Source organism: Mauremys mutica, chromosome 13 (genome assembly GCF_020497125.1).
Source record: "Mauremys mutica isolate MM-2020 ecotype Southern chromosome 13, ASM2049712v1, whole genome shotgun sequence".
NCBI classification, from domain to species: domain Eukaryota; kingdom Metazoa; phylum Chordata; order Testudines; family Geoemydidae; genus Mauremys; species Mauremys mutica.
In genome coordinates, this window is record NC_059084.1 from 44523615 (window position 1) to 44666147 (window position 142533).

Sequence of the window (142533 nt, forward strand, 5' to 3'; positions counted from 1 at the left end):
CAAGTTGGTGTTTCTTTATAAAATTCTTTGATTGCAGACACTATTGAAACAGCAACACATTCTTGCAATCGTAATAGTCCACCAAACGAAGTTTTATAGTCTGCAGAATTTATGGATCTATATTTAAAGTAGAGTATCAAGTAAATATATCAGTACTTTCATCAACAGCTAGAGTATGAAACATTGCCGATGCTATTTCATGCATGGGGTCATTTTGGACAATGCAACTGATAATTACAAGTAATTCAAAAGCATAATTTTTACTTCTCCAGCTCGCTGGTATGCGCACATACTTTTCCATATGGTCATTAATATCCTGAACAAAAAGCACTGAGCTGTTCATTTTAAAAGCCAACAACACACTGTCAATAAGTACCTTGATTTCTTCTGGTTTTGAGCGCTTGCGTTCAAAATTAATTTGCTCCTCTGCTTTCCAGCTGGACTTTCAAGAATCATGCTAAGCAATCTGCTCCGTAAGGAAGGGTTTTTGTTTCTAAGCCTTGTTACCCCATCTATATGAGACTTACTTGACAGATGACGCTTTAAGAAATCCAATTCCAAACATCGTTCCACATTTTTCCTATTGAAAATTCTCCCGAAGCTCTGGCATCTCAACAATATACACAAACCACTCCATTGTCCTCATCATATGTGAGTATTTCACCAAATTTAACCAGCATTACACTATGTGACTTCGGTGTAACCGTCTCTATAGTCTCATCCAGTCATCCAGATTTAAATGAACTCGCTGTTCTTTCACGCTTTAGACCTCTAGACAGTGACATTTTGGGATTGATTTTTTACCAGATTGTTTTATTTAAAATTAATACTTTTGTTATATGGTGTGACAAAGTTCCTCCTCTACCTTAGTGGGTCCTGCGCTTATTGGCAGATTTTCTCATCTCAGTGATCTTCCCCACAGTCTGGGTCAACTTCTCCTGTGTCTGATCAGGAGTTGGGAGATTTTGGGGGAACCCGGGCCCACCCTCTACTCCGGGTTCCAGCCCAGGGCCCTGTGGATTGCAGCTGTCTATAGTGCCTCCTGTAACAGCTGCATGACAGCTACAACTTCCTGGGCTACTTCCCCGTGGCCTCCTCCAAACACCTTCTTTATCCTCACCACAGGACCTTCCTCCTGGTGTCTGATAATGCTTGTACTCCTTAGTCCTCCAGCAGCACATCCTCTCACTCTCAGCTCCTTGTGCCCCTTGCTCCCAGCTCCTCACACACACTTCCTCTGGCTCCTCCTCGCCTGACTGGAGTGAGCTCCTTTTTAAACCTAGGTGCCCTGATTAGCCTGCCTGGATTGGCTGCAGGTGTTCTAATCAGCCTGTCTGCCTTAATTGGTTCTAGCAGGTTCCTGATTACTCTAGTGCAGCCCCTGCTCTGGTCACTCAGGGAACAAAACTACTCATCCAGTGATCAGTATAGTTGCCCTCTACCAGACTCCTGTACCCCACTGGCCTGGGTCTGTCACAATGGCTACTATTTCAATGCACTTAGCGTAACTCGACAAAAGGGCAAACGGGAGATCATTCAGATCAGGATACCGGAAGTTTGTGCATAGCTAAAAAATGCAGCAAAAAATGCGGGAAAATGGTAAAATATCACGAGTAAATGTATGAAGTCCAATGCCTTTGAAAGATTTCAGTCACAAAAACAACACTTACCTTTGTTCATTTCTGGGAAATCTTTGCAGTTCCTTAACAACTATGGCCTGGCATTCTGACTTATTCACATGTACTTGAGTTTTACACAGCCAAACGAACAGGCTACAAGGAGATGTGTGGGTCCCAACCATCCCGACATGATCAGCATTCCACGTTCGAAATGCTGGCAGGTGATTCATTGCCTTCCTTTCCCTTTTCCCCCCTTGCCAGCTAGTAGAATCTGGCTGTGTTGATAAATGGCGGGCGAACAATGTCCAAAGTCGCCCGCAAATTATATTTCGGCCTGGCTCCAATGTAGTATTTCATTTTTTGTGCGGGTGGTGTTTCACCATGTGTGCGGGGTTTAGGATCTGCGTGCACGTGCACATGTGTACAGCTTACAGGGAGCAGTGCTCCCCATCTCCACTGGCAGTGAAAGGTGTATCCCCACGCATGTCCGTGTCATGAATGGAAACAGTTCTCAGAGTCAGACACTGGGAAGAACAAGCAGAGCTGTCTGAGGGTCTGAGTCCAGGAATGGAAAGGGGGGTGCTGCAGGTCAGGATTGAGAGTCCATGTGAGCATGCTCAGTAAAAGCCATGCAGGATATTGGAGGGGGGGACATCTGACCCCACATGCCCCCCGCCCCACCGCCTCTGGCCCACACTGGAACGACTATTAAAAGTCTACATCTTTGAATGCAAATTTGTCATTTCTCCAGTCCCCATCTGCTGAGTCATTTCCTTTTACTCCTGGTTCTCAGAAACTTTTCAAGACCAGCTGTGTTTTTTTCCCTGTGAGGTTTCATATCTGCCTGGCCCCCTGCCCAGATGGACTCCAAATAACGGGCAACAGAGGGGAAGGAAGCTCAGAGGATTTAATCTCAGAAGACATTTCATAGAGTAGAATCAGAAATGTCAGGCTGGAAGGGACTTCATGAGGTCACCTGGTTCCGCCCCCTGTTCTGAGGCAGGAACATGTCAATCTAGACCATCCCTGACAGGTGTTTGTCCAACCTGGTCTTAAACCCCTCCAGTGATAGGGTTTCCATGGCTTCCCTTGAGATCCTATTCCATAGATTAACTCCATTTAGGGTTAGAAAGTTTTTCCTAATAACTAACCTCAATCTCCCTTGCTGCAGACTAAGCCCATCACTTCTTTTCTTACCCTCTGTGGACATGGAGAACCATTGATCCCTGTCCTCTTTAACAGACCTTCACATAGTGGAAGTCTGTTCTTAGGTTCCCCTTCAGCCTCCTCTTCTCTAGACTAAACATGCCCAGTTTTTTCACCTTTCCTCTTCGCTCAGGCTTTCTCAGCCTTTGATCATTTTTGTTGCTCACCTCTGGACTCTCTCCAATTTCTCTACATCTTCCCTAAAGTGTGGCACTCAAAACTGGACACAGTACTTCAACTGAGGCCCCACCAGTGTTGCGTAGTGTGGAACAATTACCTCCCATGTCTTACATATGGCACTTCTCTTAATACACCCCAGAATAATATTAATGTTTTTCACACCTGCAGCACATTATTCACTCATATTCAATGTATGATCCACTCTCGCTTCCAGATCCTTTCTGCAGTGCTACCACCTAGCCAGTTATTCCCCATTTTGTAGTTGTGCATTTGATTTTTCCTTTCTAAGTGAAGTACTTTGCACATGTCTGTATTGAATTTCATATGGGTGAATCCAAACCAAATCTCTAATTTGTCAAGTATGTTTCAAAACCTAATGTTGTTCTCCAAAGTGTTTGCAGTCGCTCTCAGGTTGGTGTCAAGTATCAGAGGGGTAGCCGTGTTAGTCTGGATCTGTAAAGAATCCTGTGGCACCTTATAGACTAACAGACGTTTTGCAGCATGAGCTTTCGTGGGTGAATACCCAATTCGTCGGATGCAAGTAGTGGAAAATTGCTTGCATATATATACCTGCCCCTGGAATTTTCCACTACTTTCATCCGACAAAGTGGGTATTCAGCCATGAAAGCTCATGCTGCAAAACGCCTATTAGTCTACAAGGTGCCACAGGATTCTCAGGTTGGTGTCATCTGCACTTCATCATCCAAGCCATTAATGAAAAGATTGCAAAGTACCAGACCCAGGACTGACCGCTGTAGGACTCCACTAGAATCGTTTTCCCAGTTTGACCCACACCCAATGATAGTTTTTGAGTACGGTCTTGTGTACTGCTTCTAGGGTGACCAGATGTCCCGATTTTATAGGGACAGTCCCGATTTTTGGGTCTTTTTCTTTTATAGGATCCTATTACCCCCCACCCCGTCCCGATTTTTCACATTTGCTGTCTGGTCACCCTAACTGCTTCCCCCCATCCACTAGGCCAGTATCTCAATTTAAGAAAGTATCAGAGGGGTAGCCGTGTTAGTCTGGTTCTGTAGAAGCAGCAAAGAATCCTGTGGCACCTTATAGACTAACAGACGTTTTGCAGCATGAGCTTTCGTGGGTGAATTCCCACTTCTTCGGATGCAAGTGAAGAAGTGGGTATTCACCCACGAAAGCTCATGCTGCAAAACGGTTGTTAGTCTATAAGGTGCCACAGGATTCTTTGCTGCTTCAATTTAAGAAGGAAAATAGGTTGATTTGGCATGATTTGTTCTTGCTGGCCATTCCTTGTAACCCAAAGTGTTTGCTCCAGTATCTTTCCAGGTATCAAAGTTAGGCTGACCGGTCTATAATTCCCTGCATTGTCTTTGTTCCTCTTTTTAAAGATAAGTACTATGTTTGCACTTCTCCAGACCTCTGGGACCTCACCTGTCCTCCAGAGGGTCTCAAAGACACATCCTAATAGTTCCGTGATTGCTTCAGCCACTTCCATATGCACCCAATGATTAATTTAATCAGGTTCTGCTAACTTGAATACATATAACCTATCTAAATGTTCTGTAAACTGTTCTCTCCCAATTTTGCCTTGTGTTCCTTCCCCCTTGCTAGTATTAATTGTGAAGAGTATCTGTTCACCATTAACTTTTTTAGTGAAGTCTGAAGCAAAACCGACATTAAACACCTTTTTTCATTTTGATTATTAGTTCTCCTTCCCAAATATGTAGTGAACCTTCACTTTCCTGAATCTTTCTCTTGCTTCTAATGCATTTCAAGGACCTTGCTAGATGAAACTCATTTTGTGCCTTAGCCTCTCTATGTTCCTACATGCTAGTCCTGTTCTTTTATACTCCTCTTTAGCAATTTTTCCAAGTTTCCCCCTTTTTTTAGGATTCTTCTTTGATTATGAGATCATTAAAGAACTTCTGTGGAGCCATATTGGCCTCTTACTATTCCTTAAAAGCAGCAAAGAATCCTGTTGCACCTTATAGACTAACAGAGGTTTTGCAGCATGAGCTTTCGTGGGTGAATACCCACTTCGTCGGTTGCATCCGACAAAGTGGGTATTCACCCACGAAAGCTCATGCTGCAAAACCTCTGTTAGTCTATAAGGTGCCACAGGATTCTTTGCTGCTTTTACAGATCCAGACTAACATGGCTACCCCTCTGATACTTACTATTCCTTGTGTCTTTCCTTTGCATAGGAATAGTTTGCAGTTGTGCCTTTAATATTGTCCTCTTCAGAAACTGACAGCTCTCCTGAACTCCTTTCGCCCTTAGACTTTCCTCACATGGGAGCTGACCTATAATTTTCTGAGCTGGTTAGTGTGCTTTTTTGAAGTTCATTGTCCTTATTTTATTGCTCTCCTTGCTTTTGTTAGGATCTGGAATTCTATCATTTCAGGATCACTTTCACATAAATTGCCTTCAGATTTGCAACCAATTTCTCCTTGTTGGTCATAATCAAGTCTAAAATGCCCCCCTGGTTTCTTCCTCCGCCTTCTGACACAAAAAGTTGTCCCCAAGACATGCCAGGCACTTATGAGAAATGTTGTGTTTTGCCGTATAACTTTTCCAGCTGATGTCTGGGTAGTTAAAGTCCCCTTCCTTTCCCGCCATTTCCCTTTAAACTTGTTAATTTCACAGGCCAGATTGTGTCCTCTGGAATCAACGGAGAATTCTATGTGGCACCTTAGAGGCTAACCAATTTATTTGAGCATAAGCTTTCGTGGGCTACAGCCCACTTCTTCGGATGCATAGAATGGAACATATATTGAGGAGATAAATATACACATATAGAAAACATGAAAAGGTGGGAGTTGTCTTACCAACTCTGAGAGGCCAATTAAGTAAGAGAAAAAAACTTTTGAAATGATAATCAAGATAGCCCAGTACAGACAGTTTGATAAGAAGTGTGAGAATACTTACAAGGGGAGATAGATTCAATGTTTGGAATGGCTCAGAAAACTAGATACAATCAGCTTAGGCTTAAATAGTCACTCCAGAATCACTGGCACAGTGTGTGGTAGGACTGGAAAATGAACCCAGATGCCCAGCCCCCACTCTAACCACTAGAACCCACTCCCCTCCTGGAGCCAGAGACTGAACCCAGGAGTCCTGACTCCCAGCCCCTCCCCTGCTCTAACTAGACAGGCTGCACAGATCTTCATTTCCTGCCTAGGTGCCCACCGTTCACCAGGCGTGTTGAGCTTCTCTGTGTTGCCTCCACCTCAGGGGACTTTTTTATGTTAGCATCAACCCCCTCCTCCCGTCTGCCCCTTTAGCTCCCTGCCCACCTACCCTCAGACATCATGGCTCCCCAGCTGGGTTCTGGGCACACACTGATGCCCCCAGACCCCACAGCTCTGAGGCTCACTAGTTGCATCCTGGGCAAACACTTGTTGGGGACTCTGGTACCCCAAACGGCAAAGTTCGTTGTCTGACCGCGAGAGACAGGCAACACCAGCAAAGTTCAAATATAATGCTCTTTATTGAAGAGTGCACACGACAATAGAGAGCGAGCTCGTCTCCAAAGAGAACCAGCTAGCTTCTTTGCAAAATTACCTAGGTTTATATAGACAGCTCCGTCGCATCATCATAATTGCAATTAACTAGTTAAGTAGCCACCCCCTTCTTTTGAAACTAGAAACTGTTACCATACATTCTTTTTTATGTTCTACAAGACTAAATGTTTTACATGATTTCTGATACCTTAACAATCACTAATCAATCTAAAATGTAATTGTTAGGAATAGACATAAAACAGAAACAGGGAGTACTGCACAGGGAGTCTGGAAGTTTGGAATCTTGGCTTCTTATGAGTTCTTTAAACGAATTGTTTCTACCTCAGTATGTTTGGTACCATGCTAGAAATGGAGTCCCTTTCTTATCTCATGGTTGCTTAACTTTGTGAGAGACAGACCTGCAACTCCCTGGGACTTTCCACTTATGAATTACCCATAAACCTCTGTTAGGCTGTTAGCCTGACTTTGTTCAGGTTGACACAATTGGCTTTGGGTTACATTTTATTTAGGCCTAACACACTGATAGCCCCCCAGGCCCCATGGCACCGCATCTGGGTGATGCAATAGCCCTAGTGGAAAGATCTGACTCCAGGAAGGAGCCAGGGTTTGCAGACAGCTCTGCTCCCTATGGGATTGGGGGTCTATTCCCCAAGTACTCACCAGTCTGAGCCCCAGGGGGCAGGGGAAAGACAGTGTGGAACAGGAGCAGCAGGAGCATCTTCAGAGGGAGTCCGGGGAAGGAGATGATGTGTCGGCCTCTGGAGTCACTTACAGACCTGTCTGGGGGAGAAAAAAAGGGAGGGGCTGTGTTCCCCAGGTAACACTCAGCTCAGGGTCCTGCAGGTGAGGAGCCCCTGGATCCTGCCAGGGAAGAGTTCACACATATGGTAAGGGACTGATCAGCCACCCAGCAGAGTTAGCAGAGTGCAAACCCTTGGCAGTGCACATCTGGGGCCCTGCATCCCTGGGGCTGTGCATATCTGGGGCGTTGAATCCACTGGGACCTGTGCACTTTGGGGCCACTATGCCCCCCATCAACTTGAGCCCTGGGGAGGAGATGTAGGAGCAGCGCTGTAATGGCCCAGCTTGGCAGGGGGGTGGGCATCTGCCAGGGCAGTGGGTTAACTTACAGGCCTGGCTGAGCAGTGGGGATACGAGGCAGGAAACCTCAGGGGCATGAGCTCCGGTGTGTGGGTAGGGGATCTGCCGTCTCACTGCTTGGACCCCCCACCACCCACACACCTGCTGGGAGGGAGGGGGGAAAACAGGAGTCACCAGCCTGAGTCCATTCTGGTGGGGCCACGGGCATTGCAGGGCTGCACTCACCCTGGGCAGTGCCCAGCAGCCGTGGACGGAAGTGGTTCAGCTGCAAAGAGGAGGGGCCTAGTTTGAGGCCGATGCTGTGGCTAACCCAGCCTGATCTCAGCATCTCTCTGCACCAGGAGAGCTCCTGTGTCTGGTTGGACCTTCACAAGCCACAGGCTGACAGACGCGCTTGCCCCTTGTCTTACAAAGCAACGCTGGTCTTCTCCGCTCTCATGTCCAGGTGAAGCAGCAGGAGGAAGGTTCCTCTGTGGCCAGGTGCCCTCCACATCTGGGGCTGCAGCACATCTGGGCACTGGCCCAGCCTGGAGCTAAGCACATCTGGAGTGGAGCTGAGCCCTGATGCAGCTTGCACAGCCTCCTCTGCTCCATGCACATGCCTGGTGAGGCGTGCGGCGAGGGCTGAGATATCTACTGACACGGCTTTGCTGGCCTCTTCCCCCAGGGGCCTGGGCTGGAACAGAGATGGGAGTGGGGAGGATACCTTAGTGTGATGTTTCCACCTGCCAGGTGGGGCCTCGGCCGTCTCCGTTCCTGGAAACCCCACCACATGGCCTGTGGGAGGAGAGATCAGGCCCAACTGCATCATGCCCATGCCCCCAGCTGAGCCCCTGGAGCCCTGCCCAGCTGAGGGCTGTCTGTGCTGCCAAGCGCAGCTATGGCCATGCCTAGCAGGAACTCCCCTGTGCCCCTGCCAGCCACGCACTGCTGGATATTGCGCATATCTGGAACGGAGGTGGAGGAAGTGGCTGAGCCGCTAACAGTCTGAGCTCTCTCCCTGGCTTGGTGCTATTGTCGTGGGAGCTGGGGTTTGACCAAGACTCAACTCAGCTTCAGGGGGGAACCCAGCCCCGTGATCCTCCTCAACTGTCCCCCTCCCCCGCAGTGCGGGCATGAGCTGGGGTGAGGGAAATGGGTCAGGGAGACCAAACTGCCCCACCCACCTGCATCTGTGACAGCACCGCTTTCCACAGACATCTGGATGGGGGCCGGGGCAGAAATAGTGAAGCTGATTCTCAGCCCCTCCCCTGCCTGCCGAGCCAGCCAATCTTGGATAGGGGTTAGTGCCTCCTAGCGGGGAAAAGCCCCATGTCCCATTCCCTTTCCCCTGAACCAGCCAGTCCCCACCCTGGGGCTGGTTCAGAGCCACTGTCCCCTAGAAGGGAAAGGCCCATGTGCATTTCCAGCCCACCCCACAGTGTAGTGTGAGGCTGGATCCCATTTGGAGCCGTTCCCACTGCTGTGAGTGAGGGGCTGAGTGGACTCCAGTGTGTACTTGCTCCTCAGCCTACGTTCTGGGGGGGGGCATTGTGTGTTTGGCTCTTGTGAAGATCTCCCCATATCCCCCATTGAGCGCTGGGATTCCATGGGATTGAGCCTCAGCACTTGACAGAATGGACTGGGGACAGTAAAGGGGGTCAGGGTGTTATGGGCCCAGGGACCACTGAAAGTCAAGGGGATTTTGACACCTCATGCCTGCATTTGGCTTTGAACATCCCAACATGTCTGTGTGCAATAGCAAAAGCTCTGGAGGGAAGTAAACACCCACAAAGGCTGAATGTCACTGCACTCCATTGATGCCGGCAGACAGAGGACAGGGAGTGAAATAAACAAGCAAACATGACAGAGGTGAAGGCACCAATTGAGCTGAGATACTACAGCAATTGGTTCCACTGTCGGGATGGATGGACGGAGGGGATGTGTGGGAAGGGAGGGAGGGATGGAGACTTGCATATGCGTAGGGAGAGCGGGAGGGAAGGATGGAAGGAAAAATAGAAAGAAGGGTGTGGCTGGGAAGGGAGGAATGGCTGGAGAGAAGGGTGTTGATGGGGACTGATGGATAGATAGAAGGGGGTGGATTGTCTGTCATGGTGTAGATACACCCCGTCAAGGAGTGTCTAGTCACGCACAATCAGCGGGGAGCTTATGCCCTGATTGCTAGAGTTGCTCTGACAGCCTAAGCCAGAACATGGGAGAGTGTGAGTGGTCAGAGTCCTTAGGGCTATCCTTGTTCCCAGGGTAGTGTGACCTAGTAGTCAGAGTCCTTTGGGATAGCTCTTTCTCCCAGGGCGGCATATCCTAGTAGGCAGAGGGGAAAGGGCTGCCCCCCAGAGTCTCAGGCCATCAAGCAGGGAAGAGTATCAAATCAGCAGTCTGGGATCTGCGGCCCTCAGGCAGGGCGGAGCAGCAAACACCCAGTCTGGGTCCCTCAGGATCTCAGATAGGCCAGAGCCAGAAACTCATAGTCTCAATAGTCTAGCGTTCTGACTTGGGTGAATGGTAGACAGCCGCAAGACTCTAGGCCTAAACTGGGGAGAAGCTGCCACCCTTCTATAGTGCCTGGTGTGCATGGCCCCTGCTGTGCATTACATACTTCCACCTATGTATGGACCCTTCTGTGCATTCCATAACTCCAGCTGTTCATTGCATACGTCCAGCTGTGCATGACCCAGCTGTGCAGCACTCCAGGCTCTGGGCCATTCCTCATCAAGTGGACTTATCCTTGGCATCTTGAATGCGAGAAAGAAGGAACCACAGTGCTTGCATGATGACCGTGAGGTTTCTGAGGGTCTCAGTTAAAAGCCACATCTGTCTCCCACAGGCCTGCATCATGCAAGCACTGTGGTTCCTTCGTTCTCCATCTGCGCTTTCTGAGGGGTGCAACCTCTCCATTTCCTGCTCCCCCAGCTCTGCCTGTAGAGGGGGAGGCATCATCCTGGTTGCACCTGATTCAATGCCACTGTGCAGGAGCTAATCTGTGGCAAGCAGACCCAAATGCCTCAGATGATTCTGAACGAGACACATCTGAGCCAAGCCAGGCCACTGCCCCTAGCTCTGGGGCTCCCAAGGAAGGCTGCCAGGGCCAGGCCTGTCACAGGGCACCTTTCCCGGGGTAGTGGGATGCCGGACTCCAGCTGCCCTGGATCATTGCTGCAACCTTAACAAACACCTCCCATCACTGTCCAGGGTGCGCCAGGAGCTGCCGTGAACCCGGCTTCCCATCGGGAACCAATTTGGGTCACCCGTATGCAGAACAGAGGAATTCAGACCAGAGCAGATGTGAAGCAGATGCAGAGAAGGGCTGTGGGAGTGCTCAGGGGATGGGAGAGCCGGTCTGATGAGAGGAGAGTGACAGAGCTGGGCTGGATTAGCCTAAAACGCAGGCTGAGATGGGGTCTGATTACTCTCTATATTGGTGGTGTAGAGGGTGCAGAGTTTGTGGAACATCAGTCTATCTTAAAAGGTAAGGTAATAATTGGAGATATACCAATTTCCTAGAACTGAAAGGGATCTTGAAAAGTCATCATGTCCAGCCCCCTGCCTTCACTAGCAGGACCAATTTTTGCCCCAGATCCCTAAGTGGCCGCCTCAAGGATTGAACTCACAGCCCTGGGTTTAGTAAACCAATGCTCAAACCACTGAGCTATCCCTCCTCCTCTTCTATGGGGAGAGGGGGCTGCAGGGTTTGGATGGCCTCCACCTCAGGAGACGAGGGACCAATCTCCATGGGGACAGGCCGGCTAGAGGAGTCAAGAGGGGGCTAAACTAATGGGCCCAGGGGAGGGTAAAAAGGGGGAAGAAATGAGCTCTCAGCAAAAATCAAGAACAAAATTAACCCAGGAACCCCAATTCAATGAAGAGAAGAAATTCTTGACTCGCCTCTGCACCAGTGCGAGGAGTCTGGGGAACAAACACCAGGAATTGGAATTGCTCCTCCAGGAGCATCAGTTTGGTGTAGCAGGTGTGACTGGAACCTGCTGGGATGATTCCCATGACTGGGCAGTTAAAATCCATGATCACCAGCTAGTCAGGAAGGATCAAGTGGACAAAAGGGGAGGGGACGTGCACTCAGTGTCAAAAATGGCACCGCCTGTTTCCGAGTCACTGATAACTGGGAAGAAAATGATCCTGGGTCCTTATGGATCAATGTCCTACCTGATAAAGCACAAGAGAGGTTAGCTGGTGTCAGCTATAGACCATCACATCACACTTGGGAAGAGGAGGCCTGGCCCCTTGAGCACCTTTCTATAATGTGTAGGAAAAATCCATGTGATGTGTCCTAGGTCCCAGCTTAGCGCATTAACCACAAGCCCAGCCTTCCCCTGTGGGGTTAATTCCCACCTTGCCCTGGCAGATGCAGCAGCTGCTCTGGATTTCACAGCTTGGGTTAATTGCTCAGTATCTGAAACAATTTTTTTTTGGTAACTTCGTTTTTACTCATTGGTGGCAATGGAGCAGGGAGCAAAATGCAACAGGCTGTGCAGCAGGGAAGGTGAGAAGGAGGCGATCAGCACCGGGGATTGATCTGCAGTCACTTCAGTGCAGCCTTTGCTGAGTTCCCTTCCCACTGGCCTCACCAGCGCTGGGAACAGGTGTGTTTGGAAGGGGGGTGGCCAGCCCGATGAACTAACGCGTGGGATAGGTCCAGTGAGGCCAGGGCAGGCTGCAGATTTCACAGGCTTTAGCAGGTCAGGTACCAATGAAGATCCCTCAATAAATGGTCACTTGAAGGGCTGACATGGGGGAGAGCTACAAACCGCCGGGTCTGGCCCAGGGTTTGGCTTGTGTCCCCCGGGAGAAATAAACCAGCTGTTTCCCTAGCGAAGATGCAACCTGGGTTGGGATTGCCAAGGGAGCTGATGTGACATGGTCTTGAACTTGGCTCCTAACTCTCCTAGGCTCACAGCCTTGATGCTTATGGGTTGGGCACTGCCTGAGTGGAGCGATGGCTAGGGGGGCGGGTGTTCTGAGGAGCGGGGTCTCCACCAATCTGCAAAGCAGGCCCTACATCTGGGCATCACCAAAGGACAGAAGCGACGCAGCTCTGGCTCCCGCAGCTATTCCCGGCTTGGCTCAGGGCTTCAGCCTCCTCATTGTGGCCTGTATCCAGGGGATGAAGGTGGAGACTCTTGTGTAGACCCTTGGAGGGCTCCCATTGAGAGGCCCCCAAGAGATGATGCCCTGGGCTCTTTTCCCACACACCCCTGGGCCCCCAGAATCACCCTGAGAAACAAAACAAGCTATAGATGGAGAAAAGCTCAGTGAGTCATTTCTTGCCGTTCTTCAAACACTGATGGACTCTTCAGTGACACCCCCGTGCTATCCAGATGGTCTCTGCTTGGGCCCCCCACAGCCCAGCCTGTCTCAACAAACCCCCAACTCCTCCCAGTCGATCTCTGCCTCCTCCCCGCCCCGAGAGAAGATCAGATATTTTCCCATTGGTTTGAACAGCACTTAGCACAGCAGGACCTGATCTCTGATCTTGTGGGCCCAACCGCAACCCCAGGAGCCTCGTTAATAATAACGATTTATCAAGGACGCTTGGGACTTTCACCTTGAAAGAGGCTTTGTGTATCTTTGGTTCCCCCCTACACATTATCATGAAGGTGTTAAAGTTATGATATATCCCAGCAGGATACTTCAGACAGGCCTCATTGTCCAGCACCTTCAAATCCACCTCCCGGAGCGTCCTGGGGAGCAACTTAGTGAGTGCGTTTGTGCAGCCCCAGCCGGCAACGCTACACACGGTCCCTGGTTGCAGTCGCTGATGAGCTGGCGGGAGAGGGATGACCCAAACTTGTTCATTGAGCTCTGCCTTGTGGGGTGATGGGATGGGGATGGTACCTGCAGCAGTGTGATGTCACTGGGGTGGGGGATGGGATGGGGCAGTACCTGCAGCAGTGTGATGTCATTGTTACGGTCGCTCTGCTGAATTCCGGATGGGGGATCCGGCGGCGCACAGAGATTTTCTGTTGACTCTGTTCCTGTTGTTTAATGTTATGGGCTCCCAGGTGCACAGTGATCCTGCTGTAAAAGCCAAGAGCAATACATGGGCATTGGGGAAGGAGTGCACTGAGGTGGGGGATGGGCACATGCTGTGACATAAGTACGGATCTTGTGGGGACAGGGCAGTGATCTCAGACTCCTTCATTCCCCTTCTCCCCTGGGTCTCAGCTCCCCTCCAGCCAGGGGACCCCTCCCAGCTAGATCCAGACCGGGGTCTATGCCCAGCTCCCCCTGCCTGTTCTGTGGCCCAGAGCCCAGATGGTGTCAATGGGACGTAGCTCCATTGATTTACCCAGCGCTGGATCTGGACCATGGTTTGCAGAGGCCCCTAGAGACACACCGACGCCCCCTGAGCAGATCAGACCCCTGGGCTCTGCTCTCCCAGCCTGTCCTGCTACCTGCTCCTTCCCTGCAACCTACGACGGCACCAGAGCTCCCGGCTCCCCCATCACACGCTAACCTCCACCTGCCCTGACATCCCCAGCACAGAGGCGCTTACTCTCCATTGCAGTGAGCAGCCGTCAGCACAAAGTTCTCCGACATCAGGAGCCCTCCACAGCATAAACTTTTGTCTCCACGTTGTATTTCCAGATAGGCCATGTAGGGTCTGGAGTGGGGCTTGGCTTCCCAGCCTCCAATGATCTTACTTGGGGTAAAGAGCCCCATCATCTCCTTGGGCCAAGCTGGGACCGAGCTCCCCATCCCAAAGGGGAGTCCCCACAGCCTCAACCCACCCCTGTGATTCTCTCCCTGAGGGAACCCTGTCCCTGGAACCCTGCCCCCTGCTCAGCTCTGCCCCACACTGGACTCCCCATGCAGGGCCGCCCAGAGGATTCCGGGGGCCTGGGGTCTTCGGCAGAGGGGGGCCCTTCTGTTCCAGGACCCGCTGCCGAAGTGCCCTGAACACCGCGGCGGGCCCCCCCCCCCCCCGCCGCCGAAGTGCAGCCCGGTCTTCGGTGGTAATTCGACAGCTGGGGGCCCCTACCGCAGGTCTTCGGGGCACTTCGGCGGTGGGTCCCGGAATGGAAGGGCCCCCCGCCGCCGAATTACCACCGAAGACCAAGCTGAACTTCGGCGGCGGGTCCCACTTCGGCGGTAATTCACCAGTGGGGGGTCCTTCTGCCCCGGAGCGGAAGGACCCCCCGCTGGCGAAGACCAGGAGTGGAAGAAGCTCCTGGGCCCGGCCCCGCAAGAGTTTTCTGGGCCCCCGGAGCGAGTGAAGGACCCTGCTCCAGGGGCCCTGAAAAACTCTTGTGGGGGCCCCTGTGGGGCCCGGCTCCTGGGGCAAATTGCCCCTCTTGCCCCCCCTCTGGGCTGCCCTGTCCCCATGGGGCCAGAGGGTAAACCTACAGCTCCAACCTCGCTGTATGGAGAACGCACAAGGAGGGATCAGTAATCGCACTGGCTGGAGGTAACAGTTTTAGGGGCCAAAGTCACCCCAGATTGGGCCTGGGAGCCCCTGGAAGGGCACTGACAGGGCCCTTGTGGATGCTTATTCTTCTCCACCATCCCACAGTGACGAGCCAGGGCTGCTCCATGGCTGACCTGTCAAACTTTTTACAAACATCATTTTTTCTCAGAAAGCCTCGTCTCAAACCTTCTGAATTACTGTGGTGAAACTGATTCTTTCCCCCCAGTGTTAGGTAATATCTAGGCCAACATTTAAAAGTACCACTTTGGGGTTTTTCCCATGAAAAATAAAACATGTTTTGTGATCCCCTCTGAAGAAGTCTCCAGCCAGGTGGGTGGGTGTGTTGGAAAATCCCACCTTTAACAAATAGCTATTATTTGCATGAGGGTGGCACATAAGCCGAGAACCAAGCCCCTATTATGCCAGGGGCTGCGCAGAAACTAACTGAGATCAGGGGCTCCCTTGCTCCAGGCCTTTCACTGACCCAGGCAGCGTCCAGACACAAGCTTCACATTGTACAGATTGGGAAACTGAGGTCCAGGGAGATATTTTGTAAACCCGTATTTCGCTCTGGATCCCTCTCTTGTAATTGGTATGTCTGATGGATGAGGTGTGGGATCTGTCCATCCAGGTATCAGTGTCACTATCTAGAAGCATTCCAGAACCTCTCTAGATCCATTCAGATGCATGAATACCCAACTAACTCCATTAAAATTCATGCTAGATTCACTTCAATTGATGCTGTTCCATTTTAGATCTATCCATACCCACATAGCCACCTCTTCTAGATCGATGCACATCCCTGTAAATCCATTCTAGATCCAGCTCCCCACCCTACCAGTACTGGAGCCACTTGCTGTCTGTACCCTGCTGGTAGCTCCAGTAGGAGTCACTGACCTGACTTGGGGCCAGTAGGGTGTTTGGCTGGGAGCGTCCATGTCTGGTCCCTGGGGGTGGGGGTGGGATGCAGGAATGACTGGACCAGTGATGCTCCTGGTTCTCTGTGTGTGAATCCCCATAGGGGGACAGCACCTCCCCTGACATGCCAGGCACCCTGTGGACAGGGGATGGGACTGAGCCCCCTTGGGGGCTGATAAACTCAATGGGGTTGTCACTTTGGGTGTGACATACACAATGTCTGGGGTGGGACGCTGGTATCAGGGTGATCAGAGCCACTCGCCTCTATCTCACACACAGGGGCACAGGGGTGTGTTTTCTCACCCAGCATCGATACCGATCAGTGTTACCCACATCCCATGTTCACAGGAGAGCTGGGGAAGGGCAGAACTTGGTACTTGGACCAGTGACAGCAGCACAGAGATGTCCTAGAGGGGAAAGGCCCCACATCTCATTCTGCACCCCCTGAACCAGCCAGTCCCCTGCCATGAGCCTGTATCAGACCTAGCCCCCCACCCCTGTAGGGGAAAGGCCCCAAATGCATTCCCCACTCCCCTGAGCCAGCCTGTCCCCCATCCCAGGGCCGGCGTTAGTCTCACCAATGCTGCATAGAGAGGCAAAATCCCCTCCCTGCTCCTTTGCCCCTGTTATTACAGCCCAGGCTGTGGCCAGTTTTGCCCCAGCGGTGCGTGGGGAGCTCATGGTGTTGCTTGTTCACTGTAGCCCCCCTAGATCCTTTGTGGAGCCCCAGTTCTCCAGGACACAGCCCCGGACCAGGGGAGGGGGCCGCGTCCCTGGGGCTGGGAGGGAGAACACGGCGTCGGCTGGATTCTCACCGCTGGGGTGTGACTGGGCCCAGCTCAGCAAGCGCCTCAGCCTGCTCCCTGCACCTGCCCTGGCTCTGTCAGCACTGACCGCTCTGCCCGGCGCTGTGACACCCGCAGGGCTGATGGCAGCTGGAGCTGGGACCCTGGGGTGACTCTGGTTCCTGGTGTCCAACCTGAGCCAGGGAGCACGTCTGGGCTCTCGGATGACCAGGGCTGCATTGTGCTGGGTGCTGTACAGTGTTTATTAGGTGTATTATGGTAGCGCCTAGAAGACCCAGTCATGGCAAAGGATCCCATTGCCGCTGCACATGCCTTGTTGGGTGTATCACAGTAGCACCGAGGTGGACCCCACCGTGCCAGGTGCTGTACAAACACAGCGATGGCTCCTGTCCCCAGTTGCTCACAGTCTAGGTATCGGACAGGAGAAAACAAGTGGCTACAGACAGGCTGAAGGGGAAGAACCAGGGGAACATTGAGATGACACTAATAGCATCAGAGCCGTGTCCGGTCCATTGATTCTTGCTGCACTGGGCTTGGTTTGTGATGCATTTCCTTTGCAGGGGAGCTGGTGCAAACAACAATGGAGTTTGGCCCCTGCCTGAATAGCCCCTGATTAGAGTCAGTCTGGCGCTGTGGGAGGTGTGGACACACACAGAGGCTCCTTGGGATCAGGCCTTGACATCTGGGCTGAGATGCCTGATGGAGGGCCTGGCCTGCCTGCTGTTTGTGATCCCTCTGTCCTCAGACAGGTGCAGAGTGGAAGAGGAATGACGTACAAGGGAACTAGGAATACCCTGGTACCGGTTTCTCCTCCAGTGCCCTAAAGTGCACTCCTGTTAGCTGGGAGCTGGCCTAGGTGTCAGTGGTGGGATACTAGAGTCAGGAGAGCTGACAACACACACAGTGGAAGCAGCAAAGAATCCTGTGGCACCTTATAGACTAACAGACGTTTTGCAGCATGAGCTTTCATGGGTGAATACCCACTTCTTCGGATGCAAGTGGGTATTCACCCACAAAAGCTCATGCTGCAAAACGTCTGTTAGTCTATAAGGTGCCACAGGATTCTTTTCTGCTTCTACAGAACCAGACTAACACGGCTACCCCTCTGATACTTAACACACACAGTGATTTGCTTTTTCACCTGTGATTTTCCTTGTCTTTCTGGCAGATCTGGCATGAACTACTCAAACCCAGGGGGTGAATTCCCCACCGGGCCCCAAATCCTGGTTACCCCTGGTAGGTACAAGTTAGCTGGGAGTCCGAGGCTGGGGGTGTTCATTCAATTCCCAGGAAGGCACCACTTCATTGTTTGCAACTTCATTTTTATTCATTGCTGGCTAAGCAGGAGCAAGCGAAATGCACCAGGCCGCACAGCAGGGCAGGACAGGGGAGGTTAGAAAGAGGCGCTCAGAGTTGTCATTTCAGATGAAATCAGTTCAGTGCATAATTTCCTAATTTCCCTTCCAATGAACAAACTCCTGCTCTCAGTCCTGGGAACAGGTGTCTTTGGAAGGAGCGGTGGCTACCCCGGGGGAAATAATGTGGAAAAGGCCCAATGAGGACAGGGCAGGCTGCAGTTTTAACAGGAGTTAACAGGTCAGGATGTCTCATAAACGGTCACTCCACTGGTTGACATGTGGGAGGGCTACAAGCTGCTGTGTCTGCCCCAGGGTTTGGCTCATGTCCGTTACCCCGGGGGAAATAAACCAGCTGATTCCCTAGCAAAGACGCAGCCTAAGGGCCTGGGTTGGGATTGCCAAGGGAGCTAAGGGAGTTGGAATTGAACATGGCTCCTAACTCCCCCAGGCTCCCTACTCTGATACTCATGGGTTGGGCACTGCCTGAGAGAAGCGATGTCTGGGGTGGGGGAGATCAGCCTGCGGGGAGTCAACCCCTCTGCAAAGCAGCCGCTACATCTGGGCCAATGCAAAGGACAGAAGCGACGCAGCTCCAGCCCCTGCAGCGATTCCCAGCACGGCTCAGGGCTGCAGTTTCTTCATCATCCTCTGTATCCAGGGGATGAAGGTGGAGAGTCTCACATAGACCCTTGGGGGGCTCCCATTGTCAGGTCCCCAAGAGACGATGCCCTGGGCTGTTTTCCCACACACCAGGGGGCCCCCAGAGTCACCCTGTGAAACAAAACAAGCCACAGATGGTGAAAAGCTCAGTGAGGCATTTCCTGCTGTTCTTCAAACACTGATGGACACTTCAGTGACACCCCCCTGCTATCCAGATGGTCTCTGCTTGGGCCCCCCACAGCTCAGCCTGACTCAACAAATCCCCAACTCCTCCCAGTTGGTCTCTGCCATTCACCCCCTGCCCCCGCGAGAAGATCAGATATTTTCCCATTTGGTTTGAACAGCACTTTAGCGCAGCAGGGCCTGATCTCTGATCTTTGCTTGTGGGCCCAACTGCAACCCCAGGAGCCTTATTAATAATAACGATTTATCAAGGGCACTTTGGAGTTTCACCTTGAAAGAGGCTTTGTGCTCCTTTGGGTCCCCCACACACATCATCGTGCGGGTGTTATATTTACGATATATCCCACCAGGATACTTCAGACAGGCCTCATCGTCCAGCACCTTCAAATCCACCTCCTGGAGCATATTGGGGAGCACCTTCCTGAGTGCGCTTGTGCGGCCCCAGCCGGCGACACTGCACACGGTCCCTGGTTGCACTCGTTGATGAGCCGGGGGGAGAGGGATGAGCCCCACCTGTTCATTGAGCTCTGCCTTGTGCTCCAGCTACAACCAAGAGAGGACACAAGCAAAAGGGTCAATATGAAAATCAGCGTTGATGAGAGGTAGAGAAAGAATCCAAGGAGAGGGAAACTACAGCCAATGTATGTCCATGGAGACACTGCGGGGCGGGGTGATGGGATGGGGGAGGTACCTGCAGCAGTGTGAGGTCGCTGGGGGGGGGTGATGCGATGGGGCCGGTACCCGCAGCAGTGTGAGGTCACTGGTAGAGGGGTAATGGGATGGGGGAGGTACCTGCAGCAGTGTGAGGTCACTGGGGGGGGGTGATGGGATGGGGGCGGTACCTGCAGCAGTGTAAGTTCACTGGAGGTGGGGTGATGGGATGGGGGCGGTGCCTGCCACAGTGTGAGGTCACTGGGGAAGGGGTGATGGGATGGGGGTGGTACCTGCAGCAGTGTGAGGTCACTGGGGGGGGTGATGCGATGGGGGCGGTACCTGCAGCAGTGTGAGGTCACTGGGGGGGGGGATGATGGGACGGGGGTGGTACCTGCAGCAGTGTGAGGTCACTGGGGGTGGGATGATGGGATGGGGGCGGTACCTGCAGCAACATGATGTCATTCATATGGGTCTCCCTGTTGTATTCTGGATGGGGGATCCGGAAGTGCACAGGGATTTTCTGTTGACTCTGTTCCTGTTGTTTAATGTTATGGGCTCCCAGGTACACAGTGATCTTGCTGTAAAAGCCAAGAGCAATACATGGGTATTGGGCCAGGAGTGCACTGTGGTGGGGGATGAACACATGTTGGTCTGACATAAGTACTGATCTTGTGGGGACAGGACAGCGTGGGTCGCTCAGGCAGTGATCTCAGACTCCTTCTTCCCCTTGATCCTTGGCCCTCAGCTCCCCTCCAGCCAGGTGACCCCTCCCAGCTAGATCCAGACGGGTCTATGCCCAGCTCCTCCCTGTCCGGAGCCCTGCAGAGCTGTCCTGGGGCTATGAGTCCCTCCCTGTTCCATCTGGGCAGTGGGCCAGACCCCAACTGGTGTCAATGGCCGTAGTCCCATTGATTTACCCAGCGTTGGATCTGGACCATGGTTTTCAGAGCCCCCTAGAAACACGCCGACACCCCCTGAACAGATCAGACCCCTGGGCTCTGCTCTCCCAGCCTGTCCTGCTAATGGCTCCTTCCTGCAACCCACGATGGTGCCAGAGCTCCCAGCTCCCCCATCACCCACTAAGGCCCGACCTGCCCCAACATCCCCAGCACAGAGGCGCTTACTCTCCATTGCAGTGAGCGGCCGTCAGCACGAAGTTCTTCGACACCAGGAACCCTCCGCAGCGAAACCTGTTGTCTCCGCGTAGTATATTCAGATAGGCCATGTAGGGTCTGGAGTGGGGCTGGGCTTCCTGTCCGCCAATGATCTCTCCTGGGGGAAGGCCAGGTACATATAAAGTGTCTCATTGTTTCCCTAGCCTGGGCAGGGATCAATCTCCCCATCCCAAAGGGGAGTCTCCACAACCTCAACCAACCTCCTGTGATGCTCTTCCTGGGGGATCCCTGTCCCTGGAACCCTGCCCCCTGCTCAGCTCTCCCCCAGACTGGACACCTCACGGGGGCAAAGGTTAAATCTAAAGCTCTGACCTCACTAGGTGAAGAATCAGTGCCAAAGGCATCGGGAGTGTGTCACTAATCGTAGTGCCTTGAGGTAATGGCTTTGGGTGTCAACATCAGCCACTGACACGTCCCCTGCTGACGTTTCACCTTCTCCACCAATCCCCAGTGACAAGCCAGGGCTGGTCCAAAGCTGCCCCTCCAAACTGTTTTTGTACAGAAAATCGGATTTTCTAGACAATGAAAAGTTTCCCAGAAGGCGTCTCCTTGCCTCAAACATTTTGGCTTTTTTTTAAACTGATTATTTCTCCCCAGTTTTCGACAATTTTCATCTGAAAATTTGTAAGCTTTTAGTCACCAAAACACTTTTAATTTTGGTCACACTGCAGACTAAGATGGAGTGGTGAGGTATGCAAGGGAAACGTGCCGCCCCCCATCTGTTTAGCCCTGCTGCCTTTGCTCTCCTTCAGCCATTACTGCTTTCATTTCTACAAATGTTACCCAGATTGCCAGGCTCTATGGTAACATTATGCACACCTGGCTCGCAAATTTGAACTAAACACTGATCTCCTAAAAAAGCATTGGGAGGAGAAACTAGGTCAATTATTTTCTGCTAACCAAATGGAAACAAATTTTAGCCACTGCTCCGAACCGCCCCTTGGAGCTACATTTAAGATTAATTCCACAAGAATCATATGGAGGAGGCATTGGACCCCTCTTCAACTGTTCAATGCAGGTGCTGCTAAGTCAGCTGTGACAAGCAGGTGCTGACTTAACCCTCATGCTCATAGACCGGTGGGCTTTGGGCAGAACTGTAGGGGACAGTGGTTTTTTTTCTCCTATCAAATAAAATTAAGCATGTAACTTTCAACCTAGTGGGTGTTATCTGGAAGCAAAATAACTCAGAAAGCCGTTGGCTAAGCAGAGAACATAAGAACATAAGAACATAAGAAAGGCTGTACTGGGTCAGACCAAAGGTCCATCTAGCCCAGTATCTTTCTACCAACAGTGGCCAATGCCAGGTGCCCCAGAGGGAGTGAACCTAACAGGCAATGATCAAGTGATCTCTCTCCTGCCATCCATCTCCATCCTCTGACGAACAGAGGCTAGGGACACCATTCTTACCCATCCTGGCTAATAGCCATTTATGGACTTAGCCACCAGGAATTTATCCAGTCCCCTTTTAAACATTGTTATAGTCCTAGCCTTCACAACCTCCTCAGGTAAGGAGTTCCACAAGTTGACTGTGCTCTGCGTGAAGAAGAACTTCCTTTTATTTGTTTTAAACCTGCTGCCTATTAATTTCATTTGGTGACCCCTAGTTCTTGTATTATGGGAATAAGTAAATAACTTTTCCTTATCCACTATCTCAACATCACTCATGGTTTTATATACCTCTATCATATCCCCCCTTAGTCTTCTCTTTTCCAAGCTGAAGAGTCCTAACCTCTTTAATCTTTCCTCATATGGGACCCTCTCTAAACCCCTAATCATTTTAGTTGCCCTTTTCTAAACATTTTCTAGTGCTAGAATATCTTTTTTGAGGTGAGGAGACCACATCTGTACACAGTATTCGAGATGTGGGCGTACCATGGATTTATATAAGGGCAATAATATATTCTCAGTCTTATTCTCTATCCCCTTTTTAATGATTCCTAACATCCTGTTTGCTTTTTTGACCGCCTCTGCACACTGCGTGGACATCTTCAGAGAACTATCCACGATGACTCCAAGATCTTTTTCCTGACTCGTTGTAGCTAAATTAGCCCCCATCATGTTGTATGTATAGTTGGGGTTATTTTTTCCAACATGCATTACTTTACATTTATCCACATTAAATTTCATTTACCATTTTGTTGCCCAATCACTTAGTTTTGTGAGATCTTTTTGAAGTTCTTCACAATCTGCCTTGGTCTTAACTATCTTGAGTAGTTTAGTATCATCTGCACTAACAGCAGTGAAAAGACAAGTCCCATCAAAACGGAAACCCCCAAAGCAACCAGCAATCGAAGATCAGAGCGTAGACACCCTAAGCTTGGCTACCATGGAAAGAGCTACAGGCTGTTACAGAGCTTCCCAAGCAATGTTGTTAGAGGTATGAGATGCTCTCCTGGAGGTATCTGATCATCCTGTCAAATGCATGGGCCCACCTCAACCCCCCTCTTCCTTACCCACTTCCTTCCGCTCCCTGTATCTATCCCTGTCATAAACAGACAGTTAAGGGTTAATGCCTCTTTTACCTGTGAAGGGTTAAGAAGTTCACCTAGCCTAGCTGACATCTGACCAGAGGAACCAATGCAGGATAAGATGTATCAAAAGGAAGGAGGGAAGTTTCCTTTGTTCAGAGTCAGTTTCAGTTTTGGCCGGAGTGGAAAAGATCAAGGAACCTGTTGTGTATTTGGTTGTCATGGTTTTTGTTCCTATTGCAACTGAGTTAGATTATTAGGGGATAGCCCAGCCGGTTTCGGCGGTTGGGTGAGCTCTGTGTCTGTAAATAAAATGGTAGTTTTGTTAGCTGTCTGCTGTCTGGCCTCAAGTGATTTCTTCCTAAACCGGCTGCACCCAAGGATATAACAAGTGGCGACGAGGGTGGGATTCCGGTGCTGCTCCAGTAACAGAAGGAAGTAGAAGTCAAGGTAAAGAACAAACAAACAAAAAAGCTGCTTGTTTGCACTGACTGTGAAAGTGAAACTAAAAATCATGGGTACTCTGACCAGGCCACTGGAACCTTTTGATGAGAATATAGAGCAGTGGCATGTGTATACTGAGCGTTTTGAGCTTTTTGTTATTGCAAATGACATTACAGAAGCGAAGAAGGTGCCAATATTCTTAAGTGTTGTAGGGGCTAAAACCTACTCCCTGCTATGCAGCTTCCTACACCCTGTTAAGCCAGCGACTAAATCTTACAGTGACATTGTGGAAATCCTGGGGTCCCATTTTTCCCCAAAACCACTGGTAATTGCTGAAAGATATAGGTTCCACAAAAGAGACCAAAAAGAAGATGAAACAGTTGTACAATTTGTAGCAATTTAAAAAAAGCTAGCAGAACACTGTGAATTTAAGGAGATATTAAATGATGCCCTGTGTGACAGGTTAGTGTGTGGCCTCTACAGTGAAGCTATACGGAAGTGCCTACTGACAGAGGCTCAGCTTACCTTACAGAAGGCTGTTGATATTGCTGTCTCAATGGAACTGGCTACAAGGTAGGCGCAATATATCAGTGCATCCCCTAGGGTGCAAAAAGTGTCACAAGAACCGACCCACAAAACTGTGCAGAGTCAAGAATGTTACCGCGTCATCAGGCATCAGAATGCTGGTGTAAGGACCTGGTGTGTCGACACTGTGGCAAAAGGGGACACATTGAGTGTGCCTGTAAACAAAAGAAAAAGAGGCCTGTGGTCTGGCCGACAAAAAGAGGAACCCTGCATACCCTAGAGCAGACCCAGGATGATCAAAGTGACACCTCATGGCAAGAGGAAGTGCCACTGCATGTTTTGTCTTTGGCAGTGGGCTCACATGAATACTGGGTAACCCCGTTGTTGGATGGCAAACGTATACGCATGGAACTGGACACCGGTGCAGCCGTCTCGCTGGTCTCCAAGACTGTGTATAAAGAAAAGCTACAGCATCTTCCGCTTAAGGCAACTGTTCTGAAGACGTATACGGGAGAAGCTGTGCCCATGTTGGGCACTATTGATGTTAAGGTGGAGCTCAATGGACAGGCTGCTAAATTGCCACTGTTTGTGGTGAGAGGTAACTACCCAGCCTTAATGGGTAGGTATAGCCGGGAATGGAGGCAGTCCACCCTCCTTCTCTAGTCTAGTGTGTGTTTTATTTAGGGGATGTTCTTATTAGGGGGGGAGGAATATGTTGTGTATTTGGTTGTAATGGTTTTTGTTCCTATGGCAACTGAGTTAGATTATTAGGGGATAGCCCAGCCGGTTTCGGCCGGTTGGGTCAGCTCTGTGTCTGTAAATAAAATGGTAGTTTTGTTAGCTGTCTGCTGTCTAGCCTCAAGTGATTTCTTCCTAAACCGGCTGCCCCCAAGGATATAACAGAACCAGCCTCTTATCAGTGTAGTGAGTATTAAGGAAGGAACTAAATAAGTTTATGTTTATTTTCTTTTTGTAACTTGTCTTGGCATTAGGGGAATAATCAAATTGGGAATTCTTTTATGTACTAAGTTTTGCCCAGGGGAACATCCTCTGTGTTTTGAATCTGTTGTCTGTGAGATGAACTTGTATGCTATCTCCCAGAGGGTTTTTTTTTCTTTTACCTTTCTTTTCTTTAATTAAAAGCCTTCTTTTTAAGAACATGATTGATTTTTCCAAGGGGATTGGATCTGGACTCACAAGGGATTGGTGGGGGGGGGTAACAGGGGGAAGGAGTAATTCTTTCTTGTGTTAAGATCCAAGGAGTTTGGATCGGTGTTCACCAGGGAATTGGTGGAGAAGACTCTCAAGGCTACCCAGGAAGGGGAAGGTTTTGGGGGGAGGGAGACAGAGTTTTCCAAATGACTCAAATATTTGGATGGTGGCAGCATATTGATCTAAGCTGGTAATTAAGCTTAGGAGGTTCACATGCAGGTCCCCACATCTATACTCTAAGGTTCAGAGTGGGGGTGAAACCTACGATAATCCCTCTCATTTGAATTTTGCTTCTAGCCTTTATCTTACTTTAATAATTTTTCTTTAACTAGCTGGATTTTTATAAAGCATATTTTGTTTGTAAATTGTGGAATACATAAGGTATTGATAGTCTAACCGTTCATACTACAGATAACTAAATGTTTCAAGCCTAGCTAAGGTGAGGTAGCAAATGGGATAGATGGAGGTGGAAGTGAGAAAGTCTCCAACCATCAGAGGGACCTAGGAATTAGGAATTGCCAGACTGCATGGTTTGTTTTAACCCTGTGCAAATGCACATCTGGTTCGTTGAAGGCTGGTTCGCTGAGGTTAACTAGCCCCTGGGAAGCTTCTGACACTTTTGACAGATTTAAATCAATATCAGGGCAGCCACAGGCAGAGCTGAACCCGCTGAACGACAGATGTGGTTTAAAATCAGGTTAGTTAAAGCAATACAAGTCTGTGTGCAGCTCACACCTGAATGTTTTAAAACACAACTCATGGATGCCAGTCTGAGGTCCATATGAATGAGGCTGTTTTGACAGTCTGTCGCTGTTATTTGCATATGGTGCTACCAACTCAGATGAAAGCCCCGTTGTGCTGGGTGCTGCACAGACCCTCAGGGAAAGTCAGTCCCTTCCCTAAAGGGCTTCAATTTAAAATGACATCACACACACACACACACACACACAGGAAGAAAGAGCTAGAACCCAGGAGTCCTGACTGCCTCCCCGCAAGCTCCACTCTAATCATTAGACCCTACTCCCTAGCAGGGGATAGAACCCAGCAGTCTTGGCTCCTAGCCCCTAGCTAAAATACCCTTGTGTTGCTCTCCTGCTCTCAAGCTCGCTGCGTATGTCTCAGTACCAGCTCCACCACCTAACTCCTTCACCCCACACCTCCAAACCGTTCCCTAGCAGGGTTCTGGGAGCCAGCAATCACCCTTGCAGAAGCATCTGACTCTGGGGAGGATCCAGGATTTGCAAACAGCCCAGAGAGCACCCGGCTCCACTCCCCAGGATACCTGATTCCCCCTCCCCCCAACGACACACACACACACACACACTCACCAGCCCCAGTTCCGGGGGGCAGGAGAAAGGCCACGGGCAGCAGGATCAGGATCAGCATTATCGCCATCTGAGAAAAGTGACAGTGCTCATGCCTCAGCCCTGGGGGATTTATAGAGTCAGCAGGAAACCACAGATCACACACTCTCTCCCCTAGTGAGGAGCTGGCACCCTCAGAAACCTTAGCCTTACTCCACTGACACATGGGGGGCACAAGGGAGGGAGCTGGTGGCTGAAAAACAACCTCTCTCTGGAGGAAGGAGCCCAGGGGAAAGTCTCTCTGGGACAAGACATCTCTGACCCCATCCCAGAACATCTGGGAGCAGGGCCCCCTGGGACCTGCCTGGAGCCCAGCACACCTGGTGCAGGGCTCATCTGAAGCTCGCCCCTCTCCTCTGCTCCAGAAGCTCATCTGGTGGGGAGTGCAGCTGATGCTGAGTGTGCATCTTCGAGCAATAAGAAGGGGATGACGTCCCTCCTGTGACTTCCTGTAGCCCAGCCACAGAGCCCACGGCAGAAATTCTCCCAGACGCTGGGGAGCACGTAGCAAATTTGGAGGGGCATTTGTGGTCACATACTGCCAATCCCCCACTGCATGGCTTCTGGCCTGCACCATCAAGACTATTAAATGTCTATATCTTTGTCTGAAAATTTGTTATTTCTCCAATCCCAATGAGCTGAGTAATTTTCTTCTTCTCCTGGTTCTTAGAAAACTTTCAAGACCAGCTTTGTTTTCTCAGTGTAATCTTTCATAACTGCCTGGCCGCTGGCTAGCTGGTCTCCAGATAACGGGCAATAAGGCGGGGGGGGAACAAAGCTCAGGGGATTTCATCTCAGAAGACATTTCATAGAGTAGAATCATAGAAATATTATCCTGGAAGGGACCTTGAGAGGTCACCTGGTCCATCCCCCTCTTGTAGGCAAGACCATGTCAACTTAGACCATCCCTGACAGGTGTTTGTCCGGCCTGGACCTAAAAACCTTCAGTGATGGGGATTCCACAACCTCCCTTGGGATCCTATTCCAGAGATTAACTCCATTTAGGGTTAGAAAGTTTTTTTCCTGTTACTAACCACAATCTCCCTTGCTGCAGATGACCATTACTTGTTGTACTCCTGTCAGCGGGACATGGAGAACAATTGACTCCGATACTTTTTAGATCAGCCCTTAACATATTGGAAGACTGTTCTCAGGTTCCTCTTAGGCTCCTGTTCTCTAAACATACCCAGTTTTTTTCACCTTTCCTCCTAGGTCAGATTTTCTAAACCTTTGACTATTTTTGTGGCTGTCCTCTGGACCCTGTCCAGTTACTCAACATCTCTCCTAAAGTGTGGCACCCAGAACTGGACACAGTAGAATCATAGAATCATAGAAGGTTAGGGATGGAAGAGACCTCAGGATGTCATCTAGTCCAACCCTCTGCTCAAAGCAGGACCAACCCCAACTAAATCATTACAGCCAGGGATTTGTAAAGCTGTGCCTTAAAAGCCTCTAAGGAAGGAGATTCCACCACCTCCCTAGGTTACCCATTCCAGTGCTTCACCACCCTCCTAGTGAAATAGTGTTTCCTAATATCCAACCTAGACCTCCCTCACTGCAACACTATTTGTTTTGGAATCTGCCACCAGTGAGAACAGTTGAGCTCCATCATCATTGGAACCCCCTTTCAGATAGCTGAAGGCTGCTATCAAATCCCCCCTCACTCTTCTCTTCTCCAGTCTAAATAAGCCCAGTTCCCCCAGCCTTGCCTCATAAATCATGTGCCCCAGCCTCTCAATAATTTCTGTACCCTCCACTGGACTCTCTCCAATTTGTCCACATCCTTTCTGTAGTGTGGGGCCCCAAACTGGACACAGTACTCCATATGTGGCCTCCCCAGTGCCGAATAGAGGAGAATAATCACTTCCCTCAATCTGCTGGCAAGACTTCTACTAATGCAGCCCAAAATGCCATTAGCATTCTTGGCAACAAGGGCACACTGTTGACTCATATCCAGCTTCTCATCCACTGTAATCCACAGGTCCTTTTCTGCCAATCAGTCCCCAGCCTGTAACAGTGCCTGGGATTCTTCCATCTTAAGTGCAGGACTCTGCACTTGTCCTTGTTGAACCTCCTCAGATTTCTTTTGGCCCAATTCTCCAATTTGTCTAGTTCACTCTGGACCCTATCCCTATTTTCCAGCTTATGTACCTCTCCTCCAAGCTTAGTGTCATCCGCAAACTTGCTGAGGGTTCAATCCATCTGTAGTGAGGCGCCCTGGATCCCAGCTGTGCCTGAGAGGGCCGAGCCTCAGGCTCTGCCAAAGTGGGCAGAGCCGCCGCCGCCAGTTCCCACCCCCCAGAAGTCAAGGGGCGGGACAGGAAGTATAAAAGCGCAGCCCCGGCGCTCACTTGGAGGCCGGTTGCTGAAGAGAACAGATGCCAGTGGCTGAGCTCCCGCCCGGCCTGAGCTTCCCCGCGCCCGGTATCCAGAGGAGCTGCCTGAGCTCCCCCACGCCCGGTATCCTGAGGAGTTGCCTGCGCTTCCCCCTGCCCGGTATCCTGAGGAGCCCATGGTCTGGGACCCACCGGAGGACGCTGGCGAGACACAGGTACCCAGAGAGGGGGAGATTGGAAGTGGCCCGGGGGTAGCAGACACTAGTCTGGCTCCAGGGGACCGTGAACCAATGTCAGTGTGTTGCGGCCTGGATCCCCACTGACCCAGCAGCAGACTGCCTGTCGCTGTTAGGGCCCGGGCTGGGACGCAGTGGAGTGGGAGGGCCTGCGTCTCCCCTGCCACCCTTCCACGGGTGGCAGACTCCCCCTCTTGCTGGCCTGAGGAGGTTTCTCTAATAGACTATTTGTTTGCTCAACCCCTGCTGAAGGGTTTGAGCTCTGGACTGCTGATTGCCCCGCCCTGACTCAGGGCCTGGGCTTGTAGACTATTGGTTCGCTTGGCCCCTGCTGAGGACTCTGGACCCTGACCTGCTTGCTGTCTGTGGTGAGGCGCCCTGGGTCCCAGCTGCGCCTGAGAGGGCCGAGCCCTGACACCGGACGTCCACACCATCCCATCATCCAGATCATTAATAAAGATGTTGAACAAAACCGGCCGAGGACCAACCCCTGAGACACTCTGCTTGATACCAGCTACCAACTTGACATTGAGCCTATCATAAATATAAAGAGAAGGATAACGACCTTTATGTATCCAGTAATACAAAATCCCTCTTGGCAATAGGTACAGAATCACTTACCTATAAGGGCTTAATCAGTTCAATTAACCTAGTTGGCATTTGACCAGAAGGACCAATGGGGAAAGAAGATACTTACAAATCTGGGACAGGTGAAGGTTTTGTTTGTGCTCTCTGTGTGTTCCTTCAAGAGACAAAGAGAGGGACCAAGCAGGTAATCCAGCTCCTACTGAAATGATACATCTAAAATTACAGAAAATGTAAGTAATAGAAAGGAAATGCGTTAGATTATCTTTTGTTTTAGCTTGTAAAATTTCCCTATGCTAACTCACTCACTCATTCCCGTCACCCCAGTCGGGGTATGGGCCGCCAACCACAGATCGCCAGAGTTCTCTATCCTGGGCCATTCGCTCTAGCTGGTTCCAGGTATAGCCCATTTTTTTGCTATCAGCCTGAAGGTCGCGTCGCCAGGTGTTTCTTGGACGGCCTCTTTTCCGCTTGCCTTGGGGGTTCCACCGCAGTGCCTGTCTGGTGATGTTGGTTGGCTGCTTGCGTAGTGTGTGTCCTATCCAGCCCCACCTTCTCCTTCTGATTTCTTCCTCTGCTGGGAGTTGATGGGTCCTCTCCAAGAGGTGGATGTTGCTGATGGTGTCTGGCCAGCGGATCTGGAGAATCCTTATGAGGCAGCTATTAATGTCTCGCTAATGCCTAGTAGGGTCAGGTTGTTGCTCCTCATCTCTGCTGCAACCTGCGCCGTCTTTCCTGACTCGTACATGGTCCTCACGTTCCATGTGCCGATGGTAATCCTCCTGGTTGGAAGAAGGATGATCGGCTTAGTGGCTTCCTCGCGGCTTTCACCACCCAGCGTCATGCGTCTTCGAGTTGAAGACCCTTCTTTTTCCAGGCTAAAAGTCTCTGTTATCTCTATTGTTGACGTTTCTGTAGCAAGTTGATTTTTTACGGGGTGGAGTTGCTAGCCCCACGCCCAACCCTTCTCCTTTACCCTGATTTGGGACAGGCAGATGGCCCCAAAGGACCTCTCTGGTGGAGTTTCCCTATGCTAAGAGGGAGGTTTATTCCTGTTTTGAAATTTTGAAGTTAAGCCGAGAGGGGAAATCCTCTATGTTTTAAATCTGTTTATCACCCTGTAAAATTACCTTCCATTGTGAATTTACAAAGGTGCTTCTGGGTCCTACATGCTAGTCCTACTCCTCTGCATTAGGACTTTAGTGATCATGACACCTCTGTTTTCAGCAATGTCTCAGGTCTTTCAGCTACTGGTGCATATAATGTAATGCTGTGCAGCATCTAGGGTTACAGTTTGCATAAAAGTGTTTTATAAAAACACAACAAAAAATTCTCTAAGGTTTCGAGACAAGATATTAATAAACAAAAGTGTAATGGTTGCTTTGCAGGCACCACTACAAAGTATCTTCAAGTATGTAATTCCTCTGTGTTTTTGTTAATATTATTTCTAATAGGCCATTGGACGGGGGCGATAATACCTCGTAGTGTGGGGAAGGGATTCTGAATGACAAACGCTCGCCTGTGCACAAGCATAACAACTCACAGAGAATGGCTGCCTACAAAACTGTGTTGCTAAAAGAGATTTCTGTCAGTTATGAATATTCTCCGAAAACCTCAGGACAGCTCTCTTACCCCCATGCCCTGTTCTCTATGGCTGTGGCTTTTGTCTTTTTAATTGTTTTATTGTAAAACCCTTCATTTGCCTCTGTGTGTGTGTGTGTGTGTGTGTGTGTGGTGTTGGGGGATAGGGGGAGGGGATTCTTAACCACACCCTTGACTTTTAAAGCTCTCTTTACCATTTACAAGTAGAGCGCTTTTTGTATTCTAGGCAATTCATTTACAAAAAAGTTTAAAAAACAAACACACACTATATTTTAAAGACCCTGCCTAACCATGTAGAAAGCTATAACCTGTCTATACATTTTATTTTATTATTGTAAAATCCTTCTTTACGTGAGGGTTTTGTATTATATTCCTGTCCCCCAGGAACTTATTTCTTCACAATTTACATTCCCGTGTAACCTAATTTTACTGGGCGGGCTGGTGTAGGGGAGGGGAAGAGAAGGCAGTTGATCTTATCAGGTATGTCAGTTACACTAAGATATTTATGTTGCAGAGATTATCATTATTTAGTTATGGAAATTGAATAAACTTAGCATCTTTTTAAGCTTATATTATTTCATTTTAAGCCTGTGGTTTTGCTGCAAAAGTTAAGAGCTTTTAAAAATATTTGCTACCTCAAATTGTCCTCACTGCATGCTAACTTCTTATTTTTTATTAAAACACGTATGGAAGCTCCCCGCCATTGTGACAGTTTTCATATTCAGTTCTTTTGGTTATTTAAAAATACTCTTTTTCAAAGGATAGGCTAGTGTATCTATTTTTATGTCACTGAACTTCTACAAAATATTCCTCAAAAAAGACCTTGTTATGTTACTGCTCATTCAATGCAGCTCCCCCATCCCCAGAGTTGCTGCGTGCTTCAGAGAGGCCCCAGCGCTGACCTGACCCCTAGCCCATTGGCTGGAAACATCAGCCAATGGGAGCTGCAGGGTCCGATGCCAGAGTTGCCTGGCTGTGCCTCCACAGCAGGGGTGGGAGGGAGCCACAGGCAGAGAGCCCCAGGAGTCTGTCCCTGTCAGAGACACATAGACACAGCCAGGGGTTGTGGGGACAGACAGATGGAGCTGTGGGCGGGGGAAAGGAGCAGCGATGAGCACCCCGGGGCTGGCATAAAATAAATAGAACAGAGAGGGCTTCCTGAGGGGGCTATCACAACACCCTCCCGCAAAGCAGACCTAGGCTGCGGCTGGCTCCGTCCATCACTCCCCCCCGCCCCACAGAGACCCACACAGCCATCTGCCAATGTTCCCTCTAATTTTTGACAGGCCGTGAGCGCAAAACATTTCTTCTGTGCAAATTTTTGAAGCAGAATTTAAATTTGTGCGCCATGAGGCAAATGCCCCCAAGCGAGCAACATGCTTATACATTTAAAAAATTTAATTTGCAATTTGTGATAATAATAGTTTCATACCATGTCATTTTATAACTGTCATGTTTAAATACTTAGAAAAAGGAAATTTAACCATTCCTCATGAAGCAGAAGTTAGTTTTAAGAATTACACTTTAGGATTTTTTTATGGGTAATCACGAGTATATATCAAGCACATGTTAATCATGATCATTATCAGCCCATAGGCTTCTGCCCGTTGGTGTCCACTTTCACCTTTTATTCTATATACATGTCCAAAAAGATTTTGATAAACATATAATAAAGACAATTTAATAAGTATGCCATTATGTCCATTTATATGGGTTTTCAGATAGAGACATCATAAGTAAGAAAGAAAAAACAAGAGTTTGTGTTTTAAATTTAAAATTTTCCTAAAAAATATCAATCAATTATTGTCAGCCAAGAATAAGATATGTAATTACAAATGCATTTTAATTCCTTATTGGTTGAAATGTCAAAGACTGCTAAACTAACCTTACTGTTTTTCCCTGCGATCGTTTTCATTTGCCCATTCAATATAAGCTCTGTCCAGATCTATCAGTCCTCCATCCAGCTAGTAACTCCTAATACACATCAGCATGCCCAAATGATCTACTTGTAAACAATACTGTAGTTTGTTTTTTAGAGTGTTCATTAAGCTAAAGCCACGCTCAAAGTCTGCACTTGATGCTAGGAATGTTCCACCAATATCCATCAACTTTGCAAGATCCTGAAACTGTTTGTTCTGGTGAGCAAATGTCACCATATCTGGGAAACTTAAAACCAATTGGCTTTTGATTCTTTCAGCTACTGCAAACTTGAAGTCATTGTACCGACTGACTATAACAATCTCTTCAGCAAGAAAGTCTTTGTATTTTGAACATAGGGATTTGACCTGATGAATTCCAAAATTGAAGTCACACTTAATTATTGCCGCACAATCAAAAGCGGACCACTTCTGGACTTCATCCTAGGGAAACCTGTCTGCCAAATGTGAACACAAGATATTTATCAAAGTTATTATGGAGCTAGTATCAATTTCATTATTTTCTTGAGAGCTCATAGCTAAGAGAGCCTTAACTTTGTCACGCCATAAGACTGAATCTGCAAGGTAATGTCTTCTGTTCTTATTGAGTTTACCTCGGGCAAGGTGAAATGCTTCACGAGGTTAAGGCCCCGTTTCTGGAGCAGTGTGGATAGTGAAGCCAGCTCCGACAAAACATCATTCAAAACTTCTAACGTAATTCGGTATTCCATGGTGTTCAGCTTTTTGTGGCAGTATTTAGAAACCGGATCAGTATCTTTGTCTTGCTCAAAATATTCCAGAAGAGGATTATAGTTGCAAATAATTGCTCAAAGCACAAAGTGCCTAGATAAGCAGCGCATTTCACTGAGTGGCCTGAAAGCAACTGACTCACATTCAGAAGCATCCACTATTTCCTGAAATTTGCATTTTCTCCTGGATGACCAACAGAACACCATGTAGACAGTTTTCTTTAAGGTTTCAATGTCTCTTATGAGCTTGACCTCTTTCCATGCATCGGAAATCCCCAAGTCTTCCTGGAGTGCAATGCAATGTTGCTGGACTAAGTGTGGACTATCACGTTTCAGCTGAGCCACCATGCCGTTGAGTTTGCCCAACATCGCGGAGGTACCATCAGATGTGAACATCACCATTTTCATTAGATCAAGTTGGTGTTTCTTTATAAAACTCTTTGATTGCAGACACTATTGAAACAGCATCACATTCTTGCAGTCGTAATAGTCCACCAAATGAAGTTTTATAGTCTGCCGAATTTATGGATCTATATATAAAGTAGAGTATCAAGTATCTGTTAATGGCTATATCAGTGCTTTCATCAACAGCTAGAGTATGAAACATTGCCGATGCTATTCATGCATGGGGTCATTTTGGACAATGCAATTGATAATTTCAAGAAATTCAAAAGCATAATTTTTACTTCTCCAGCTCGCTGGTATGCGCACATACTTTTCCATATAGTCATTAATATCCTGAACAAAAAGCACTGAGCTGTTCATTTTAAAAGCCAACAACACACTGTCAATAAGTACCTTGATTTCTTCTGGGTTTGAGCGCTTGCGTTCAAGATTAATTTGCCTCTTCTGCTTTTCAGATGGACTTTAAAAAATCATGCTAAGCAATCTGCTCCATAAGGAAGGGTTTTTGTTTCTAAGCCTTGTTACCCCATCTATATGAGACTTACTTGACAGATGACGCTTTAAGAAATCCAATTCAAAACATTGTTCCACATTCTTCCTGTTGAAAATTCTCCCGAAGCTCTGGCATCTCAACAATATACACAAATCACTCCATTGTCCTCATCATATGTGAATATATCACCAAATTTAACAAGCATTACACTATGTGACTTTGGTGTAACCATCTCTATAGTCTCATCCAGCCATGCAGATTTAAATGAAGTCGCTGTTCTATTACACTTCAGACCTTTAGACAGTGACATTTTGGGATTGATCTTTTACCAGATTGGTTAATTTAAAATGAATAATTTTATTATATGGCTAATATTTCAATGCACTTAACAGCGTAACTCAACAAAAGGGCAAACGGGAGATCATTCAGTTCAGGATACCGGAAGTTTGTGCATAGCTAAAAAACGCGGCAAAAAATGCGGGAAAATGGTAAAATATCACGAGTAAATGTGTGAAGTCCAATGCCTTTGAAAGATTTCAGTCACAAAACCAACACTTACCTTTGTTCATTTCTGGGAAATCTTTGCAGTTCCTTAACAACTATGGCCTGGCATTCTGACTTATTCACATGTACTTGAGTTTGTACACAGCCAAATGAACAGGCTACAAGGACATGTGTGGGTCCCAACCGTCCCGACATGATCAACGGTCCACGTTTGAAATGCTGGCGGGCGTTTCATTGCCTTCCTTTCCCTTTTCCCCCCTTGCCAGCTAGTACAATCTGGCTGTGTTGATAAATGGCAGGTGAACAATGCCCAAAGTCGCCCGCAAATTATATTTCGGCCTGGCTCCAATGTAGTATTTCATTTTTTGTGGGGGTGGTGTTTCACCATGTGTGCGGGGTTTAGGATCTGCGTGCACGTGCACATGTGTACAGCTTACAGGGAGCAGTGCTCCCCATCTCCACTGGCAGTGAAAGGTGCATTCCCACGCATGGCCATGTCATGAATGGAAACAGTTCTCAGAGTCAGACATTGGGAAGAACAAGCAGAGCTGTCTGAGGGTCTGAGTCCAGGAATGGAAAGGGGGGTGCTGCAGATCAGGATTGAGAGTCCATGTGAGCATGCTCAGTAAACGCCATGCAGGATATTGGAGGGGGGGACATCTGACCCCACATGTCCCCTGCCCCACCGCCTCTGGCCCACACTGGAACGACTATTAAAAGTCTACATCTTTGAATGCAAATTTGTCATTTCTCCAGTCCCCATCTGCTGAGTCATTTCCTTTTACTCCTGGTTCTCAGAAACTTTTCAAGACCAGCTTTGTTTTTTTCCGTGTGAGGTTTCATATCTGCCTGGCCCCCTGCCCAGCTGGGCTCCAAATAACGGGCAATGGAGGGGAAGGAAGCTCAGAGGGTTTAATCTCAGAAGACATTTCATAGAGTAGAATCAGAAATATCAGGCTGGAAGGGACCTCATGAGGTCACCTGGTTCAGTCCCCTGTTCTGAGACAGGAGCGTGTCAACCTAGACCATCCCTGACAGGTGTTTGTCCAACCTGGTCTTAAAACCCTCCAGTGATAGGGTTTCCATGGCTTCCCTTGAGATCCTATTCCAGAGATTAACTCCATTTAGGGTTAGAAAGTTTTTCCTAATAACTAACCTCAATCACCCTTGCTGCAGACTAAGCCCATCACTTCTTGTCTTACCCTTGTGGACATGGAGAACCATTGATCCCTGTCCTCTTTAACAGACCTTCACATAGTGGAAGTCTGTTCTCAGGTTCCCCTTCAGCCTCCTCTTCTCTAGACTAAACATGCCCAGTTTTTTCACCTTTCCTCTTCGCTCAGGATTTCTCAACCTTTGATCATTTTTGTTCCTCACTTCTGGACTCTCGAATTTCTCCACATCTTCCCTAAAGTGTGGCACCCAAAACTGGACACAGTACTTCAACTGAGGCCCCACCAGTGTCGAGTAGTGTGGAACAATGACTTCCCGTGTCTTACATATGGCACTCCTCTTAATACACCCCAGAATAATATTAACATTTTTCACACCTGCAGCACATTGTTCACTCATATTCAATGTATGATCCACTATCGCTTCCAGATCCTTTCTGCAGTGCTACCACCTAGCCAGTTATTCCCCGTTTTGTAGTTGTGCATTTGATTTTTCCTTCCTAAGTGAAGTGCTTTGCACATGTCTTTATTGAATTTCATGTGGGTGAATCCAGACCAAATCTCTAATTTGTCAAGTATGTTTCAAAACGTAATGTTGTTCTCCACAGAGTTTGCAGCCCCTCTCAGGTTGGTGTCATCTGCACTTCATCATCCAAGCCATTAATGAAAAGATTGCAAAGGACTGCGGGACTCCACTAAAATCGTTTTCCCAGTTTGACACACAGTCAATGATAGTTTTTGAGTACGGTCTTGTCTACTGCTTCCCCCCATCCACTAGGCCAGTATCTCAGTTTAAGAAGGAAATTAGGTTGATTTGGCATGACTTGTTCTTGCTGGCCATTCCTTGTAACCCAAAGTGTTTGCTCCAGTATCTTTCCAGGTATCAAAGTTAGGCTGACCGATCTATAATTCCCTGCATTGTCTTTGTTCCTCTTTTTAAAGATAAGTACTATGTTTGCCCTTCTCCAGACCTCTGGGACCTCACTTGTCCTCCAGAGGTTCTCAAAGACACATCCTAATAATTCCGTGATTGCTTCAGCCACTTCCTTATGTACCCAATGATTAATTTAATCAGGCTCTGCTAGCTTGAATACATCTAACCTAACTAAATGTTCTGTAACCTGTTCTCTCCCAATTTTGGCTTGTGTTCCTTCCCCCTTGCTAGCATTAATTGTGAAGAGTATCTGTTCACCATTAACCTTTTTAGTGAAGTCTGTAGCAAAACTGACATTAAACACCTTTTTTTTCATTTTGATTGTTAGTTCTCTTTCCCGGCTATGTAGTGAACCTTCACTTTCCTGAATCTTTGTCTTGCTCCTAATACATTTCAAGGACCTCTTCTTTTATGTCCCTTGCTAGGTGAAACTCATTTTGTGCCTTAGCCTCTGTTTTATACTCCTCCTTAGCAATTTTTCCAAGTTTCCACCTTTTTTTAGGATTCTTCTTTGATTATCAGGTCATTAAAGAACTTCTGTGGAGCCATATTGGCCTCTTACTATTCCTTGTGTCTTTCCTTTGCATAGGAATAGTTTGCAGTTGTGCCTTTAATTGTCCTCTTCAGAAACTGACAGCTCTCCTGAACTCCTTTCGCCCTTAGACTTTCCTCACATGGGAGCTGACCTATAATTTTCTGAGCTGGTTAGTGTGCTTTTTTGAAGTTCATTGTCCTTATTTTATTGCTCTCCCTCCTTCCTTTTGTTAGGATCAGGAATTCTATCATTTTGGGATCACTTTCACATAAATTGCCTTCAGATTTGCAACCAATTCCTCCTTGTTGGTCAGAATCTAAAATGGTCTAAATGCCCCCCTGGTTTCTTTCTCCACCTTCTGACACAAAAAGTTGTCCCCAAGACATTCCAGGCACTAATGGAAATGTTGTGTCTTGCCATATAAATTTTCCAGCTGGTGTCTGGGTAGTTAAAGTCCCCTTCCCTCCCTGCCATTTCCCCTTAAACTTGTTAATTTCACAGGCCAGATTGTGTCCTCTGGAATCAACAGAGAATTGTATGAAATCCCATCCCTGTGAGTGTTTCCTTCCTCCTATGTCTCTGGATCTCTGGAAGCTGAGGGGAGCCCCAGCCATTCAACGGTTAAACCCGGCGCTCTGAGCTGCCTCTCAGACCAGGGCAGTAGGAAAAACAAATCACTAAGATTCAGCCACTCTAGCTGCATCTGACTCTGCTGGAGAGCATAACTGAAGAGAGGAGAATGAATGTGCTGGGCTGGATTAGCCTAAAAAACAGGCTGAGATGGATTCTAATTACTATCTATGTTGGTGCTGTGGAGGGTGGAGGGTTTGTGGAACATCAGTCTATCTTCTATGGGGAGAGGGGGCTGCAGAGTTTCGATGGCCTCCACCTCAGGAGAAGGGGGACTGATCTCCATGGAGACAGGCCGGCTAGAGGAATCAAGAGGGGGCTAAACTAATAGGCCAAGGGGAGGGTAAAAAGGGGGGAGAAATGAGCTCTCAGCAAAAATCAAGAACAAAATTAATCCAGGAACCCCAATTAAATGAAGAGAAGAAATTCTTGACTCGCCTCTGCACCAGTGCGAGGAGTCTGGGGAACAAACACGAGGAATTGGAATTGCTCTTCCAGGAGCATCAGTTTGGTGTAGCAGGTGTGACTGGAACCTGCTGGGATGATTCCCATGACTGGGCAGTTAAAATCCATGATCTCCAGCTGGTCAGGAAGAATCAAGTGGACAAAAGGGGAAGGTAAGTGCACTCAGTGTCAAAAATGGCACCGCCTGTTTCCGTTTCACCGATAACTGAGAAGAAAATGATCCTGGGTCCTTATGGATCAATGTCCTACCTGATAAAGCACAAGAGAGGTTAGCTGGTGTCAGCTATAGACCATCACATCACACTTGGGAAGAGGAGGCCTGGCCCCTTGAGCACCTTTATATAATGTGTAGGAAAAAGTCCATGTGATGTTGTTACCCGGGGTTCTTTCAACCCAAGGCTCTTAATAACTTTTGCTCTTTGCAAGGTGGTGTCAGGAAATAAATCAGGGGAGACACGGCCATCCAACCGGAAGATGGCTGGCACAAACATGGCAACACAAGAGTACTTTCACTTAAAGCTAAACAGGTTAGTAAAACACCTCCAACCATCAATAATTACCAAAGCTGAGTGTGGCTCCCGAGTGCCACAGCGCCAGTGGGGAACACAAAATGCATCCAGAGAGAGAGTCCAGTCCAACTACCTCAAACTTTCCCCCCTTATTTATAGATTAGTAATACAGTGACATGTCCCTTAAAGAAACCTTGTTAAACAAGCAGTTTCAACAGTCAAGCAAGAGATTCCTTCGGATTATTGATTAACCAGGTGTGGGTTTTACCAGAGTTTGCAGCCTTGAGGCCCTAACAGACATTCCTGGGGGCACATCCTGCTCTTCTAAAATGCATGTATCGGCAACTTCAACACAATTCTTATCAGGAAGGAGGCGGGGTCAAGCTGCCCTTTCTGTGTCACCCAAACCCCCCTCCCCTCCTGCCTTGGTCAAGCTGAGGCTGCTGCATGGCCACTTTATGGTCTGCTGACTTGGCTGCTTTAGCAATAAGCAGTCGTGGTTTCAGGCACTTTACTGGTTTGCCAAAATCTCTCCATACAATGTGTCCTAAGTCCCAGCTTAGCGCATTAACCACAAGCCCAGCCTTCCCCTACGGGGTTAATTCCCACCTGGCCCTGGCAGATGCAGCAGCTGCTCTGGATTTCACAGCTCGGGTTATCACTCAGTGCCTGAAACACCATTTTTTTAACTTCATTTTTATTCATTACTGGCAATGAAGCAGTGAGCGAAATGCAACAGGCCGTGCATCAGGGTGGGGCAGGGAAGGTGGGAAGGAGGCGATCAGCACCGGGGATTGATCTATAATCAGTTCAGTGCAGCCTTCTCTGCGTTCCTGTCCCACTGGACTCACCAGCACTGGGAACAGGTGTGGTTGGAACAGGTATTGGTGAGCCTGATAAACTAACCCATGGGATAGGTCCAGTGAGGCCAGGGCAGGCTGCAGTTTTAACAGGAGTTAGCAGGTCAGGTACCAGTGAAGATTCCCCATAAACAGTCACTCGAGTAGATGACATGGGGGAGAGCTACAAACCGCCGGGTCTGCCCCAGGGTTTGGCTTGTGTCCGTTACCCCAGGGGAAATAAACCAGCTGTTTCCCTAGTGAAGAGACAGCCTAAGGGTCTGGGTTGGGATTGCCAAGGGAGCTGATGGGACATGGTCTTGAACCTGGCTCCTAACTCCCCTAGACTCAGTGCCTTATGCTTATGGGCTGGGCACTGCCTGAGTGGAGCGATGGCTGGGGATGGGTATCCTGGGGAGAGGGGGGCTCAGCCAATCTGCAAAGCAGGCCCTACATCTGGGCATCACCAAAGGACAGAAGCAGCGCAACTCCGGCCCCCGCAGCTATTCCCGGCTTGGCTCAGGGCTGCAGCCTCCTCATCGTCTCCTGTATCCAGGGGATGAAGGTGGAAATTCTGGTGTACACCCCGGGAGGGGTGGGAGGCCCCCAGGAGACGACGCCCTGGGCTGTTTTCCCACACACCAGGGGGCCCCCAGAATCGCCCTGTGAAGTAAAACAAGCCACAGATGGAGAACAGCTCAGTGAGTCATTCCAGCTGATACACAGCTCAGTGACAGCCCCCTATGTCCACCCATTCTCTGATTGGCTCCCCCAGTATCCAGCTGGTCTCAGCCCCCACACCCCAAACTGTTCTCTGCCTCTTCCTGGGAGAAGACCGGATATTTTCCCACGCATTTGTACAGCACAGTGGGGCCTGATTGCTGACCGCTGCTCATAGGCCTGACTGCAAGACCAACAGCCTCATTAATAATAACAATTTATCAAGGATGCTTGAAATCAGGAGGAGATTCACCTCCCAAGAGTCTTTGCCCGTCTTTGGATCCCCCACACACATCATGGTGGAGGAGTTATAGTCATGATATGGCCCGTTAGGCTTCCTCGGACATGCGGCATCCTGCATCACCACCACGTCCGCCTCCTGGAGCTTGGCCGGGGTCGATGCACTCTCTGTGCTAGTGCTGCCCCAGCCGGCGATGCTGCACACAGCCCCTGGCTTTACTATCTCGCTGGCATGGGGCAGGGCGATAGAATCCACCCATCTGTTCAGCTTCGCTCCCTCTTCCAGCTGAGACACAAGAACGATTGAGATCAATGTGAGGGTCGCACTCAAGGACACAGAGGCACATATCAGTCCCCAGAAACATGAAAACCCATGCCTGTGAGGTCACTGGTGTTCGGGGGATGGGATGGGTGTGGTACCTGCAGCAGTGTGAGGTCACTGGGGGTGGGGTGATGGGATGGGAGCGGTACCTGCAGCAGTGTGAGGTCACTGGGGGTACGATGATGGGATGGGGGTGGTACCTGTAGCAGTGTGAGGTCACAGGGGGTGGGGTGATGAGATAGGGTCGGTACTTGCAGCAGTGTGAGGTCACTGGGGATGGGGTTTTTGGGATGGGGCGGTACCTGCAGCAGTGTGAGGTCACTGGGGGTGGGGTGATGGGATGGGGGTGGTACCTGCAGAAGTGTGAGGTCACTGGGGGTGGGGTGATGGGGTGGGCGTGGTACCTGCAGCAACATGATGTCATTGTTATGGGTCGCTCTGCTGAATTGTGGGTGGGGGATCCAGCGGCGCACGGAGAATTTCTGTTGACTCTGTTCCTCTTGTTTAATGTTATGGGCTCCCAGGTACACAGTGATCTTGCTGTAAAAGCCAAGAGCAATACATGGGCGTTGGGGCAGGAGTGCACTGAGGTGCGGGATGGGCACACGGTCTGACACTGATCTTCTGGGGACAGGGCAGCATGTGATGCTCAGGCAGTGATCTCAGACTCCTTCAATGCCCTTGTCCCCTGGAAAAAGAACAGGAGTACTTGTGGCACCTTAGAGACTAACAAATTTATTTCAACATGAGCTTTCGTGAGCTACAGCTCACTTCTTCGGATGCATAGAATGGAACACACAGACAGGAGATATTTATACATACAGAGAACATGAAAAGGTGGAAGTACGCATACCAAGAGGAAGAGTCTAATCAATTGAGATGAGCTATCGTCAGCAGGAGAAATAAAACTTTTGAAGTGATAATTAAGATGACCCATAGAAGGTGTGAGGAGAACTTAACATAGGGAAATAGATTCAATTAGTGTAATGACCCAGCCATTCCCAGTCTCTGTTAAGGCCTGAGTTAATTGTGTCTAATTAATTTGAATGTTATGATTCCTGTTGTCAGATTTGTGTCCATTTATTCTTTTGCGAAGAGACTGTCCAGTTTGGCCAATGTACATGGCAGAGGGGCATTGCTGGCACATGATGGCATATATCACGTTGGTAGATGTGCAGATGAACGAACGCCTGATGGCGTGGCTGATATGATTAGGTCCTATGATGGTGTCACTTGAATCGATCCTATCCTTGCAACAAAGCCCGATCCCAGCTCTGTCCACATATCGACTCAAGTGACACCATCATAGGACCTAATCACATCAGCCATTCAAAAACCAGTGGGAGAACACTTCAACCTCTCCAACCACTCAGTGACAGACTTGAAGGTGGCAGTTTTGCAAAAAAAAATCTTCAAAAACAGACTGCAAAGAGAGACTGCTGAACTCGAATTAATATGCAAATTAGACACAATTAACTCAGGCCTTAACAGAGACTGGGAATGGCTGGGTCATTACACTAATTGAATCTATTTCCCTATGTTAAGTTCTCCTCACACCTTCTATGGGTCATCTTAATTGATTACTCCTGTTCTTTTTGCGGATACAGACTAACACGGCTGCTACTCTGAAACTTGTTCCCTTGGTCTCAGCTCCCCTCCAGCCAGGGGACCCCTCCCAGCTAGATCCAGATGAATCTATGCCCAGATCCCCCCAGTCTAGAGCCCTGCAGAGCTGTCCTGTGGTTGTGACCCCGTCCCTGCCCCGATCGAGACAGTGGCCCAGAGCCCAGCTGGTGCCTATGGCCGTAGCTCCATTGATTTACCCAGTGTTGGATCTGGACCATGGTTTGCAGAGGCCCCTAGAGACACACCGACACCCCTGGAACAGATCAGACCCCTGAGCTCTGCTCTCCCAGCCTGTCACACTCACTGATCCTTCCCTGCAACCTACGACGGCACCAGAGCTCCCGGCTTCCCCATCACCTGCTAACCCTGACCTGCCCCGACATCCCCAGCACAGAGGCACTTACTCTCCCTTGCAGTGAGCAGCCGTCAGCACGAAGTTCTCCGACACCAGGAACCCTCCACAAATATACTTCTTCCATCTGTGTTGTATTTTCAGATAGGCCATGTAGGGTCTGGAGTGGGGCTGGGCTTCCTGTCCCCCGATGATCTCTCCTGGGGGGAGACCAGGTTCATACAAAGAGTCCCATCATGCCCCTGAGCCGGGCTGGGACCAAGGTCCCCATCCTAAAAGGGAGTCTCCACAACTTCATCCCAGCCCCTCTGATGCTCTCCTTGGGGGATCCCTGTGTCTGGAACTCTGCCCCCTGCTCAGTTCTCCCCCAGACTGGACACCCCATGGGGCCGGAGGATAAATCTAAAGTTCTGACCTTGCTGTGTGGAGAATCGGTGCCAAACACACCAGGAGTGGGTCAGTAACTGCACTGCCTGAAGTTAAGAGCTTTGGGGGCCAAAGTCCCCCCAGATTAGGCCTGGCAGCACCTGGAAGGGCACTGAGAGGTCCTTTGGGGATGTGTCTTCTCCATCAGTCCACAGTCACCAGTCAGGGCTGCTCCCAGACTGACCGGCCAAACTTTTTACAAACATCATTTTATCTCAGAAAGCCTCGTCTCAAACCCGTCTGAATTATTGTGGTGACACTGATTCTTTCCCCCCAGTGTTGGGTAATATTTAGGTGAAAATTTAAAAGTGCCACTTTGGGTTTTTTCCCGTGGAAAATAAAAAACATTTTGTAATCACCACTGAAGAAATCTCCACGCAGCTGCGGGTGGGCAGGGAGGAAAGGGGGGCGTTTGGAAAATCCCACCTTTAACAAATTGCCGTTATTTGCATGAGGGTGGCATGAAGACGGAGATCTGGGCCCTTATTATGCCAGGGGCTGTGTGGAAACTAACCGAGATCAGGGGCTCCCTTGCTCCAGGCCTTTCATTGACCCAGGGTGCATCCAGACACGAGCAGAATTATTATTCACCTTGTACAGATAGGGAAACTGAGGCCCAGGGAGATTGTTTGTAAACCTGCCTAAGGGATTTCGGTGACCATCCTCAATCCATACAAGTCTCTGTCCACAGAGATCCTGAGCAGATTTGGGAACGGTCCCAGATTTCTTGGGTCCCAGGCCAGTGGCCCAGCTCCATGGCAAACCTCCCTGTCTGACACAGGGATTGGCAGTGGGGTCGCAAAGGAGCCTGTGTGGGATTGGATACCCAAACCCTTGGGCTGCTCTGAGAGACCCAGATGCACTCAGCAGAGGATGCAGGATTCGATACCGTCCCTTGGCCCCAGCTGGACCAAGGGGGAGACCCTAAATGCTGCCCACAGCTCCCCATATGGGGCGAGGGTCCTGCTCCCCAGAGACCCTGATCCCCCTCCCACAACTCACCAGCCTGAGACCCATTGGGTAGCAGAAAGGCCACGGGAAGCAGGACGAGGATCAGGAGCTCCATTGTCAGAGACATCCAGGGATGGGCACGGAGCCTCTGTCTGAGCCCCGGGGCTTATATGGACCAGATACAAGGAGGGGAGGGCAGGGCCTGGCAACCACAGGGACGTGTACCCTGCTGCCCGGAAACTCCCAGCCCGGATGGCCCAGGGGTGGAGACGCCTATTGGAGAAACCTCCAGCCACAGATGTGCCCACATCAGGACGGGGGGGGGGGGGGTTTCCTCCCTACTCTGGTGCCCACCCAGCCTGGCTGCAAATGTGGTTAACCCTCCCCGCTTCCTACTACAGGTGTAAAAAACGCCCCTGGGCTTCTGTGCATCAAGATACCCAGACCCATAGATTTCAGGGCCAAAAAGGATCATTGTGACCTTCCAACCTGACCCCCTGGTGGACACCACAGAGCCAGAACCCACCCAGCTACTTCTGCCTCCACCACAGCCCTGGGTCAGTTGTTCCCATGGCTCCATGTTTAATGTTTGCATATTAGTCACAGCCAGACCTTTTCTGACTCCAGATCCCAGCTGTCGGGTCTTGTCCTGCCTTTGCCAGAGAGGTTGAAGAGCCCCCTGCTCTCCGAAACCCCTGCCCCATGGAGGTTCCTACAGAAAGGGGCTGAGTCCCTTCTTTACCTCCAGTAGCATCAGGGGCTCACTCTCCTTGGAGCGCTCCCTGCCAGCCGGGGTCTTCACATCTCAGCTTGTTCTTGTAGGTCTTTCCAATTTCTCAGCATCCTGCTGGAGGTGTGGACACCAGAGCCGGACACAATCTCCAGTCATAGTCCTAAAAGGGCCGTATCCAGAGGTGACCCCACATCCTTGCTGCTACTCAATATCCCCTGGTTTATATACCCAAGCATGGTATCTGCCTGCTTAGCTCCTGCATTCCACTGAAATCTCTTAATTGAATGGGTTCAACCATGCTCCCTTTTAGAGCCCCTGATCTCCAGGACACAGTTCCCATCCTGCCAGCGTGAACGACATCCCTTTTCCCTCGATATTTGACCTTTCATTTGTCTGGATGCATGTGCAGGTCTAATTGCACCAAACTCACCAGGTGACCCAGGTAGCTCTGTAGATTGGAGGCGTCCCCCACCCCACCCATCCTTGTGTTCTCTGCAGACTTTGCCAGCAACAATTTACATGAGCTTCCAGATCATTGATACAGATACTGAGTAACCTAACGCCCAGAACAGATCTTTGCGGGGCCCACCAGCAACACCCCGGTGGATGCTGATTCCCCAGTGAGGATCACATTTTGAGGAGGATCACATAGCCCATTTTTGAGCCATGTTGAGTCTTTTGAGAGCCAATTTCTCAATATGAATGTTGTGTGGTAGTTGGGCAAACTCCCTGTGGGAATCCACGTATATATCACATCAGCATAGTCACCTTAATGAACCAAGTATCAGAGGGGTAGCCGTGTTAGTCTGGTTCTGTAAAAGCAGCAAAGAATCCTGTGGCACCTTATAGACTAACAGACGTTTTTGCAGCATGAGCTTTCGTGGGTGAATACACGTCGGTGCATCCGACGAAGTGGGTATTCACCCACGAAAGCTCATGCTGCAAAAACATCTGTTAGTCTATAAGGTGCCACAGGATTCTTTGCTGCTCTTAATGAACCAGACAGAGTGGTTATTGACCATGGTCTGTTCTCCATTAACCCATGTTGACTGGCATTAACTCTGTTTTGATCTTTTAGTATCTGCTTATTGGTAGATTCAATCTCAGCCATTCCATTATTTGTCTCTGGATCCCCCTCTTGGAATTGACATGTCTCATGAATGACCGGTGGGATCTATCCATCCAGATATGACTAGATCTATGTGTCACCATATAGAACTATTCCAGAATCTCTCTATATCCATTCAAGCTAGATTAATTTCAGTGGATGCTGTTCCATTCTAGATCTATCCATACCCACATAGCTACCTGTAGATCCCTTCTAGATCAATGCACATCCCTGCACATCAAATCTAGAGCAATCTAGATCCCCATACATCCATTCTAGATCCATCTCTGCACACTACCAATGCTGGACCCACCCGCTGTCTGCACCCTTCTCGTAGCTATAATAGGGGTCACTGAACCCACTCAGGGTCAGCAGGGGGGGTTGGCTGGGAGCATCCATGTCTGGTCCCTGGGGAGGTGGGATGCAGGAATGACTGGACCAGTGATGCTCCTGGCTCTGTGCTTGTGAATCCCCATAGGGGGACAGCACTTCCTCTGACAGGCCTGGGACCCCATGGGCGGATTTGGGGCTGAGCCCCCTTGGGGGTTGATAAACTCAGTGAGGCATCAGAAGCAGGGCAGTTGTCTGTCTCTGACAATCTGTTGGGGGGTTTCAGAGACACTTTTGGTGTCACATACACAATGTCTGGGGTGGGACGCTGGCATCATGTTGATCAGAGCCACCCACCTCTATCTCACACACAGGGCACAGGGGTGTGTTTTCTCACCCAGCACCGATACCGATCAGTGTTACCCACAGCCCATGTTCACAGGAGAGCTGGGGAAGGGCAGAACTTGGTGCTTGTAACAGTGACAGCAGCACAGAGGTGCCCTAGAGGGGAAATGCCCCATGTCTGATTAGGCACCCCCTGAACCAGCCAGTCCCCTGCTATGGGGCTGGCTCAGAGCAGGAACCCCCTATAGGGGAAAGGCCCCATGTGTATTCCCCACCCCCCTGAGCTAGTTTGTCCCCGATCCTGGGGCCGGTATCAGTCTCACTAATGCTGCATAGAGAGACAAAATCCCCTCCCTGCTCCTATGCTCCTGGTTTTACAGTCCAGGCTCTGGCCAGTTTTGCTCCAGCGGCGCGTGGGGAGCTCATGGCGTTGCTTGTTCTCTGTAAGCCCCCCTAGATCCTTTGTAGAGCCCCAGTTCTCCACGACAGAGTCCCAACTCTGGGGAGGTGCCCAGGTCTCTTGAGCCAAGATGGAGAATTCTGCGTCGGCTGGATTCACATCCCTGGTGTGTGACTGGGCTCAGCTCACCAAGTGCCCCAGCACGATCCCTGTACCTGCCTCTGCCTTGTCAGCATTTACCGCACTGCCTAACACTGTGATACCCGCAGATCCGATCGCAGCTTCAGCTGGGACACTTGGGTGACTCCGGTTTCAGGTGTCCAACCTGACACGTTCAGCATGGCCGGGACTGTCAGAGTAACAGGGCCCCATTGTGCTGGGTGCCGTACCATGTTTATTATGTTTATTATGGTAGCACCAGAAGACAGGTGCTGTACGTTATTTATTAGATGCACTAGTGTTGCACTTATGTGCCCCAGCCATGGCTCAGGACAGGCAAACAGAGGGAGTTTGCCTGGGATTTCACCTGGTGGGAGTTCCCATGGAGTTGTTTGCCTTTCAGGCTTCCGTGAGCAGTAAACACTACATCGGAAGAGGCTCTTAGAAGGAAGGCAATATGGATAATGAGCGATCAGCTCTTGTGACCTGCACAGGATGTTCCAAATATGTCTTTCTCCCAGAGGACAGAAGCGACTTTGTCTGCAGGAAGTGCAAGCTGGTCTCCATATTGGAAGAGAAGTTTAAAGGACTAGAGATGCAAATATCAACCCTGTGATGGCATCAGAGAAAATGAAGAGTTTCTGGATAGAAGTCAGTGTGTGGTACTGCAGGCACAGCATGCTGAAGAATCAGAGAGGGCAGTGCAGAACGGGGAAGAAAATTGGCAGTATGTAATCTCCAGAAGAAGAAGGAGGAGAACTCATGTACCCCCAGACAGAGCAGACAGAGGTAGGAAACCATTTTCAGGCTCTCTGCACAGGTACCATGGCAGACAATGGCTTGGAAGAGCTATCTGAGGGAAGGGATCAAAAGGGGACCCCGCTGACCAGAAGGCATGGGATTCATTGTCCTAGGGATGGAGGTTCCACAACCACAACTCGCAAGAGGAGGAGATGGATGGTGGTGGTCAGGGACTCCCTCCTAAGGGAGACAGAGTCATCCATCTGCCGTCGAGACCGGGAAACTCAAGAAACGTGCTGCTTGCCAGGAGCTACAGTTCAGGATGTGACAGAGTGTCTGCAAAGACTGATCAAACCCTCGGATCGTTACCCCTTCCTACTTCTCCACGTTTGCACCAATGATACTGCCAAGAATGACCTTGTGCGGGTCACTGCAGACTGTGTGGCGCTGGGAAGAAGGATAAAGGAGTTTGAGGCACAAGTCATGTATTCGTCCAGCCTCCCTGTTGAAGGAAAAGCCCCAGGTAGGGACCATCAAATTGTGGAGGTGAATGTGTGGTTGTGCACGGGGTGCTGGAGAGGGGGCTTTGGATTCTTTGACCATGGGATGTTGTTCCAGGAAGAAGGATTGCTAGGAAGAGATGGGATCCACCTAACGAAGACAGGGACGAGCGTCTTCACAGGCAGGCTTGCTAACCTAGGCCTGGTCTACACTACGAGTTTATCTCGAATTTGGCAGCGTTAAATCGAAGTAACCCTGCACCCATCCACACAACAAAGCCCTTTACTTCAACATAAAGGGCTCTTAAAATCTATTTCTGTACTCCTCCCCGACGAGGGGAGTAGCACTGAAATCGACATTGCCATTGCCGACCGGTCATCCTCACCTCAGTCCCTGGACAAATTATGGAGCAGGTCCTCAAGGAACCCATTTTTAAGTATTTACAAGAGAGGAAGGAGATCAGGAATAGTCAACATGGATTGACCAAGGGCAAGTCATGCATGACCAACCTGATTGCCTTCTATGATGAGATAATTGGCTCTGTGGATATGGGGAAAGCAGGGGATGATATATATCTTGACTTTAGCAAAGCTTTTGATATGGTCTCCCACAGTATTCTTTCCAGCAAGTTAAAAAAGTATGGGTTGGATGAATGGACTATAAAGCAGATAGAAAGCTGGCTAGATTATTGACCTAAATGAGGAGTGATCAATGGCTTGATGTCTAGTTAGCATCTGGTATGAAGCAGAGTGCTCCAGGGGTCTGTCCTGGGGCCGGTTTTGTTCAACATCTTCATTAATGATCTGGATGATGGGATGAATTGCACCCTCAGCAAGTTCATGGATGACTGTAAGATGGAGGGAGTGGTAGATATGCAGGAGGGTAGGGATAGGGTCCAGAGTGACCTAGATAAATTGGAGGATTGAGCCAAAAGAAATCTGATGAGGTTCAACAGGGACAAGTGCAGCATTCTGCACTTACAACAGAAGAATCCCATGCACTGCTACAGGCTGGGGACTGACTGGCTAAGCAGCAGTTCTGCAGAGAAGGACCTGGGGTTTACAGTGGATGAGAAAGTGGTTATGAGTCAGCAGTGTGCCCTTGTTGCCAAGAAGGTTAATGGCATATTAGGTTGAATTACTAGGAGCATTGCCAGCAGATTGAGGGACATGATTATTCTCCTCTATTTGGCACTAGTGAGGCCACATTTGGAGTATTGTGTCCAGGTTTGGGCCCCCCACTAGAGAAAGGATGTGGACAAATTGGAGGGAGTCCAGCAGAGGACAAGAAAAATGATTAGGGCGCTGGGGCATATGATTTACGAGGAGAGGCTGAGCGCATTGAATGAGCAGTAACATAACAAGATCTTTTTTGAGGAATATTTTGTACAAGTTCAGTGACACGAAAATGTTTAAGGTACACTAGCCTATCCTTTGAAAAATAGCATTTTTAAAGTACCAAAACAACTTAATAGAATATGAAAACTGTCACAATTGAGGGGAGTTTCCATATGTGTTTCAATAAAAAAAGAAGTTAGCATGCAGTGAGGACAATTGGAAGCAGCATAGTTTTTTTAAAAAACTTAACTTTTGCAGCAAAAACACAGGCTTAAAATTAAATAACATAAGCCTTAAAAAAAGTTTAGTTTACTCAGTTTCCATAACTAAATAATGATCATCTCTGCAACACAAAGATCTTAGTCTAATTGACTTGCCTGGTAAGATCAACCTCCTTCTCCTTTCCCCCGCTCCCCGGCACAGTAAATTGTGAAGAAATAAGTTCCTGGGCGACAGAAATATTATACAAAACCCTGATGTAAAGAAGAGTTTTACAATAGTAAAATAAAATGTAAAGACATGTTATAGCTTTCTACATGGTTAGGCAGGGTCTTTAAAATATAGTTTTAGGTTTTTTTAAAACCTTTTGTGTAAACAAATTGCCTAGAATACAAAAAGCGCTCTACTTGTAAATGGTAAAGAGAGCTTTAAAAGTCAAGGGTGTGATAAAGAATCTCCTTTCCCCTATCCCCCAACACCACACACACACACAAATGAAGAGTTTACAATAAAACAATTAAAAAGACAAAAGTCACAGCCATAGAGAACAGGACATGGGGATAAGAGAACTGTCTTGAGGTTTTAGGAGAATATTGATAACTGACAGAAAACTCTTTTAGCGACACAGTTTTTTAGGCAGCCATTCTCCGTGACTTGTTATGCTTGTGCACAGGAGAGCGTTTTTCAATCAGAATCCCTTCCCCACTCTATGAGGTATTATCGCCCCCATCCAACGGCCTGTCATAAATAATATTAACAAAAACACAGAGGAATTACATACTTGAAGATACTTTGTAGCGGTGCCTGCAAAGCAACAATTACACTTTTGTTTATTATTATCTTGTCTCGACACCTTAGAGAATTTTTGGTTATGTTTTTATAAAACACTTTTATGCAAACTGTAACCCTAGATGCTGCACAGCATTACATAATATGCACCGGTAGATGAAAGACCTGAGACATTGCTGAAAACAGAGGTGTCATGATCACTAAAGTCCTAATGCAGAGGGTCTGCAGGGAAATGAAAAGGCACAGCCGAAGCAGAAGATGGTGTGGGTTAAGAGGGTTTCTGGAGCTACTTTGCCATGGTCCAGATGCCCCAACAGCCTATCCCTCATGCACAAGTAGCCAGGAGCCCTTGTTAGAGGAACAGGCCGTCCATATATTTCTTGTTGTTGAAAAACTATAACCTACCCTTGAGCTCCATAAAAACATGCGTCACACCGAGATTTTAAATGGACATTTTATTTACAACAAGCATCTTCATTTTATTTGTACAATATGCCCTGTTATGTTCCTAGATCACACTCTAACTTTTATCTAATGTGTATCTGTCAGTTTGATGATTTTATCTAACGCTCTATCTGGTTCTGCCGCCTCTGTCACATTGTCCACCAACGCTGCTACGAAACCTAAATGTTCCTGGGTTAAACTGGGTCACTGCAGCTCATATCCCAGTGTAATGATGGTATTTAAAAAACGATTCATACACAAATTATCACTAAAAAATTACCACAAATTTCTTTAATTTTACAATTCGCACATCTACAGACCAGTTCACACAGTCCAGACCTGGGGCGGGATCGGAGCTGGTGCCCTCCAGAGAGGAAAGGTTCCATCTCGCACGGTGGCACGCCGTGGGGGGCGCTCTGCTGGTCGCCGGTCCCGCGGCTCTGGTGAACATCCCGGAGACGTGCCTGCGGCGGGTCCACTGGTCCCGCGGCTCTGGTGGACGTCCCACAGGAACGCCTGCAGATGCTCCACTGAAGCCGCGGGACCAGCGGACCCTCTGCAGGCACGCCTGCAGGGGGTCCACCGGAGCCGCCTGCCGCCCTCCCGGCGACCGGCAGAGCACCCCCCGCGGCATGCTGCCCCAAGCATGCGCTTGGCATGCTGGGGCCTGGAGCTGCCCCTGACTATAACCTAACTACAAGTATATCACAGGTTCAACCTACTTCTCTTTTGACAACCACCCCCACCCTTGAGCTCCATAAAAGCACGCTTCACACTGACATTTTCAACTCACGTTTTATTTACAACAAGCATCTTCAGGGGGTTAGACTAGATCACTTCCTGAGGTCCCTTCCAATCCTGATATTCTACGATTCATTTTATTTGTACAATATGCACTGTTTTGTTCCCAGACCACCCTCTAACTTTTATCTAATGTGTATCTGTCAGTTTGATGATTTCATCTAACACTCTATCTGGTTCCTCCACCTCTGTCACATTGTCCACCAATGCTGCTATGAAACCTAAGTGTTCCTGGGTTAAACTGGGTCACTGCAGCTCATATCCCAATGTAATGATGGTATTTAAAAAAATGATTCATACACAAATTACCACTAAAAAATTGCCACTAATTTCTTTAATTTTACAATTCGCATCATCTACAGACCAGTTCACGCAGTCCAGACCTGGGGTGGGATCAGAGCTGGTGCCCCCCAGAAAGGAAAGGTCCCATCTCACATTTCCCATCACCACTGACAGCAGAAGGAAATGTATAGAGAGTGGCTGGATCCTAGTGATTTGTTTAACTAACTGCTCTGGTCGGACAGGCAGCTCAGACTGCCAGTGACTGGGGCTCCCCTGCTCTAGGGAGCTGAGTGACTGGGGCTCCTCTGCCCTGGGTGACAGAGATGTGGGAGAGAAGGAAACACTCACAGGGAGGGGATTCCATAAAACTCTGTGTTGATTCCAGAGGATACGAGCCAGCCTATGAAATTAACAAGTGAAGAGGGCAGATGGTGGGGAGGGAAGGGAACCTATACCGAAAACCTACCGACCGCTATGCCTACCTTCATGCCTCCAGCTTTCATCCCGGACACACCACAAGATCCATTGTCTACAGCCAAGCACTGAGGTACAACCGCATCTGCTCTAACCCTGCAGACAGAGACCAACACCTAGAAAATCTCCACCAAGCATTCTCAAGACTACAGTACCCAGACGAGGAAATAAGGAAACAGATCAGCAGAGCCAGACGTGTATCCAGAAGCCTCCTACTGCAAGACAAACCCAAGAAAGAAACCAACAGGACTCCACTGGCCATCACATACAGTCCCCAGCTAAAACCCCTCCAACGCATCATCAGGGATCTACAACCCATCCTGGACAATGGTCCTTCACTTTCACAGGCCTTGGGTGGCAGGCCAGTCCTCACCCACAGACAACCTGCCAACCTGAAGCATATTCTCACCAGCAACTGCACACCGCTCCATAGTAACTCTAGCTCAGGAACCAATTCATGCAACAAACCTCGATGCCAACTCTGCCCACATATCTACACCAGCAACACCATCACAGGACCTAACCAGATCAGCCACACCATCACCGGTTCATTCACCTGCACGTCCACCAATGTAATATATGCCATCATATGCCAGCAATGCCCTTCTGCTATGTACATCGGCCAAACTGGACAGTCTCTAAGGAAAAGGATAAATGGACACAAATCAGACATTAAGAATGGCAATATACAAAAACCTGTAGGAGAACACTTCAACCTCCCTGGCCACACAATAGCAGATCTTAAGGTGGCCATCCTGCAGCAAAAAAACTTTAGAACCAGACTGAAATCGACATTGCCATTGACGACCGGTCATCCTCACCTCAGTCCCTGGACAAATTATGGAGCAGGTCCTCAAGGAACCCATTTTGAAGAATTTAGAAGAGAGGAAGGTGATCGGGAATAGTCACACTGCTGTTCTGGGCAGTAGAGTATGGGGCGGAGGTGAGCAGCCCCCAGTGGTGAGAGAACAGGTTAAGGACTATTTAGAAAAGCTGAACATGCACAAGTCCATGGGGCCGGATGCAATGCATCTGAGGGTGCTGAGAGAATTGGCTGATGTGATTGCAGAGCCGTTGGCCATTATCTCTGAAAACTCGTGGTGATCAGGGGAGGTCCTGGATGACTGGAAAAAGGCAACTATAGTGCCCATCTTTAAAAAGGGGAAGAAGGAGAATCCTGGGAATTACAGCCTCACCTCAGTCCCTGGACAAATCATGGAGCAGGTCCTCCAGGAATCCATTTTGAAACACTTGGAGGAGAGGAAGTTGATCAGGAATAGTCAACATGGGCAAGTGTGATAAATGAAGGTGGGGGGTAGCTCCTTTTTATGGACACCCAGCCAGCCAGTTAGCTATAAAATCCCTATTAATAGCTGTTTTCTACTTGCTTTACCTGTAACGGGTTAAAAAAAAGTCCAGAGGTGAAGGAAGGGAGTGGGCACATGACCAAAAGAGCCAATGGCAGGGCTAGAACTTTTTTAAATGAGGGAAAAACTTTCCCTTTGTGTCTGTTGTTGTTCTCTGGGGAAGAGGGCAACAGTTATGCTGGGAGAAGCTGAAGACCAGGTATGAAAACCATCATAAGCATACCTAGAAATTGCTTATTTGGAACCCCAGATATGTAAGTGATCAGAAATGTCTAGAAAGACGCGATTAGGTTTATTTCTTTTATTTTGTAAGGCTTGTGGACTCCTCTGTGCTCACCATAGATGTTTTTGTTTTGCTTGTAACCTTTAAGCTGGGCCTCAAGAAGGTTATTCTTGATGTTTACTTTTTGTAAGTGAGATTTTTTAAATCTAGTAAAAGCCTGAGATCCAGATGCATTTTCTTTCTTTTTGTTTTTAATAAAATTTACCCTTTTTTAAGAACAGGATTTGGATTTTTGTGTCTTAGTTTTGTGCACATGTTGTTTCATTTGCTGCTGGCAACAACTGATCTCTTTGTTTTCCTTTCTCAGCTCTTCCATGCATCTGAAGAAAGGGTTTTTTTACCCATGAAAGCTTATGCCCAAATAAATCTGTTAGTCTTTAAGGTGCCACCGGACTCCTTGTTGTTTTTAAAGGGAAGGGGTGACACGATCAAAGTCTATCTGTACATACACAGGGAACAAATATTTAATAATGGGCATTTTTTCTCACAGAAGCAGAAACCCTAAAAAGACATAGTTTCAAAACAAATTGGGGGTGGGTGCGTCGTTTGCTTTGGGGTGTCTCCTTCAAACTGAAATAATTTTTTTTTTTTGCTTTTTACTTCCATTTTGTGGCCTGTGCAGGTGTTTTTCATGCTTACATTTTAATTAGCTGAGTTTTGAACCAAAATGCATATTTTTAGACACTTTTTAAAAAAATAGTTGGAAAAAAAAACCCAATTCCCTCCATTTCTAAAGGAAGCACTATTTGAAACAGAAACTCGAGATGTTTCATTTCCCGATGCACATAACAAAACTTTTCTACTTTTTCCTGGAAAAAATATTTTTTGCAGCCAAAACAATCTACCGAATTCCACCTCAATTCACAGGTACTTTGGATGCCCCAAATTGCTTTTTTTTAGCAAATTTGCCAATTGTTTATACATTTTTGCCCGGCTCTAGTGGTGAGAACAGGGAGATTGGGGCTGTGGGCAGCGCAACCCACACCAAGGGCAGGGGGATAGAATTAGCCATGGGCTCAGGCAGGTGTCAGGAGATGGGAAAATGAGGCCGAGGGGTGACAGGAAATTCCTGACCTAGTTCTCTGAGAGGGGAGATGGCCAGGGGGTGGCCCCACAGCCAGAACATGGATGGGCATGTATGAGATAAAGAATGGATGGAAGGATGGACGGGTCCACGTGGAAATAGGTGGATGTGCAGCGGGTACGTGTATGTATGGGATAGACCAGGCTGGTTGGGGAGAGGGGGTGACTTAGGGGCAGGCTGGGCTGTGGGGGGGCTAAGGGGCTGAAATCAGGCCAGCAGGCGGCTGAGCTAAGGGATGAGGGTCCAGGTTGCACTGGGCTCTTAGTCCCACTGTCCAGCTCCCTTTTGAGCCCCTCCCTGTCTCTCTCCAGCTCGGGTCATCGGGGGCCAGGAAGCCCCACTTGGCACCAGACCCTACATGGCCTACGTGCAAATCGGGTCAACGGGAAGCTGCGGAGGGTTCCTGATTCATGAGGACGTGGTGGTGATGGCGGCTCATTGTAACTTCAACCTGGGGTAAGAAACGCGCCATCCCCCACCCCTGAGCCAGCTGGTCCCCCACCCCGGGGCTGGATCAGGGCTGGTGCCTCTGGAGGAGAAAGGCCCCGTGTCCCATTTCCCACCCCCTGAGCCAGCCAGTCTCCATCTCTGGGATGGGACTGGAGCTGGCAATATGTTGCCCCAAACCAGTGGCGTAGCCAGGTTTTCAGGGTAGGGGGAGCAAAAATCATAAAAAAGGCGCCCTCCCCCTTGGCTTCCCCTCTGGCCACGCCCCCTTGGCTCCCCCCCCTTTGGCCACACCCCCAGACCGGAACCCCCCACCCCGCTCACCTTCGCTCCTACGCTTCCGAGCCAGCCTGCCACCCCGTGGCTCCTCCGGCCGTGCGGCGGGCAGGCGCCGCTTTCGCACCTGCCGGCCTGAGCGGAAGCAGTCCCACCAGCTACACTACTGCCCCAAACACTAGAAGCGTTTATGGGATGTGAAAATGACGAATTTCACTGGGTGCCTGTTAGGTTTTAAAGTCCAAACCCAGCAAACTAGACCTGCCCCAGAGGATGAACATCCCAGCTGATGATTTTAGGCAGTTCAATAAGAACAACCCCTGTCACTGAGTTACTTCACTCAGTTGAAACCCAGCCCCTTCTCAAGTCTTTTCCCTTGGCCATCACTTCTCAAACCCAGACCCCTGGCTGTTCTTAACCAATCAAGAAATCCCCTGATTGCCTTTGGGGATCTGATCCCTACTGAACAGAGCAACCTTGTAGGCAATTGACATAGATCAGCGCTGGGGCCCAGCTGTTGTACCAGAGATTGATCCAATCCCCAGGATTTCCTATGACATTTACCTCCGATCATCAGCCATCAATTCTTTTGTGTCTGTAGCACGTTTCTTGGTGTCAAAAGGGGAACATCTAGACAGAGATTAAAGAAAGACGAGGAGATTCAATCTCTGTCATGAAGTCTCACCAGTTTTTCTCATGTTCTGCTAACACTGGAAGAGGGAAAGGGCTGTCCAGAGGGGCTGGGCCAAGCGTCCTGATTCCCTTCTGGACTTTAACATCTTCTCTGATGGACTCATCAGTCACTTATGTCCCACATTGTGATTTCTGTCCCCAGGGTCATTTCACGGGCAGATCTGGGCTTCCTGCTACTGGTGTCCATATCCAGTAGATGGCACCGGTGCATAAAAAATTCTTTGATCCTTTTCTTATTTACATGTTTCATTCATTCCAGCGACCTTATTTCTGTGTTGGCCCTGCCAAGGCATCTGGGATTTCCCTGCTTTAAAACAATTCTTTAAATATTTCAAAGTTGCACCCAGGTTAGGGCCTTACACCTTCCCATGGGTATTTTCCTTCTTCTGCCATATGCACTTCAATTATTCATAGATGTAAATATCTTTGTGATCATCTCGAATGACCTCCTGTCTAACACGGACCAGAGAACATCTCCCAAAAAAATCCTTTTGATCTACAGCAGATCTTTTAAAAAATCCAATCGTGAATAAAAATTGCCAGTGTTGGAGAATCCACAATGAACTTTGGTAAGTGGTTCCAACGTTAGTTACAGTCTCTGCTAAAATTCATACCACGAAACAATCATTGAGAAAGAAACCAAACAGAATCCTGAATAGTCCCTCTGAATTTGAAACCAATTGATCTTGAATTTCTCAGTATAAGTATAATCTTTTGATCATTCTTGTGGCTCTTCTCTGACCCCTTTCCAATTTATCAACATCTTTTTTGAACCTTGGACACAAGAACTGGACAATGGGTCACTCTATTGGTCAGTCTTTTGGGTCATTTTAGCCAACCAGAATGGAGAAGGAGGAAGTCCATCCACATGTAGATGCATAAGAGGGTCTCTGTGTTACTCAGTCACACAAATGTAGGTAGAAATCTGCACATGACATAGAATCATAGAATCATAGAATTCAAGATCAGAAACCAACTTCTTATCCACCTCTGGATTTTCATTTCTTTTCCAATTTAACCAATAATTCCTCATGCGGTACCGTATCAAACGCCTTACTGAAATCCAGATATATTAGATCCACCGCATTTCCCTTGTCTAAAAAATCTGTTACTTTCTCAAAGAAGGAGATCAGATTGGTTTGGCACGATCTACCTTTCGTAAATCCATGCTGTAATCTATCCCAGTTGTCATCGGCCTTCTGCTCCTTAACCACTCTCTCTTTCAAAAATTTTTCCATTACTTTGCATACTACAGATGTTAAACTAACAGGCCTGTAGTTACCCGGGTCACTTTTTTTCCCCTTCTTGAATATAGGAACTACATTAGCTAATCTCCAGTCCAACGGTACAATCCCCGAATTTAGAGATTTATTAAAAATCATCGCTAACGGGCTAGCAATATCACTCGCCAATTCCCTTAATATTCTAGGATGAAGATTATCCGGGCCCCCCGATTTACTTCCGTTAAGCTGTTCAAGTTTGGCCTCCACCTCAGATACCGTAATGTCTACCCCCATATCTTCATTCCCATCGGTCCCTCTATCACTATTCCTTAGCCCTTCATTAACCTCATTAAAGACCGTGGCAAAATATTCATTCAGATATTGTGCCATTCCACGATTATCCCTAATCTCCACTCCGTTTAAAGTTTTAAGCGGTCCCACTTCTTATATCTGGGAAGTTAAAGTCTCCCATGATCAAGCAGTTCCTATTAGTGTTTACCTCCTTAAAAACATTAAAGAGCTCTCTATCCGTCTCCAAGCTAGATCCTGGCGGTCTATAGCACACCCCAAGAGTTAGGCTTGTGTCCCCTCCGGAGGGTCTGTGATGGGTGGGCACCCCGCTCTGGGGTGGTTACCCGCTCCGGCCTGGGGGGTTTAAAAAGCAGCCCTGGAGAGGGAGATGGGCCTGGCTGCAGGGAGCTAGGCACAGGGTACCTGAGTGAAGCAAGGCTGGGGAAAGGCTGAGGAGCTGGGGAGCTCCAGCCTGGAAAGCCCCAGGCTGCAGCCTAGCATTGGGCTAATAGGTACTGGGGTTGCAGAGGGCAGCCCAAGGATAGGCTAAGGCAGCAGTCCAAACCCTCCTTGCCAGTGATGAGTGGCTGATACTGCAGTCTGCCCCAGGGCGTGGGGGCTAGACAATGACTGGCAGTAGCCTGATACTGAGGCAAGGTGGGGAGAGTGGGTGGGGGTTCCCCTGGGAGGCGGAGACCCTGAGAGAAAGGGGTTACTGCCAAGGCGCAGCACCCCAGGTAAAAGAAGAACTGGGTCCAGGGAGGGACACAGGGGCCAACAGCAAGAGACAAGTGGATCACCGGCCTGCGGAGGGCACCCTGGGCTGAAACTCGAGTTAATTCCCAGAAGTCATCAGCAGGAGGTGCCGCAGGGGTGAATTCGAACACCTACAAATACCCTGCTGTCCAATGGGCACTAATGCCCCTATATTTTCCCCTTGGCTTTTCCAGCAACACCTATAAATACCTTGAAGTACAAGTCTTCATGAAGCCAGGACAGAACTGGCAATGGATCCGGGCCCATCGCTGGGTCCAGCTCTGACTTCAACAATGAGAATTTTGAAAATGACGTCATGCTGCTGCAGGTACTGCCCCCATCCCATTCACCGCCCCCCGTGACCTCACACTGTTGCAGGCACCGCCCCCATCCCATCACCCCGCCCCCAGTGACCTCACACTGTTGCAGGCACCGCCCCCATCCCATCACCCCACCCACATTGACCTCACATTCACTTTCTGGACTCACATCCATGCTTTGGCAAGGTGGTGCTGCCCCTTGCCAGCTCCGAACCCTGTGCTGATCCAGATCCATTCTCTCTCTCTCCTGCTCATGTCAGCTGTGGCACAGCTTGGAGCTGACCGAGTGGGTGGGGCTTGTTTCCCTGCCAGAGGCCAATCCCCACATCAGCCCAGGCTCCGAGTGCAGTGTGGCTGGGTGGGGTCGAACAGGAGTGACCACCACCACCGACAGGCTGCAGGAGGCAGAGCAGGAGGTGATGTCAGACAGCCTGTGCAAAGAGCGGTACCAGCATTACAACCCCATCACCATGCTCTGCGCTGGCAGCCCCCACACCAAGAAATCAGCATTCCAGGTAAATAGCTCCCTGCCCAAAGCCACTGGGGATACAGCAAGCTGCTCCAGGGCAAGGAGCCAATGGACATTACCATGAACATGCCCCTCCCATGGTCCATTGCCCCAAGACAGGAGCCCATCCTGCATCATGGGAGATGCAGCCCAGCTGGTGAGCCCAGCACATAGGATAACTGCAGAGAGGTATCTCCAGTGTTTGTGCCCTTGTGCAAAGTGCTGGTGGAAACAGGCTGAAATAGGACATGGGCTCATGCACATAGTGACAAGAAACAAGAATTTCTCCTCTGAGCCAGGGGCTCATCAGCTGGAAGTGACAGACGGGGAGGGAGAAATGGGTGTGTCAGTGAATCACAGGATGACCATGGGCCACCAGGGCCGGTGCAAGGATGTTTCGTGCCCTAGATGAAACTTCCACCTTGTGCGCCCCCGCCCTGAGGCGCCCCTCCCCCCCCGGTGGCAGCTACTCCCCTCCGCCCTGAGGCGCCCCCCTTGCGGCAGCTGATTGGCGCCGCAAGCCTGGGAGGCGGGAGAAATGCAGCAGTCACGTCATGCTCAGGGAGGAGGCGGGGCAGAGGTGAGCTGGGGTGGGGAGTTCCGCTGCGTGCCGCCCCCCACCTTACTTGCTGCAGGTGGCCCTCCCCAAGCTCCCCTGCCCCAGCTCCCTCTGCCTAAATGCCGTCAGCGACCAGGGCGGCCGAAGATCTGGCTGCTGCGGTCACTGCCGAAGAAAATGGCGCCCCCCAAATCCTAGTGTCCTAGGCGACCGCCTAGGTCGCCTAAATGGTTGCACCGGCCCTGTGGGCCACCATCGGGATGTGGCCAGAAGAAAGGCCTATGCAGTCCTGGGATGAAGCAGCCGAGGTGTCTCCAGTAGAGAGGGAGATTTTAATGTCAGCGGAGAAGGTTCTGGGCATTGCTCAGCTGGAATCCGGTGCAGACTTCTGGGCAGCCCTGTCCCAGAAAGAGGAATCTCAGCTGGGGCAGGTGTTAAGAAGGGCTGGTGGGACCATCAGGGGAATGGAAAGCTGGTCTGACGAGAAAGGAATAAAATACCTGGGCTAGCTTGGCATAGAACACAGGCTGAGAGGGGTCTGATTGCTCCATAAATACATCAGGAGGGGGTAGGGGGTCACCAGGGAGGGAGACGAGCTGTTGAAGCTAACGGACAAATCAAATGGGAATAAAAGTGGCAGGGATCAATGGAGGCTGGAGACGAGGGGAAGGTTTCTAACCATCAGAGGGAGGAGGTTCTGGAACAACGTCCAACGGGAGCAATTGGAGCGGGGGGCAGGGATGAGCTGGAGCCGGTTCGCACCAGTTCACCGGTTGTTAAATTTAGAAGCGGTTTTAGAACCGCTTGTTAACTGGCTTCCCTGCGAGGGAAGCTTTGATGGGCTCTGGCTGGGAAGGGTGTAATTCCTCCTCCCGGCCGCCAGGGGGCGCCGTGCTGCGCTGCGGGAGCCATGTGCGCTGCCTCCTGGCCCGGTTGCTGCTGCTGCTCGTCGGCCCTCTGGCCGTGGGGCTCCTGCTGCTGCCTGGTGAGTCCCCGGCTGCGTCCGGCTGCTCCCAGCCCCCCCCCGTGTGAGTGTCTGCAGCCCCTGCCCCCAGCCCCTGCCCCAGCCACCACCTGCCCCTGCAGGTAATAGGAGCCTATATAAGAAAAAGACCCAAAAATTGAGACTGTCCCTATAAAATAGGGACATCTGGTCACCCTAGCACACCCCAAGGGAGTGGCGGGGACCCGCACATGTGAAAAGGAGCTCATTTCTAGTTCAGGCCCATCTTTTTAAAAAAGAACTTTAGGTGGGGTTAACATACATCTGTATTTTCCTGGACATGTCAGGCTTTTTGGTTCTTAAATCGCTGTCTGGGCGGAATTTTTAAAATTTAAAAATTCTTCCCGGGAAAATACGGACGTATGGTAACCCTATTGGTACAAAAAATAAATGCTCTGGCACATTCCTTAAATCAGAACTTTTTATAGAGAACCGGTTGTTAAGATTTTAGCAGCTCATCACTGGCGGGGGGGACAACCTAACAAGGATGCACACAAAGCTTGATAAGTTTATGGATGGGATGATATGACAGGGCTGCCTGTGACAGGAAGAACTGGATCCCATGACCCAGTAGGGCCCTTCCAGGCCTGTGTTCCCATAAGAGAATGAGGCACCTGAAATACAACCCCCATGATTACACATAGTTAGGCTTTGAGTTTTTAGCAAAATGTTTCAGGAAAAGTGTTGATGGAAAAAGGGGAACCCTCCCCTCTTCCGTACCACATGGTCTGACCATCTCTACTCTTCACCTTCACTGGAGCATCTACTGGTGAACTCAACCCTGAAGCTACCCAACAGCCAGGACCCTGGGTGAAATCCTGGCCCCATACATGTGGATGGGAGCTTTGCTGTTGATGTGCATAGGGCCAGGTTGGCACTGGAGCTAAGGGAGCATCAGTGTTCCCATCTAACAGGAAATGGCAACATTTCAATCTTTGTTTTCTAAGAAGAGTTGAGATTTCAACATTTTTGGCAGAATGGAAATTCCAAAAGCAGGCTTCACTCAGAAATGTCGAAATGTTTCATTGCAACATTTTCAATCAAAATGAAACACGCTGAGATATGAACAGACTGAAACATTTCCTTCCCTGTGAACAAACTGGAGAGAGTCCAGAGGAGAGAAACAAGAACAAAAAAATATGATCAGAGATTTAGGAAAGGCTAAAAGAATTGGGCATGTTTAGGCTAGAGAAGAGTCCTGTTTCCCTGAACACAGTCAGAGTCAAAGAGCAGCAGACAGCTCCTCTGTTCAGTGTACAGAGCCTGCCTCTGAAGCCAAGTCTCTGTGCCCAGAATGGTTCTTCTCTTAGCTTTTTCTCAGGGCCACATTCCTGCGTTTCCAGATTGTGTCTGCCTGGCTTTTTACATTATGTCTGACTCGCTTCTTTCCCTAGATCTCTCTGTTTATGTTGTGTCTGTCCGATCTACATGTCTCATTACCCCAGAACAATATTCGGTGACAATTTTCCTCTTGACTCATTAGAATTCCCACATGTGCACAGGCTTTTACATCAGCTATAGGGATTCCGGAGCATGGGTTGTATTTTCTCTGCTGAAGTCTATAGGACTTCTACAAATGCTGATCATTTCTATACCTAATCCATTCCTCACGGGGTTTCCACCATCAAAATTCCTAGCTCCAGCGTGTCTCTGGCTGTCTTAAAAACTTTCTTTCCCCCAACCAGAGAGCAGGAATGGGGCCATGTGGCTTTGGTGGCCAACCTATGACCACAGAGCATGACTAGTTAAATTAAACGGTCTGTGACAATAGCAGATTGAAATGGTTGTGTGAAAAACATTGAAATTTCAATGATTTTGTTTCACACGTTTTGAGCTGGACTCAACTTTTGTTTTCAGTGTTTTCTTTTCTTTTTCCCTCTCCCACCCCACAAATATTTATTTATTATTGTGATACTGACCGGAGGTTTGAAAAACCCAAAGGAAGGGAACCCAGAAAGTGTCGCTGAGATACATTGGGGCAAAAGAAAGAATTGTCTATTTCCAAATATTTGTAGAATATTGAAAACGGACGTTTGTTTGAAAAACAAATGGCACTTGAAGGAACAAAAGCCATTTTTCTGAATAAGAAACGTTTTCTCTGAACAATTTGCGCTGCCTTTTCCATCACTGGCCTGTAGACTGGACGTTGCGTGTGTGGATGATACAGGGTTGTGGGTGAATAATGAGGCAGTGGCAGGGGTGGCTCTAGCAATTTCACCGCCCCAAACACTGCGGCACTCCGCGGGGGGCGCTCTGGCGGTCGCCGGTCCCGCGGCTCCAGTGAAGCTCCTGCAGACGTGCCGGCGGAGGGTCCGCTGGTCCCGCGGCTCCGGTGGAGCATCCGCAGGCGCGCCTGCGGGAGGTCCACCGGAGCCGCCTGCCGCCCTCCCACCGACCGGCGGAGCGCCCCCCACGGCATGCCGCCCCAAGCACGCATTTGGCGTGCTGGGGCCTGGAGTCGGCCTTGGGCAGTGGGCAGGATCCGGGTGCTGGGTTGAGCCATAAACAAAATTGGTGCTAAATAAAAACATCAAGGCCCAGATCCTCAGAGGTGTTTGGGTGCCTAACTCCCATTGAAATCACCGGGAGCCTGAATACCTTTGGGGATCTGGGCTACTAGCTCTTCCTTCCAGGAGATCTCAAAGCATTTTACAAAGGGTGGTCAGGATCATTAGCCCCAGATGGGCAAACTGAGGCACACAAAGGGGCTGGTACTTGCCAAAGGTCACGCAGCAGCACAGCCGGGAACAGAACACAGGTGTCCCCAGGTGCAGGCCTTTGCTCTGGCTACTTGGCCACACAGCTTCCCAGCTCCCATCAGGTCCGGCTCTGGCTTCCCCAAGCAAAAAAAAAAGGGGGCAAGGAGCGGTGAGGCAAAAAAAAAAAACTTGCAGGGCGGCCGGGGCCAGGGTGCAAACTTTCGGCTAGCGGGACTCTCTGCACTGCAGACATGCCCTGGGCAGTGGAGTGCGTGCCCTGGCTAGCAGGGGGGAGGGAGAGGGAGCGGGGGGAGAGAGAAGGGGGGTGGCCAGGGCTTCTTGCAGCCAGGGCACTCACCACTCGGCCCCTCCCACCATGCCGCCTGCCAGGACGGCTCCGCGCCGCTCCGGTCGGCCGGGAGGGAAGGACGCGGGCTACCAGGCTTGCTGCAGACCTGGCACCGGCTGGGGCAGATGGAGCGCACAGCCGGCTCCTAGCAGGGTGCTCCCCTCCTCCGCGCTGCCGCCCCCTATGGGGCAGCCAGAGCGGCAAAAAATAAAAAAGGGCAGCCCTAGGATTGGAGGGAAGCCGTCCCTTGAATCTGCCGCCCCAAGAATGAGCTTGTTTGGCTGGTGCCTGGATCCGGCCCTGGCTCCCACACACCGTGGCCCCACAGCCCCTTAACCACACTGCTTGTTAATTTCAATTCCCATCCTGTGTTCTCTGGAGATCATCCGGGGATGGGAAACTGAACGTCACTCCAGACCCTATGTGGCCTTTGTGAAGATAGAGACAGGAGGAAATGGAGAAGGAGGCTGCAGAAGGTTCCTGATCCGAAAGGATGTGATGGTGACAGCAGCACATTGTAACTGCAACCTGAGGTAAGAAATGAACCATCTGCTGTCCTTGAGCCAGCCACTCCCTGTCCTGGGGCCGGATCAGAGCAAGTTCCCCTAGAGGGGAAAGGTGCCGTGTCCCATTCCCTGCCCCTGAGCCAGCCAGCCCCTGTCCTGGGTCTTGCCTCTTGGCATTTTGGGCCACTAATATTGTGCTGGGTACAGAAGATGTCAGCAACACATACCCTGCTGTGCTGCTCAAGGAATGGTTACCTCCCTTGGCCTGAGCAGTGAGTGGGGTGTTGCAGGATGTTTCCTTAGGAGGAGAAATTGTGGTGTTAGGTCTATTATTCCCTATTTATTTACAAAGCATGTCCAAAGTCTTGTTTCTCTGAATGCAGTTGGAATGAAACAACAAGTGACTGTTTCTTTACTCCCAGTCCCAAGCCTCCTTCAGCCAGCACTCTGCCCAAAAGCTCTCTCCCCAGGCTTAGCGCAGGGTCATACTACCCATGCGTCTTTGGCTGTGGCTGGTGCCTTCTCTGGCAGCTTCTCCAGTCTTTCTGCTGCTTTTCTCAGAGACACACAGCTCCACCGGCCAGTGCCCCAGCCCCTGCGTTCGCTAGGTCGGTCCCCAGGGAACCCCTTTGGGTCAATCAGCTGTTTCTACTCCTACATGACATAGCCAGCATCATTTAGGTGTAATGACATTTAGCCTTCATGGGTGTTTACTTCCCTCCGGGACCCTTAGAACTGGCTGCCGCTATCACACACAGCCAGGCTGGGATGTTCAAAGCCGCATGCAGGATCCCATTGACTTTCAGTGGGAATTGGGCCTCTAACACCCTAAAACCCCTTGGAAATCCCCAGCCCATCCTGTCAAGTCCTCGGGCTCAATCCCATGGAACCTCAACACCCAGCATCTCCCAATGGGGGGATATGGGGAGATTTTCACAGGTGCCAAACATGCAATGGGCTCCCTAGGACATATTGCCACAAGCAGGTACCCACTGGTGTCCATTCAGCCCCTCACCCCCAGCAATGGAAAAAGCTTCTCATGGGATCCAGCCTCTTGCTACACAGTGACCCTTCATGGGAAGGTGGGTGGGGAATGGACATGGGGCTTCCCCTCTAGGGAATCTCAGCTCCAATAAAGCCCCAGGATGGAGGCTGGCTGGCTAAAGGGCTGGGCAATGAGCCAGGGGCCCTTTCCCCTCTGGGGGCACCAGCTCCAATCGAGCCCCATGGCCGTGCCCTGGCTGGCTCAGGTGTGTGGGGAATGGGATATGGGGCCTTTCCCCTCTAGGAGGTGCCGACTCTCATCTAAGACTGGCTGTCTCAGAGGGGTTGAGAATTAGATTAATTGTTTTTGCCCCAGTCTGGGTGTCTGTGGGAAGCGGCACTGTCACAGCCGGGGGAATCTGGTCTCCCTGACCCACAGCCCTCCCCCTGGCTCACACCCACACTGCGGGGCAGGGGGACAGCTGAGAAGGATCAAACGGCCATAATAGTCCCAACCTGGGGCGAGAGCCACGACTGTTGTTAGCTGCTGAACCACTTCCCCCAGTGTCACTCCAGATGTGCGCGGTATCCAGCGGTGCACAGGTGTCAGGGGCACGGGGCTCCCAGCTAAGTGTGTCCCCAACCCTTCCTGGCCCCCGAATGGGAAGCTGCCAACTGAGCAGGGCTCCGAGGGCTGAGCTGTGGGGGCCCTGACCCAGTTGGGCCTGATCTCTCCCCGCCCCCAGCCTGGAGGAAGAAGCCAGCGAAGCCATGTCAGCAGATGTCTCAGCTTTACGCAAGCCGTGCCATAATTGCTACCATGGAGGAACGAAGAATGGGAAGGATTGTGTTTGCATCATCTCAGGCTGGACAGGTGGGACCATTTGGTTACACAGCTTATTCTCCAGCCAAGTTTGCTCTTGGAGGACTGGCTGAAGCTTTGCAAAGGGAGGTAAAACCTCTGGAACGGTTGCCTATCCTCCAGATACTGACACACCTGGCTTTGCAGAAGAAATCAAAACAAAGCCTTTAGAGACTAAACTAATTTCTGAAACCTCATCTGTTTGCCAAGCAGAGCATGTTGCCAGAGTTATTGTTTTATGGGCTCAGGTGGTTACATGTTATCAATACTGACCAGGTGCGGGCATGGACAAGGAGGGGTCACTGCAAGCTGCATTAGGTCTCGGCTCTGCCCCAGATGTGCACGGCTCCAGGCTGAGCAGTGTCCAGATGTGCCACAGCCCCAGCTGTGGAGGTCACCTGTCCGTATAGGAACCTTCCTCCAGCGCCTTCCCCTGGCCGTGAAGGGAGAGTGGGGACAGCGTTGCATGGCAGGCAAGCGAGTCTGTGAGCCCACAGTGGTGAAGGCCCCAGCCACACACAGGAGACTTCCTGTTGCAGAGAGACACTGAGATGAGGCCAAGTTAACCACATCACAGGCCTCAAATCGGGCCCTTCCTCTTAGTGTCTGACCACTTCCCCCCCCCCCCCCCAGCAGGGCAGCAGAGCACTGCCCAGGGTGAGAACAGCCCTGCAATGCCCATGCCCCGCCCCCCATATGCACTCAGGGGCTGAGGGGCCCCACATGGGGACACCCCTTTTCCACCCTCCCCCCAGCTGATGTGGTGGGGGGTCCAAGTGCTGAGGCAGCAGGTCCCTCTGTGCACCCACACCCCTGTGCACATGACCTGAGGATTCCTGCCTGGCATCCCCGCTGCCCAGCCGGGCCTGTAACCCACTGCCCAGGCAGATGCCCCCTCCCCAGCTGGGCCATGACAATGCTGCTCATACACCTGGTCCCCAGGGGTCAGGCTGGTCAGGGAGGGCATAGTGGCCCCAATATGCACAGTCGCCTGGGGTTCAGGGCCCCAGATATCCATGTCCCCTGCACTACAGCGCCCCAGATATGCACAGGCCCAGGGGTGCAGGGCCCGAGAAGAGCATAACCCCAGGGGGTTCAGGTCCAGACAAGTGCACAGCCTCCAAGGGTGCAGGGCCCCAGATGTGACTAGCCCTAGGGCTAAGGGGCCCCAGAAGTGCACAGCCTCAGTGGTGCAGGAAGCCACATGTGCACAGCCCCAAGGGGTGCAGGGCCCCACATAGTCACAGACATCCAGGAGTGCAGGGCCCATATCTGCTCAGTCCCCTGGGTGTGCAGGGCCCCAGAGGTCAAGGACAAGGATCATATCCTGGAAATCAGGGATGGATCTTTATAGTGAGGGACAGATCCTAGAAATCAGGGTTGGGAATCTGCTGAATCCTAGGAGTCACATGATGGGAATTCCCAAATCAAGAACCCAGGGATGGATCTGAGAAATCACCATGAGATCCTAGAAATCAAGGGCAGGAGTCAGCCAGATGCTGGAAATCAGGTTTTGGAATCAGGGATGGGAACTGAGCAGATTAAAGATATCAGGGATGGATGCTAGAAATCAGACACCGGAATGCCCAGATCCTAGAAATCAGTTACAGAAGCCAGCTGGGTCCCTGGACTGTGGGTGGGAGCTCCGGGCGTATCATAGAATATCAGGGTTGGAAGGGACCTCAGCAGGTATCTAGTCCAACCCCCTGCTCAAAGCAGGACCAATCCCCAGCTAAATCATCCCAGCCAGGGCTTTGTCAAGCCTGACTTTAAAAACCTCTAAGGAAGGAGTGACTTAACTGTGAGTCCCCAGGAAGCAAGGTACAGAGCTGGATTTCAGGACCATGAATACAGAATACAGCCCGCACTTTTCTTGGACATCAGTAACTCCTCACCTGCTGATTTTACTTCTCAGGGCAACTCCACAGGCCCCCTTGTCTGTGATGGGAAGGCCCTAATGAGGAATAGTTGGAATCACATTATAAGCAGAGGGTGCTCAAATCAGGAAAATTGAGCTCCCTATTGGAAACCCCAGCAGGAACCATTCCTCTACTGACAATCATTTGGCCAGGCAGCCATCAGACCTTAAGAATATCATTAAGGATGTGAGTGTAACTGTATATGTAACGTGTGCCTAGGTCTGTATAGAATTTCTGCATGCTTGGGTCATCATAACTTTAACTGTAGCTTTAATAAAACTTGAAAAACAGACTAGGCCTTGTCCTTGTGAAATGTGTGTGTGGTCACTACCATTGGCCTTTATGTGCTCCTAAAAACTCTAAATATGAAGCAAGTAGCCGAGGTGACTTTCACTCTGTGAGCTTGAAACTGTAGCCAACAGAGCCGAACCCATCTACATAGTACAAAATTCACTTTAAATAAAATAAAAAGGCTACAGAAGGATGGCTATTGCAGAAGGGTGGATGGAGAGCTAGATGGATGGATATTGGGGATGGATAGATAAAATGGTAGATAAGAAGACTTCTGGGTATGGCAGAAGGGCGGGTGGACAGATGATGAATAGATACTGTGGAACAATGGATGGATGGCAGATGAGAAGGCAGACATGGATATTACAGAAGGATGGATGATGGATAAATATTGCAGAAGGAGGGATGGATGGATGATGGATAGATGTTGAAGCAGGATGGAGGGAGGGAGGGATCAGTTGAGCCTGCCATGAGATTTCCATCCAGTCAGAAATTACGCTTTTATTTTCCCAGACTTCTGTCTCTGCCCTAGCCTTACAGATTCCATTCTATGTTTCTTCCCTGTGTTCTTTTTTAAATTCATATGGACGTCCTTTGTGTTGGGATATGTTAGGATTAAGTAAAGACCTGGGAAGCTGCTGATGTGCTGACATGGCATTAGGGGACAAAGGCATAAGCAGGCAGTATTTCTTTGTTTGATACATAAGTTGCCGTACTTTCCCCTTCCCTGTTGCTTGTAAGGATTGATAAGCCTGTAGCTGCATGAAGAATGAAGTTGTCTAAACTAAGAATACCCTTTCTGTAAAAGAAGTGTTATCTCCCCGTCCCTTCCTTTCCCAGCTACACAAGCGAGCCCTGGGTCATGGTCCCTTCCTCCCTCCCCTGAGAACCGCTGATTAAGGGAATTTGTAGCAACCAATTACTGCAAAGAAATGTATTTTCAAGGTAAAAATGCCTGTATGACATGCATAATGCTGTGAACAATAGACAGGAGTGGGAATACGAATAGTAAGGGTGTTTCTATTACTTAATAAGGGTTTTGAGGTGTTGTAATGGACGTAGGCGTTTACATACTACCGGTAACTTAGATAAAGAAGAGTGTGCTGTGACTAATCCAGTGCTTACTCCACAATTGGGGAACAAGTATCGCAATAAAGAAGCCCGTACTCAAATCCTCCTCTAGGTCAACCTGCTCCTTCTTCTCTAACGGTTTGCTGACGACCCAGTGCGTCCATATCTCATCAAATTTATGGGGATTTGCAGGACGGGGATAAGAGGCTTCCCTGTCTCGTAGCTTTCTGCCGTGTTAGGTCACGATTCCAACAGAAGACAGCTCACCTACTTACCAGATTAGTGGTCAGGGTCACCAGTGTTGTCAGTTGTTGGCTACGTGTGTGTTCTTTGTGTGTGCTGCACTGAGTCTGACCAGACAGCCTGCACAACAGACTTCAGTCGAACTGTCCAAGAAGATCACAGGCTTGGTTTATTGGAGAAGGCGCTTGGCCAGGTTTGTTGCCAACAGAGCATGGTATTAGTGCTGTATACATGCTACAGGCAAGGCCGTCCTTAGACATTGCGTGGTACAGAAGCTGGCTTGTGGGGTGGGGGGAAACCACCCCCCAGCACAAGCCGGCAGAGCGAAGCGGGTTGGGGGCCGGGTCACTCTACTTCCTGCCGCCCAGTGATCGTAGGGCAGGCCTGACCCCGCACTCACGGGGCAGTGGGAAGTGGAGTGACAGAGCCCCAGCCTGCTCTGCTCTGGTCCCCTTGGCTCCCAGCCTCGGGACTTGGGGGCAGAGGGGAACCGACCCCCCAGCATTCACTGGTGGTGTGGCTGGGAGCCAGCGGAGTGGAGCGGGCTTGGGCTGGGTCGTTCCACTTCCCGTCACCTGGTGAGTGCAGGGGAACGCCGACCCTGCCGCATTCCCCCGGGACGTAGCTCAGGGCAAGGTGTGGAGTGGGGATGGAGATGGGGTGGAGCATGGGTGGGAAGAGGTGGTGCAGAGCAGGGGCGGAGGCTTTGAGGAAGAGGCAGGGCAGAGTAGGGGCAGGGGCAGATTTCCTGGCCGGCTCAGCCGGCCGGGGAATCGGGCTGGGCACTGGAGAAGCACACAGCTGCGTAGGGCACCAGGAAATTTGGGTCAATTTGGTACCCTCAATTTCCTGGTGCCCTACGCAGCTGCGTAGTTTGCATATGGGTAAGGATGGCCCTGGCTACAGGTACATTAGCACATGTATGCCCATAACAATGGACTCAGATCAGTGAGGGTCGGGAATTTCTGCTCCCCCCCAGCCAGACAAGGACACCCCTTCTGTGAACCCCCCCTTTTACACACTGATACAAACAAGTTACGTGTTGCCCCACTGACATGGTTAGTTACCCCCGTTTACTGTGTACCTGTTGGTTCGATCAAAACATCTCTATCCATCACGCTGTCATCCTGACCTTATCTTTAGGAGGGGTCCCTCTATCACCTTCAGGGAGTGATCACCTTCAGAGGTACCTGAACTAACTCCGTCTCTTGGCATCTCGGCCAGGGGAGATCATCGGGGGATGGGAAGCCCGGCCTCACTCCAGATCCCACATGGCCTTTGTGAAAATAGAGAAAGAAAAGGAGAAATCAGGTGCGGAGGGTTCCTCATCTGGGAGGACGTGGTGGTGATGGCTGCTCATTGTAACTGTAACCTGGGGTAAGAAATGCAGGATCCCCTGTCCCAGAGCCAGCCATTCCCCTAACCTGGGGCCAGGTAAAGCTGCCCCCTGCCCTGCAGTGGAAAGGCCCTGGAGCTCTGGCTTCTGAACATGCAAACTGAGAGCAAGGCAGCATCTACACATAACCACTTTAACAAAGATAACGACCCATGATTAACTGCAGAGTATTGGCCTATCTGCAGCACCTACATCCCCTTGTATTTCACAGCAAAATCAGCGTGCTGCTGGGGGCCTACAACACTGAAATAGATGAACCAGGGAGGCAGAAGATCTTGGTATATCGTCAAATCTCCCACCCAGAATTTATTGATGACTTGTTTGAAATGACCTCATGCTGCTGCAGGTACCACCCCCATCCTATCACCCCACCCCCCCAAGTGACCTCACACTGCTGCAGGCACCGCCCCCATCCCATCACCCCACCCCCTATGACCTAACACTGCTGCAGGCACCACCCCCATCCCATCACCCCGCCCCCAGTGACCTCACACTGCTGCAGGCACCGTCCACATCCCATCACCCCACCCCCAGTGACCTCACACTGCTGCAGGGACCACCTCCACCCCATCACTCCTCCCCCAGTGACCTCACACTGCTGCAGGTGCCGCCTACTCTCATCATCCCCCACCAGCAGCATGGGGGATGCCCCATTTGGTCCCTTTCCCCCAGGACAGGATGCAGCCCCCACGAGGAGTTTGATTTCCCTTCTCTCTCTCTCTCTCCCTTCACAGCTGAGGGACAAGGCTGAGCTGACCCAGACTGTGGGCACCATCCCCCTGTCCCAGAAGAAGGTGAAGAAGGGGGCAGTGTGCAGCGTGGCTGGCTGGGGCCAGACCAGTATCAAAACAAACGCCCAGCCCTCCCTGACCCTGCAGGAGGTGGAACTGACGGTTATGGGCAAGAGCATGTGTCTGTCTCAGCCCATTCTGCACTATGTCCTGTCCAGGATGCTGTGCGTGGGGGACCCCCAGGAGAGGAAGGCACCATTCCTGGTGAGTGTGGGACAGGGGCACGTGGCACCCGGGGCAAGGTGCTGCAAGAACAGGAGACTGACAGGGCTGGGCAGAATGGGGAGAGTCAGGAACTGGCCAGATCCTAGGAATCAGGGATGGAGGCTAGAAATCAGGGAGAGGAACCAGGCAGTTCTTTCAAATTAGGAAGGGATCCTTATAATTTGGGACAGAAACTGGAAATCAGGGACTGAAATCAGCTCGATGCTCAAAATGTTCTAGAAATCAAGGACAAGAATCAGCCACATCTTGGAACTCAGGGATGGATCTTAACAGTGAGGGAGAGATCCTAGAAATCCAGTTTTGGAATCAACTGTCTCCTAGGAGAGAGATGATGGGAATTAATAAAAGAAAGAGCCCAGGGGTGGATCTGAGAAATCAGCAGGAAATCCTAGAAATCAAGGGCAGGAGTGAATGAGATGCTGGAAATCAGCAGAATCCAGCATGGGAAATGAGCAGGTTAAAAAAAATCAGGGATGGATGTTAGAAATCAGACACTGGAACTGGGCAGATCTGAGAAATCAGGGACAGGGGTCTGCTGGGTCCCTGGACCATGGAGTGGGAGCCCCGGGCACGTCCTTGGAGTGATTTGACTGTGAGTCCCCAGGAAGCAGGGTAAGGAGCTGGATTTCAGGACCGTGAATACAGAATGCAGCCCATCCTTTGCTTGGACATCAGTAACACCGTGCCTGGTGTTTGCTTCTCAGGGCGACTCCGGGAGCCCCCCGGTCTGTGATGGGAAGGCCCAGGGCATAATCTCCCATGGCAACGCTGATGAGTCAACTCCCAGTGTGTTTACCAGGTTCTCCAAATACATGTGCTGGATCAAGAAAACCCTGCATCTGAAGCTTTAGAGAGGAGCGTCCACCTCCTCCAGCCTGACTGGAGATATAGCTGGGTATTACAGAGGCATGGCTGGATGACTGGCTCTTGCAGATGGATGGATGGATGGATGGATGGATGTGTAGCCAATGATTTTAGTTTATTACTCATTTATAGTGTGATGTTATTATTAGCTAACATGTGATGTCATATATAATCTCTGTGTGCTGAATAGAGCAAAGTTGTAGCCTATTGTGGAGGCTCCCCCTCCTCGAAATGTTAGCCAGCTTCGCTCACTTCCAGGACTATTGAACTATGGAAAATTTATCTCACAGCTAGCCACACTGCTAAAACCACTTCACAAACTCCTTGGGCAGAACAAGGCCTGGAAGTGGACTGAAGCCTGTGATGTTGCATTTAACAAAGCTAAGGATGAATTGCTAAATTCTGAAGTTCTGACGCACTTTGATCCATCCTTACCCCTACAGTTGGCCTGTGATGCATCCCCTTATGGAGTGGGAGCAGTCGTGTCACACATTATGCCTTCGGGAGAAGAGATACCTATTGCTTTTGCTTCACACACTCTAAGCAAAGCAGAAACTAAATATGCCCAAATCGAACGTGAGGCATTGGGAATCTTTTTTGGAATTCGGAAGTTTCATCAGCACCTGTTCGGATGGAAGTTTACTCTTCTCACAGACCATCGACTCCTGACTTCAATTTTTGGACCCCGCACAGACATTTCTCCATTAGCCGCTAGTCGTATGCACACACATATGAAATCCAATATCGTAAATCCACTCTGCACGGCAATGCGGATGCTCTCTCAAGGCTGCCTTTGCCAGTCAAACATCAAGATATTGCCCAGAAGGAAATCTTTTACTTTGAACAGGTAGAGAACACACCCATCACCGCTTCTCAGGTAAAGAAGGCAACTCGAGTTGACCCAGTATTGTCCCAAGTTATGGACCTGGTGATGCATGGAACATCTCGACAAACCTCTCCGGTCTCACCCAACCTTGTTACCTACATGTCCAAGAGGACGGAGTTATCAAGCCAACAGGTTGTTTGTTGTGGGGGAGACATGTCATTATCCTACCACCACTGAGAACACAGATGTTAGAACAGCTCCATTCCGGTCACTGTGGAATAGTGCGCATGAAGGAAATTGCACAAAGCTATTTTTGGTGGCCCGGATTGGACAGTGCTATTGAAGAGAAGGCAAGAGCTTGTATGTCATGTCAGGGTGTGAGGAATGCACCCCAGTGGACACCCCTACATCCATAGGACTGGCCTGAAAACCTGTGGCAATGTATTCACGTTGACTTCGCTAGCTCCCTTGAAGGAAGCATATTCTTGGTGGTGGTAGATGCCCATTCTAAATGGCCAGAAGTCTCTATAATGCCGTCCACTACTGCAGAGAGTACTATCCAAAAACTACGAGGACTCTTCAGTCGTTTCCGTCTGCCAGAATAACTTGTGAGTGACAACGGACCGCAGTTCATCTCTCAGGAGTTTCAAAAGTTTATGAAGGCAAATGGGATACACCACATCACTTCAGCACCATATCATCCATCCACCAATGGATTAGCTGAAAGATTTGTGCAGACAATGAAACAAGCTTTGAAATCGGTAAGGGGACAATTATCCATTCAAAAGCGTCTGGACACCTTCTTACTATCCTACAGAAACACACCTCATGCTACGACCAAAGCATCCCCGGCCTTTCTAATGATGGGATGACAGCTGTGCACTTGCTTTGATCTGCTGAAACCTTCTGAACCTAGACAAATTGTGCAACGTCAGCAGCAAGATCAAGTAATCAGGTGGGCACCCAGAGCAAAAGACTTCATGAACCTTTAACCCAGGACAGCTGGTTTTGTCTCATTATTATACTTCTGGAGCTAAATGGGTCCCTGCCACTGTCATCGCTCAAACGGGACCTGTTTCCTACACAGTCTGGACTGCAGAGGAGCTCACCTGGCAGCAACATGTAGATCAGCTGTTGCCCGGTCATACCAGTCCTCAGAACACATCTTCAGTTGAGTTGCCTGACTTCACCACTTCCGGCAAGACACCGAATCAAGAGTCACCTGTTCCTGACTGTCCCCCTCCATTACTGCCAGGGGCAGAGATACCCCTCTGCCCGGCACAAGCTGATACCCCATCCTCACCCCTTTGCCCTACGAACCCTGAGCCCATTGTCAGGCCCGTGCCCAAGACACTTCCGGGTGCAACAATACCAGAAGTCCACCATAATCCACCTTGAGACAGAAGGCCTCCTTGTCGGCTGGATCTTTAGCTAGGCCGAACCCATGGTTATGGGGCAAAATAATCCCCGGGGGTTAGCCGGGAATGGAGGCAGTCTACCCTCCTTCTCTAGTTAGTGTTTGTTTTATTTTGGGGACCTTCTTATTAAAGGGGGAGGAATATGTTGTGTATTTGGTTGTCATGGTAATAGAATCTTGTGTTGCTATGGCAACTGAGTCAGATTACTAGGGGGTAGCCCAGCCTGTTTGGCTGGCTGTTGGTTAGTTCTGCGTGTAGCAGTCAATGGCTGCTCCAAGGTTTACAGCTGTGTGTCTCCAGTGATTTCTTCCTAAAACTGTTTTCCCCAAGGAAGTAACACTTACAGTTGGTATTGCTACTTCCATCTTTTCATGTTCTCTGTATGTATAAATATCTTCCTGTTGTATGTTCCATTCTATGTATCCGATGAAGTGGGCTGTAGCCCATGAAAGCTTATGCTCAAATAAATTTGTTAGACTCTGAGGTGCCACAAGTACTCCTGTTCTTTTTGCAGATACAGACTAACATGGCTGCTACTGTGGAAGCAGGGAAAGAATTAATAAGGATTTGAAGGGGATCTTAATGCATGTCAGTCAGTTAGCAAGAGTTAGCCCAGCTGTAACCCTAATGACGTGAGACTTCTAGAAGCAAGGATAGTGTGAGGCAGAGGGAAAGAACTGTGTAAAAAGTTATTACGACCTTGTAACTGATAACCAAATATGCAGCCTGGTGTCTTCTAGGAGTGAGAAAACAAGATAGCAGAATGGCTTATGTATAAACAAATGTAGTTGTTACTCTTTATTGTCTGTATTATTGCTAGTTATTGTCTGTAACAAAAGTATGAAGGCTTGCTGTAATTGTTTACCAGTTGAGAGACCTGTCCGGGACTGGGGCGACCCTGTGTCCTATGGCACTCTCTCCCTCCACTGTAATTACTGGAGAAATAATAAAGTATTTGATTTTGCTGCACCCAAACGAAAAAGCAAGAACTGAGTTTTTCTCCGACACTACTCTGAAACCCGGGTCGTTAAAGTCTCCTTCCCTCCCCACCATCTGCCCTTTTAACTTGTTAATTTCACAGACTGGTTTGTGTCCTCTGGAATCAACACAGAATTCTATGAAATTCCATCCCTGTGAGTGTTTCCTTCCCTCCTGGATCTCTGTTAATTAGGAGAGGGGAGCCCCAGCCACTCAGTGATTAAACCTGGCAGTCTGAGCTGTCTGTCAGAGCAGGGCAATAGGAAAAACAAATCACTAGGATTCAGCCACTCTAGCTGCATCTCCCTCTGTTGTCAGTGGCAATGGTGAATGCAAGATGAGGCCTTTCCTCTCTGGAGGACACCGGCTCTGATGAGGACCCAGGTCTGGGGTACTGACTGGCTCAGTGGGCAGGGAACATTACTGCATCTCACCCGAGGCCTGGAATCCATAGGCCCAGGCCTGCACTAAGTCGCTCTTTGTAAATCCCCATCTGCAACACCATCCTGAGCTGTGTCCCCTCCCGCTCCTGTGAATGAGGGGGCTGATGTGTCACCTCACCTGGAGAGCATTTGCCACATTGACAAACAGACCAGCATGGGGGTGGACGGATGTCCCATGGGCTGCAGAGCTGCCAGAGCTCGTATCTATGTAGGCCGGGCTCCAACTTTGCATGGCCCCAGCTGTGCAGCACTCCAGGCTGTGGGTCATTCCTCACCAAGTGGCCTTATCCCCGGCATCTTGAATGCGAGAAAGAAGGAACCACAGCGCTTGCATGATGACCCTGAGGTTTCTGAGGGTCTCAGCCAGGACCCACATCCGTCCTCCACAGGCCTGTGCATGTGTCACATGGGCTTTCTGAGGGGTGCAACCTGTCCATTTCCTGCTCCCCCTCCCTCTGCCTATAGAGGGGGAGGCATCACCCCAGATGGACCTGATTCAGCCCCACCGTGCAAGAGCTAATCTGTGGCAAGCAGACCCAAATGCCAGGCCTCACATGATTCTGAGCGAGACACATCTGGGCCAAGCCAGGCCACGGCCCCTAGCTCTGGGGCTCCCAAGGCAGGCTCCTGGGGCCAGGCCTGCTGCTGGGCACCTTTCCCGGGGTCGTGGGATGCCGGACTCCAGCTGCCCTGGCCAGTGCTGCGACCTCAGCAAACACCTGCCATCACTGTTCAGCGTGCACCAGGAGCTGCCATGAACCTGGCTTCCCATCGGGAACCAATTTGCATTACCCGTGTGCAGGACAGAGGAATTCAGACCGGAGCAGATGCAGAGAAGGGCTGTGAGGGCGCTCAGGGGACTGGAGAGCAGGTCTGACAAGAGGAGAATGAATGTGCTGGGCTGGATTAGTCTAAGACTCAGGCTGCGATGGGGTCTGATTACTCTCTATATAGGTGGTGTGGAGGGTGCAGGGTTTGTGGAACATCAGTCTATCTTCTATGAGGAGAGGGGGCTGCAGAGTTTGGATGGACTCCACCTCAGGAGAAGGGGACTGTCATAAACAGATAGTTAAGAGTTAATGCCTCTTTTACCTGTAAAGGGTTAAGAAGTTCACCTAGCCTAGCTGACACCTGACCAGAGGAACCAATGGGGGAACAAGATGTTTCAAAAGGAAGGAGGGAAGTTTCCTTTGTTTAGAGTCAGTTTCAGTTTTGGCTGGAGTGGAAAAGATCAAGGAATCAGCCTCTTATCATAGTGAGTATTAAGGAAGGAACTAAATAGGTTTATGTTTATTTTCTTTTTGTAATTTGTCTTGGCATTAAGGGGATAATCAAATTTGGGTATTCTTGTGTGTACTAAGGTTTTTGCCCAGGGGAACATCCTGTGTTTTGAATCTGTTGTCTGTGAGATCAGCTTGTATGCTATCTCCCAGAGGGTTTTTTTTCTTTTACCTTTCTTTTCTTTAATTAAAAGCCTTCTTTTTAAGAACCTGATTGATATTTCCTTGTTTTTAGCTAGAAGGGGATTGGATCTGGACTCACCAGGAATCGCGGGGGGGGGAAAGGAAGGAGAGAAGGAGAGTAATTCTTCCTTGTGTTAAGGTCCAAGGAGTTTCGATCAGTGTTCACCAGGGAACAAGGAGTAATGGTCTCAAGTTGCAGAGGGGGAGGTTTAGGTTGGACATTAGGAAAAACTTTTTCACTAGTAGGGTGGTGAAGCACTGGAATGGGTTACCTAGTGAGGTGGTGGAATCTCCTTCCTTAGAGGTTTTTAAGGTCAGGCTTGACAAAGCCCTGGCTGCGATGATTTAGTTGGGTTTGGTCCTGCTTTGAGCAGGGGGTTGGACTAGATGACCTCCTGAGGTCCCTTCCAACCCTGAGATTCTATGATTCTATGAGTCTCTCAAGGCTACCCAGAGAGGGGAAGGTTTGGGGGTTGGAGACAGACTTTTCCAAATGACTCAAATATTTGGATGGTGGCAACATATTGACCTAAGCTGGTAATTAAGCTTAGGGCTTCTCACGCAGGTCCCCACATCTATACCCTAAGGTTCAGAGTGGCAGTGAAACCTATGACAGGGACCAATCTCCATGGAGACAGGCTGGCTAGAGGAGTCAAGAGGGGGCTAAACTAATAGGCCAAGGAGAGGGTAAAGAGGGGGAAGAAATGAGCTCTCAGCAAAACTCAAGAACAAATTTAATCCAGGAGCCCCAATTAAATGAAGAGAAGAAATTCTTGACTCGCCTCTGCACCAGTGCGAGGAGTCTGGGGAACAAACACGAGGAATTGGATTTGCTCCTCCAGGAGCATCAGTTTGGTGTATCAGGAGTGACTGGAACCTGGTAGGATGATTCCCATGACTGGCAGTTAAAATCCATGATCACCAGCTAATAAGGAAGGATCAAGTGGAGAAAAGGGGAGGGGACGTGCACTCAGTGTCAAAAAAGTGATGTGTCCTAGGTCACAGCTTAAGCCTGGTCTACACTAGGCGTTTAAACCGGTTTTAGGAGCGTAAAACCGATTTAACGCCACACCCGTCCACACTGAGAGGCCCTTTATATCGGTATAAAGGGCTCTTTAAACCGGTTTCTGTACTCCTCCCTAACGAGAGGAGTAGCGCTAATATCGGTATTACCATATCGGATTAGGGTTAGTGTGGCCGCAGATCGATGGTATTAGCCTCTGGGCGGTATCCCACAGTGCACCACTGACCGCTCTGGACAGCAATCTGAACTCGGATGCAGTGTCCAGGTAGACAGGAAAAGCCCCGCGAACTTTTGAATATTTCCTGTTTGCCCAGCGTGGAGCTCCGATCAGCATGGGTGGCGATGCAGTTAAAAATCAAAATAAAGAAAGAGCTCCAGCATGGACCATGCGGATGTGATCACTGTAAGGGCAGGCAAATCTGTTCTATCAGCGCTCCGTTACAGAAGACGAATTAAAAAACATTTAAAAAAAATCTCCAGACAGACGCCATAGCAGGGGCTCAGCGCACTGCTGCGTGACAAGCATAACGGAAAGCCAAAGAATCAAATGGACGCTCATGGACTGGAGGACTCTAGCTATCCCACAGTTCCTCCAGTCTCCAAGGAGTATTTGCATTCTTGGCTGAGCTCCAAATGCTTCTAGGGTCAAACACAGTGTCCGCGGTGGGTCAGGGCATAGCTTTGCAATCTACACCCCCCCCCCCACCCCCAGAAGTGAAAAGGAAAACAATCCTCTCTTGACTCTTTTACATGTCACCCTATCTTTACTGAATGCTGCAGACACATGCGATGCTGCAGCACTCAACGCCAATATCCTTGCTCCCCCCCCCCCGCCATGGGTGGCTGATGGTACAAAACGACTGGTACCCGTCCTCATCATCACCTTATTGGCACATGGGGCAGTGCAAAAGGACTGGTAACCATGCCGACTAGCATCGGTAAGGTCAATCAAGGGTGCCTGGTCCTAATTTTTCCTGGTAGATGGTACAGTATGGCTGATAACCATCATCATCATAGCAACAGGGGGCTGAGCTCCATCAGCCCACACCCTTCATGTGTAAAGAAAAGATTCAATTGCCCCTGGACTAGCAGCAGGATGCTGGGCTCCTCTCCTCCACACTCCTTACTGTCCTGTCTGGACTATCATAGCAGCTGGAGGCTGCCTTCCACTCATTTCTCACTAACAAGTCACTGTGTCTTCTTCCTGCATTCTTTATGACTTCATCACACAAGTGGGGGGACAATGCTATGGTAGCCCAGGAAGGCTGGGGGAAGAATGGAATCAACAGGTGGGGTTGTTGCAGGAGCACCCCCTGTGAATAGCATACAGCTCATAATTTCTGCTGGATCTGACACAGAGCAGCTGTGCTCTCTGGTTCTATGATACAGCGGTTCTCTAGTACACTTGTCCAAATTCTAGACAGGACGGATTCTATTTTTAGATAACAAAAAGGAGGGATTGACTCAGGGAGTCATTCCCAATTTTGGCTTTTGCACCCCTGGCTAAGAGCAGCCAGGGGCACTTACGACAGCAACAGATGGTGCAGTGCAAAAGGACTGGTAACCATGATCATCTTTTTACCAATTTATGGATTGGTAGATGGTACAGTACAGCTGATAACCATCTCTGCTGTCATGCAAAAGCAAAAGCATGCTGCTGTGTAGCGCTGCTGAATCGCCTCTGTGAGCGGCATCTAGTACACATACGGTGACAGTGACAAAAGGCAAAACAGGCTCCATGATTGCCATGCTATGGCATCTGCCAGGGCAATCCAGGGAAAAAAGCCGCGAAATGCTTGTCTGCCGTTGCTTTCCCAGAGGAAGGAGTGACTGACGACATTTACCCAGAACCACCCGCGACAATGATTTTTGCCCCATCAGGCACTGGGATCTCAACCCGGAAATTCCAAGGGGCGGGGGAGGCTGCGGGAACTATGGGATAGCTACGGAATAGCTACCCACAGTGCAATGTTCCAGAAATCGATGCTAGCCTCGGACCGTGGACGCACACCACCGATTTAATGTGTTTAGTGTGGCCGCGCGCACTCGATTTTATACAAACTGTTTTACAAAACTGGTTTATGCAAATTCGGAATAGTCCCGTAGTGTAGACGTACCCTTAGCGCATTAACCACAAGCCCAGCCTTCCCCTGTGGGGTTAATTCCCACCTGGCCCTGGCAGAGGCAGCAGCAGCTCTGGATTTCACAGCTCGAGTTGATCGCTCAGTGCCTGAAACAGTATTTTTTTATAACTTCATTTTTATTCATTGCTGGCAATGGAGCAGGGAGCGAAATGCAGCAGGCCGCGTGGCAGGGTGGGGCAGTGACGGTGGGAAGGAGGCGATCAGCACCGGGGATTGATCTGCAATCAGTTCAGTTCAGCCTTCTCTGCGTTCCCGTCCCACTGGCCTCACTGGCGCTGGGAACAGGTGTGTTTGGAAGGGTCGATGGCCAGCCCAATGAACTAACCCATGGGATAGGTCCTGTGAGGCCAGGGCAGGCTGCACTTTTCACAGGCTTTAGCAGGTCAGGTACCAATGAAGATCCCCCAATAAGTGGTCACTCGACCAGCTGACATGGCAGATAGCTACAAACCACCAGGTCTGCCCCAGGGTTTGGCTTGTGTCCATTACCCCCGGGAAAATAAACCAGCTGTTTCCCTAGCGAAGAAGCAGCCTAACTCCGGGTAGGAGCTGGTCTTGAACGTGGTTCCTAACTCCCCTAGTCCCACTGCCTTGATCTTCATGGGCTGGGCACTGCCTGAGTGGAGCAATGGTGGTGGTGGGGGTATTCTGGGGAGGGGGGGAGGGCTCAGCTAATCTGCAAAGCAGGCCCTACATCTGGGCATCACCAAAGGACAGAAGCGACGCAGCTCCGGCCCCCGCAGCTATTCCCGGCTTTGCTCAGGGCTGCAGCCTCCTCATCGTCGCCCGTATCCAGGGGATGAAGGTGGAGACTTTCACGTACACCCCGGGAGGGGTGGGAGGCCCCCAGGAGACGACGCCCTGGGCTGTTTTCCCACACACCAGGGGGCCCCCAGAGTCGCCCTGTGAAATAAAACAAGCCACAGATGGAGAACAGCTCAGTGAGTCATTTCCCCTTGATGCACAGCTCAGTGACAGCCCCCTATGTCCACCCGGTCTCTGCTCGGCTCCCCCAAGGCCCAGCTGGTGTCAGGCCCCTCACCCCTACCCCCACTCCTGGAGCTGGTCTCTGCCTCCCCTGGGAGAAAACCAGATATTTTCCCATTCATTTATACAGCACCAGACACAGTGGGGCCTGATCGCTGACCGCCACTCATAGGCCTGATTGCAAAACCAACAGCCTCATTAATAATAACAATTTATGAAAGATGCTTGAAGCCAGGAGGAGATTCACCTTCCAAGAGTCTTTGCCCATCTTTGGATCCCCCACACACATCATGGTGGAGGATTTATACTTGTAATATGACCCGTTAGGCTTCCTCGAACATGCAGCATCCGGCATCACCACCACGTCCACCTCCTGGAGCCTGGCTGGGGACGATTTACCATCTGTGCTAGTGCCGCCCCAGCCGGCAACACTACACACAGCCCCTGGCTTTACTCTCTTGCTGGTGCGGGGCAGGGCGATGGTACCCACCCATCTGTTCAGCTTCGCTCTCTCTGCCAGCTGAGACACAAGAACGACGAAGATCAATATGAGGGTCACACTCAAGGACACAGACACACACCCCAATAACCAGAAACACTCAGACCCATAACTGGGAGGTCACTGGGGATCGGGGGATGGGATAGGGGCGGTACAAGGAGTTGTCTGAGGTAACTGGGGGTGGGGTGATGGGATGGGGGTCTTACCTGCAGCAGCATGATGTCATTGTTCAGGGTGGTCTTGTTGTACTGGGGGTGGGGGATCCGGTGGCGCACAGAGATTTTCTGTTGGCTCTGTTCCGGTTCTCTAATGTTATGGGCTCCCAGCGTGACAGTGATCTCGCTGTAAAAGTCAAGAGCAATACATGGGGCGTCAGGGACAGGAGCGTAAGTGAGGAGGGGGAGGAGCAGATGTGGGTCCGACTCATGAACAGTGATATGGGGAGCACAGGGCAGCCGGGCTCTCAGGCTGAGATCTCAGACTCAGTTTTCGGCTTCAGGGCTGGGAAATAGCACAGGGGACTTTTCCCCTCTAGGAGGCTCTGGCTGCAGCACCAAGACCCTGCCCAGTGGTGTTGGGGTCCCAGCCTGTGTCTCTACCAGCCCCTCGTGTTGTCCCTCTGAGCTCCTTCACGCCCCACAGTCCTCCTGCCCCCTGGGTCTCAGCTTCTCCTCACCCCCGGCTAGATCCAGATGGGGTCTATGCCAGCTCCTCCCAGCCTGGAGCCCTGCAGAGCTGTACTGGGACTGTGACTCCCTCCCTGCCCCGATCTGGGCAATGGGCCAGACCCCAGCTGGTGTCAGTGGCCGTAACTCCACTGACTTACCCAGCGTTGGCTCTGGGCCATGGTTTGCAGAGGCCCCTAGTGATACACCGACGCCCCCTGAACAGATCACACCCCTGGGCTCTGCTCTCTCAGCCTGTCGCACTAACTGCTCCTTCCCTGCAACCTACGACGGTGCCAGAGCTCCCGGCTCCCCCGTCACCTCCTAACCCCGACCTGCCCCGACATCCCCAGCACAGAGGCACTTACTCTCCATTGCAGTGAGCGGCCGTCAGCACGAAGTTCTTCGACACCAGGAACCCTCCGCAGATATAGGTATCCCCTCTGCGTTGTGTAGCCAGACAGGCCATGTAGGGTCTGGAGTGGGGCTTGGCTTCCTGACCACCGATGATCTCACCTAGGGAGAGACCAGGTTCATAGAAAGAGCCACATCTCCCTGGGCCACGCTGGGACTGAGCTCCCCATCCCTAAGGGGAGTCCCCACAACCTCCTCCCACCCCCCGGTGATGCTCTCCTTGGGGGATCCCTCTGCCTGGAACTCTGCCCCCTGCTCAGCTCTGCCCCAGACTGGACACCCCATGGGGCCAGAGGGTAAATCTAAAGTTCTGACCTCGCTGTGTGGAGAATCGGTGCCAAATGCACCAGGAGTGGGTCAGTAATCGCATTGCCTGGTGTTAACAGTTTTGGGGGGGCAAAGTTACTCCAGATTAAGCCACACAGCACCTGGAAGGGCACTGACAGGTCCCTTGTGGATGCTTCTTCTCCATCGGTCCACAGTCACCAGCCAGGGCTGCTCCCAGACTGACCAGCCAAACTTTTTAGGAACATTATTTTTTCTCAGAAAGCCTCGTCTCAAACCCGTCTGAATTATTGTGGTGACACTGATTCTTTCCCCCCAGCATTGGGTAATATTTAGGTGAAAATTTAGAAGTGCCACTTTGGGGTTTTTCCCTTGGAAAATAAAAAATGTTCTGTGATCCCCTCTGAAGAAGTCTCCAGCCAGGTGGGTGAGTGTGTTAGAAAATCCCACCTTTAACAAATTGCCGTTATTTGCATTATCGTGGGAAATAGAGCGAGATCCAGCCCCTAATATGCCTGGGGCTGCACAGAAACTAACTGAGATCAGGGGCTCCCTTGCTCCAGGCCTTTCACTGACCCAGTTAGCATCCTGACACAAGCTGAAGTATTCTTCACTTTGTACAGATAGGGAAACTGAGGCCCAGGGAGATTGTTTGTAAACCTGCCTAAGGGATTTCGGTGATCATCCTCAATCCATACAAATCCCTGTCCACAGAGATCCTGGGCAGATCTGGGAACTGGTCCCAGATTTCTTGGGTCCCAACCCAGTGGCCCAGCCCCATGTCCCATCTTCCTATCTGGGACACAGATTGGCAGTGGGGTCCCAAAGAAGACTGTGGGGGCTGGGCCACCCAACTCCTTGTGCTGTTGTGAAAGCCCCAGCTGCACTCAGGAGAGGATACAGGGTTTGATACAGGTGCCTGGCCCCAGCAGAAGCAAGGGGGAGACCCCGAACGCTGTCCACGGCTCCCCATATCAGGTGAGGGTCATGCTGCCCACAGACCTTGATCCCTCCCCACCCAAGTCACCAGCCTGAGACCCAGGGGGAAGGCGAAAGGCCACGGGAAGCAGGACGAAGAACAAGAGCTGCATTGTCAGAGACATCCAGGGATGGGCACAGAGCCTCTGCCTGAGCCCTGCTGGGGGTTATAAGGACCAGAGGTGGGGAGGGGAGGGCAGGGCCTGGCAACCACAGAGACGGGAACCCTGCTGCCCAGAAACTCCCACCCCAGATGGCCCAAGAGTGGAGAGACCAACTGGAGAAGCCTCCATCCACAGCTGTGCTCACATCAGCATGGGGGGGGGTTTCCTCCCTGCTCTGGTGCCCACCCAGCCTGGCAGCGGATGTGGTTAACCCTGCTCCCCCCTACTACAGGTGTAAGAAACACCCCTATGCTTCTCTGCACCTAGATACCCAGACCCATAGATTTCGAGGGCAGGAGGGACCATTGTGACCTTCCAACCTGACCCCCTGGTGGACACCCCAGAGTCAGAAACCACCCAGCAACTCCTGCCTCCAGGGCCGGCTCCAGGCACCAGTGGAGCAAGCTGGTGCTTGGGGCGGCATATTCTATGGGGCGGCATATTGCCCAATCCTAGGGCAGCACGGCTGGGTTTTTTGGTTTGCTGCTCTGGCTGCCCTGTAGCGGGCGGCAGTGCGGAGGAGGGGAGCGCCCTGCAGCAGACTGAGCAGGGCAGCCCCTGTTCTTCCCTCTCTGCCAAATGGAGTGGCGCGGAGCCCTCCTGGCAGGCGGCACAGTGGTTGGGACCGCGGGACAAGCATCCCGCTGAAGCCCTGGCCGCCCCCCTACTCTCTCTCTTCCCGACTCCCTCCCTGCTAGACTGGGTGCGCACTCCGCTGCACGTCTGCAGCACAGGGAGTCCCCTGTACCCTGGGTCTGGCTGCCCGGCAGGGTTTTTTGTTTTTGTTTTTTTCCCCTTGCTTTGCCGCTCCGGCTGCGCCGGTTTTTTTTCCCCTGATTTGCCGCTCCGGCCATGCCCCAGGTTTTTTTGTTTTGTTTTGTTTTGTTTTCCTGCTTTGCCGCTCTGGCCGTGCTGCAGGTCCCTCCTCCTCGCTGCTCCAGCCATCCTGCAGGGTTTTTTGTTTGGTTGTTTTTTTCCCCTCCTGCTTTGCCGCTCTGCCCCCCCCCCTTTTTTTTTTTTTTTTTTTTGCTTGGGGCAGCAAAAAGCCAGAGCCGGCCCTGCCTGCCTCCACCACGGCCCTGGGTCAGTTGTTCTCATGGCTCCATGTTTAATGTTTGCATATTAGTCTCAGCCAGACCTTTTCTGACTCCAGCTCCTGGCCACTGGGTCTTATCCTGCCTTGGTCACAGAGTCTCAAGAGACCCTGCTCTCAAACCCCCACCCCTCTTCGCTTCCAAAACCCTCAGGAGATCACTCTCCTTGACGCTCTCCCCACCAGCTTGGTCTTTTAGCGCTTTTCAATTTGCCAAAGTCCTGCTAAAGGTGTGGACATTAGAGCTGGACAAAATCTCCACTCATGGTCCCACAAGGGCCATATCCAGAGGTGACCTCACATCCTTGCTGCTATTGAATATCCCCTGGTTTATGCACCCAAGGATGGTATCTGCCTGCTTAGCTCCAGCATTCCACTGAAATCTCCTGTTTGGATGGGTTCCACCATGCTCCCTTTCAGAGCCCCTGCTCTCCAGGACACAGCTCCCGTCCTGCCAGCACGAATAACATCCCTTCTCCCTCAATGTTTGACCATGCATTGGGCTGGATTCATGTGCAGGTGTAATTGCGCCAAACTCACCAGGTGACCCAGGTAGCTCTGTAGTTTGGAGACGTCCTCCACCCCACCTATCCTTGTGTTCTCTGCAGACTTTGCCAGCAACAATTTACATGAACTTCCAGATCATTGATATAGATACTGAATAACCTCAGGCCCAGAACAGAGTCTGGAGGCCACCAGCAACACCCCAGTGGATGCTGATTCCCCATTGAGGATCATATTTCCTTGTCTTTTTAGCAGATCCAGCATGAATTACTCAAACCCAGGGGGTGAATTCCCCACGGGGCCCAAACCCTGGTTACCCCTGCTAGGTACAAGTTAGCTGGTGGTCCGAGGCCACTTCCCAGGAAGGCACACTGTTTTGAAACTTTGTTTTTATTCATTTCTGGCTAAGGAGTCATGAGCAAAATGCACCAGGCCGTGCAGCAGGGCAGAGTAGGGCAGGGCAGGGCAAGGAAAGTTAAAAGGAGGCGCTCAGAGCTGACAATTCAGCAGAAATCAATTCAGTGCATAATTTCAGTGGCGCCCGGGGGGGGGGGCAACAGGGGCAATTTGCCCCAGGCCCAGCAGGGGCTCCCACGAGAGTTTTTCGGGGCCCCTGGAGCAGGGTCCTTAATTCGCTCCGGCACGCTGGGGTCTGGAGCCGGCCCTGCCAAAGAGGATTCCCCACAGTCTCAACCACCTGCTCTGATTCTCTCCTTGGGGGATCCCTGTGCCTGGAACCCTGCCCCCTCCTCACCTCTGCCCCGCACTGGACACACCATGGGGCTGACAGGTAAATCTAAATCTCTGACCTCACTGGGTAGAGAATCAGTGCCAAATGCACCAGGAGTGGGTCAGTAATCGCACTGCCCGGAGTTAACAGCTTTGGGGGTCAGTCTCACCCAGAACGCCCCTGACACGTCCCCTGCTGAAGTTTCTCCTCTTCCACCAGCCCCCAGTGACAAGCTGCCCCTCCAAACTGTTTTTGTACAGAAAATCGGATTTTCTAGATAATGAAAAGTTTCCCAGAAGGCGTCTCCTCTCCTCAAACATTTTGGCATTTTTCTTAAAAAACTGATTATTTCCTGCCAGTTTTCAGCAATTTTCTGCTGAAAATTTGTAACTTTTTAGTCACTAAAACAATTTTAACTATGGTCACACTACAGACTAAGATGGAGTGGTGAGGTATGCAAGGGAAATGTGCTGCCCCCCATCTGTTTAGCCCTGTTGCTTTCACTGCCCTTCACTCATTAATGCTTTCGATTCTCCAAATGTTACCCAGATTATCAGGATCTATGGCAACGTTATGCACACCTGGCCAGCAAATTTGAACTAAACACTGATCCCCTAAAAAAGCATTGGGAGGAGAAACTAGGCCAATTATTTTCTTCTGACCAAGTGGAAAGAAATCATAGCCAGTGCTCTGAACCGCTCCTTGGAGCTACGTTTAAGATTAATTCCACAGGAATCATATGGAGGAGGCATTGGACCCCTCTTCACCTGTTCAATGCAGGTGCTGCTTAGTCAGCTGTGACGAGCTGGTGCTGACTTAACCCTCATGCTCATAGACCGGTGGGCTTTGGGCGGAACTGAAGGGGACAGTGTTGTTTTTTTTTCTCCTGTGAAATGATATTACATGTACCACCAAAACGGAAATCCCAAAAGCAACCAGTAATCGAAGATCAGAGCGTACACATCCCAAGCTTGGCTACCATGGACAGAGCTACAGGCTGTTACAGAACTTCCCAAGCACAGTTGTTAGAGGTATGAGATGCTCTCCTGGAAGTATCTGATCATCCTGCCAAATGCATGAGCCCAGCTCAATCCCCCTCTTCCCTACCCACTTCCTTCTGCTCCCTGTGTCTATCCCTCTCATTTGAATTTTGCTTCTAGCCTTTATCTTACTTTAATAATTTTTCTTTAACTAGCTGGATTTTTATAACACATATTTTGTTTGTAAAAAGTGGACTACATAAGGGACTGATATTCTAACCATTCATACTACAGAAACTAAATGTTTCAAGCCTAGCTAAGATGAGGTAACAAATGGGATAGATGGAGGTGGAAGTGAGAAGGTCTCTAGCCATCAGAGGGATGTAGGACTTAGGAATTGCCAGACTTCATGGTTTGTTTTAACCCTGTGCCAATGCACGTCTTGAGGCACTTGTATGGGTTGAAGGCTGGTTCGCTGAGGTTAACTGGCCCCTGGGAAGCTTCCGACGCTTTCGCCAGGTTTAAATCAATATCAGGGCAGCCACAGGCACACCTGAACCAGTTGAACCACAGATGCGGATTAAAATCAGGTTAATTAAAACAACACAAGTCTGTGTGCAGCTCACATCTGAAAGTTTTAACACACGACTCAGGGCTGTTAGTTTGAGGTCCATATGAATGAGGCTGTTTTGAGAGTCTGTTGCTGTTATTTCCATATGGTGCCACCAACCCAGATGAACCCAGGAGTCCTGACTGCCTCCCCGCAAGCTCCACTCTAATCACTAGACCCTGCTCCCAAGCAGGGGATAGAACCCAGGAGTCTTGGCTCCTAGCCCCTAGTTAAAATACCCCTGTGTGTCTCGCCTGCTCTCAATCGCTCTATGTATCTCTTGGGGGCTTTATCTCAGCACCAGCTCCACCACCTGACTACTTCATCCCCACCTCCAAACTCTTCCCTAGCTGGGTCTTGGGAGCCAGCAATTACCCTGGGAGACGCATCTTAATCTGGGAAGGATCCAGAATTTCAAAACAGCCCAGCGAGCTCCTGGCTCCACATCCCAGGATCCCTGACCCCCCCCCCACACACACACACACACTCACCAGCCCCAGCCCCGGGGGGCAGGAGAAAGGCCACAGGCAGCAGGATCAGGATCAGCATTGTCACCATCTGTGAAAAGTGACAGTGTTCGTGCCTCAGCCCTGGGGGATTTATAGAGTCAGCAGGAAACCACAGATCACAGATGCCCTCCCTTCGTGAGCAGCTGGGACCACGCAGGCGCCCTAAGAAACCTCAGCATTACTCCACTGACACATGGGGGCACGAGGGAGGGAGCTGGTGGCAGCAGAACAACCTCTCTCTGGAGGAAAGAGCTCAAGGGAAAGTCCCTCTGGGACGAGGCATCTCTCACCCCATCCCAGAACATCTAGGAGCAGGGGCTCCTGGAGTCTGCCTAGAGCCAGTACACCTGGAGCCGGGCTCATCTGGAGCTCGCCCATCTCCTCTGCTCCAGCAGCTCATCTGGTGGGGAGTGCGGCTGACACTGAGTCACCAGCTGGCTTGGCTCAGCTCCTCGCTTCCTGTCCAGTGTGCGCCCCAGAGCAATAAGAAGGGGATGGGGTCCCTGCTGTGACTTCCTGTAGCCCAGCCACAGAGCCCACGGCAGAAATTCTCCCAGACGCTGGGGAGCACGTAGACCACCCAGTGGTGGACATGGGGGGGCGCACTGATACCATAGTGATGGACGATGGGGAAGGCCCTAAACAGATGGTGCTGGAGCCATGTTCATCTGGGCCTGCACCATGGCTGGCATAGTTCAGTAAAGAGCAAACGTCCTCACACAACAGGGGTGACCACTTGGAAATGTGATCCTGGCTGTCCAGATGTTTGAACATCCTACAATTCTGGGCCCCAGAAAGTAGCTTAAAATTGCACTGAGGCCTCGGCCCCATTTCTCGATCAAGCTCTGAACTCTCCTGAATTACCTTGGTGTGTTTCGTAAAGCCCCAGCATCAGGAGTCATGGGATCACCTGCAAATTTTGGCTTCTCTTGTGGTAAATAGGATGTTTTGAGCCCATGAAGTTGTGGAGAAGAGCTTGAAGACATGACCTCTAAATGCAAAAAGCCCCCTGGTCTTCTCCTCATCCATCCCACTCCCTCAGGGTGCCCTAATACGACTGAGACAGCAGCCACAGAGCATGAGAGCCCCTTATCCATTCCCAGGTGACGTCTTCCCATCCCCCAGGAGCGGTATCTTCATGGCCTGTCTGAAGAGGGGGCAGCTCTTCTGCCTGGGCCCAGAGGGGTTACAGCCCCAGCTGGGTGGGGATAGGAAACCTCAGGGTCAGGTTCCCAGTGCGTAGGTGGGTGCTAAGCCATCCTGGGCCATGTACACCCAGCCACATGGCAGAGAGAAGGGACGGGCCCCCAACATCTGTAGACACTCAGCGCCTTGGGCTCTGCACAGCTGGGGTTGTGTCCAGTCTGGTCCGTCCTATAGGATCAATTAATTCGGCCTCGAAACTGGCTGCAGTGGGGAGAGGGGGTTGTGGTGTTGACGAACCCCCAGTGTCCAGCGCCTGGTTGGTAAAACCCTCCCATCTGTAGCAGGCTGTCATCCCTGAGGCCTGACTGACAAGCTGAGTATGTGAGCAGGGACATCTCCTCATCCCCCTGGCAGAGAAAGGTGCATTCTCACACACGGCCGTGTCACCAATGGAAACAGTTCTCAGAGTCAGATATTGGGGAGCACAAACTGAGCTCTCTGAGGGTCTGAGTCCTGGACTGGGATGGTGGGTCTTCAGGTTGGGATTGAGGGTCACCGGCAGAGATGACCCAGGCCTGCCCATAGTGGGGGCACAGCATGAGGGCAGCCCCTTTCAGCAGTGCTATCCAGCATTCTCAGTCCATGTTAGCATGGTCAGTATAAGATAAGTAGCAATCGGGGGGGAAGGGGGGCATGTGTGTTCACATACCGCCAATCCCCTGCTGCACCGCCTCTGGCCTGCACCAGCAAGACTATTAAATGTCTATATCTTTCTCTGCAAATTTGTTATTTCTCCACTCCCCACGGGCTAAGTAATTTCTTTCTTCTCCTGGTTCTTAGAAAACTTTCAAGACCAGCTTTCTCAGTGTAATGTTTCATATCTCCCTGGCCTCTGGCTAGCTGGTCTCGAGATAATGGGCAACAGAGGGGAACAACGCTTAGGGGATTTCATCTCAGAAGCCATTTCATAGAGTAGAATGAGAAATATCATCCTGGAAGGGACATCGAGAGGTCACCTGGTCCATCCTCCTTTTGTGAGGCAAGACCATGTCAACTTAGACCATCTCTGACAGGCTTTTGTCTAATCTGGCCTTAAAAATCTTCAGTGACAGGGTTTCCACATCCTCCCTTGGGATCCTGTTCCAGATATTAACTCCGTTTAGGGTTAGAAAGTTCCAATGACTAACCACAATCTTCCTTGCGGCAGATGAAGCCCATTACTTGTTTTCCTACCGCCAGTGGACATGGAGAACAATTGACCCCCATACTTTTTAGAACAGCCCTTAACATATTGGAAGACTGTTCTCAAGTTCCCCCTTAGCCTCCTCTTCTCTAGACTAAACATACCCTGTTTTTTTCACCTTTCCTCCTAGATCAGGTTTTCTAAACCTTTAACTATTTTTGTGGCTGTCCTCAGGAAACTCTCCAGTTTTTCTACATCTCTCCTAAAGTCTTGCACCCAGAACTGGACACAGTAGAATCATAGAATCACAGAATATCAGGGTTGGAAGAGACCTCAGGAGGTCATCTAGTCCAACACCCTGCTCAAAGAAGGATCAACACCAACTAAATAATCCCAGCCAGGGTTTTGACAAGCCAGGCCTTAAAAACCTCTAAGGAAGGAGATTCCACCTCTCACCTGTCCTTTGCTAGGTCCTTGCGAGGTGAAACTCATTTTGGGCCCTAGCCTTTCCGATTTTGGTCCTACATGCTAGTCCTAGTCTTTTGGACTCCCCCTTAGTAATTTTTTCAAATTTCCCCTTTATGGATTTTCACGACATTAAAGAGTTTCTGTTGGAGCCATATTGGCCTCTTACTATTCTTCCTGTCTTTGCTTTCAATAGGGATAGTTTGGAGTTGTGTCTTTAATATTGCCCCTTTCAGAAACTGCCAGTTCTCCTGAATTACTTTAGCCCTGAGATCTTCTTCACATGGGACCTCACCTATACTTTTCTCATCTGGTTAGTCTGGTTTTTTAAGTCCATTGTTCTGATTCTGCTGCTCTCATTCCTTTCGTTAGGATCAGGAATTCTATCATTTGAGGGTTGCTTTAGCCTAAATTACCTTTCACCTCCAGATTCACAACCAATTCCTCCCTGCTTGCCAGATTCAAGTCTAAAATGCCCCTCCCTCTCCGTTTTTCCTCCACCTTCTGAAATAAAAAGTTGTCCCCAAGACATTCCAGGCACTTATGGGAAATCTTCTGTCTTGTTCCATTACTCTTCCAGCAGATGTCTGGGTAATTAAAGTCCCCTTCCCTCCCTGCCATCTGTCCTCTTTACTTGTTAATTTCACCGGCTGGCTCGTGTTCTCTGGAATCAACACAGAGTTTTATGGAATCCCGTCCCTGTGGGTGTTTCCTTCTCTCCCGGATCTCTGTCACCCAGGGCATGGGAGCCCCAGTCACTCAGCTCCCCAGGGCAGGGGAGCCCCAGTCACTGGCAGTCTGAGCTGCCTGTCCGACCAGGGCAGTTAGTTAAACAAATCACTAGGATCCAGCCACTCTCTATGCATTTCCTTCTGCTGTCAGTGGTGATGGGAAATGCGAGATGGAACCTTGCCTCTCTGGAGGGCACCAGCTCCGATCCCGCCCCAGGTCTGGACTGTGTGAACTGGTCTGTAGATGTGCAAATTGTAAAATTAAAGAAATTTGTGGTAATTTTTTAGTGATAATTTGTGTATGAATCATTTTTTAAATACCATCATTACACTGGGATATGAGCTGAAGTGACCCAGTTTAACCCAGGAACATTTAGGTTTCGTAGCAGCGTTGGTGGACAATGTGAGAGAGGCGGCGGAACCAGATAGAGCGTTAGATGAAATCATCAAACTGGCAGATACACATTAGATAAAAGTTAGAGTGTGATCTAGGAACATAACAGGGCATATTGTACAAATAAAATGAAGATGCTTGTTGTAAATAAAATGTCCATTTAAAATCTCGGTGTGACGCATGTTTTTATGGAGCTCAAGGGTAGGTTATAGTTTTTCAACAACAAGAAATATATGGACGGCCTGTTCCTCTAACAAGGGCTCCTGGCTATTTGTGCATGAGGGATAGGCTGTTGGGGCATCTGGACCATGACAAAGTAGCTCCAGAAACCCTCTTAACCGACACCATCTTCTGCTTCGGCTGCGCCTTTTCATTTCCCTGCAGGCCTTCTGCATTAGGACTTTAGGGATCATGACACCTCTGTTTTCAGCAATGTCTCAGGTTTTTCCTCTACTGGTGCATATAATGTAATGCTGTGCAGCGTCTAGGGTTACAGTTTGCATAAAAGTGTTTTATAAAAACACAACCAAAAATTCTCTAAGGTGTCGAGACAAGATAATAATAAACAAAAGTGTAATTGTTGCTTTGCAGGCACCACTACAAAGTATATTCAAGTATGTAATTCCTCTCTGTTTTTGTTAATATTATTGTGATAGGCCATTGGATGAGGGAGATAATACCTTGTAGAGTGGGGAAGGGATTCTGAATGAGAAATGCTCACCTGTGCACAAGCATAACACTCACAGAGAATGGCTGCCTACAAAACTGTGTCACTAAAAGAGATGTCAGTCAGTTATCAATATTCTGCGAAAACCTCAGGACAGCTCTCTTATCCCCGTGCCCTGTTCTCTATGGCTGTGGCTTTTGTCTTTTTAAATGTTTTATTGTAAAACCCTTAATTTGTGTTTGTGTGTGTGTGTGTGTGTGTGTGTGTGTGTGTGTGTGCTGTTGGGGAATGGGGGGAGGAGATTCTTTACCACACCCTTGACTTTTAAAGCCCTCTTTACAATTTACAAGTAGAGCGCTTTTTGTATTCTAGGAAATTTGTTTACACAAAAGTTTAAAAAAAACCCTAAATCTGTATTTCAAAGACCCTGCGTAGCCATGTAGAAAGCTATAACATGGCTTTACATTTTATTTTATTATTGTAAAACTCTTCTTTACATGAGGGTATTGTATAATATTTCTGTCCCCCAGGAACTTATTTCTTCACAATTTACATTCCAGTGTAACCTAATTTTACCCGGCTGGGAGGGTGGGGAGAAGAAGGATGTTGATCTTTTTAGGCAAGTCAGTTAGACTAAGATCTTTGTGTTGCAGAGATGATCATTATTTAGTTATGGAAATTGAGTAAACCTGGCATCTTTTTAGGCTTATATTATTTAATTTTAAGCCTGTGGTTTTGCTGGAAAAGTTAAGAGCTTTTAAAAAAATATGCTGCTTCAAATTGTCCTCACTGCATGCTAACTTCTTTTTTTATTGAAACACATTTGTAAACTCCCCTTGATTGTGACAGTTTTCATATTCTATTCAGTTGTTGTTTTGGTACTTTAAAAATGCTATTTTTCAAAGGATAGGCTAGTGTACCTTAAACATTTTCATGTCACTGAACTTGTACAAAATATTCCTAAAAAAAGACCTTGTTATGTTAGAGCTCATTCAGTGCTGGGTTTTATGGTTTACTGAGGGCTTGTGTTTCTTCAGATAACCAGAGTGGGTGTTTATCTTAGAAGAAGTATCTCATTGTGATAAAATATAAGGTTTTCCTCTTTTATTTGAAAAAGGGAGCTGATTTTTGTATAAGCTGCTTTCTTAGTGTTATCCACTGTAAGAACCTGGTAATATAGGTTCTTTTGGCCCTTTATTGTCAGTGCTGGTAATAGGACTTTCACACTTTACAAAGTTTACAGCTAAATCATTTTATGGCTTGGGGTCTTTCTGAGGGTTGGTGTTTTTAACCCTGGAGTTGTTGGCCATTTTCTTTATGTTAGAAGAGGCGCCTCTGGCCGTGAAAGTTGTATAATTTCTTTACAGAATTTTTCCTTTGGGCAAAAGTTTAAAAAGCAAGCAGTGTTTTTTTGAGAGAAGTAGAACATCTTTTGGTAAAAGGCGTATCTTTGTATTCACTGTTAGCCAAAGAATTAAGAAACTAGCTTATCTTCAAAACGGATAGAAGGGAGTTTTATCTACTTTCTCCTCAATGTTGTCTTCTGGGGAAAAAAGGAGGGGGGACCGGATGCTACGTAATTTCTCTCAATTCAACGTTTATTGTCAGTGCTGGGGATAGGACAGTCAGTGCTTTATATAAATCTAAAGCAAGTTGGTGTATTTTCTGAGGGAAGTTAAACATCTTTTGTTAAAAGGAGTATCTTTATTTTCACTGTTAGCCAAAGAAAAGTGTTTATCTTCAAAACAGTTAGAAGGGGGAGGGAAGGAGGAGAAAATACAAGGTTTCCCTTTTAAATTTGAAAAAAAAGTCGCTAATTTTTGCTTAAGCTGTTTTCTTAGCATCATCCAGTATAAAACCAGGTAATATTCCTGTCATGCAGTTATATTATTTCATGATAGGAAAAGAATTCCTAGACTTCGCAAAAGTAGCTTCGTGTAGTTAACAGCTTCAAATAACGAGGGAGAATGAGGGGGTACTTAGTGTACTCCTTCATGCAGTTACACATTTCTTTGAATATGACATCCTCCCTTTATAAAGCTTAACAGCTGGGGGAGGATGGAGGGAGGGGGAGGGCTCTTGTTTTAAAACCTTGTTAGGATATGATTGGTTCAGGAATAATTCATGCTATGATGTAGCTGTAGAACAGCTTGTGATTGGCAGCTAGTTGGCAGCCGGTGTTAAGCAGAGTGCCACAAGGGTTGGTCCTGGGGCCTGTTTTGTTCAAAATCTTCATTAATGATCTGGAGGATGGCGTGGGCTGCACCCTCAGCAAGTTTGCAAATCACACTAAACTGGGAGGAGTGGTAAATATGGTGCAGGGTAGGGATAGGATACAGAGGGACCTAGACAAATTAAAGGACTGGGCCAAAAGAAATCTGATGAGGTTCAACAAGAACAAATGCAGAGTCCTGCATTTAGGATGGAAGAATCCCATGCACTGCTACAGACTAGGGACCGAGTGGATAGGCAGCAGTTCTGCAGAAAAGGATCTAGGGCTTACAGTGGATGAAAAGCTGGATATGAGTCAACAGTGTGCCCTTGTTGCCAAGAAGGCTAATGGCATTTTGTTCTGTATAAGTAGCAGCATTGCCAGCAGATCGAGGGACATGGCCAGTCCCCTCTATTCGGCATTGGTGAGGCCTCATTTGGAGTACTGTGTCCAGTTTTGGGCCCCACACTACAAGAAGGATGTGGAAAAATTGGAGAGAGTCCAGCGGAGGACAACAAAAACGATCGGGGGCTGGAGCACATTATTTACAAGGAAAGTCTGAGGGAACTGGGATTATTTAGTCTGCAGAAGAGAAGAATGGGGGGAAATTTCATAGCTGGTTTCAACTACCTGAAGGGGAGTTCCAAAGAGGATGGATCTAGACCGTTCTCAGTGGTACCAGATGACAGAACAAGGAGTAATGGTCTCAAGTTGCAGTGGGGGAGGTCTAGGTTGGATATTAGGAAAAACTTTTTCACTAGGAGGGTGCTGAAGCACTGGAATGGGTTACCTAGGGAGGTGGTGGAATCTCCTTCCTTGGAGATTTTTAAGGTCAGGCTTGACAAAGCCCTGGCTGGGATGAATTAGTTGGGGATTGATCCTACTTTGAGTAGGGGATTGGACTAGTTACCTCCTGAGGTCCCTTCCAACCCTCATATTCTATGATTGTATGATTGTATGATTGGTTGATCCAAGAGGCATGGTTTGCTCCTAAGGCTCCCCGCCCTAAACAACTCTCATTTCACTATGGGCAGCCGGGGGACAGAAAAAAGGCCGTGGGAAGCAGGACCAGGATCAAGACCTGCATCGTCGGAACCATCCAGGGACATGAACGGAGACTCTACCTCAGCCCTCAGGGTTATATGGACCAGGTTAGGGGAAGGGAGGGCAGGACCTGCCAAGTACAGGGGCACATACCCTGCTTCCTGGAAACTCCCATTCCAGTTGAGCCAGGAGCAGACACCCACTGGGAAATTGTCAGGTCACAGCCGCACCTACAATGCGGGGGGAGGGGAGAAGATTTTCTCTCTGCTCTGTTGCCTAAATAAACTGGCTGGGGGCCATAGCTAATGATGCCCCACCCCCCATCCCTCTGGATGAGGATGTGGCTAACACTGCTACCCCCCATGCCCCTGGCTGAGGATGTGGTTAGCATTGCTCCTGCTCCAGCTACCAGTGAAAGGTATTCTGGACTATTCTGCACCTAGATTCCCAGACCCATAGATATCAAAGCCAGGAGGGGCAATGCTGACCTTCCAGATGTACCCACCTGGACACCCCAGAGCCAGAGCCCACCCAGCATCTCTGCCCTCCAGCCCGGCTCTGCAGGCAGAGCTAGGGCAGCTCCCAAGAAAGCTGACATCTGGAGACCCTGCTTGGTGGGGAGAGCTGCAAGCAGAGCGATCTCCTGAGGGTATTGCAGGCAAAAAGGGGACTCAGCCCCTGTCTATAGGAACCTCCATGGGGCAGGGGTTTCTGAGAGCAGGGGGCTCTTCAACCCTGCTGGCCAAGGCAGGACAAGACCCGATGGCTGGGAGCTGGGAGTTAGCAAAGACCTGGCAGGGCCAAAGGTGCAAACATAGGACACAGAGCCACTGGAACAACTGACCTGGGGCCACACTGGAGGCAGGAGTTGCTGGTTCTGGCTCTGGGGTGCCCAGGGATTCAAGTTGGAAGGTCACCATGGGGTCTCCTGACCTTGAAATTTATGGGTCTTGGAATCTATGAGCAGAAAACCCAAGGGCATTTCTGACACTGGTAATAGGCAGGAGGCAGCATTAGCCATGTGACATTGGTAGGCCAGATGCCAGCTCTTACCCAGGCTGCAGACATTAGCTAGGAAATGACTACCTTGTCGCTGAAGACCAGACCATCTCACTTGTGTGGTAGTTTTGTTCAAAATACATATGTCTTATAAGAATGTGTTTAGTGTTTTGACTCTCTGAAATGCTTGGAAATCTCACGTGCAATGTTGGTATTCTAGGCTATAAGAACATATGTAAGTCTTGCTTTGTAACTTTGAAAATGTTGCCTAAAACTTGTGAACTCAGACCTGGGAATCATCCCTCCCCTCACCCATCCAGAAAGAATATCAAAATCAGATGGGCCATCAAAAACCATCTGAATACAAATAGCAGGTTAAAGGCCCTATAGCACCTGGGAAATGCTACAAGCAAGGAAGCAGATCCTGTGGGCTTGGAAGCTGAATGGTGGAAATTAAACAAGGTCACAGGAAAATTTTCCATTTTTTTGGATGCTTGAATTCCTACGGTCCAGAGATGCTCAACAGAAGCCAGAGAACCCCAGGAGCTACCTCTTGGAGCTGCCCTGAAAGATACTTTGAAGGGACAGATCACTACAGCTCTGTCCCTGTTCGGAGTTAGATGCTAACTCACTGGTGTGTATATGTTTGCTTGCTTCAACCTGTAAATAACTGTCATTTGTATTTCCTAGTTAATAAAACTTTGGAGAGGTGAGGTTTGCAAGCAGGTGGCTGAGAACTACAGGAGAGAATTGCTCCACGTAACTCATGATTGTCCATTCACAGGACTTTTTTGAGTGGAAAGACCCTGTGACGGGCTGCAACAGATTTTCGATTGGCCTCACATGTTCGATATAATAAAAGATTCCTGTAAGAGTTGTGCCTTAAATGAGAAGCGTAAGGATTAAAGGGACCCTGTAAAGCACCATTGCAGCCTATGCCCACTATTAAAGAGGTGTTTGCCGGAGGGTCTGTGGATACTATGGGACCTTGCACTAAACCTTCGGGGAAGGGAAAGATTGAAGGGAAACAGTTCTCAGCGTCAGACATCATTAGGGAGAACAAGCAGAGCTGACTCATGGTCTGAGTCCAGGAATGGGAACAGGGCTGCTGCAGGTCAGGACTGAGAGTCACCGGGAGAGATGACTCATGCCCACCAATAATAGTGGGGCAGAGTGAGGGCAGCCGGCTTCAGCAGTGTTACTGAGCATGCTCAGTCCATGTTAACAAGAGAGGAGGGTGAATGTGCTGGGCTGGATTAGACTAAAAAACAGCCTGAAATGGATTCTGATTACTCTCTGTTGGCGGTGTGGAGAGTGGAAGGTTTGTGGAACATCAGTCTATCTTCTATGGGGAGAGGGGGCTGCAGAGTTTGGATGGCCTCTACCTCAGGAAAAGGGGGACCAATCTCCATGGGGACAGGCTGGCTAGAGGAGTCAAGGGAGGGCTAAACTAATGGGCCAAGGGGAGGGTAAAAAGGGGGAAGAAATGAGCTCTCAGCAAAAATCAAGAACAAAATTAACCCAGGAACCCCAATTCAATGGAGAGAAGAAATTCTTGACTCGCCTCTGCACCAGTGCGAGGAGTCTGGGGAACAAACACGAGGAATTGGAATTGCTCCTCCAGGAGCATCAGTTTGGTGTAGCAGGTGTGACTGGACCCTGCTGGGATGATTCCCATGAATGGACGGTTAAAATCCATGATTACCAGTTAGTCAGGAAGGATCACGTGGACAAAAGGGGAGGGGACATGCACTCAATGTCAAAAATGTGATGTGTCCTAGGCCCAAGCTTAGCACATTAACCACAAGCCCAGCCTTCCCCTGTGGGGTTAATTCCTGCCTGGCCCTGGCAGATACAGCAGCTGCTCCAGATTTTTTTAAAAGAAGCAAAGAATCCTGTGGCACCTTATAGACTAATAGACGTTTTGCAGCATGAGCTTTCGTGGGTGAATACCCACTTCGTCAGATGCTTTTACAGATCCAGACTAACACAGCTACCCCTCTAATACCAGATTTTTTTGTAACTTCATTTTTATTCATTGCTGGCAATGTAGCAGGGAGCGAAATGCAACAGGCCGCGCGGCAGGGTGGGGCAGGGAAGGTGGGAAAGAGGCGATCATCACCGGGAATTGATCTGCAGTCCGTTCAGTGCAGCCTTCTCTGCGTTCCCGTCCCACTGGCCTCACCAGCGCTGGGAACAGGTGTGTTTGGAAGGGGCGGTGGCCAACCCGATGAACTAACCCTTGGGACAGGTCCTGTGAGGCCAGGGCAGGCTGCAGTTTTCACAGGAGTTAGGAGGTCAGGTACCAATGAAGATCCCTCAATAAATGGTCACTCGACTGGCTGACATGGCAGAGAGCTACAAACCGCCGGGTTTGACCCAGGGTTTGGCTTGTGTCCATTACCCCAGGGGAAATAAACCAGCTGTTTCCCTACAAAGATGCAGCTTAAGGGTCTGGGTTGGGATTGTCATGGGAGCTGATCTTGAACCTGGTTCCTAACTCCCCTCGGCCCACTGCCTTAATGCTCATGGGCTGGGCGCTGCCTGAGTGGAGTGATGCTGGGCGGGGCGGGGTATTCAGGCGGGGGGGCCTCAGCCAATTTGCAAAGCAGGCCCTACATCTGGGCGTCACCAAAGGACAAAAGCAGCGCAGCTCCAGCCCCCGCAGCTATTCCCGGCTTGGCTCAGGGCTGCAGCCTCCTCATCGTCGCCCGTATCCAGGGGATGAAGGTGGAGACTCTCGTGTACACCCCAGGAGGGGTGCTAGGCCCCCAGGAGACAACGCCCTGGGCTGTTTCCCCACACACCAGGGGGCCTCCAGAATCGCCCTGTGAAATAAAACAAGCCACAGATGGAGAACAGCTCAGTGAGTCATTCCCGCTGATGCACAGCTCAGTGACAGCCCCCTATGTCCACCCGGTCTCTGCTCGGCTCCCCCAAGGCCCAGCTGGTGTCAGGCCCCCCACCCCTACCCCCACCCCTAGAGCTGGTATCTGCCTCCCCTGGGAGAAAGCCAGATATTTTCCCATTAATTTGTACAGCACCAAGCACAGTGGGGCCTCATCACTGACTGCCATTCGTAGGCCCGACTGCAACACCAACAGCCTCATTAATAATAATAAGTTATCAAAGATTCTTGAAGCCAGGAGTAGATTCACCTCCCAAGAGTCTTTGCCCGTCTTTGGATCCCCCACACACATCATGGTGGAGGCGTTATAGATGTGGTGTTTCCCGTTAGAGTTCCTCAGACATGTGGCATCTGGCATCACCACCATGTCCGCCTCCTGGAGCCTGGCCGCGGTCGATTTACTCCGTGTCCTAGTGCATCCCCAGCCGGCGACGCTGCACATGGCCCCTGGCTTTACTGTCTCGTTGGCGCGTGGCAGGGCGATGGTATCGACCCATCTGTTCAGCTTCGCTTTCTCTGCCAGCTGAGACACAAGAACGAAGAAGATCAACGTGAAGACTCAAGGACACAGACACACATCCCAATACCCAGAAACACTCAAACCCATACCTGAGAGATCACTGGGGATGGGGTGATGGGATGGGGGTCTTACCTGCAGCAGCATGATGTCATTGTTCAGGGTGGTCTCATTGAACTGGGGGTGAGGGATCCGGTGGCGCACAGAGATTTTCTCTTGGCTCTGTTCCTGTTGTCTAATGTTATGGGCTCCCAGAGTGACAGTGATCTCACTGTAAAAGCCAAGAGCAATACATGGGGCGTCAGGGGCAGGAGCGTATGTGAGGAGGTGGAAGGGCACATGTGGGTCCGACTCATGAACAGTGATATGGGGAGGACAGGGCAACCAGGGCTCTCAGGCTGAGATCTCAGACTCAGTTTTGGGCTTCAGGGCTGGGAAATAGCACAGGGGACTTTTCCCCTCTATGAGGCTCTGGCTGCAGCACCAAGACCCTGCCCAGTGGTGTTGGGGTCCCAGCCTGTGTCTCTACCAGCCCCTCGTGTTGTACCTCTGAGCTCCTTCACGCCCCACAGTCCTCCTGCCCCCTGGGTCTCAGCTCCTCCCCACCCCCGGCTAGATCCAGACCGGGGTCTATGCCAGCTCCTCCCAGCCTGGAGCCCTGCAGAGCTGCAATGGCTGTAACTCCATTGATTTACCCAGCCAGCGTTGGATCTGGACCATGGTTTGCAGAGGCCCCTTGAGATATACTGACACCCCCTGAGCAGATCACAGCAGCGGCTCCAGTCACCAGCACGCCAAGCGCTGGTCCCGCGGCTTCAGTGGACCTCCCACAGGCGTGCTGCCGAATCCACGGGACCGGGGACCTCCCGCAGGCACCGCCGAAGGCAGCCTGCCTGCCGTGCTTGGGTTGGCAAAATACCTAGAGCCACCCCTGCTAGATCATATCCCTAGATTCTGCTCTCCCAGCCTGTCCTGCTAACTGCTCCTTCTCTGGAGCCTACGACAACACCAGAGCTCCCAGCTCCCCCATCACCCGCTAACCCCAGCCTGCCCCAACATCCCCAGCACAGAGGCGCTTACTCTACATTGCAGTGAGCGGCCGTCAGCACGAAGTTCTCTGACACCAGGAACCCTCCGCAGACACTGGTCTTCCCTCTGCGATGTATAGCCAGGTGGGCCATGTAGGGTCGGGAGTGGGGCTTGGCTTCCCGACCCCCAATGATCTCACCTGTAAGAGACCAGATTAACAGAAAGAGCCACATCATCTCCCTGGGCCGGGCTGGGACTGAGCTCCCCATCCCAAAGGGGAGTTCCCACAACCTCATCCCACCCCCGCTGATGCTCTCCTTGGGGGATCCCTCTGCCTGGAACTCTGCTACCTCCTCATCTCTCCCCCAGACAGGACACCCCATGGGGCTGGAGGATAAATCTAAAGCTCTGACCTCGCTGTGCGGGGAATGGGTGCCAAATGCACCAGGAGTGGGTCAGTAACTGAACTGCCTGGAGTTAGCTTTGGGGGGTGAAGTCACCCCAGATTAAGCCAGGCAGCACCTGGAAGGGCACTGACAGGTCCCTTGTGGATGTTTCTTCTCCATCAGCCCACAGTCACCAGCCAGGCCTGCTCCAACACCGACCTGCCAAACATTTTAGGAACATCATTTTTTTCTCAGAAAGCCTCGTCTCAAACCCGTCTGAATTATTGTAGTGAAACTGTGAAACCTGTGCTGCAACTGATTCTTTCCCCCCAGTGTTGGGTGATATTTAGGTGAAAATTTAAAAATACCACTTTGGAGTTTTTTTCCCATGGAAAATAAAAAATCGCTTCCGATACCCTCTGAAGAGTCTCCACGCAGGTGGGTGGGTGTGTTGGAAAATCCCACCTTTAACAAATTGCCGTTATTTGCATGATGGTGGGAAATAGAGCGAGATCCAGCCCCTAATATGCCTGGGGCTGCACAGAAATTAACCGAGATCAGGGGCTCCCTTGCTCCAGGCCTTTCACTGACCCAGGCAGTGTCCTGACACAAGCAGAATTATTCTTCACTTTGTACAGATAGGGAAACTGAGGCCCAGGGAGATTGTTTGCAAACCTGCCTAAGGGATTCCGGTGACCATCCTCAATCCATACAAATCCCTGTCCACAGAGATCCTGGGCAGATCTGGGAATGGTCAAAGATTTTCTGGGTCCCAGCCCCATGGCCCAGCCCCATGGCCCATCTCCCTATCTGGGACAGGGATTGGGAGTGGGGTCCCAAATGAGCCTGTGGGGGCTGGGCCACCCAACCCCTTGGGCAGCTCTGAGAGCCCCAGCCGCACTCAGGAGAGGATACAGGGTTTGATACAGGCGCTTGGCCCCAGCAGGAGCAAGGGGGAGACCCTAAATGCTGCCCACAGCTCCCCATATTGGTCGAAGATCCTGCTCCCCACAGGCCCTGATTCCCCTCTCCCCCAAACTCACCAGCCTGAGAGCCAGGGGGAAGGAGAAAGGCCACGGGAAGCAGGATGAAGAACAAGAGCTGCATTGTCAGAGGCATCCAGGGATGGGCACAGAGCCTCTGCCTGAGCCCCCATGGGGGTTATATGGACCAGGCTGGGGGAGGAAAGGGCCTGGCAAGCACAGGGACATGAACCCTGCTGCCTGGAAACTCCCACCCCAGATGGCTCAGGGGTGGAGACGCCGACTGGAGAAGACTCCAGCCACAGCTGTACCCACATCAAGGTTTCCTCCCTGCTCTGGTGCCCACCCAGCCTGGCTGCGGATGTGGTTAACCCTGCCCCCCCTACTACAGGTGTAAAAAACACCCCTGTGCTTCTCTGCACCTAGATACCCAGACCCATAGATTTCAAGGGCAGGAGGGACCATTGTGACCTTCCAACCTGATCCCCTGGTGGACACCCCAGAGCCAGAACCCACCCAGCAACTCCTGCCTCCACCACAACACTGGGTCAGTTGTTCCCATGGCTCCATGTTTAATGTTTCCATATTAGTCTCAGCCAGACCTTTTCTAACTCCAGCTTCTGGCCACTGGGTCTTGTCCTGCTTTGGCCACAGAGGCTGAAGAGACCCTGCTCTCAGAACCCCTGCCCCTCTTTGCCTCCAAAACCCTCAGGAGATCACTCTCCTTGAAGTTCTCTCCGCCAGCTTATTCTTGTAGTGCTTTTCAATTTGCCAAATTCCTGCTAAAGGTGTGGACATTAGAGCTGGACAAAATCTCCACTCATGGTCCCACAAGGGACAAATCCAGAGGTGACCCCACCTCCTTGTTGCTACTGAATATCCCCTGAATTATGCACCCAAGGATGGTATCTGCCTGCTTAGCTCCAGCATTCCACTGAAATCTCCTGCTTGGATGGGTTCCACCGAGCTCCCTTTCAGAGCCCCTGCTCCACAGGACACAGCTCCCGTCCTGCCAACATGAATAACATCCTTTCTCCCTCAATGTTTGACCTTGCATTGGGCTGGATTCATGTGCAGGTCTAATTGTGCCAAACTCACCAGGTGACCCAGGTAGCTCTGTAGTTTGGAGGTGTCCCCCACCCCACCTATCCTTGAGTTCTCTGCAGACTTTGCCAGCAACAATTTACATGAACTTCCAGATCATTCATACAGATACTGAGTAACCTCGGGCCCAGAACAGATCTTTGTGAAGCCCACCAGCAACACTCGGGTGGATGCTGATTCCCCATTGAGGATCATATATTGAGGAGAATCAGTTAGCCCAGTTTGGAACCATGTTGAGTGTTTAGAGAGCTAATTTCTCAATATGAATGTTGTGTGGTAGTTGGGCAAACTCCCTATGGGAATCCACGTATATATCACAATAGCACGGTCACCTTAATGAACCAGACTTTTAAGGTTGCTCAGAAATGACAGAATGGTCATTGAACATGATCTGTTCTCTATGAAGCCATGTTGACTGGCATTACCTCTGTTTCCATCCTTTAGTATCTGCCTATTGGTCGATCCAATCTCAGCCCTTCCATTATTTGGCTCTGGATCACCCTATTGGAATTGATATGTCTGATGAACGAGGTGTGTGATCTGTCCATCCATATATCAGTGTCACTGTCGAACAGAGGTGGGCAAACTACAGCCCAGGGGCCACATCTGGCCTTCCAGACATTTTAATCTGGCCCTCGAGCTCCCACCGAAAAGCGAGGTCTGGGGCTTGTCCCGTCCCGATGTTCCAGTCGGGGAGTGGGATCAGGGTCTTGCCCCACTCTGGATGGCTCCCGGGAGCAGCATCCTGACCCCATTCCGGTCCTACACATAGGGGCAGCCAAAGGGCTCCTCATGCTTCCCTCACCCCAAGCACGACCTCTGCAGTTCCCATTGGCCAGGAACCACAGCCAATGGGACCTGCAGGGGCGATGCTTGCGCACAGGGCAGTGCCCAGAGCCACCTGGCCGCACCTCCGCATAGGAGCCAGAGAGAGGACATGCCGCTGTTTCTGGGAGCTGCTTGAGGTAAGCGGCACCTGGAGCCTGCCACCCCAACCCCCTCCCATGCCCCAGCCAGCAGCGGTGCCAGAGTTTCTGGTGCCCTAGGCAGAATTCACGGGGCAGCATTTTGTGCGCTTCCCACGGGGCGCGCGAGAACTTCCGGTTCCGCTCCCATCGCGCCGCCGAAGAAGGAACCTCTGCCGAAGTGCTGCAGGCAACAGTGGCAGTCATTGAGCTGCTCAATTGCCTGCCGCTGTTTTCCGCAGCACGTCAGCGGAGGGTCCTTCTTCGGCGGTGTGACGGGAACGGTACCAGAAGCTCCCGCGCGCCCCATGGGGAGTGCACAAAATGCCGCCCTCCGAATACTGGTGCCCTAGGCAACCGCCTAGGGTCACCTAATGGAAGTGCCGGCCCTGGCCCCAACCCCCCTGCCCCAGCCCTAATCCCCCTCCTACCCACCAAACCCCTCAGTCCCAGCTCGGAGCTCCCTCCTGCACCCCCAACTCCTCATCCCCAGCCCCACCCCAGATCCCGCATCCCCAGCAGGAGCCCTCACGCCCATCTGCACCTCAACCACCAATTTCATGAGCATTCACAGCCCACCATACAATTTCCATAGCCAGATGTGGCCCTTGAGCCAAAAACTTTGCCCACCCCTGATCTAAAACAATTCCAGAACCTCTCTGAATCCATTCAAAATCAATATACATGCATGAATACCCAGCTAAGTCCATTTAAATTCACTTCAGTTGGTGCTGTGTTTCTAGATCTACCCATGCCCACATAGCCACTTGGAGATCCCTTCTAGATTGGTTCACATCCCTGTACATCCGTCATTTCACCCTACCAGTGCTGGGCCGGCCTGCTGTCTGGACCCTGCTGGTAGCTACAGGTGCCTGGAACAGTGACAGCAGCAGAGATATATCCAAGAGGGGAAAGGCCCCACATTTCATTCTGTACCCCTAGAACCAGCCAGTCCCCTGCCATGAGGCTGTATCGTAGCTGGCACCCCCTACAGGGGAAAGACCCCAAGTCCATTCCCACTCCCCCAAACCAGCCTGTCCCCCATCTCAGGGCTGCTCTTACTCTCACCAATGCTGCCTAGGGAGGCAAAATCCCTTCCCTGTTTTTACAGCCCAGGTTGTGGCCAGTTTTGCCCCAGCGGTGCGTGGGGAGCTCATGGTGTTGCTTGTTCACTGTAGCCCCCCTAGATCCTTTGTGGAGCCCCAGTTCTCCAGGACACAGCCCCGGACCAGGGGAGGTGGCCGCGTCCCTGGGACTGGGAGGGAGAACACGGCATCGGCTGGAGTCTCACCGCTGGGGTGTGACTGGGCCCAGGGCTGGCTCCAGGCACCAGCTGAGCAAGCTGGTGCTTGGGGCGGCAGATTCTAGGGGGCGGCATTTCGCTCAGTCCTAGGGCAGCACGGTCGCTTTTTTTTTTTGGTTTTGTTTGCTGCTCTGGCCGCCCTGTAGGGCGCGGAGGAGGGGAGCGCCCTGCAGCAGACTCTGCAGGGCAGCCCGCGTCCTTCCCTCCCTGCCGACCGGAGCAGCGCGGAGCTCTCCCGGCAGGCGGCGCGGCGATCGGGGCCGCGGGGTGAGCTCCCCGCTGAAGCGCTGGCCGCCCCCCTTCTCTCTTCCCCCCCCCTCAACTCCCTCCCCCCCCATTAGACCGGGTGCGCACTCTGCAGCACAGGGAGTCCCCCTGCACCCTGGGTCCGGCTGCCCTGTAGGGTTTTTTGTTTTGTTTTTTCCCCTGCTTTGCCAGCCGCGCCGTTGTCCCGCCCCGTCCCCCCCTTTGCCGCTCCAGCCCTGTTTTTTTTTTTTTGGTTGTTGTTTCTCCCCCCTGCTTTACCGCTCCAGCTGGGGTTTTTTTTCCCCCTGCTTTGCCGTTCCAGACGCGCCGTTTTTTTGTCCCCCGCCCCCGCTCTAGCCGCGCTGTGTTTTTTTCCCCCTGCTTTGCCGCTCTGGCGCCCCCCCCCCCCGCTTTTTTTTTTCTTGGGGCGGCAAAAAAGCCAGAGCCGGGCCTGACTGGGCCCAGCTCAGCAAGCGCCTCAGCCTGCTCCCTGCACCTGCCCTGGCTCTGTCAGCACTGACCGCTCTGCCCGGCGCTGTGACACCCGCAGGGCTGATGGCAGCTGGAGCTGGGACCCTGGGGTGACTCTGGTTCCTGGTGCCCAACCTGGGCCAGGGAGCATGTCCGGGCGCTCAGATGACCAGAGCTGCATTGTGCTGGGCGCTGTACAGTGTTTATTAGGTGTATTATGGTAGCGCCTAGAAGACCCAGTCATGGCAAAGGATCCCATTGCCGCTCCACATGCCTTGTTGGGTGTATCACAGTAGCACCGAGGTGGACTCCCAGCTATGGCCCAGGACCCCACCGTGCCAGGTGCTGTACAAACACAGCGATGGCCCCCGTCCCCAATTGCTCACAGTCTAGGTATCGGACAGGAGAAAACAAGTGGCTACAGACAGGCTGACAGGGAAGAACCAGGGGAACAATGAGATGGCACTAACAGGCGTCGGCAGATGGTGCCGTGTTCCAGTCTGAGACGTCTCTTCCCAGAGCATCAGAGCCGTGTCCAGCCCGTGGATCCCTGCTGCCCTGGGCTAGGTCTGACATATATTTTCTTTGCCCCCTGCCTAAATAGCCCCTGATTAGAGTCAGTCGGGTTGGGGGACACACAGAGGCTCCTTGGGATCAGGCTTTGACATCTGGGCTGAGATGCCTGATGGAGGGACTGGCCTGCCTGCTGTTTGTGACCCCTCTGTCCCCAGACAGGTGCAGAGTGGAAGAGGAATGACGTACAAGGGAACTAAGGGTACGTCTACACTACGGGATTATTCCGAATTTACATAAACCGGTTTAGCAAAACAGATTGTATAAAATCGAATGTGCGCAGCCACACTAAACACATTAAATCGGTGGTGTGCGTCCACGGTCCGAGGCTAGCATCGATTTCTGGAACATTGCACTGTGGGTAGCTATTCCGGAGCTATCCCATAGTTCCCGCAGCCTCCCCGCCCCTTGGAATTTCCGGGTTGAGATCCCAGTGCCTGATGGGGCAAAAATCATTGTCGCGGATGGTTCTGGGTAAATGTCGTCAGTCACTCCTTCCGTTGGGAAAGCAACGGCAGACAAGCATTTCGTGCCTTTTTTCCCTGGATTGCCCTGGCAGATGCCATAGCATGGCAATCATGGAGCCTGTTTTGCCTTTTGTGACTGTCACCGTATGTGTACTAGATGCCGCTCACAGAGGCGATTCAGCAGCGCTACACAGCAGCATGTTTTTGCTTTTGCATGACAGCAGAGATGGTTACCAGCCATATTGCACCATCTACCATACCATAAATTGGTAATAAGATGATCGTGGCTACCAGTCCTTTTGCACTGCACCATCTGTTGCTGTCATAAGTTCCCCTGGCTGCTCTTAGCCAGGGGTGCAAAAGCCAAAACTGGGAATGACTCCCTGAGTCAATCCCTCCTTTTTGGTATCTAAAAATAGAATCAGTCCTGCCTAGAATATGGGCAAGTGTACTAGAGAACCACTGTATATCATAACCAGAGAGCACAGCTGCTCTGTGTCAGATCCTGCAGAAATTATGAGCTGTATGCTATTCACAGGGGGTGCTCCTGCAACAACCCCACCTGTTCATTCTGTTCTTCCCCCAGCCTTCCTGGGCTACCATAGCATTGTCCCCCCACTTGTGTGATGACACAGTGACTTGTTAGTGAGAAATGAGTGGAAGGCAGCCTCCAGCTGCTATGATAGTACAGACAGGACATTAAGCAGTGTGTAGGAGAGGAGCCCAGCATCCCACTGCTAGTCCAGGGGCAACTGAATCTTTTCTTTACACATGAAGGGTGGGGGCTGATGGAGCTCAGCCCCCTGTTGCTATGATGAAGACGGTTACCAGCCATATTGCACCATCTACCAGGAAAAATTAGGGGCAGGCACCCTTGATCGACCTAACTGATGCTAGTCGGCATGGTTACCAGTCCTTTTGCACTGCCCCATGTGCCAATAGGCTGATGATGACGATGGGTATCAGTCTTATTGCACCATCAGCCACCCATGGCACGGGGGTAGCAAGGATGTTGGTGTTGAGTGCTGCAGCATCGTGTCTATCTGCAGCATTCAGTAAAGATAGGGTGACATGTAAAAGAGTCAAGAGAGGATTGTTTTCCCTTTCACTTCTGGGGGTGGGTGGGGGGGTGCGTAAATTGCCGAGCTATGCCCTGACCCACCGCGGACACTGTGTTTGACCCTAGAAGCATTTGGAGCTCAGCCAAGAATGCAAATACTTTTCGGAGACTGCAAGAACTGTGGGATAGCTTGAGTCCTCCAGGCCATGAGTGTCCATTTGATTCTTTGGCTTTCCGTTACGCTTGTCACGCAGCAGTGAGCTGAGTCCCTGCTATGGCGTCTGTCTGGAGATTTTTTAAAAATGATTTTGAATTTTGTCTTCTGTAACGGAGCGCTGATAGAACAGATTTGCCTGCCCTTACAGTGATCACATCCGCATGGTCCATGCTGGAGCTCTTTCTTTATTTTGATTTTTAACTGCCTCGCCACACGTGCTGATCGGAGCTCCACGCTGGGCAAACAGGAAATATTCAAAAGTTCGCAGGGCTTTTCCTGTCTACCTGGCCACTGCATCCGAGTTCAGATTGCTGTCCAGAGCGGTCAGTGGTGCACTGTGGGATACCACCCGGAGGCCAATACCGTCGATCTGCGGCCACACTAACCCTAATCCGATATGGTAATACCGATACTAGCGCTACTCCTCTCATTAGGGAGGAGTACAGAAACTGGTTTAAAGAGCCCTTTATATGATATAAAGGGCCTCTTAGTGTGGACGGGTGTGGCGTTAAATCGGTTTAACGCTCCTAAAACCGGTTTAAACGCGTAGTGTAGACCAGGCCTAAGAATACCCTGGTACCGAGTTCTCCTCCAGTGGCCTAATGTGCACTCCTGTTAGCTGGGAGCTGGCCTAGGTGTTAGCGGTGGGATAGTAGAGTCAGGCAAGTTGACAACACACACAGTGATTTGCTTTTTCACCTGTGATTTTCCTTGTCTTTCCGGCAGATCTGGCATGAACTACTCAAACCCAGGGGGTGAATTCCCCACCGGGCGCCAAACCCTGGTTACCCCTGCTAGGTACAAGTTAGCTGGGAGTCCGAGGCTGTGGGCATTCATTCAATTCCCAGGAAGGCACCACTTCATTGTTTGCAACTTCATTTTTATTCATTGCTGGCTAAGCGGGAGCAAGCGAAATGTACCATGCCCTGCGGCAGGGGAGGGCAGGGCAGGGGAGGTTAGAGGGAGGTGCTCAGAGCAGCCATTTCAAGCTGAAATCAGTTCAGTGCATAATTTCCTAATTTCCCTTCCCATGAACAAACTCCCGCTCTCCTTGTGGGCGCTGGGAACAGGGGTCTTTGGAACAGGTGGTGGCTACCCCCGGGGGAAATAGCATATGGAAAAGGCCCAGTGAGGACAGGGCAGGCTGCGTTTTAACAGGAGTTAGCAGGTCAGGTAATGACGAGGATCTCCCATAAACGGTCACTCGACTGGCTGACATGGGGGAGAGCTACAAACTGCCGGGTCTGCCCCAGGGTTTGGCTTGTGTCCGTTACCCCATGGGAAATAAACCAGCTGTTTCCCTAGTGAAGACGCAGCCTAAGGGCCTAGGATTGCGAAGGGAGCTGAGGAAGCTGGAATTGAACATGGATCCTAACTCTCCCTGGCTTGCTGCCTTGATGCTCCTGGGCTGGGCACTGCCTGAGAGCAGTGATGTCTGGGGTGGGGGAGATCAGCCTGGGACACTCAGGCAGTGATCTCAGATTCCTTCATTCCCCTTGTCCCCTGGGTCTCAGCTCCCCTCAGCCAGGTGACCCCTCCCAGCTAGATCCAGATGGGTCTATGCCCAGCTCCCTCCACCCCAGAGCCCTGCAGAGCTGTCCTGGGGCTCTGAGTCCCTCCATTTGCCATGTCAGCAATGGGGCAGACCCCAGCTGGTGTCACTGGCCCTAACCCCATTGGGATCAATGGGCCAGATTGCAGCTGGTGTCACTGGCCATAGCCCCAGCATTGGAGCTGGACCATGGTTTGCAGATGCCCTTAGAGACACGCCGATGCCCCCTGAGCACATCAGACCCCTGGGCTCTGCTCTCCCAGCCTGTCCTGCTAACTGCTCCTTCCCTGCAACCTATGACGGTGCCAGAGCTCCCGGCTCCCCCATCACCTGCTAACCCCGACCTGCCCCGACATCCCCAGCACAGAGGTGCTTACTCTCCATTGCAGTGAGCGGCTGCCAACACAAAGTTTGTCTTCACCAAGAACCCTGCACATCACATGATAGACCATGTAGGGTACGGAGTGGGGCTGGGCTTTCTGTTCCCCGAGGATCTCACCCAGGGGTAGGGCCGGCCCCAGGCACCAGCGCCATTCCCTTCATTCTTCGAGTGGCACACTAACAGTTTTGGGTATTTTTTTTTGCTGCGGCAGTTCGGGAGGCTTTTTTTTTTGCTTGGGGTGGCAAAAATGGTAGAGCCGGCCCTGCCTGGGGGGAGACCAGGTTCATACAAAGAGCCCCATCATCTCCCCGGGCCAGGCTGGGACCGAGCTCCCCATCCCAAAGGGGAGTCCCCACAGTCTCAACCCACCTCCTGTGATGCTCTCCCTGGGGGATCCCTGTGCCTGGAACCCTGCCCCCTCCTCAGCTCCGCCCCACACTGGACACCCCATGGTGCCGACAGGTAAATCTAAAGCTCGGACATCACTGGATGGAGAATCAGTGCCAAATGCACCAGGAGTGGGTCAGTAATCGCACTGCCTGCAGTTAACAGCTTTGAGGGTCAGTCTCACCCGGAACGCCACTGACACGTCCCCTGCTGATGTTTCACCTTCTCCACCGACCCCCAGTGACAAGCCAGGGCTGCTCCCAAGCTGCCCCTCCAAACTGTTTTTGTACAGAAAATCAGATTTTCTAGACAATGAAAAGTTTCCCAGAAGGCGTCTCCTCGCCTCAAACATTTTGGCATTTTTCTTGGAAAACTGATTATTTCCCCCCAGTTTTTGGCACTTTTCAGTTGAAACTTTGAAACTTTTTAGTCACTAAAACAATTTTAATTTTGGTCACACTACAGACTACGATGGAGTGGTGAGGTATGCAAGAAAAACATGCCACCCCCCCATCTGTTTAGCCCTGCAGCTTTCGCTCTCCTTCAGCCATTACTGCTTTCGTTTCTGCAAACGTTACCCAGATTGCCAGGCTCTATGGTAACGTTATGCACACCTGGCCAGCAAATTTGAACTAAACACTGATCCCCTAAAAAAGCATTGGGAGGAGAAACTAGGCCAATTATTTTCTGCTAACCAAATGGAAAGAAATCATAGCCAGTGCTCTGAACCGCTCCTTGGAGCTACATTTAAGATTAATTCCACAGGAATCGTATGGAGGAGGCATTGGACCCCTCTTCAATGTTCAATGCAGGTGCTGCTAAGTCAGCTGTGACTCAGCAGGTGCTGACTTAACCCATATGCTCATAGACCGGTGGGCTTTGGGCGGAACTGAAGGGGACAGTGGGTTTTTTTCTCGTATCAAATAAAATTAATCATGTACTTTTCAACCTAGTGGGTATTAACTGGAAGCAGAATAAATCAGAAAGACTTTGGCTAAGCAGAGCACTAACAGCAGTGAAAAGACAAATACCATCAAAATGGAAATCCAAAAAGCAACCAGCAATAGAAGAGTAGAGCGTAGACACCCTAAGCCTGGCTGCCATGGAAAGAGCTATAGACCGTTACAGAGCTTCCCAAGCAAAATTGTTAGAGATCTGAGATGCTTTCCTGGAAGTATCTGATGATCCTATCAAATGCATGGCCTCACCTCCTCCCACTAATCCCCCTTTTCCCTACCCACTTCTGCTCCCTGTATCTATCCCTCTCATTTGAATTTTGCTTCTAGCCTTTATCTTACTTTAATATTTTTTCTTTAACTAGCTGGATTTTTATAAAGCATATTTTGTTTGTAAATTGTGGAATACAATAAGGGACTGATATTCTGATCATTCATACTACAGATAACGAAATATTTCAAGCCTAGCTAAGGTGAAGTAGGAAATACTTAATATCTCATGAGAAGTTTATGTATATTTTGCTGCTTGTTTTCTCACTCTCTATGTATCTTTTAAAAATTAATACAGAGTTACTAGAAAAACAAATTACTTTGGGGGTTTTCAACTCAAAGTTGAAATTTCCCAGGGAAAAACTTTTCAGACCAACTCTGAAACGTCTCAGCCCAGGTGGATGAAGTCAGATCTAGACAATCAGTGTAAAGACATCAGGGTGCAAGGGACAGAATGGGGGAAAGAGCTGGTGAAGCTGAAGGACAATGTAGGTAGAAGAACGAAAGGGGATAAACCAGGCAGGGATAGATGGAGGTGGAAGTGAGAAGGTCTCTAGCCATCAGAGGGACGTAGGAATTAGGAATTACCAGACTGTGTGGTTTGTTTTAACCCTGTGCAAATGCTCGTCTTGAGGCACTTGTATGGGTTGAAGGCTGGTTCGCAGACGTTAACTGGCCCCTGGGAAGCTTCTGACGCTTTCGCCAGGTTTAAATCAACATCAGAGCAGCCACAGGCAGAGCTGAACCAGTTGAACCACAGATGCGGTTTAAAATCAGGTTAATTAAAGCAACACAAGTCTGTGTGCAGCTCACACTTGAATGTTTTAACAGATGACTCATGGCTGTTAGTCTGAGGTCTATATGAACGAGGCTGTTTTGACATTCTGTTGCTGTTATCTGCATATGGTGCCACCAACTAACCCAGATGAGGGTCCCATTGTGCCAGGTGCTGCACAGACGCTCCGGTAAAGTCAGTCCCTTCTGTAAAGAGCTTCAATTTAAAATGACATCACAGACAAAGGAGCTAGAACCCAGGAGTCCTGACTGCCTCCCCATGAGATCCACTCTAATCACTAGACCCTACTCCCAAGCGGGGATAGAACCCAGGAGTTTCTCTCCTGCTCTTTGTGTATGTCTCAGTACCAGCTCCACCACCCAGACTCCTTCATCCCCCCACCTCCAAACTGTTCCCTAGCTGGGTCCTGGGGGCCAGCAATCACCCTGGCAGAAGCATCTGACTCTGGGGAGGATCCAGAATTAGCAAACAGCCCAGCGAGCTCCTGGCTCCACTCCCAGGATCCCTGACCCCCCACAAACACTCACCAGCCCCGGCCCCGGGGGACAGGAGAAAGGCCACGGGCAGCAGGATCAGGATCAGCATTGTCACCATCATGCCTCAGCCCTGGGGGATTTACAGAGTCAGCAGGAAACCGCAGATCACGTACGCTCTCCCCTCGTGGGGAGCAGGGACCAGGCAGGCGCCCTCAGAAACCTCAGCATTACTCCACCGACACATGAGGGCACGAGTGAGGGAGCTGGTGGCTGGAGAATAACCTCTCTCTGGAGGAAGGAGCTCAGGGGAAAATCCCTCTGGGATGAGGCATCTCTCACCCCGTCCCAGAACATCTGGGAGCAGGGCCCCCTGGGTCCTGCCTGGAGCCAGCACACCTGGCATCGGGCTCATCTGCAGCTCACCCATCTCCTCTGCTCCAGCAGCTCATCTGGTGGGGAGTGCGGCCGAGGCTGAGTCACCGGCTGGCTTGGCTCAGCTCCCCGTTTCTGCCTCAGCATCCGTCTCAGAGCAGCAGAAGGGGATGGGGGCCCTGCTGTGACTTCCTGTAGCCCAGCCACAGACAGGGCCGGTGCAAGGAAGTTTCATGTGCTAGGTGAAACTTCCACTTTTGTGCCACCCCCTCAACCAGCTAACCTTGCCCCCCTGTGGCAGCTAACCCAGCCCCCGACCCGGGGAGCCCGCCACCCACCCCACAGCAGCTACCCCCCTCTGCAGCTAACCCCGCCCAAGGAGACCCCCCTGCATGGCAGCTAACCCTGCCTGGGGAGAACCCGCCCGGGGAGACGCCCCGCGTGGAAGCTAACCCCACCCGGGGAGCCCCCCGACCGCATCAGCTACCCCCCCTCTGCAGCTAACCTCACCTGAGGAGACACCCCCCTCCACAACAGCTAACCCTGCCCGGGGAGACACTCTCCCCCATCTGCCCCGCAGCAGCTAACCCTGCCCGGGGATCCCGCCCCAGCTCACCTCGGCTCTGCCTCCTCCACTGAGCACGCTGGCGTCACTCTAATTCTCCTCCCCTCCCAGGCTTGCAGCACCGATTGGAGGAGAATTAGCGTGGGGGCTGTGTGCTCAGCGGAGGAGGCAGAGTGGAGGTGATCTGGGGTGGGGAGCAGTTCCCCTGTGCACCCCCCACCCTGTTACTGTGAGCAGCCCGCCCCAGCTCACCTCCACTCCACCTCCTTCCCTGAGCGGGCTTTTAGGTGCCCCCAACCACTAGGCGCCCTAGGCGGCCGCCTAGTTTGCCTAAATGGTTACACGGGCCCTGAACACAGAGTGTTATGAAATCCCGTCCCTGTGAGTGTTTCCTTCTCTCCTGTATACTGTCACCCAGGGCAGGGGAGCCCCAGTCAATCAGCTCCCCAGGGCAGGGGGGCCCCAGTCACTGGCAGTCTGAGCTGCCTGTCCGACCAGGGCAGTTAGTTAAACAAATCACTAGGATCCAGCCACTCTCAATGCATTTCCTTCTGCTGTCAGTGGTGATGGGAAATGCAAGGTGGGACCTTTCCTCTCTGGGGGGCACCAGCTCCGATCCCGCCCCAGGTCTGGACTGTGTGAACTGGTCTGTAGATGATGTGAATTGTAAAATTAAAGAAATTTGTGTTAATTTGTGCATGAATCACTTTTAAAATACCATCATTACATTGGGGTATGAGCTGCAGTGACTCAGTTTAACCCAGGAACATTTAGGTTTCATAGCAGAGTTGGTGGACAAGATGACAGAGATGGAGGAACCAGATAGAGCGTTAGATGAAATCATCAAACCAACGGATACACGTTAGATAAAAGTTAGAGTGTGGTCTGGGAACATAACAGCATATTGTACAAATAAAATGAAGCTGCTTGTTGTAAATAAAATGTCAGTTGAAAATGTCTATGTGAAGCATGTTTTTATGGGGCTCAAGGGTGGAGGTGGTTGTCAAAAAAGAAATAGGTTGAACCCATGGTATACTTGTAGTTACGTTATAGTTTTTCAATGACAAGAAATATATGGATGGCCATTTCCTCTAACAAGAGCCCCTGGCTACTTGTGCATGAGGGATAGGCTGTTGAGGCATCTGGGCCATTGCAAAGTAGCTCCAGAAAGCCTCTTAACCCATACCATCTTCTGCTTCGGCTGTGCGTTTTCATTTCCCTGCAGGCCGTCTGCATTAGGACTTTAGTGATCATGACACCTCTGTTTTCAGCAATGTCTCAGGTCTTTCATCTACTGGTGCATATAATGTAATGCTGTGCAGCATCTAGGGTTACAGTTTGCATAAAAGTGTTTTATAAAAACACAACCAAAAATTCTCTAAGGCAGGGGTCGGCAAGTTTTCAGAAGTGCTGTGCCGAGTCTTCATTTATTCACTCTAATTTAAGGTTTCGTGTGCCAGTGTTACATTTTAGAAGGTCTCTTTCTATGTCTATAATATATAACTAAACTATTGTTGTTTGTAAAGTAAATAAGGTTTTTTCAATGTTTCAGAAGCTTCATTTAAAATTAAAATAAATTCAGAGCCCCCCAGACCGGTGGCCAGGGCCCAGGCAGCATGAGTGCCACTGAAAATCAGCTCACGTCCCACCTTCGGCACCTGTGCCATAGGTTGCCTACCCCAGCTCTATGATGTCGAGACAAGATAATAATAAACAAAATTGGAATTGTTGCTTTGCAGGCACCACTACAACATATCTTCAAGTATGTAAGTCCTCTGTGTTTTTGTTAATATTATTTCTAATAGGCCATTGGTCGGGGGAGATAATACCTCGTAGAGTGGGAAAGGGATTCTGAATGACAAACGCTTGCCTGTGCACAAGCATAACAACTCACAGAGAATGGCTGCCTACAAAACTGTGTCGCTAAAAAAGATTTCTGTCAGTTATCAATATTCTCCGAAAACCTCAGGACAGCTCTCTTATCCCCATGCCCTGTTCTCTATGGTTGTGGCTTTTCTCTTTTTAATTGTTTTATTATAAAACCCTTCATTTGCCTCTCTGTGTGTGTGTGTGTGTGTGTGTGTGTGTGTGTGTGTGTGTGGTGTTGGGGGATACGGGGGAGGAGATTCTTAACCACACCCTTGACTTTTAAAGCTCTCTTTACCATTTACAAGTAGAGCACTTTTTGTATTCTAGGCAATTAATTTACACAAAAGTTTAAAAAACAAACAAACACTATATTTTAAAGACCCTGCCTAACCATGTAGAAAGCTATAACCTGTCTTTACATTTTATTTTATTATTGTAAAACTCTTCTTTACATGAGGGTTTTGTATTATATGCCTGTCCTTCAGGAACTTCTTTCTTCACAATTTACATTCCTGAATAACCTAATTTTACCAGACCGGGGTGCGGGGGAAGGGGGAGGGGGGAGAAGGAGGTTGACCTCACCAGGTAAGTCAGTTAGACTAAGATTTTTGTGTTGCAGAGATGATCATTATTTAGTTATGGAAATTGAGTTAACTTAGCATCTTTTTAGGATTATGTTATTTAAGAACTTTTAAAAATATATGCTGCTTCAAATTGTCCTCACTGCATTCTAACTTCTTTTTTATTGAAACACATATGGAAACTCCCCTCAATTGTGACAGTTTTCATATTCTACTCAGTTGTTTTTTGGTACTTTAAAAATGCTATTTTTCAAAGGATAGGCTAGTGTACCTTAAACATCTTCATGTCACTGAACTTCTACAAAATATTTCTAAAAAAGACCTTGTTATGTTACAGCTTGTTCAATGCTGGTTTTATGGTTTACTGAGGGCTTGTAGAAGCAGCAAAGAATCCTGTGGCACCTTATAGACTAACAGACGTTTTGCAGCATGAGCTTTCGTGGGTGAATACCCACTTCTTCAGATGCAAGATGAGGGCTTGTGTTTCTTCAGGTAACCAGTGTGGGTGATTATCTTAGAAGAGGTATCTCTTTATTGTAAAATATAAGTTTTTTCTTTTTTGAGTAAAAGGAGCTGATTTTTGTATAAGCTGCTTTCTTAGAGTCATCCACTGTAAGAACCTGCTAATATAGGTTCTTTTGACCCTTTATTGTCAATGCTGGGAATAGGACGTTCACACTTTACAAAGTTTACAGCTAAATCATTTTATGGCTCGGGGTCTTTCTGAGGGTTGGTGTTTTTAACCCTGGAGTTGTCGGTCATTGTCTTTATGTTAGAAGGGGGGCCTCGGGTTGTGAAAGTTGTATAATTTCTTTACAGAACTTTTCCTTTGGGCAAAAGTTTAAAAAGCAAGCCAGTGTTTTTTTGAGAGAAGGAGAACAACTTTTTGTTAAAAGATGTATCTTTGTATTCACTGTTAGCCAAAGAATTACAAAATGAGCTTATCTTCAAAACGGTTAGAAGGGAGTTTTATCTACTTTCTCCTCATCGTTGCCTTCTAGGAACAAAAAGGAGGAGGGACTGGATGCTACATAATTTCTCTCCTTTCAACGTTTATTGTCAGTGCTGGGGATAGGACAGTCACTGCTTTGTATAACTCTAAAGCAACCTGGTGTATTTTCTGAGGGAAATTAAACATCTTTTGTTAAAAGGAGTATCTTTATTTTCACTGTTAGCCAAAGAAAAGCGCTTATCTTCAAAACACTTAGAAGGGGGAGGGAGGGAGGAGAAAATAAAACGTTTTCCTTTACAATGTGAAAAAAGTAGCTAATTTTTGCTTAAACTGTTTTCTAAGGGTATGTCTACACTACGAAATTAGATTGATGTAACAGAAGTCGATTTTTTAGAAATCAATTTGATACAGTCAATTGTGTGTGTCCCCACTAAGTGCATTAACTCAGCAGTGTGCATCCACAGTACCGTGGCAAGCATCGACTTTCGGAGCGTTGCACTGTGAGTAGCTATCCCACAGTTCCCGCAGTCTCTGCCACCCACTGAAATTCTGGGTTAAGCTCCCAATGCCTGATGGGGCAAAAACATTGTTGCGGGTGGTTCTGGGAACACGTAGTCAGGCCTCCCTCCCTCCATGAAAGTAATGGCAAAGAATTGTTTCTTGCCTTTTTTCCTCGATTACCTGTGCAGATGGCATACCACAGCAAGCATGGAGCCCGCTCAGCTCACTGTCACCGTATGACCCCTATTGGCAGACACAGTACTACACAGCAGCATCCCTTTGCCTTACCTATCTCATAGAACTGGAAGGGACCTGGAAAGGTAATTGATTCCAGCCCCCTTCCTTCGCAAGACCAAGTACTGATTTTTGCCCCAGAGCCCTAAGTGGCCCCCTCAAGGATTGAACTCACAACTCTGGGGTTAGTAGGTCCATGTGCAAACCCCTGCCCATCAGTGCTCCTGGCCATCCTTGGTTAGCTTGGTCAGGGTCACCTGCGTAGACATGGGTGCTCCTGGCCAGCCTCGGTGAGGTCAGTCGGGGGCTCCTGGACAAAAATGGGAATGACTCCAGGTCATTCTCTTTCTTAAGTTTCATCTAATGGAGATGGTTGACGCAAATCGCCTTGGCCTCTGATTACGTGCAGCCAGACACCAGGGCGGTTGGAAGAGCACAGCAGGGTGTGCTGTGCATCAGAGAAGCTTTGAAAACCAGTTTCATGACTGGCCAGGGTACCGTGTGAAAGTTCTGTTTGTTTCCCCTTGATGAAAACCCGCCCCCTTGGTTCACTCTACTTCCCTGTAAGCCAACCGCCCTCCCCTCCCCCCTTTGATCTCAGCTTGCAGAGGCAATAAAATCATTATTGTTTCAAATTCATGCATTCTTTATTAATTCATCATACAAATGGGGGGATAACTGACAAGGTAGCCTGGGAGGCGTGGGGAGGAGGGAAGCACAGGGATGGAATAGTTGTGGGAATATCCCCTAGACTGGCATGCAGCTCATCATAGAAGCGGCATGTCTGGGGCTCTGACCCAGAGTGGCTGTTTGCCTCTCTGGTTCTTTGATAGGCTTCACGCGGCACTGCTGTGGGTCCCTGTTATAACCTCTGTCCTACATGCCCTTGGAGATTTTTTTCATATATTCTGGCATTTCATCTTTTGGAACAGAGTTCGGTTAGCATGGATTTGTCTCCCCATACAGTGATCAGATGCAGTACCTCCTGTTCGGTCCATGCTGGAGCTCTTTTGCGATTCTGGGACTCCATGGTCACCTGTGCTGATGAGCTCTGCATGATCACCTGTGCTGATCAGCTCGCTATGCTGGCCAAACAGGAAATGAAATTCAAAAGTTCGCGGGGCTTTTCCTGTCTACCTGGCCAGTGCATCTGAGTTGAGAGTGCTGTCCAGAGCGGTCACAATGGAGCACTCTGGGATAGCACCCGGAAGCTAATACCATCGAATGGTATCCACCACTACCTCAAATTCAACCCAGCAAAGTCAATTTCAGCCCTAAAACCCCTCATCGGGGAGGAGTACAGAAATCGATTTTAAGAGCCCTTTAAGTTGACAAAAATGGCTTCGTTGTGTGGATGGGTGCAGGTTTAAATTGATCTAACACTGCTAAATTCAACCTAAACTCATAGTGTAGACCAGGGCTTAGTGTTATCCAGTATAAAACCAGCTAATATTCCTGTCACACAGTTATATTATTTCATGATAGGAAAAGAATTCCTGGACTTAGCAAAAGTGTTAAACTGAGGAAGGTGGTTTCTTCAGATAGGCTCATTCACAAGGGAGACTGTGCGGGTATTTAGTGTACTCCTTCATGCAGTTACATATTTCTTTTCACATTTTCTTGGATATGACATCTTCCCTTTATAAAGCTTAACAGCTGGGGGAGGGAGGTGGAGGGCTCTTGTTTTAAAATCTTGTTATGATATGATTGGTTCAGGAAGAATTCATGCTATGATGTAGCTGTAGAACAGCTTGTGATTGGCAGCTAGTTGGCAGCCGGTTTCAGGCAGAGTGCCACAAGGGTCGGTCCTGGGGCCAGTTTTGTTCACTATCTTCATTAATGATTTGGGAGGATCGCGTGGATTGCACCCTAAGCAAGTTTGTAGATGACACTAAACTGGGAGGAGTGGTAGATATGCTGTAGGGTAGGGATAATACACATAGGGATCTAGACCAATTATAAGATTGGGCCAAAAGAAATCTGATGAGGTTCAACAAGGACAAGTGCAGTGTCCTGCACTTACGATGGAAGAATCCCATGCACTGCTACAGACAACGGACCGAATGGCTAGGCAGCAGTTCTGCAGAAAAGTAGTTACAGTGGACAAGAAGGTAGATATGAGTCAACAGCATGCCCTTGTTGCCAAGAAGGCTAACAGCATTTTGGGCTGTATACGTAGGGACATGATCATTCCCCTCTATTCCCTTCTATTCGGCATTGTCAGGCCTCATCTGGAGTACTGTGTCCGGTCTTGGGCCCCACACTAGAACAAGGATGTGGAAAAATTGGAAAGAGTCCGGCAGACTCAGGACTGACCCCTGCGGGACCCCACTAGAATCATTCTCCCAGTTTGACACACAACCATTGAGAGTTTTTGAGCACAGTCTTTTGACCATTTCTCCCAGCACCTTATAGTAATTCCCTTAGTTTATTCATGAGAATGTTTGGTGGCATTGTGTCAAAAGCCTGACTAAAATCATGATATATCATGTCTACTGTGTCCCCCCATCCACCATGCCAGTAACTATGTTAAAGAAGGACATTAGGTTGATTTGGCATGATTTGCTCTTGACAAATCCATGTTGGCAATTCCTTGTAACCCTATTATCCCCTAAGGGCTTCGTAAATGATTGTTTAATAATTTGATCCAGTATCTTTCCAGGTATCAAAGTTAGGTTGATTGGTCTACAATTCCCTGCATTTTCTTTGATGCTCTTTTGAAAGATTAGTACTATATTTTTGTTATATCCTTGGGGGCAACAGCTTTAGGAAGAAATCACTGGAGACACAGAGAGTTGTAAACCTTGGAGCAGCCATTTATTGCTACATACAGAACTAACCAACAGCCAGCCCAAACTGGCTGGGCTATCCCCTAATAATCTAACTCAGTTGCCATAGCAACACAAGATTCTATTACCACGATGATCAAATACACAACATATTCCTCCCCCCTTAATAAGAAGGTCCCCAAAATAAAGCAAACACTAACTAGAGAAGGATGGTAGACTGCCTCCATTCCCAGCTAAACCCTGGGGATTATTTTGCCCCATAACCATGAGTTCCCCCTCATAGAATCATAGATCATTAGGATTGGAAGGGACCTCAGTAGATCATGTAGTCCAACCCCCTGCTCAAAGCAGGGCCAATCCCTAAATGGCCCCTTTAAGGATTGAACTCACAACTCTGGGTTTAGCAAGCCAATGCTCAAACCACTGAGCTATCCTCCCCCAGCTAAAGGTCCAGCTGACAAGGAAGTCTTCTGTCTCTACGTGCATTATGGTGGACTTCTGGTGGTGTTGCATCCAAAAGTGTCTTGGGGATGGGCCTGAAAATGAGCTCAGGGTTCGTAGGGCAAAGGGGTGAGGATGGGGTATCAGCTTGTGCCGGGCAGAGGGGTATCTCTGCCGCTGGCAGTAATGGAGGGGGCAAGTCAGGAACAGGTGATTCTTGATTCAGTGTCTCGCCAGAGGTGGTGAAGTCAAGCAACTCAACTGAAGATGTGTCCTGAGGACTGGTATGACGGGGCAGCAGTTGATCTACATGTCGCTGCCAGGTGAGATTCTTTGCAGTCCAGACTGTGTAGGAAACAGGTCCCGTTTGAGCAATGACAGTGGCAGGGACCCATTTAGCTCCAGAAGTATAATTCCAAGCCAAAACCAGCTGTCCTGGGCTAAAGGTTCATGAAGTCTTTTGCTCTGGGTGCAGGCCTGATGACTTGATCTTGCTGCTGATGTTGCACAATTTATCTGGGTTCAGAGGTATCAGCAGATCAAAGCAAGTGCTTAACTGTCATCCAATCATGAGAAAGACCGGGGATGCCTTGGTCGTAGCATGAGGTGTGTTTCTGTAGGATAGTAAGAAGGTGTCCATACGCTTTTGAATGGATAATTGTCCCCTTGCCGATTTCAAAGCTTGTTTCATTGTCTGCACAAATCTTTCAGCTAATCTATTGGTGGATGGATGATATGGTGCTGAAGTGATGTGGTGTATCCCATTTGCCTTCATAAAATTTTGAATCTCCTGAGAGACGAACTGTGGTCTGTTGTCGCTCACAAGTTGTTCTGGCAGACCAAAACGACTAAAGAGTCCTCGTAGTTTTTGGATAGTACTCTCTGCAGTAGTGGACTGCATTATAGAGACTTCTGGCCATTTAGAATGGGCATCTACCACCACCAAGAACATGCTTCCTTCAAGGAGGCCAGCGAAGTCAACGTGAATACGTTGCCACAGGTTTTCAAGCCAGTCCCATGGGTGTAGGGGTGCCCACTGGGGTGCATTCCTCGCACCCTGACATGACATACAAGCTCTTGCCTTCTCTTCAATAGCACTGTCCAATCCAGGCCACCAAAAATAGCTTTGTGCAATTTCCTTCATGCGCACTATTCCACAGTAACCGGAATGTAGCTGTTCTAACATCTGTGATCTCAGTGGTGGTGGGATAATGACACGTCTCCCTCACAACAAACAACCAGATTGGATTGATAACTCCGTCCTCCTAGACATGTAGGTAACAAGGTCGGGTGAGCAATATAAATGGCCTTCTGTAAGGTAAGCTGAGCCTCTGTCAATAGGCGCTTCCGTATAGCTTCACTGTGCAGGCCACACACTAACCTGTCACACAGGGCATCATTTAACATCTCCTTAAATTCACAGTGTTCCGCAAGCTTTCTCAAAGTTGCTACAAATTGTACAACTGTTTCATCTTCTTTCTGGTCTCTTTTGTGGAACCTATATCGTTCAGCAATTACCGGTGGTTTTGGAGAAAAAAGGGACCCCAGGATTTCCACAATGTCACTGTAAGATTTAGTCTCAGGCTTAACAGGGTGTAGGAAGCTGCGTAGCAGGGAGTAGGTCTTAGCCCCTACAACACTTAAGAATATTGGTACCTTCCTCTCTTCTGTAATGTCATTTGCAGTAACAAAAAGCTCAAAACGCTCAGTATACACATGCCACTGCACTATAGTGTCCTCAAAAGGTTCCAGTGGCCTTGAATGTGTAGCCATGATTTTAGTTTCAGTTTGCACAGTGAGAGCAAACAAGCCAGTTCTCACCCTCTTCCAGCAGCAAACAAGGTTTGTTTATTTGTTTCCCTCCCTGCCATCTGCCCTCTTTACTTGTTAAATTCACAGGCTGGCTTGTGTCCTCTGGAATCAGCACAGAGTTTTATGGAATCCCGTCCCTGTGAGTGATTCCTTCTCTCCCGGATCCCTGTCACCTAGGGCAGGGGGGCCCCAGTCACTGGCAGTCTGAGCTGCCTGTCAGACCAGGGCAGTTAGTTAAACAAATCACTAGGATCCAGCCACTCTCGATCCATTTCCTTCTGCTGTCAGTGGTGATGGGAAATGTGAGATGCAACCTTTCTTCTCTGCGGGGCACCAGCTCCGATCCTGCCCCAGGCCTGGACTATGTGAACTGGTCTGTAGATGATGTGAATTGTGAAATTAAAGAAATTTGTGGTAATTTTTTAGTGATAATTTGTGTATGAATCATTCTTTAAATACCATCATTACACTGGGATATGAGCTGCAGTGACCCAGTTTAATCCAGGAACATTTAGGTTTTGTAGCAGCGTTGGTGGACAATGTGACAGAGGTGGAGGAAACAGATAGAGCGTTAGATGAAATCATCAAACTGACGGATACATGTAAGATAAAAGTTAGAGTGTGGTCTGGGGACAAAACAGGACATATTGAAATGAAGATGCTTGTTGTAAATAAAATGTCAGTTTAAAATGTCGGTGTGAAGTGTGTTTTTATGGAGCTCATGGGTGGGGGTGGTTGTCAAAAGAGAAGTAGATTGAACCCATGATATACTTGTGGTTAGGTTATAGTTTTTCAGCGACAAGAAATACCGGTATATGACAGGTTTCAGAGTAGCAGCCGTGTATCAGCAAAAAGAACAGAAGTACTTGTGGCACCTTAGAGACTAACAAATTTATTTGAGCATAAGCTTTCGTGGGCTACAGCCCACTTCATTGGATGCACAGAATGGAACATGTAGTGAGGAGGTATATATACACATACAGAAAACATGAAAAGGTGGGGGTTGCCCAATCAATTCTAAGAGGCTGGCTATTTGTGCATGAGGGATAGGCTGTTGGGACATCTGGGCCATTGCAAAGTAGCTCCAGAAAGCCTCTTAACCCACACCATCTTCTGCTTCGGCTGTGCCTTTTCATTTCCCTGCAGGCCCTCTGCATTAGGACTTTAGGGATCATGACACCTCTGTTTTCAGCAATGTCTCAGGTGTTTCCTCTACTGGTGCATATTATTCAATGCTATGCAGCATCTAGGGTTACAGTTTGCATAAAAGTGTTTTATAAGATACTCCTTTTAACAAAAGATGTTCAACTTCCCTCAGAAAATACACCAACTTGCTTTAGATTTACACAAAGCAGTGAATGTCCTATCTGCAGCACCGACAATAAATGTTGAAAGGAGAGAAATTATTTAGCATCCAGTCCCCCCTCCTTTTTTTCCCTTAGAAGACAAGAGTGAGGAGAAAGTAGATACAACTCCCTTCTAATTGTTTTGAAGAAAAGCTCCTTTCTTAATTCTTTGGCTAACAGTGAATACAAAGATACACCTTTTAACAAAATATGGTCTACTTCTCTCAAAAAAACACTGCTTGCTTTTTAAACTTTTGCCCAAAGGAAAAGTTCTGTAAAGAAATTATACAACTTGTACAACCAGAGGCCCTCTTCTAACATAAAGACAATGACCAACAACTCCAGGGTTAAAAACACCAACGCTCAGAAAGTCCCCGAGCAATAAAATGACTTTAGCTGTAAACTTTGTAAAGTATTCCCAGCATTGACAATAAAAGTTCAAAAGAACCCATATTAGCAGGTTCTTACCGTGGATGACACTAAGAAAGCAGCTTATGCAAAAATCAGCTCCTTTTTTCAAATAAAAAAAAGGAAAACCTTATATTTTATCACAATGAGATACTTCTTCTAAGATAAACACACACTCTGGTTATCTGAAGAAACACAAGCCCTCAGTAAACCATAAAACCCAGCACTGAATGAGCTGTAACATAACAAGGTCTTTTTTTAGTTTTTTTAAAAGCTCAGTAATCGCACTGCCCGGAGTAAACAGCTTTGGGGGCCAGTATTACCCAGAATGCCACATACACGTTCCCTGCTGATGTTTCACCTTCTCCATCAACCCCCAGTGACAAGCCAGGGCTGCTCCCAAGCTGCACCCCCAAAACCCTTTTTCAACAGAAAATCAGGTTTTCTATATTATGAAAAATTTCCCAGAAAGCGTCTCCTCGCCTCAAATATTTCAGCATTTTTCCCCTAGCTTTCGGCACTTTTCAGCTGACAATCTGTAAGTTTTCAGTCACCAAAACAATTTTCTCTTTGGTCATGCTGGAGATTACGAAGGAATGACAAGGTATGCAATGGAAACATGCCGTCCCCCCTCCGTTTAGCACTGATGTTGTCACTATCCCTGACTCTTTACTGCTTTCATTTCTCCAAATGTTACCTAGATTGCCAGGAGCTATAGAACATTATATGCACACCTGGCCAGCAAATTTGAACTAAACACCAATCCTCTAAAAAAGCATTGGGAGGAGGAACAAGGCCAATTATTTTCTGCTAACCAAATGGAAACAAATTGTAGCCAGTGCTCCAAACAGCTCCTTGGAGCTACGTTTAAGATTAATTCCACAGGAAATCATATGGAGGATGTATTGAACCTCCCTTCCACTGTTCCAAACAGATGCTGCTAAGTCAGACAAATATTGGTTCTGTGAGTTGGCAGGTGCTGACTTAACCCATATGCTCTGGGAAGGCATCTAGACACTGTCATAAACATACAGCTAAGGGTAGCATAAAATGCCTCTTTACCCTGTAAAGGGTTAATTCCTCTTTTACCTGTAAGGGGTTAAGAAGCTCAGATAACCAGGGTGTCACCTAACCAAAAGGACCAATAAAGGGAGAAGATACTTTCAAATCTCTGGGGGAAGGTTTTTTGTCTGTGTCTCCCGTAGTCAACAAGGAAACAGGGCATGGAAAATACATCTCCCTAAGCCATATCCAAACTAAGCATCTAATATTGCAGGAATAGTAAGTAATAGCAAAGAAATGTGTTAGGTTATCTTTGGTTTTAGCTTGTGAATTTTCCCTGTGCTAAGAGGGAGGTTTATCCCTGTTTTTGTAACTTTAAAGTTTTGCCTAGAGGAGAAATCCTCTGTGTTTTTGAATCTTTTGTTATTCTGTAAAGTACTTACCATCCTGATTTTACAGAGGTGATTCGTTTACCTTTTCTTTAATTAAAATTCTTCTTTTAAGAACCTGATTGATTTTTCATTGTTCTTAAGATCCAAGGGTTTGGGTCTGTGTTCACCTGTACCAATTGGTGAGGATATGATTCTCAAGCCTTCCCCAGGAAAGGGGGTGCAGGGCTTGGGGGAATATTTTGGGGGAATAGGACTCCAAGTGGTCCTTTCCCAGATTCTTTGTCTAAATCACTTGGTGGTGGCAGCATACTGTTCAGGGCAAGGTGGAATTTTTGCCTTGGGAAAGTTTTTAACCTAAGCTGGTAAAAATAAGCGTGGGGGGGGGTCTTTCATGCGGTTCCCCACATATGTACTCCAGAGTTCATAGTGAGGAAGGAACCCTGACACAGGCTGTCAGCCCTGTGGCCTGACTGATAAGCTGAACATCTGAGCAGGGACATCTCCCCGTCCCTCGACAGTGAACGGTGCATCCCCACGCACAGCCGTGTCATGAATGGAAACAGTTCTTAGAGCCAGACATTGGGGAGAACATGCAGAGCTCTCTGAGGGTCTGAGTCCAGGAATGGGAATGGGGGTGCTGCAGGTCATGAATGAGAGTCACTGGCAGAGATGACATATGCCCACCAATAATAGTGGGACAGAGTGAGGGCAGCCGGCTTCAGATGTGTTACTGAGCATGCTCAGTCCATGTGAGCATGCTCAGTAAAAGCCATGCAGGAAATTGGTGCGGGGGGGGAGCATCTGACCCCACATGCCTTCTGCCCCACCGCCTCTGGCCCACACTGGAACAACTATTAAAAGTCTACAGTGCAAATTTGTCATTTCTCCAGTCCCCATCTGCTGAGTCATTTCCTTTTAGTCCTGGTTCTCGGAAACTTTTCAAGACCAGATTTGTTTTCTCTGTGTGATGTTTCATATCTGCCTGGCTCCCTGCCCAGCTGGGCTCCAGATAATGGACAATGGAGGGGAAGGAAGCTCAGAGGATTTCATCCAAGAAGACATTTCATAGAATAGAATCATAGAAATATCAGGCTGGAAGGGACCTCATGAGGTCACCTGGTTCAGCCCCCTGTTCTGAGGCAGGAGCATGTCAGCCTAGACCATCCCTGACAGGTGTTTGTCCAACCTGGTCTTAATCCCTTCCAGTGATAGGGTTTCCATGGCTTCCCTTGAGATCCTATTCCATAGATTAACTCCATTTAGGGTTAGAAAGTTTTTCCTAATAACTAACCTCAGTCACCCTTGCTGCAGACTAAGCCCATCACTTCTTGTCCTACCCTCTGTGGACATGGAGAACCATTGATCCCTGTCCTCTTTAGAACAGACCTTCACATATTGTAAGACTGTTCTCAGCCTCCTCTTCTCTAGACTAAACATGCCCAGTTTTTTCACCTTTCCTCTTCGCTCAGGCTTTCTCAACCTTTGACCATTTTTGTTGCTCACCTCTGGACTCTCTCCAATTTCTCTACATCTCCCCTAAATTGTGGCACCCAAAACTGGACACAGTACTTCAACTGAGGCCCCACCAGTGTCGGGTAGTGTGGAACAATTACCGCCCGTGTCTTACATACGACACTACTCTTAATACACTCCAGAATAATATTAACATTTTTCACACCTGCAGCACATTGTTCACTCATATTCAATGTATTATTCACTATAGCCTTCAGATGCTTTTTGAAGTGCTACCGCCTAGCCTGTTGTTCCTCATTTTGTAGTTGTGCTTTGATTTTTCCTTCCTAAGTGAAGTACTTTGCACATGTCTGTATTAAATTTCATGTTGGTGATTCCAGACCAAAACCTAATGTTGTTCTTCAAAGTGTTTGCAGCCCCTCTCAGGTTGGTGTCATCTGCACTTCATCATCCAAGCCATTAAGGAAAAGATTGCAAAGTACCAGACCCAGGACTGACCACTGCGGGACTCCACTAGAATCATTTTCCCAGTTTGACACACAGCCAATGATAGTTTTTGAGTACAGTCTTTCAATCCATTCTGCCATCAATTTATGCTAATTTCCCTAGTTTACTTATGAGAATGTCTTGTGGCACTGTGTTAAAAGCCTTCCTAAATTCAAGCTATGTAATGTCTACTGCTTCCCCCCATCCACTAGGGCAGTATACCAAATTAAGAAGGACATTAGGTTGATTTGGCACAATATGTTCTTGCTGGCCATTCCTTGTAACTGTGAAAGTTACGGGTGGCCCCCTTTAATAGCTTACAAGCGGACAGTAGGGGGAAGCAGAAGCCTCACATACACAGTAGCCTGAACTTTTGAACCATCTTCTCTCTTCTGCCTCAAAGCAGAGAAATCTTGCTCCAAACCAGTTTTCCTGACCAGATAACAGAAGCACGGGGTTTGACACCCACCAATGAAGTGTTAACACGGCATGGTCTTTGTCTGAAAGTGTATAAAAAGTTTGTGAAACTTGTGTGCAGCAGAGTTCTTTGTACCTGAGTACAAGGCTCTCCTTTTTTCTGCAGAATAAAGCAATCTTTCCTTATTCCTGTCAGGTTGTTATTGGCTCTCCGCTAGGCAGACCCAATATTTCGGTAACATAACCCTATTATCCTCTAGGCGCTTCCAAACTGATTGTTTAATACTTTGCTCCAGTATCTTTCCAGGTATCAAAGTTAGGCTGACCGGTCTATAATTCCCTGCATTGTCTTTGTTCCTCTTTTTAAAGATAAGTACTATGTTTGCCCTTCTCCAGACCTCTGGGACCTCTCACCTGTCCTCCAGAGGTTCTCAAAGACACATCCTAATTATTCCGTGATTGCTTCAGCCACTTCCGTATGCACCCAATGATTAATTTAATCAGGTTCTGCTAACTTGAATACATCTAACCTATTTAAATGTTCTGTAACCTGTTCTCTCCCAGTTTTGCCTTGTGTTCCTTCCCCCTTGCTAGCATTAATTGTGAAGAGTATCTGTTCACCATTAACCTTTTTAGTGAAGTCTGAAGCAAAACCGACATTAAACACCTTTTTTCATTTTGATTGTTAGTTCTCCTTCCCACCTATGTAGTGAACCTTCACTTTCCTGAATCTTTCTCTTGCTCCTAACGCATTTCAAGAACAAATTATTTTATGTCCTTTGCTAAGTGAAACTCATTTTGTGCCTTAGCCTCTCTGATTGTATTCCTACATGCTAGTCCTATTCTTTTGTACTCCTCCTTAGCAATTTTTCCAAGTTTCCCCTTTTTTTAGGATTCTTCTTTGATTATCAGGTCATTAAAGAACTTCTGTGGAGCCATATTGGCCTCTTACTATTCCTTGTGTCTTTCCTTTGCATAGAAATAGCTTGCACTTGTGCCTCTAATATTGTCCTCTTCAGAAATGTTGTGTCCTGCCGTATAACTTTTCCAGCTGATGTCTGGGTAGTTAAAGTCCCCTTCCCTCCCCACCATCTGCCCTTTTAACTTGTTAATTTCACAAGCCAGATTGTGTCTTCTGGAATCAACAGAGAATTCTATTAAATCCCATCCCTGTGAGTGTTTCCTTCCCTGCTGGATCTCTGTCAATCAGGAGAGGGGAGCCCCAGCCACTCAGCGGTTAAACCCGGCAGTCTGAACTGTCTGTCAGACCAGGGCAGTAGGAAAAACAAATCACTAGAATTCAGCCACTCTAGCTGCATCTGCTTCTGCTGTCAGTGGTAATGAGGAATGTGAGATGGGGCCTTTCCTGTCTGGGGGACACTGGCTCTGATCAGGACTCAGGTCTGGGGGACTGGCTGGCTCAGGGGGCAGGGAATGCTAATGCATCTCACCCGAGGCCTGGAATCCATAGGCCCAGGCCTGCACTAAGTCACTCTTTGTAAATCCCCATCTGCATCTCCTGCCTCGGATGTGTCCCCTCCCCCTCGTGTGAATGAGGGGGCTGATGTGTCACCTCATCTGGAGAGCATTTGCCACATTGACCAACAGACCAGCATGGGGGTGGAGGGACATCCCATGGGCTGCAGAGCTGCCTGAGCTCATATCTATGTAGGCCAGGCTCCAGCTGTGCATTGCATACATCCAGCTGTACATGGCCCCAGCTGTGCAGCATTCCAGACTGTGGGCCTTTCCTCACCAAGAGGGGGAGGCATCACCCCGGTTGCACCTGATTCAGCCCCACCATACAGGAGCTAATCTGTGGCAAGCAGACTCAAATGCCAGGCCTCACATGATTCTTAGTGAGACAAATCTGGGCCAAGCCAGGCAACAGCCCCTAGCTCTGGGGCTCCCAAGGCAGGCTGCCCGGGGGCGTAGGATGCCGGACTCCAGCTGCCCTGGAACAGTGCTACGACCTCAGCAAACACCTCCCATCACTCTTCAGGGTGAACCAGGATCTGCTGTGAACCCGGCTTCCCATTGGGAACCAATTTGGGTCACCAGTGTGCAGGATAGAGGAATTCAGACCAGAGCAGATGCAGAGAAGGGACCGGAGAGCATAACTAAAGAGAGGAGAGTGAATGTGCTGGGCTGGATTAGCCTGAAAAACATGCTGAGATGGATTCTGATTACTCTCTATATTGGTGGTGTGGAGGGTGGAGAGTTTGTGGAACATCAGTCTGTCTTCTATGGGGAGAGGGGGCTGCAGAGTTTGGATGGCCTCCACCTCAGGAGAAGGGGGATCGATCTCCATGGGAACAGGCCGGCTAGAGGAGTCAAGGGAAGACTAAACTAATAAGCAAAGGAGAGGGTAAAGAGGGGGAAGAAATGAGCTCTCAGGAAAAAACAAGAACAAAATTAATCCAGGAGCCCCAATTCAATGGAGAGAAGAAATTCTTGACTTGTCTCTGCACCACTGCGAGGAGTCTGGGGAACAAACACAAGGAATTGGAATTGTTCCTCCAGGAGCATCAGTTTGGTGTAGCAGGTGTGACTGGACCCTGCTGGGATGATTCCCATGACTGAACGATTAAAATCCATGATCACCAGCTAGTCAGGAAGGATCATGTGGACAAAAGGGGGAGGGGACGTGCACTCAAAGTGAAAAATGTGATGTGTCCTCAGTCCCAGCTTAGCGCATTAACCACAAGCCCAGCCTTCCCCTGTGGGGTTAATTCCCGCCTGGTCCTGGCAGATGCAGCAGCTGCTCTGGATTTCACAGCTCGAGTTGATCGCTCAGTACCTAAAACCCTTTTTTTTGGTAACTTTTTTATTCATTGCTGGCAATGGAGCAGGGAGCGAAATGCAACAGGCCGCGCAGCAGGGTGGGGAAGGGAAGGTGAGAAGGAGGCGATCAGCACCGGGGATTGATCTGCAATCAGTTCAGTGCAGCCGTCTCTGCGTTCCCGACCCACTGGCCTCGCCAGCACTGGGAACAGGTGTGTTTGGAAGGAGGGATGGCCAGCTCTATGAACTAACCCATGGGATAGCTCCAGTGAGGCCAGGCCAGGCTGCAGTTTTCACAGGCTTTAGCAGGTCAGGTACCAATGAAGATCCCCCAATAAATGGTCACTCGACCAGCTGACATGGCAGAGAGCTACAAACTGCTGGGTCTGCCCCAGGGTTTGGCTTATGTCCATTACCCCAGGGGAAATAAATCAGCTGTTTCCCAACAAAGATGCAGCCTAAGGGTCTGGGTTGGGATTGCCAAGGGAGCGGATAGGAGCTGGTCTTGAACCTGGTTCCTAACTCCCCTAGGCTCACTGCCTTGATGCTCATGGGCTGGGCGCTGCCTGAGTGACGTGAAGGGGGGGGCTATCCTAGGGAAAGGGGAGCTCAGCCAATCTGCAAAGCAGGTCCTACATCTGGGCATCACCAAAGGACAGAACCGGCGCAGCTCCGGTCCCCGCAGCTATTCCCGGCTTGGCTTAGGGCTGCAGCTTCCTCGTTGTCGCCTGTATCCAGGGGATGAAGGTGGAGACTCTCGTGTACACCCCAGGAGGGGTGGGAGGCCCCCAGGAGACGATGCCCTGGGCTATTTTCCCAAACACCAGGGGGCCTCCAGAGTCGCCCTGTGAAATAAAACAAGCAACAGATGGAGAACAGCTCAGTGAGTCATTCCCGCTGATGCACAGCTCAGTGACAGCCCCCTATGTCCGCCTGGTCTCTGCTCAGCTCCCCCAAAGCCCAGCTGGTGTCAGGCCCCCCACCCCTAGAGCTGGTCTCTGCCTCCCCTGGGAGAAAACCAGATATTTTCCCATTCATTTGTACAGCACCAAGCACATTGGGGCCTCATCACTGACCCCCACTTGTAGGCCTGACTACAACACCAACAGCCTCATTAATAATAACAATTTATCAAGGATGCTTGAAGCCAGGAGGAGATTCACCTTCCAAGAGTCTTTTCCTGTTTTTGGATCCCCCACACACATCATGGTGGAGGAGTTATAGTGATAATATAGCCCATTAGGATTCCTCGAACATGCAGCATCCGGCATCACAACCACGTTCACCTCCTGGAGCCTGGCCGGGGTTGATTCACTCTCTGTGCTAGTGCCGCCCCAGCCAGCAACGCTGCACATGGTCCCTGCCTTTACTCTCTCGTTGGCGCAGGGCAGGATGATGGTATCCACCCATCTGTTCAGCTTCGCTCTCTCTGCCAGCTGAGACACGAGAACGACGAAGATCAATGTGAGGGTCACACTCAAGGACACAGAGACACACCCCAATCCCCCAAAACATGCAAACCCATAACTGAGAGGTCACTAGGGGTGGTGTGATGGGATGGGGGTCTTACCTGCAGCAGCATGATGTCATTGTTCAGGGTGGTCTTGTTGTACTGGGGGTGGGGGATACGGTGGCGCACAGAGATTTTCTGTTGGCTCTGTTCCGGTTCTCTAATGTTATGGGCTCCCAGCGTGACAGTGATCTCACTGTAAAAGCCAAGAGCAATACATGGGGCGTCAGGGGCAGGAGCGTATGTGAGGAGGGGGAGGGGCACATGTGGGTCCGACTCATGAACAGTGATATGGGGAGGACCGGGCAGCCGGGCTCTCAGGCCGAGATCTCAGACTCAGTTTTGGGCTTCAGGGCTGGGAAATAGCACAGGGGACTTTTCCCCTCTAGGAGGCTCTGGCTGCAGCACCAAGACCCTGCCCAGTGGTGTTGGGGTCCCAGCCTGTGTCTCTACCAGCCCCTCGTGTTGTCCCTCTGAGCTCCTTCACGCCCCGCAGGCCTCCTGCCCCCTGGGTCTCAGCTCCTGCCCACCCCCGGCTAGATCCAGACCAGGGTCTATGCCAGCTCCTCCCAGCCTGGAGCCCCGCAGAGCTGTCCTGGGACTGTGACTCCCTCCCTGCCCCCATCTGGGCAATGGGCCAGAACCCAGCTGGTGTCAATGGCCGGAGCTCCACTGACTTACCCAGCGTTGGCTCTGGGCCATGGTTTGCAGAGGCCCCTAGTGACACATTGACACCCCCGACCAGCTCAGACCCCTGGGCTCTGCTCTCCCAGCCTGTCCTGCTAACTGCTCCTTCCTTGCAACCTACGATGGCACCAGAGCTCCCGCCCCCCCCATCACCTGCTAGCACCCAACCTGCCCCGACATCCCCAGCACAGAGGCGCTTACTCTCCATTGCAGTGAGCGGCCGTCAGCACGAAGTTCTCCGACACCAGGAACCCTCCACAGATATAGGTCTTCTCTTTGCGCTGTATTTCCAGATAGGCCATGTAGGGTCTGGAGTGGGGCTTGGCTTCCCAGCCCCCAATGATCTCACCTGGGGAGGGACCAGGTTCATAGAAAGAGCCACATCATCTCCCTGGGCCGGGTTGGGACTGAGCTCCCCATCCCTAAGGGGAGTCCCCACAACCTCCTCCCACTCCCGCTGATGCTCTCCTTGGGGGATCCCTGTGCCTAGGACCCTGCCCCCTGCTCAGCTCTGCCCCAGACTGGACACCCCATGGGGCCGGAGGGTCAATCTAAAGCTCTGACCTCGCTGTGTGGAGAATCGGTGCCAAATGCACCAGGAGAGGGTCAGTAATCGCACTGCCTGGTGTTAACAGCTTTGGGGCCAAAGTCACCCCAGATTAAGACAGGAAGCACCTGGAAGGGCACTGACAGGTCCCTTGTGTATGCTGCTTCTCCATCAATCCACAGTCACCAGCGAGGGCTGCTCCAACACCGACCCGCCAAACTTAAGGAACATCATTTTTTCCTCAAAAAGCCTCGTCTCAAACCCATCTGAATTATTGTGGTGAAACTGATTCTTTCCCCCCAGTGTTGGGTAATATTTAGGTGAAAATTTTAAAGAGCCACTTTTTCCCCCCCAGGGGGAATGAAAAAGGTTTTGTGATCATCTCTGAAGAAATTTCCACCCAGGTGGGTGGGTGTGTTGGAAAATCCCACCTTTAACAAATTGCTGTTATTCGCATGAGGGCGGAATGTTGTAGACCAACATCCGAGCCCCTATTATGGCAGGAACTGCGCAGAAACTAACTGAGATCAGGGGCTCCCTTGCTCCAGGCCTTTCACTGACCCAGGCAGTGTCCTGACACAAGCTGAATTATTCTTCACATTGTACAGATAGGGAAACTGAGGCCCAGGGAGATTGTTTGTAAGCCTGCCTAAGGGATTTTGGTGACCATCCTCAATCCCTAGATATCCCTGTCCACAGAGATCCTGGGCAGATCTGGGAATTGGTCCCAGATTTCTTTGGTCCCAGCCCAATAACCTAGCCCCATGGCCAACCTCCCTGTCTGGGACATGGATTAGCAGTGGGATCATAGAATTTGAGGGTTGGAAGGGACCTCAGGAGGTACCTAGTCCAACCCCCTGCTCAAAGCAGGATCAATCCCCAACTAAATCATCCCAGCCAGGGCTTTGTCAAGCCTGACCTTAAAAACCTCTAAGGAAGGAGATTCCACCATCTCCCTAGGTAACCCATTCCAGTGCTTCACCACCCTCCTAGTGAAAAAGTTTTTCCTAATGTCCAACCTAAATCTCCCCCACTGCAACTTGAGATCATTACTCCTTGTTCTGTCATCTGGTACCACTGAAAACAGTCTAGATCCATACTCTTTGGAACCCCCTTTCAGGTAGTTGAAAGCAGCTATCAAATCCCCCCTCATTCTTCTCTTCTGCAGACTAAATAATCCCAGTTCCCTCAGCCTCTCCTCATAAGTCATGTGCTCCAGCCCCCTAATTATTTTTGTTGCCCTCCCCTGGACAACTTTCCAATTTTTCCACATCCTTCTTGTAGTGTGGGGCCCAAAACTGGACACAGTGCTCCAGATGAGGCCTCACCAATGTCAAATAGAGAGGAATGATCACTTCCCTCGATCTGCTGGCAATGCTCCTACTTATACAGCCCTGTAATGGGTCAGACTCACCCCTGCAGCACCTCCTGCTGGTGACTCTGGGGAATTAGCTCTTTCCAGCCCAGGAGCACCCTCTGCAGGCCAGTGATCCCCCTGTCTTCTCCTGGCCCCCATGTCCCTCCCAGGACCCTGGTGCCCCTTTAACCAGGTTTCCCCTTCCCAGGGGAACCCCCACCCTACTATCCCCACTTTGCCTCAGTAGTGGCTACTGACCCAGTCTCTGTATAGCCCCCGTTCACTGGGGCAGACTGCAGTAGCCAGCACTCATCATCAGCAAAGGGGGTTTGGACCTGCTGCCTTGGCCTACCCCTAGGTTGTCCCCTGCAACCCCCAGTACCTTTTGCCCTATGCTAGGCCACAGCCTGGGGTTTTCTAGGCTGGAGCTTCCCCAGCTCCTCAGCCTTTCCCCAGCCCTGCTTCACACTAGGTACCTTGTCTCAGTTCCCTGAAGCCTGGCCCTTCTCTCTCTGAAGGCAGAGAGAGACTGAGTGGGCTCCTGGCTCATAGCCTTTTATAGGGGCCAGCTGTGGCCCGATTGGGGTGTGGCCCAGCTGCGGCTACTTCCCCAATCAGCCCAGCTTTGAGAGCAGCAGCTCTCAAGCCCTGCCAAGCCACTTTTAAACCCCTTAAAACCAGGAGCAGGGATCCCCCTTGCTACAGGCCCAAAATGCCATCTTGGCAACAAGGGCACACTGTTGACTCATATCTGGCTTCTCATCCGCTATAACCCCTAGGTCCTTTTCTGCAGAACTGCTGCCTAGCCATTCGGTCCCTAGTCTGTAGCAGTGCATGGGAATCTTCTGTCCTAAGTGTAGGACTCTGCACTTGTCCTTGTTGAACCTCATCAGATTTTTTTGGCCCAATCCTCTAATTTGTCTAGGTCCCTCTGTATCCTATCTCCAGCTTATCTACCACTCCTCCCAGTTTAGTGTCATCTGCAAACCTGCCAAGGGTGCAGTCCACGCCATCCTCCAGATCATTAATGAAGATGTTGAACAAAACTGTCCCCAGGACCAACCCTTCGGGCACTCTGCTTGATACCAGCTACCAACTAGCCATGGAGCCATTGATCTCTACCCGTTGAGCCAGTTTTCTATCCACCTTATAGTCCATTCATCCAGCCCATACTTCTTTAGCTTGCTGGCAAGAATACTGTGGGAGACCGTATCAAAAGCTTTGTTAAAGTCAAGGAATAACACATCCACTGCTTTCCCCTCATCCACAGAGCCAGTTATCTCCTCATAGAAGGCAATTAGGTTTATCAGGCATGACTTGCCCTTGGTGAATCCAGGCTGACTATTCCTGATAACTTTCCTCTCCTCCAAGTGCTTCAGAATTGATTCCTTGGGCATCTGATTTTTCCAGGGTCCCAAAGGACCCTGTGGGGGCTGGGCCATCCAACCCCTTGGGCTGCTCTGAGAGCCCCTGCCACACTCAGGAGAGGATACAGGTTTCAATACAGGTGCTTGGCCCCAGCAGGACCAAGGGAGAGAACCAAAACGCTGCCCACAGCTCCCCATATGGAGCAAGTGTCCTGCTCCCCATAGGCCCTGATCCAACTCCAAACTCACCAGCCTGAGACCCAGGGGGAAGGCAAAAGGCCACAGGAAGCAGGACCAAGATCAAGAGCTGCATCATCAGAGACATCCAGTGATGGACACGGAGCCTCTGCCTGAGCCCCAGGGGTTATATGGACCAGACAGCAGGAGGGGTGGTCAGGGGCTGGCAATCACAGGGACATGTACCCTCCTGCCCACCAACTCCCACCCGGATGGCCCATGGGTGGAGACGCAGATTGGCGAAGCCTCAAGCCACAGCTGTGCCCACATCAGGGTGGGTGGTTTCCTCTCTGTTCTGGTGCCCGCTCAGCCTGGCTGCAGATGTGGTTAACCCTGCCCCCTCCCTACTGCAGGTGTAAGAAACACCCCTGGGCTTCTCTGCACCAAGATACCCAGACCCATAGATTTTAAGGGACCATTGTGACCTTCCAACTTGACCCCCTGGTGGACACCTCAGAGCCTGAATCCACCCAGCAACTGCTGCTTTCACCATGGCCCTGGGTCAGTTGTTCCCATGGCACTATGTTTATTGTTTGCATATCAGTCCCAGCCAGACCTTTTCTGACTCCAGCTCTTGGCTGTCAGGTCTTGTCCTGCCTTGGCCAGAGAGGATGAAGACCCTGCTCTCAGAAACCCCCTCCCCATGGAGGTCCGGACAGAGGGGGCCGAATCCCCTCTTTGCCTCCAATACCCTCAGGAGATCACTCTCCTTGTAGCTGTCCCCGCAAAGCAGTGTCTCCAGATCTCAGCTTGTTCTTGTATCTCTTTCCAATTTCCCAACATCC

The 142533-nt window shown here is 49.9% G+C and overlaps 3 protein-coding genes and 3 pseudogenes across 3 annotated transcripts; 2 read left to right on the plus strand and 4 right to left on the minus strand.

Moving 5' to 3' along the window:
• Positions 1 to 12685: 12685 nt before the first annotated feature.
• Positions 12686 to 14284, minus strand: LOC123347448 (annotated as a pseudogene).
• Positions 14285 to 18058: 3774 nt separating this feature from the next.
• LOC123347449 (transmembrane protease serine 9-like) lies at positions 18059 to 45458 on the minus strand. The gene is made up of 10 exons (XM_044984866.1): positions 45395 to 45458; positions 44019 to 44166; positions 42393 to 42528; positions 41680 to 41952; positions 41229 to 41369; positions 26761 to 26827; positions 20733 to 20880; positions 20051 to 20186; positions 19225 to 19497; positions 18059 to 18882 (listed from the first exon to the last, which is right to left on the minus strand). The coding sequence occupies exons 1-10, from the start codon at positions 45456 to 45458 to the stop codon at positions 18733 to 18735; spliced, it is 1536 nt and encodes a 511-aa protein (XP_044840801.1). The 3' UTR covers positions 18059 to 18732.
• An 11332-nt stretch (positions 45459 to 56790) lies between these two features.
• LOC123347450 lies at positions 56791 to 61342 on the plus strand (annotated as a pseudogene).
• A 698-nt stretch (positions 61343 to 62040) lies between these two features.
• On the plus strand, positions 62041 to 75003 carry LOC123347451 (annotated as a pseudogene).
• Positions 75004 to 83403: 8400 nt separating this feature from the next.
• Positions 83404 to 118581, minus strand: LOC123347453 (transmembrane protease serine 9-like). Its single transcript, XM_044984868.1, has 12 exons — positions 118502 to 118581; positions 117671 to 117749; positions 105077 to 105224; positions 104132 to 104267; positions 103730 to 104002; positions 103266 to 103399; positions 99726 to 99802; positions 91713 to 91811; positions 85832 to 85979; positions 85005 to 85140; positions 84547 to 84819; positions 83404 to 84215 (listed from the first exon to the last, which is right to left on the minus strand). Exons 2-12 carry the CDS (start codon positions 117738 to 117740, stop codon positions 84072 to 84074), a joined length of 1638 nt encoding a protein of 545 aa, XP_044840803.1. The 5' UTR covers positions 117741 to 117749; positions 118502 to 118581; the 3' UTR covers positions 83404 to 84071.
• A 17502-nt stretch (positions 118582 to 136083) lies between these two features.
• On the minus strand, positions 136084 to 141836 carry LOC123348085 (mast cell protease 1A-like). Its single transcript, XM_044985404.1, has 5 exons — positions 141761 to 141836; positions 138442 to 138589; positions 137614 to 137749; positions 137207 to 137479; positions 136084 to 136888 (listed from the first exon to the last, which is right to left on the minus strand). Exons 1-5 carry the CDS (start codon positions 141834 to 141836, stop codon positions 136745 to 136747), a joined length of 777 nt encoding a protein of 258 aa, XP_044841339.1. The 3' UTR covers positions 136084 to 136744.
• Between the last annotated feature and the right edge of the window lie 697 nt (positions 141837 to 142533).

Excerpts from the sequence above, each read along its gene's own strand:
- LOC123347449 (XM_044984866.1), bottom strand. The coding sequence starts at position 45,458 with ATGGAGCTCCTGATCCTCGTCCTGCTTCCCGTGGCCTTTCTGCTACCC. Across the intron at positions 41,370-41,679 it reads CGGGCAAAGACTCTTGGGAG|GGCGATTCTGGGGGCCCCCT; the intron begins GTGAATCTCCTC and ends TTTACTTCACAG. Across the intron at positions 18,883-19,224 it reads AGCACAAAGCCTCTTTCAAG|GGTGACTCTGGGGGCCCCCT; the intron begins GTGAAACTCCAA and ends TTTGTTTCACAG.
- LOC123347453 (XM_044984868.1), bottom strand. The coding sequence starts at position 117,740 with ATGATGGTGACAATGCTGATCCTGATCCTGCTGCCCGTGGCCTTTCTC. Across the intron at positions 104,268-105,076 it reads GCCGCTCACTGCAATGTAGA|TGAGATCACTGTCACTCTGG; the intron begins GTAAGCGCCTCT and ends TGGCTTTTACAG. Across the intron at positions 85,980-91,712 it reads GCCCCCCGGGGCTGGGGCTG|GTGAGATCATCGGTGGTCAG; the intron begins GTGAGTGTGTGT and ends GTCTCTCCCTAG.
- LOC123348085 (XM_044985404.1), bottom strand. The coding sequence starts at position 141,836 with ATGTCTCTGATGATGCAGCTCTTGATCTTGGTCCTGCTTCCTGTGGCC. Across the intron at positions 138,590-141,760 it reads TCCCCCTGGGTCTCAGGCTG|GTGAGATCATTGGGGGCTGG; the intron begins GTGAGTTTGGAG and ends GTCCCTCCCCAG. Across the intron at positions 137,750-138,441 it reads GCCGCTCACTGCAATGGAGA|TGAGATCACTGTCACGCTGG; the intron begins GTAAGCGCCTCT and ends TGGCTTTTACAG.